Below are 144,179 nucleotides of genomic sequence, written 5' to 3'. Positions count from 1 at the left end.
TCTGTAGACTCACTGCCTGATACAGTGATTGACAGGCAAGGGCACTTCCTAAATGTCTGATGAATGAATGAATTTCTTAAAGTAAAACACAGCTGTAAATTGTATTCTAAAAGGACAGTGGGTGACAGTCGTGGAAATCTGAGGTCTGCTATTTACTGTCTTGGGCACGTTGTTTTCTCTCTTTGCTCCCTCAGCTGTGAAATGGCTAGAATAATAGTGCTTACTACAACACAGTTGTTAACAGGGATTAAATGAGATTTTGTGAGTAGCATTCCACATAGTTGTAAAGCTGATATTTAAATGCAACGGATACTGTGGTAACATATTTTACCTTGAGGTCTGAGAATAAGATTATTCAAGTCAACCAAAGTACCAACAGGTTAAATAAGGTAACATCCTATACGAACCAATGGTTTGTTCTCTATGCTTCCTATGGACCAACAGTTATAGAGGATACCAAGCACCTTACAAATACTACATATTTTACTGGACACACACAAGTCATTAAGCAGTAAGTTTAGTTTGGTGACAAAATTTTAACTTATACTAAAATATATCTTCAGAAGAAATCATTCACAACCACACTCACATGACAAGACCCCATAGACTCAAAATAAATAGAAATATACTTAAATACTGTTGTAACACTGGGCCTCTCAATCACGCAGAAGACAAGTTGAGACACTGAGTGAAGGCAAAGGGCACTTCTGCAGGCACCAACCATTAAATCAGGGAATCTCAACTTGTTTTCCTAGGACGAGCAATGGACAATTGGCATGAAGGCTTATCATTCAGAAGTGTCCTTTCTCCCTTTCATCTGCACCGATGAATCTCCAGTCATTCTGAAGTACCGAAGTTTCCTTTCAGGCTACCCTTTCTACTTCATTCTTCCTCGTTCTCCTCTTCTTTCCCAGCTTCCATTTTCAGTGTTTGGGCCTCCGACATCACCTGCAGCCTGTTGGCCCACTGCATTTCTCTGGCATGCTTGGCCCTGACGAACTCAGACCACGGGCTGAGAATCCCTGCCTTAAGATCAGAAGTTTCAATGCTGGATTACGTCTCTTCAAATTGTGTATCTGGAGAGTGATAATGAGAAACATAACTTATATTTGCTGATATAATAAATTTGCAATAAGAGAAAGAGGCAGATTATATTTATGCCCAATTACCTTTACATGATAAAGGGTGCCCAACCATCCTGGTTTGCCTGGGACTGTCCTGCTTTTAAAACTGAAAGTCCCATGTCCTGAGAAACCCCTTAGCCCTGGGCAAATTGGGACAGTTGGTCACTCTAGGATGATCCAAACAACAGTGACTAATTAGCTTTACAACACATGTGAGTGCTATGGATCACAAAATGAAACCTGACTGAGCTCGTCCAAGCTAATTAGACTACTCGAAACTTGGGCTCTTTGTGAGGTTTGGTTTCTGATTACATTAAAAAGAATTAAAAACCTTAATACAACTTTCTTCTTAGTTCAATCAGCTGGGTAAGGTCTTTCTGACCTTTTATAAATGTAGACATTTGTGGCAAAATGGAATTAAGCAGATAGGTTAAGAGCAAGGTTCTATGGTCAAGCCAGTGGGCTCCAAAGCCTGATTTTTGTCACTTATCAGCTATATGTTCTTGGGCAATTTACATTATCATCTTGACCCTCTGTTTTCTCTACTATAAAGTGGGGATAATCCCAGTATTTATCTCTTTGATTTGGGGGAGTATTAAATGAGGTACTGCACATGAAGCAGTTAACAGTGCCTGACATAGAACTTCTATCTATCTATCATCTATCTATCTATCTATCTATCTATCTATCTATCTATCTATCACCCATCCACATAAGTCAGCTTGGTCCCCTGTTGCAGGGAGATGTTAGGATTCAGAGCAATGGAAACCTAGCAGAGAGAAGCTTTCTCCCCCTACTCACACAAACATGCTCTCCACTCTTTACTCTCCAGGGCCATCCCTAAACCTCCTCAGACTGTGGGAAGAGTTCTTAGAGTTGTGAGGCAAAGAGTAGCCAGCAGTTCCAACAGCAAGCATTCGTTAAAAGGAGGGGAGATTATGGCTGATAGCTTTCTCCTTGTTATTATTTTAACTTTTTGTTTCCTTTTTCTTTAACTCCCCGATCCCTGCTAATATTCTTACCATTTTGTTTCTTTGAGTTTGTATCTTGGGTGCCACATTTTTCCACGTCCATCATTCTCACTTAAAAAAAAAAATCATTTTTATTCCAACATAACACAACTCTATATCCCACACAGTGACTCAAGGTTAAATTCAAGGTTCCTACGAAACATTTTTAGTTCCCTAGGAAATCTGGTAGACTTCCTTATTCCATGGCTCCCACCTCCGAGGCTAATTCAACAGTTTAGGGCACATGCTTTTCGCTCCTAGATTTTCTTTAGGAGTATATACTTTTATTTTCCATCCTTCCCTCAGAGATGGACCATATTCTGAGGTACTTTATTATGCATTGGTTTTCCAGCCATTCCTCATGCCAACTAATTATTTTTCACAGGGAAATATTCAAAATGCAAGTTGGCTAACAGTCACTTCCTTGGACAAACCAACTCCATCTCAGGATCTTCCTATCATTGAAACTTGATCCTTATATTCTGGCTAACTGTCTCAGTTCTGTCAAGTACTTATTCTTTAGAAACAGCTGACCTCTACTCCGTCAATTACACCACTTTCCCAGATCTACCCGCCCTCTAAAGGGGTTGTGGGGAATTTCTCAACGTCTGCTGGAATTCCCTTCCATTTTCCACTTCCCTATTTGACATCAGATAACTCTATACACAGATCATCATTGGATCATTTGGTATACTTCTCAAAGTACTGGGGAAATGTTTAATCTGAATCATCTTAAAATGGGAGGAAATTATTTGAATAGACATTTTCCTGGATTTTAATTGTTCCCATGGGTAAATAGAGAGATAAACACATGCAAATTATTTAGTAAACTACATAACACTCTCAGCCAGAAATCTCATAAAATACTCTATTGTAAAAGTATCACAGCCCTACAGAAGAAACTATTTTTATTACTTATGGTGCCCAGAAACCAGCTTAATATAACAGCGCAACTAATGCAAGACTCAAAGTCATCTGAAACCCAAGAGGCATTTTAGCTTTTTCTCTCATGTAAGTCTGTGGTGATTTGCATGGTCTTCGTCATCCTCCAGGCACACCCATTCTCCTACCCCTCATCCCTGTACACATGATCTTCACCCAGCAATCCTGCTCTGCTTCACTATAATTGCTGCTGAACAGTGGACTGTCTTTGTGCCATCTTGCAAAGGCAGTCAGGTTTCCCTGCAGCCATGATGCAACTCTTACCCCCTTGAAATGCAACTACAGTGTTTATTGCTTCCCTCCAACGTAGGTGATGCTGCAGAACAGCGAAATGAACAGAACTAGAGGAAGAGGTGACGCACAGTTTCACATCGAGGCATAGCTAAAACCTACTTTGCATAATTGAAAGTTCACCCTGGAAGGGAAGGCTAATAGGAAGGCAGCATTTTACAAATCAGTGTTTCCTCGTGGGGGCACCGCTAGCATTTTGGGTAGGACAGTTTCCTGTTACGTGGGACTCTTCTGCACATTACAGGAGATTTAGCATCGCTGGCTCTGCCTACTACATGCCATAGTGACAACAATAGCACTCCCCCACATTTCCCCACATCCCCAGTGGGGACCATTGCAATAAAGGAAATACCATTTCTTTTTAGACAGATGATGATTGTCAGGGCTACAAGTAACAACGGGATGGCTCCCAGAATTGCCAAATGAGTCCTCTTATTTGCTGGAACTATAAGTGGTTCTGAAAAACAAAACAAAAAAACTGACTCAGGATAAAATTTTGATGGGAAAAAGTCAAGAGAATAACCACCTTTGAAGTTTAATTTAGGATGGCTTTAGGTTAATTTTCTTAAATACCAAAAGTTTCTGGCCAGTGAGTGGCTGGAATGGTGAGATACCTCTAATATGAAAATGGGAGCAGCATGGAAAAGTAGAAGCAGCTCAGGTTTTGGACAGACGGACCTGGGGTTAAATTGTGCTGCCACTCACTGGCTTTTGACCTCTGGCAAACCTTTTAACCAGCCTACAAAATGGAAATGATAATAAATTTTGTGAGGCTAATGTCTGTAAAGTGCTTAGCATAGTACCACAGGGAATGGCTGCTCAATACTAAATGGCAGCCTTGGTTATCTCACTTCCTCTTGCATTCTTATAGAAGCTAGCAGCCTACTGTACATGACAATGACGGAAGATGAAGGCCAGCTGGAACTGCCAACGAGCTCCTACCTCTCCATATCTGTGGTCATGATCGGGGATCAATGTTTGCTTTCTTTTCTTTCTCCACAGTTTGAACATCTTGGGACATCTAGTCATTGGTACCTCTCACCAATCTCTCTGTCTGTGGTCCATGCAGGAAGGAAAAGGGTCCCAGGCACACGACGCTCAGAGACAGCTAGCTCCCACCTCCCACCATTAATCATGATCCCTGACTAATGTTTGAGCTTTAAAGCCACAACAGCAGTGAGCCTTTGTCTAGCAGCTTACACTTTACAAAGGCTGTTCATATCTATTTTATTTGAATCTCAAGACAACTTCATCAGTTAGGCATGCCAGGTATTAAAAAAAATCCCCAGGTTACAGATAAGGAAACAGACTCCAAGCAGTTAGGTAAGTTGCCCTAGATCCTCCCACAAATAAGTTGTCATAAAACAGTTTTTAAATGGCAGGAAGCCACTAAGGCAGCTCCTGCCAAAGTGACTTAGACTCCAGTAAGAGCACCTCTTGAATTTTTCTCAAACTTTTTTGCTCTTTTTATTCATAGGACCATCCTGGATTGTCTTTTCCTATTGTTTGATTTGTCTACTCCATATATATGTATGTATGTATACATACATACATATATATACACATACATATATATATATATATGTATGTGTGTGTATATATATATATATATATATATATATATATATATTTTGGTGAGGAAGATTGGCCCTGAGCTAACATCTGTGCCAATCTTCCTCTATTTTGTATGTGGGTCACTGCTACAGCATGGCTTGATGATTGGTGTGTAAGTCCGTGCCTGGGATCTGAACTCACAAACCCCAGGCCACCAAAGTGGAGCACGTGAATTTAACCACTATGCCACCCAGCTCGCCCCTCTACTCCATTTTTTAGTTGTTTTCTCTGAAGTACCTAAAGCTTTACTGTCAACATCTAGTGGGGGGTGGGGAGAGAAGTGCTTCTCAGGAAACCTCTGGGTTTACATTAAACATCATGCTCTCCCACCTCACTTTCTCTAAAGGTCTGAGCCTTTCATCAGACTCTGTACCCCGCCTTACCCACTACTGTAGGGTAGTGAGACAAAAAATAGTTGAATCAGTACAGGCAAGAGTCTCAAATCATTTTCAAACACTGTAGCTCATTTATCCCTATGATAACCTTGCCTGATATGTTATAACCATATAGGGAAAGTGGAGCATGCAGAAGTCAAGCAGCTTGCTCAGGGACACACAGCCTTATGTTCCTGTGCACTGAGCAGACTGCCTTGAGTTGAAAGGTCATAGACTTTCACAGATGGGGAGGAAAGATCTCTCCCATGTGGAATAAGATAGAAAAGTACATTCCATTTGCTTTCTGTCACAGAAACCCCAGAAAGAAAGGAGCAGCTCTGATATGCTCAGATTTGGACTCCCGAATCACAGCCTGAGTTGACTCTTCCTCTCAGGTGCTCCCCAAGATCCCCCAGCCACAAAAGCATTTCCTACATGGAACAAGATTGTCTGTTTTCTTGTCTGTTTCCTGGAGAGTGTGAACAGCGTCTTATTCTTCTGTGAGTCCCGAATGCCTGGCACATAGAGCATATTCAATAAATATCTGCTGAATGTTTATTAAATAGCAATATGACTTGGATGAATGGAGGTGAGGAAGCAGGATGCATTTTCTAAATATAGTGTTATTCATTCATTCATTTATTCAGTGAACAATGAATGCCTATGATAAGCAGGCATCATGCTAGGCGCCAGGGGACAACACTAGGCACATTTTAATAAGGCATTCAGAATATTACCTGGGATGACCAACTCAGCTGTACTGTTTTCCTCAAGACCTGATCTCCGAAAAGTGCAGTAGAAAATCTCGTTAGCTGTTGTGTTGAGTCTCAGTGTGCTGGTGACATTGAAAAGCTTCTCCTCCCTCTTGGAATTGGTGATGGTGGTTTTGCCACTCAGGATTCGGTGGTCACTGCTTGTCCAGATGACTTCAGCCTCGGGGTAACCCTCAGCCTGACATGTTAGTTCGTGTTCAGAGGTGACTGGATCCACAGAAATTCTCTGGTCGATTTTGCGGTATGGGGCTAGGTTGTAAGCAAAAAGAAAAATCCGGGCTTTCACTTAGTACAAAATAAGACATTGTCTTACTGTTGTCTACATCAGAAAGAATATCAATCCAGGCTGGTTCTCAGAGAAATAAGCTTAATGTTCAGATGTCTCAGCAGTGGGGAACTCCTGTTAGTTCTGCCTCAACTCTTCTATTCATACTTGGGCCAAGTTTGGGCTTAAAAGAACAACTATCTTGCTATAAAAATCATATTGCTATTTTCTTTGGGCTCAAAGTAAATGTATAGATTAATTTAAAGAGAACTGTCATCGTTAACCAGCAGTGTTTCTATCCAAATATAAAATATGTCTATCCATTTATTCAAGTCTCTATATGTTTCTCAGTAAAGTTTTATATTCACATCAGGACCACGGAAAAGCTCACAGTAGTTTTGAAGTCAATATACAACTCGATACACACTCTGGAGGTACAAATACAGGCAGTACTACCTGGTCGTTAAGGGCACGGACTTCAGAGCCAGATTGCTTGAGTTTAGAACCTGGCTTAATAGCCGAGTGAACTTAGGCAAATTACTTAATTGTTTGGATCTCAGTTTCCTCATCGATACAATGAGAAGAATAACACCACATATCAATGAATCTAAGATGCCATCTAGTAAAAAACACATTCATATTTCAGAGATGGTAAAATGGGGAAAGCACGCATCTTAGATATGATGATGCCCCTACTCCAGTGAGTCACTTGAGGCTTAAATGAGTTGATATAGGCAAAGTGCTTAGGACAGGGCCTGGCACATAAGCACTACATAAGTGTTCATTACTACTACTGTTACACTAGAGCTGCTCCTCCTCCTCTTCTTACTCCTGCCTCTTACGTGCACTCACGTGGTGTTCTTTAGAAAGTACTGACAGCTCCTGATGAACAGTCTTGGAAATTAATTTCCATATATCCAACCTGTTCATGTTTAAAAAGTTTTAGGCTTATCCTATTTGAGGAAATACTTCGTTCATTCATTCACTCGTTCAACAAATATTTTTGTGTGCTCTTGTTCCAATACTACTCTTATATGCCAAGTCCTAGGGATACAGCATGAATAAAACAGACCAAAATCCCTGCCTTTGTGGAGTATATATTCTAGGAGGAGAGAAACTATAAACAAAATAGATACATTTATATGATACATTACATGATATATTAGATGGGGATAAATGCTATAGAGAAAACTTAAACAGCGCTGGCTGGTAAATTTAGGGGAGTGATGGGTTTGGTAGGGAATGATAGCAGTTAATTCTTGGGTCATATGAACAAATTAGTTTTATCAAAATAACTATGCAAAACTTTGTTCTTTTAGTTGCCTAATCCCATGTAAGATCTTGAAAGTATAAATGAGCGCTTCATTTTCCCTGCTATTAGGTTCAATGATTAACGAAAAACAATATTTTCAATTCAAAGTCAGATGATTGAGAGTCTAGTATTTAAACTAACAAACATGAAAGGTGGAATAACACTCAAAGCGTTAATAAAAATTGAGTTAATCCCAAACTAAACTCTTTCTAATTTCAGTTTTGAAATGCTTCATGTTTAAAATCCCATGGTGAGTAAACCCCCTGTGGGGAAGCTGTGTTACCACAAGTTTGCAGTGATGGGAAGAGAAGGCTGACAGCGTTACTGTAAAATCATTTTCATATGGAGGTGACTCAGGAGTTCTACTTCCTTGAGTTGTAAAGCTCATGCAAGCTGGCCAGACTTCTACTGGTGACACTGCCTTAGTGCAATTGAAGGTTGGTGGCTGGCTTGCTCTCAGTGCAGCTCAACTCAACCCCCAAGACCACTGTATGCAAATGACAACAAGATGGATTGGGACTAGGATGCAACTGAGTAATTTATAATACAAAACAGAATGGTCAAACAAATCAGATCCTCAAATCTCATTGGTCATCTGTTTTGCTCCATCAGCGACCCCTCCTTGGAAACATCATCAGTACCAGAAGATTTCCCACTGTGTCGAACCACAGCAAAGGAAATCGCAGATCCACAAGGGACATTACAGAGCCCAGATGCCCTGGAAGAACACCCTTCCTCACTACAGGGACAGCTGTCCCACTCTCTGCATACCCCTTACAGGCTGATGAGAAACCTTTTCTGGAAGCAGAAACTTACACACTCTATACTTCCTTCTATCTGACTGTCAGGCCTATGCTCTTTTTCCCCATCCCAGATGGGGACGTTGGCTGTTGATGGGGCTAAGTCTTGATAATTTCTTTAATACTTGAAACATAGTAGGTGCCTGATATTTGCTGATGGACTGAAGAGAAGTTGAAAATCCCAACTTGGGATCCCACCAGGTTGCTTTCATGAATATCACTGTTCTGAAGAAACATGGTAAAATATAATTAAAATTAAATCTACTTCACAAGTGACATTTTCTTGCCAACAGTAGCATTAATTGAGCCAGAATCAGAGACCCAGTAATGTACCATAGAATAGATGCATTTCTCCTAATTCCTATATAATTTTGATTTTATAATGATCAGTTATCCATTTATGATAAATGTAAACTTTTTCTACTTATATTATTGACCTTCAGATTGATAGTAGTTAGGCCAGGAATGGAAAGACCAAGTGATGATAATTTAATTCTAGTCATGTAATAAAATGTTATCATGTAAACAAAAGAAGCAGGCAGATAATCTCAAAACGATGACTAGAGGGGGCAGATTTCAGCTCAATATCAGAAAATAATTTCAATAGACTGTGAACAGAGGTTCAAATGACAGAGGTGTCATTGTGGGAAGTAGGTGAGCAGAAGATCCCTTAGGGGGATTTCTGTTCTTTGGGCGTTTGAATTAGCTGCTCTTGCCTGGGATCCTCACAGCTCTCAATTCTATGAATCTTAACAGTGAAAGCAGAGGTGGTCAGCTGAGGTGTTTTCCTTTACTTAGCTAGTGGCAACCCGTAACTTTGAACCAGGTAACCTGATGACACATTTGTGGGTCAGTACCCAGGAATTTGACACTCACAGTTCCTCTTCAACACTCTAAGATAACGTTGGAGATTTTTTCAGATGAATGTATGCCCAGTGAGCATAGTTTATACTGTCTCTGAGGAAGAATAGTTTCCTCTATACTTGATATGATTATTTTTTTCCTTCATAGATTGACTTCAAGTCTTTTTGTAGGTGAACCTTACAATGGGGTTTGTTTTTAATATATTTATTTGGGTTGGACATAGGTTCAAAGGAAGGAAAATGCTAGTAGACCTAATAAAATTAAAAAACAGCAGTTGAATAAAAAAAAAAAGACTAGGAAATTATTTTTAGGAAAACTGAACATACTGTGGAACATGGCTCTGTCACCTTTGGCTCTGGATCTCCAAGGGCTGTCAAATAGGAAATGCTTATTGCAGGAGTGTGTGAATGAATGAATGAACAGACGGCTGCTGTGGAAAGTGAGGCTGGACTTCCAAGAATGAAAAGTTCTCAACACTGGGATATGGTTTTAATAAAGGTTGGGCCTCTTTATCTATAATAATTCTTACCATTGACTTTCAAAGTAATCCGCTTGTAGTCAGCACCACCATAGCTGATTAAGCAGCAGTAAACTCCTGCATCCTGCAATTTCACATCTGTGATCTGAAGTGCGGCCTTTCCCAAGAAGAGCTGGTCCTTCAACAGCTGGGCCCTCTGGCTGTAGCTACTGTGTTGAACCTTCAGGTCTTCCTTACCATTCACAAATTGAATAATTTTCTTATTTTCCATTTCCCAGTAGACAATTAATGCAGCCAGGTTTAATGGTTTTTCTACTGGGAATTCGCATTCCATTGTCACATTGCTGCCATACTCTACCATGTACAGGTCCTTGGTAACTGTGATAGTAAATGCTGAAAAGAGAGAGGACCAATCTTCAGAAGATGGAACACTCTTCAAAATATTTACAGAATGAGTGCAGGGTTTACAAACAATTTCTCTGGTCACTCATGTGATAATAACGTTTAAGTACCTACTTCCCTAAAACACATATTTTATCCAGTGGGCTTAAAACATGTTTGGGGATGCTGTATCTCATCCCTGAGTTAGAATAACAAAATTAGCTAAACGTTGCTGTCCCAAAATTCATAAACACACATTACTATAGAAATATTATATGGTGATGGGGTACTTACAACAAGGGAGACTTTGTTTCATGTGGACATCCCCAGAATGTCCTTTGACTGGACACCTATTTGCCTTCTACATAGTCTGTGTGGTAGATTCCAACAGTCCTCCTTTCTTACTGCCCTAAACTCTTGATCTTGTTGTCTGGCCAGAGGTACATGGGTATGGAGATTTAGGGAGGGTCTCAGGATGATGCCAGTACTGTGTGACCCTGATACTTTCCATGTACAAATTATTTCTTCCTTAGAATATAGTCATTGGGAAAAGCAGGTCACAGAGCAACATAGATAGAATGATCCTGCCCTTATATAAAACAAACAAATAAAAATGTACACATAGGCCATTTCCCCAAATATTTTCAGTAATTATCCCTGGGAAATAAATAATGGGTAAGGGATAAATGGGTAATGGGTTAATTTTGTCTCTTTCAGTTTGTCTATATTCCTTATATCTGCATCCAATGATATGGATTTATGAAATATGTTTATGAAATAAAAAAGGAAAAATAGAATGTCCTCTCTATAAAAAAATTACATCCATTTTTAATTATTATTTTAGTTTTTAACTCATGGTTAAAATATTTAAAATATAGAACCTAATGAAAGGATTTGGTGTCTTACCTTTCAGCAAATGACAGTAGGCCATGAATGTAAAGACACTAACTATCCTCATCTTTCTGGAATGACCTAATTATGGAAAACACAAAAAGAAAACTGCTTTACTCAATAATTGAATATCCAGACATTATGGGACTTGGCAGTTCTGACTGAAATAGTCTTCTGATAACCAGACAATGACTGATTTGTAAGTGTCAAAATGCAGCAGGGAATTTAGAAGTTCAATACTTTCACTTAAAATCCCAGAGCCATATAAAGGCAAATGAAAAAAAGCTATTATGATGAGAATTTTTAAATTTAATTACAAGCCCTGAAAAAAACTTACAGCCTATGCTCAAAAGAAGCCAAGAAGAAAATATTGCACCAAAATCCTCTCAACTATTTCATGTCTTTTCTGCAGTGTAACATATCTAGAAATCTAAACCTGCCCTACGCAAAATTTCGAAGCAAGGAGAATATGACTTCCACATCTCCCACTTCTCAATGCTTCCTTTTTCCCCTAGCAGCTGAATACTTTCATCCTATCCTTTAACTATTCAAGCCTTCCACATCACTACCCTAACCATGCCAATTCTCCCCCAGCTGCCATTCTTCAAAAATCTACTCTCTGTCCTTCACTTATTCCAAATTATAAATCCTATTCCCACAATAAACTGATTCCATTAACAGCAGGGGGAGTGAGAAGGAGAAACAATTGGATTTGAACAATTCATACTAAGATGTGAATAACTCACAGCCACTCTTTCAGGGTGATCTGCCTAGATTCTATTCTTCATTTTGTCATCCTGCTTGAAATTCTACCAATTCTTTATCCAGCAAACATCGATTGAGATCTACTCTGTGCCAGGCACTATTTTAGGCACTGGGGATACAGCAGTGAACTGGAAAGAAAACTCATTCTCCTCTTGGAGCTTATATTCAAGTAGAGGAGTAAACAAAGAAGATTTGTACTGTTATTTCAGCCAATCTGTTTATTTAATAACATTTTCTCTCTTGTGTTATATGTACATTTATACACTTTGAGAATAAAGTCAGTTTTCTCTCGGGGTCTTTTTGGGTCTTTGGGTCTTAGGGTCTCTTTGACCTCTGTATACATAGAAAAACTCACAATTGATCAATTAATCAACACTATACCTATATAAGGCAGAAGATTAATGCTCCTAATATATAAATAGCTCCTAAAAATCAATAAGGAAACTACACACAATCCAACGGGTAAATGAATAAAAGGTTCTAACATATAGTTCAGAGAATAAGAAACACAAATGACTTCTAAATATAGGAAAGGATGCTCAATCTCACCAATAAAAAAAGTATAAATTTAAGACATGAGATACCATTTTTCACTTATTAGCTTGATCAAAATTATAAAGATTCCAAATATTTACTGTTTTTGAGGATACGAACAAATGGGTTTTCTCACCTGCTAATGATAGGGACGTGAAGTTGTATAACCTTTTTGGAGGGCAATTTGGTAATCTCTATTAAAAATTTAAATATATATGTCATATGCACTTTCACTTCCTCTCCTAGAAGTATATCTTACAAAAACAAAAACACATACATATGACAATATATATAAAGGGATGTCATTGCTATTGCTAGCCCCAAACTGGGAATACCCTAGATAGCTGAAGTGGTTAAATAAATTTTGGTAGACAAAATTAAGTACATGTAGATATAGTGATTTTGCAAAGATGCAGAAAGTTAGCTGCAGAAATCCACTTTTGTTAAAAAAAAAAAAAAGAAAAGAAAAATCTGTGTGTCTGTGTGCGTATGTGTGTGTTTAAACATAGGAAATGTCCAGAAAAATCCATACTAAGGTGCTGACAGTGATTATCTCTCCAGGTAAAATTAGAGGGAGGATAGGCAGGTATTCACCTCTTCATGGTTTCTAAAAGGAAGAGAGGATGAGAGAAAAGAAAGAAAAGAAAAAAAAAAGGGAGATGAGATTGTGAATGATTTCTTTGGTGTTTTTCTGTGTCCAAATTTTCAAATGAATGAATGTCTCACTTTTATTATTGGAAAAAAATAAAAACAAAATTTAATGAACCATTTCACCTTGCCAAGCTGCAGAGTGTTTGGCAGATAGAGTAGCATAATGGAAAGAACCCCAGAACCCCTGAGTTGAGGTAGAATAATGACATTTGCTTATTCTTATGTTTTCCTTCATCAGTAGAGTGATATAACCACATCACAGAAAATGAGAAAAGAAGGGGAAAATCACCTACTATTCTATCACTTTAATCTAGGTAATGCCTGGAAACATTTTTGGTTGTCAAAATGGGGTGAGGGGGAGGGTTGTAAAGGTTGTAAAGCCCAGAGAAGCTACTAAACATCCTGTGATGGACAGGAAAACCCCATAGCAAAGGCATATCTGGCTAAAATGTCAATAGTGCCAAGGTTGAGAAACCTTGCAACCACTGTGAGCATTTTAGTCTATATTTTTCTTCCAGTCTTTTCCCTTATGAATCTTTTAAAAAGTAATTATAACCTTATCATATATTTAACACCCGTTTTTTTATTTAATATTATGACATAAATATTTTCCATTTTACTGTATGATATTCATAACTATCTTATTTAGTGGTCCCATCATGTTTAATTTCTCTATTGTTACATATAAGATTGTTTCCAATTTTAAAAATATCAGAAGTATTTGTGTATTCCGCAAATATTTGTTAAGTGTCCACTGTGTGCCAGGCCCCAAGCTAGGCCCTAAGGATAGATTTCTCCAAGTGGAATTATTTTTCAAGGAGAAAGAACATTTTTCTGATTCCCGATACATGTGGATAATCGGTACCAGTTACATTGTTTCTTCACCCAGCACTGGGTGTTGTTTTAAAAATATATTTTTTTTCTGGTTTGATTATTGAAAGCTACAACTTGAATTTCTCATGAATTTGTTGATTGTTTTAGTTCTTTTGTGATTTATCTGATTATTTTTTGGTCTATTTATCTTACTGGTTTCTTATCAACTTGTATGAATCCTTCATGTTCATATACATATACAAAAAGAGTAAAATAAAACAAATCGTCCTCTTCTTGCTAGTGTGAGGTGCATAATTCTTATTTCTCTCCTTACTGTCTGCCCTGTAGATAGGGATAGGGATGACATTCAGGCCTGTGAGAACACAAAGGTTGTGGAAATGAGGTGCTGCAGCAGCTATCTGGCTGTCCTTTCCATGGGCCAAAGTTGATTAAACCACAATTATAAAATACTAATGTGATATTATAAACACAAATACACATATTGGGCAGAAAAAAAACTTAAGATACCCCTAACTCCAAGCAAAGAACTAATGAATAAACCAGAGGAACATTAAATCCACTCATGGATTACAACTAATTTTGCCAATGTTTATGGAACATTCTGGTGGAGTTTCTATCCTTTAATGAATTTGGTTGAAAATTTTAAGGGTAACAAAGGTTTAGCGGAAGGTGATGGATTAGATCTGATATTTACCTAATTCCTTATAATACCTGCTTTTCCAAGGCTCCATTCCCTTGGACTGTAAATGTCACCAGTGGAAGAACAAAGGGGGGAAGACAGAGACCATGTGCATAACATGGTCTTTGACCTCTAAACCCCACATCAGGGCAATTCGTCTAAGAGAAGAACAACAGCATCTTCTTCAGCTAAGAAACTCTGACAGTGTATCTGAATTCCCAGAAAGAACTGGGACATTCAAAGAGCAAGGAGATGTGACCTAGGGAAGAAGTGATGGTTCGCTCAGGATGGGGAAGCAGGTTTGTCCCTGGGGGAACCCAGTATAATACTGTGAAACTGATACTACTTCTCTATCTCCCAAGGGTAGGACGAAGAGACAGGGAAAAGAATTTAAGCTTTGTTTCTCAAAAGTAGGAGCAAGGAGTGTCTTGATTTCTGTTGGTTTAGGGTTTCCTTTGATTTTCACCTGATGTATATGAACTATGATTTGATTTTCAAAAAAAAAAATTCCTAGAGTTTCAGCTTACTCTCCAAGTAAGCTGAAAACCCACCCCATTAATAGATCAAGAAAGTTGATCTATTGAACCTCTACTAAACTAGCAAACTCTATTAAACTCTACTAAACCCTGTGCCCAACTCCTTCCCTTCAGTCACCCTGAGACATGCTTGTACATCTCCCAGGTGTGGCTTCAATTCCCCACAGTATTTCTATGACTTCCTTTAAGACCACACTCTAACTGTTGTCCTGTAACCTCTGCCTATCCTCTTCCACGGAAAAAGGCTAATTTTTTCTTCAGAGTATTATAGTTCTTAAAAACTGCTGGCAATTGTCAGTGTGAAATGGCACAACCTGTCTGGAAGGCAGTTTTCAATTTACATCAAAATGCCTTTAAAATATTCAGACTCTTTGACTAAGTAGTTACACTTATAGAGTTTATTTGAAGGAAATAATTAGCAATGACCCAGAGAGTTCTGTGCAATGATGTTCAGTGAATGGCTAAGATAGTAAACCACTACAAATAACCTTTGTGCTCAACATGGGGGTTAATTTTGCTTGGTTATTCAGCACAATGGAATACAGCTATTAAAAAAAATCACATTTTAGAAGGCTATTTAATCCATAGAAAATCATCCACACTATGTTATTTTTAGGTGCAAAAAGCAAGGTGGCGCAATGGTAGTTAAAGTAGCTCCTGTGTTATAAGGCAAACCTAAACTGAACTTTGACATAAGCCAAGGTCAATGCGTCTAAGAAATGTTCTAACATTTTTTCCTCAGGCTCCTCTCCTCCTCCTTCAGGACTCCTATAGGTCCTCAGGGCAGATAGAGTCAAGAACTCAGGTTCTGGTATCCTGGATCTTACAGCAGGAAGGGACCGTAGGAGATGCTGCAGGTGTGAGAACTCACCCAGAACACACCGCTAGTGAGCTGCTGGGAGTGGACTAGGACCAAGGTGTCCTGACCTCCAGCCTAAGAATTTCCCTCTACCCTCGGCTACCTACCTCAGAACCATATTCATGAACGTGCAGAAACATATACAAACATATACTTACAAGATTCACATTAAGCAAAACTGAATCCCACCTGGCGAAACACCAAACATGTTATCTGTTCTTATTAATCCTGATAGGTAATCGGCTCCACTGCCCCCAAACCATTGCACTTCCCCTTTCCCTTCTCCTCTCTCCATCCCAAAGAAAGGGTCTATGGACCGTTCTTCTTTAAAGCTGCGAGAGAGATGGCCAGAGATTGCGGCCACCGGGCGCCTCACGGGCGAAGAAAGCTCCCTACCTGCGGGCGGGGAGTCTCGAGGCGAGCGCGGAGACTCAGCAGGCGGCCCCCAGCTGCGAAGACAAGCCGCTGCGCATCCGCGCGCTATTGAGCCGGGGCGGGGTTTTGGGGGGTCGGATAGGGTGGAGCGGGAGTGAGGTCCCCGCCCATCTCTGAGAACAGATTGCCTGGGTCAGCCGGCTCGGAAATTGGACTCTTTCTCTGCAGCTCTTTTAATCTGAGAAATAAGCGGATCTTACATTCTTGGAATAAAAGTATATATAAATGAAACCAAAAGCGAAACTTACCATCCGGTTTCCCGTAAATCAGCTTTTTAAAAGAAATTCTTCGAGATTAAACCAAATCAACATCTGATGTTTTTTAAAAGGTTTAAAACAAACCAACGTCCGAAATCATCACAACGATTTAGGACGTTAGTTTTACCTTCAGAATTTAGACTTCTTAAATTCTGCCATCAGGTTTCCCCTCTTTCTGATAAAAGCTTTTACAAGATGAGGGAATATTGTGACATAACTTGATGTAATTCTACAACATATAGAAAGTAAAATGACAGGCCCATATGGCTTTGGTTTTTATTCTAGAAAGTAGGTGTGTGTGTGTGTAATAGGAAATATATTTTTAAAACGTGGATTTTGTGACTTCCTCAAAGTTCCTCGACATAATGAAACTTCAGTTGCTTCGTCATTGAAAGAACTTCCCATCATGAGTTACAACTTTTAAGAATGCTCTGGATCCCTGCTCTCTATCTTGCCATCCTTGAGATTTGGGTTGGCGTAGCACATTCTTGGTGAGGGTTAAGAAAACCCTTCTGGTAACTCCAGATCAGTGGATGAGCCCACGCTGAAACCTCGTGACTCACAGAGGGTAGGGGCATAATTTACTTAACCATTCCCACAACTGGACTTCTAGGTGCTTCTCTCTCTCTTTCCTCTCTTCCTTCCTTCCCTCCCTCCCTCCCTCCTTCCTTCCTTCCCTCCTTGTTTACTTCTGCCTTCCTTCTTTGTTTGTAATTTTAAATTGATAAAGTGAACTCTTTCTCGTTAGCCTTTCTTACTTATTCATTTCAACTGCAATTCAAAATACTGCATAATGAGTGAATACTGAGATGTGCATTGGCTTGGTTAAGGAATTTGCTTCTCAAGTAAGAATTTTCACATTCTCAGAGTATCACATTTTTTAAAATTAATTAATTAATTAATTTGCTGGGAAAGATTTGCCATCTTTTGCCATTCTTCCTCTTTTTTTCCTCCCCAGTACATAGTTGTATATTTTAGTTGTAAGTCCCCTTAGTTCTTTATGTGAGCTGCTGCCACGGCATGGCTACTGACAGATGAATGGTGTGGTTCCACTCCTGGGAACTGAACCCAGGCCACTGAAGTGGAGCACACTTAACTTGAACCACTAGGCCATGGGGGCTAGCTCACATATTTTTATTTTTTAACTTAGAAAAATACTGAGGATGATACTGCCTTAAAAATCTGGGGGCCAGTCCCATGGCCTAGTGGTTAAGTTCAGTACGCTCCACTTTGGCGGCCTGGGTTCAGTTCCCAGGCATGGACCTACACCACTCATTGGTGGCCACCCATATACAAAATAGAGGAAGATTGGCATGGATGTTAGCTCAGGGTAAATCTTCCACAGGAAAAAAAAAAATCTGGTGGGGAGTGTGAAATTCTCTTTAACCTCAATAAAATTGTAATAGACTTGGAGATTCAGCTCAGATGCTCCCTCTTTCAAATCTCTTTTTGAGGCCACATAGTGGAATAGAGCAGTGTTTTCCCAACTTTAGTTCCTGTGATATTTTCTGTTTAATCTGTTTCATTTTTCTAAAAATGGTGGTCAAGACCCAGGACATAGGTTTCATGACTTGCTAGTGTGGTCATGACTATCAAGTCAGAAAAAAACTGGCTCTAAAGTCACTTACCACTAACTAGCTGAGTTATCTCGGGCAAATAATTTATTGAGTAGGCACGATAAGTAACACCTTCTTAGATGGCCACTATGATCTGTGAGTAATTTTTAAAATTAGGGGAGAGGGTATGTTTTGTTTTTTTGTTTGTTTTATTAAAGCAATGTTCAAGGTCTACAGAATGATCAACAGAGAAGGCAGGAGGCGAATGGAATTTGCCTTTCTCTGAAGTTGTTGATGAGAATGGAAGGTATTCACTCAGCTTCCTGCTCAGTAATTTACATATTAGTAATCTAAGGATTTGTGATTTTGTTCATCTCACCCACCTGTTTCCACCCTTCAGCCATTCATTTTCCTATACAGTTTATCAAGCTTCTTAATGACATTTTTGATACCTTCTGGCGACAGAAAAACAGCATGTGTTTAGAAAAAAAAAGATGTTATCACTTCAAAAAAATATATGAAAATCAAAACAGCCAGGGCAGGGATGGGGGGCATTAGTTCTAAAACTTTGTGTTGGTTTTGTGATTTGGGGGAAGTGGATGGAGAAATGCTGAGATAGAAGAAGAGCAGCGGAAAGCCAGAGCTGATGAACTAGACACTCTTATCATCTCCGGGATCACCATTTCCCTTTCATGTCCCCCTTACTCTATTCATTTTTAGAGGTAAAAGCTCATCATGGCCGATGTGCTGTTTCTCAGAGTGTTTCTGAGCGTCAGTTGCATCACAGTTGAATCCAATTCTCTGGGATGTTCCTGAGAGTCTACATTTCAACACCATCCCCAGGTGATTCATGTGCACACTGAAGTTTTAAAAACTGATAGCATAATGTTTAAGGAAAAAATTGAACCAAGAATTCTTTGCAAGTGCAGTGATAACTCCCCTTCCTCCATCTAACTTGGTTAACCGGTATCACCACCACTCTTTGCTCTACCTCTGCCCATTCAACTTCCACTTCTACTCCTAAAACAAGAGAGATGATCCTTGTTTGTCCTGATCTTAGAAGGAGGATAGGTTCCAGGGTCTTACAACTGGGCCTCAAGTGATGCTAGCAATTTCCTGGTGAGGGAGCAATATCCAGTAATCTTTCTTGATCATCAAAAACAGGATATATTATAGATAATTAAAACAAAAAATATTGACAAACTGCTTTGTTTGCACTAATATTTAAAAATGCATTTTATTATTATACCTAAAGACAATATCCAGATTTGTTTCCATTTTCTAGTTTTGATTGTTCAGGGTTATAAACCACTACCCTATGTTTCTCTCACTCTGTCTCCATCCACCAACTCCTGCCTTCTGTTACCTCCACCTTTGCCATCTATTCATACCCCATTGATTGGTGCCAAACAGACTTCGTGGAGCAGAACACTTTGTCCTGGTTATACAACTGTTTAAAATACAGAAATGATTAACATGTGTGGATGGCCAGGGGGTAACTGCTGTCCTCACTGGACACCTATGCTCAGATGCTTCTCTCACTTACACTGTACTTATCTCTTTCCTTCCTGTCCTGAGCTGGGGAAGACCTGGCCAAGTGAAGAGCTCTTGCCTTCAAAGCGCAGCTCCCACGCTGTGGGTACTTTAAAACAAAGGAGAGGCCTCCTATAATGTCCCCTTTCCTCAGGAATTCACAAACCCAGACATAAATAATTATGACTCAGATAGATGCTGTAGGAATTTGGGAACACTCTATCGTAAACAATTTAATTTGAAGGAGTCTCAATAAATGAACGGAAGCCCACTAAAAATAGAGTTTACAATTAGGAGATACCCTTTCAGAGGATACTGGGAAATATTTTATTGATTTAATATCTGAGAGTTAAATAACCTATGTGAATGTTGTACAAATGAAACAATCCTCTTGTGAGTCATTTCACTTGGTTTAAGGACTTAGTTCAAAAGTCTCCTGTAGAATTGCCTCCAGAAGTATTAATTTATACTCACACTTGGTTTTAAACCAAGAACAGTATGAGTTCTAAAACCCCTACTTTGAAGGGAACAACTGATTTTTGTTTCCTGATATGAGTAAGTGGTTATTCAAAGACCAATTATAGTCACATCCCGGTTACTGGATCAAGAATTTAATCTGCCATTCATGATTGTAGACTCATCATGAAAGAATGAGTAGTTTTTTCTTTTCCCCACCTTTTCCTGAAAGGACAGCCAGGCTTTTCTGTTCTGAGAGAGAGATTCCAAACATAAACTAATAAACAGAAATTTCAGATACTGCAAAGTCCTATAAAAAAAAAAAGAAAGAAAACAAGGTGGGACAATATGGTAGAATGCCTGGATGTGAGGCTCCTTTAGTTATGGTGGCCAGGGAAGGCTTCTCTAAGAGGTAATATTTGAGAAATGAATTATGAAGACAACCATGAAAAGATCTATAGGATGAGCATTCCTAGCAGAGGGCTCAACAGGCGCAAAGACCATAAGGAAGGAACAAATTTGGCAAGTTCTAAGGATGGAAAGAAGGTCATTGTGGCTGGATTATAGACTGAAGGGAGACGTGGTGGATCAGATCACATCATGAAGGGCCTTGAGGACTGAGGGAAGAAGGTTGGATTCTAATTGCAATGGAAAGCCACTGGGTGATTTAAGCAGAGGAGTTACCTGATGGATGTTCTGAAAATATCACTCTAGCTGTGGTCTGAAGAATGGAGTATAGAGGGGCCAGCATGGAAGCTGGGAGACTTTTAGGATCTGTTGCTGTACACCACATTCAAAGTATAATTTGGAAGTAGAACTAATGGAACTTGTTGACAGATATGAGTACTAAGGGGAAAAAGGGAATCAAGGATGATATATATGTTTTAATATGCTGTTCCAGAATAGGATATTATAGCAAGAGTTTTAGGCTTTCACAATATTTGTGAGTTCTCTAAATTAAGGAAGTCTAAACATGAAATATTAAGCTAGAATTAACAACTAGAAGCTGGTTTTAACCAGTCAAGAGACTCATAATTTCTCAAGAAGAAATTACAATCCTTTCTGGAAATGCAAAGTTGGTGGCAGTATGCTAGGAGTGGCCCAAGGCCTTGGTCTTACACCTGGGACTTGCTATTAATCAGACTATGAAATTATTGGTTCAGGTCACTTGCTATCAGAAGCTGAAAAAATTCACAGGGAGCATAGTGCCAGGGATGAGAGAAAAAGGCTCTGAATTATGGTTAGAGCATTCCTTGACAAATTTTGCAGAGGGAAAGCCTCAGAGGCTAAGAAATACCATCAGCTAAGGCATCAGCATTAAGGGGTGTGAACTCTGTTCGGGGATGAAGTGTTTTACTTCCTTACAGAACATGGCAGAGTGGGGAGTAAGTAGAAAGCATAGGTTTCAATCATGCCTGTGCATGAACAAGCCAAGTAGAAACGTGTGAATTACATTTTACAACCTCAAGTGAAGGTCTCTGACCCAGAAATTCTTGCTGATTTTGGGCTAATCAGAGGTGACAAAGTAAAAGAAATCATAGCAGCATTTTAAGAGTAAGATAAGATAGTGACACTCTGGTTTCAGACACTGAGGTAGACTTGGGAAGTCAGAAGCAACGTAGGCATACTTCTACCCCTTGAAGTTCAACTCTCTCAAGGCAAGGCCCCAGGAGGTGGAGATAAGCAGTTTCCCCAAACCCAGTGAGGGCTGGCCTAAGTTTGGGTTGGAAAAGGTAGTCCTAGCTTGCTTCTGGTATAGGAGGATTGGTCTCAAGCAAAATCATTGAGTATCTATCACCCTATATTTCACAGACTCCAATAGTCATGGAAATAACCCTCATTTGCTTGGTTTTGGTAAAGAGGATAATTAATGCCTGCTGTAACAACAAAAAATTTAACCCAGTTAACTCATCCTTTTTCATGTGTTCTTGGAGGGCAAGAGAAAGATGGGGAGTTGGCATAGGGAAGAATAAATTCTATCATTGACATGCTTATTCCTAGGTTTGCTTGGAAGAAATTTCATAGACACTGCCAGGCCAAGCTGTGCAGCACTTCTAGGGATGCTAGCCATAGAAGGAGAAAAAGAATGAAGGCTGAGGTCTAGGTATGGTTTTTTGGTGTCCCTGGGTCACAAACAGATGTTGTGTCCCTCTTGTGAAGACCTGCAAAGGAGAGGAAATATATAGTAAGGTACATTATTTTATTCATCAGAGTTCAGGGGCTAATCTGAATTTAAAAAAAAAAAAGGGCATTTAGGGTAGGAGACCAGGCTGAATTTCTCAGGGGTGCAGGAGGCTGAGAGCCACAGGCTGAGAACAGGGTCATGTGAGTTGCATGGGCTGTAGGAGGAGGAAATTAACAGGCGTTTAGTCTAGTGGTATGGAGACCTTGTGGTTGAGAAGGAGGAGAAATATAAGCTGCTACTGTAAGCAAAAAAAAATTTGGAAAGAGAAATATCTAGAGAAGATGTTAGGAGTCTGTTCAATATGCTGTGCAGAGCATTTGCAGGGACTCCTCTAAAAAGCTTAAGTATTATTCTTCAATGCTTCAGCAGTCAATTGGTGTTTTCTTACAATGCTATTACATGCTTGGCCTGAACCGTGTGAAGCCTTGTTTTATTCAGGCTACACTCTGAAATATAATCACCGCCTGCTCAAAAAAGCTTTCCTTGACTTTGCTGCCCCCTTAAATTACTGTCATCGCTGATTATTCCATTTCAATGGCAAACCTCAACAAGCTATATCATCACTTTTTTTAACTACCAAGTTAACAAAACAAAATGCAGTAATTATAATAAAGATTGAAAATAGCAGTCATAGTAAAACATACAGCATTTTTTACGTCAGACACTGTGTCTTGGTGATTTACATATATTAGCTCATTTAAATTTTACAACAATCCTATGAGGAAAGTATTATTATTGCCCCTATTTCAGAGATGTGGATACTGAGGCACAGAAGTTAAGTAACTTGTCTAAGCCTAGACAGTTAGGAAGTGGCACAGCCAAGATTTGAACCCAGGCACTCTGGCTCCAGTGTCTACACTGGAGTTTAACAAAAGCTAAACATGGAGTTACCATATGACTCAGTAATTCCACTCCTACATATATACCCAAGAGAACTGAAAACATATGTACAAAACCTTGTACATGAATGTTCATAGCAGCATTACTCATAATAGCAAAAAAGTCAGAATAATATAAATGTCTATTAATTTTGAATGGATAAACAAAATGTGGTATAACTATGCCTGGGAATATTACTCTGCCATAAAAAAGAGTGAAGTACTGATACATGCTACAACTCAGATGAACCCTGAAAACCTTATGCTAAGTGAAAGAAGCCAGACACAAAAGACCATATATTGTATGACTCCATTTATGTGGAATGTCTAGAATAGGTAAACCTATTGAGACAGAAAGCAGATTGAGGTTGCCAGGGGCTGGGGGAACGGGGAGAATGAGGAGTGATTGCTACTGGGTATGGAGTTTCTTTTTGGGGTGATGAAAATGTTATAGAATTAGTTGGGGTGATAGCTGTACAACTTTTTGAATATACTAAAAGCCACCACACTACATACTTTAAAGCGGTGGATTTTATGGTATGTGAATTACATCTCAATTTAAAAATCTCTAGGTAGGGAGAGAACTGGATGAGTCTACCACTGCCATTATATTACACTGCCACATGGTGTCACTGTTGAGGAATGGACAAAGTCTAAACAAGGTTTATACAAAGCTTAGTGATGCTCTGGTTCAGATTGTGCCCAAGCTACAGGCGTGCTCCATGATTGAGGTATAAGATTAAAATCCAGACTGTGTTCCTCAGAGCACGGGCAACACCATTCCAGAACAGCTTCATATTGAAGAGCTTCTAGCCTCAGCCCTATATCGTGCAACTACTTGCCCTCCTTCACAGACAGAGGTTCTTGGCTAAACCCGGTTCCCAGATTAATGGAGAAATTCACCCACATTGTGAAAGTGTTTTTGTTAAAAGGAAACACTATTAAGCGCATCTGGAACTTTCAAAAACTTTGTTTTTTCAAAAACTACTTTATAGTGTATGGGGAAATACTGAGTAATTTTACTGTCCTGGGATAGGGGACTTTCAATGAGTTGAGGATTTTACACCAATTCTCTCTAAAATATTTATATTATTTAACCCAGGATTTCCAATCAACATATTAAAAAACTATGTATATGAAGTTGATCATCATGATGTTATTGACAGTAGCAAAAAAATTGTATACACACTTGTGGAAAATCATATACCTGTTATGAATGGTGTATAAGAATGCTATATAAGAACATGAAAATCCTTATGCTATAATGCAAAATGCTAAAAAGCACCTATTTATATGTATGTGTAAAAACATATACACATACATTCACAAATTCATACAATTAGAAATAATGCACATACCAGTTAAAGTTATTTGTTGATATTGAAATAAATTTCCTTTAATCCTCTTACCTCACATTCTATGAAATGTGTTCCATATCTATACCAAGATTTCTCTTAATTCCCAGGGTATATATTCTCATGGTCACTTTTTTCACTTATATTTTAAAATTGTGAACAATGTCATACATACAAGAGTATTTATAATGTATGTGTACGGTTTAAAGTGTAGCTGTTAGGTTTCCATCAGGAATAGGAATTCTACTCAGCTGGTTCCACTAAAGAGATATCAACGAAGACTATTTAAAGGGGTGTGGATAGGGTTAAGAGGACCATCAAGTTGAGAGTCTAGCAACAGTGGAAAGCCCATACCATCTCTAAGCTAAGAAGTAAGGGAAGAAAGCGTTTCCAGAGCTCTGTGAGCTGGAGCCATGGAGAAGAGGCCACTGGTTGAGAGCCGGAGTTGTGGAAGGACACAGCCACCATCAGATCCTCAGCCTCAAACAGAGAAAGAATGGAGAAAACATACCCTACCTTTCTTTCCTCCTGCCTCTAGTCTCCTGTAGATGACTCCCACTGTCCAAACCCAAATGGAAACCAGCTGAGGAGAGCCCAGGTGAAGTTTTCTAAAGAGTGAGTTTCTAGGGGCATAGAACAGGGCAGGGAAGGGAGGAGAATGGATATGAGGGAAGGTAAACAGAAAATCCAGATAGTCTACCTGTTTTGCCACTCAGCATTTATTCCTGCCCTTTGCTCAGATGAAGAGAAGCTCATCCACTACACATGAGAATCACAGAATCCCACCAACCACCATATTGCTTTGAGGTGATGTCAATTTAGGTATACTCTGACCTAGAGACTAAATTGTAATATTTGTCTCCACCAGTATTCTTCATACCAGGTAACAAGGAAAGAGGGGCAGGGAAAAAATGATTAACATTTTATATGCAGAGCTACAACAGTCCCTGCCTCTGTAGTGTGTTACAAGGCTAAAATTGATAATCATAGCTTTCTACTTCATTCACTTATATTTCCCTTGCCCTATGCAGTAGCTCGGTAAATCAGAAATTTTTTATCTGGTGTGGTGATGCAACACTTTAATTTCTGCATAGTCTGAAATTGAAGTGGTCTGACTTTATCAGGTTACTGCAGTTATCTAGTGATCATTGTTATTGCACATGGAAGTAGTGCGACGTGCCCGGTGAATCTCTGGGCATCACGCACAGTTCTCCTTGCTTTCACTGTAGAGCTGCAACCCAATTTTCCCTTGGTAATTGGGATCAGTTATCCCAATTCCATCACTATGAGGAACCAAAATGATCAGGGGGTAGTTTCAGCTTCCAATTCAATAGAACCATAGCTGGGTCCTCTAGTGGAGGCATTTCTTCCTTTTGAACTAGGACTTCCAAACATGACAAACCCAAGGTTGTAGAAATGGTGTGCTGGATATTTTCCATTTGTCCCTCCAGTCTTTGTGTGTAAGAGGCTGACCTCTATAGACTGCATCAACCTGGCTCTCTCGTCTTCTGGCTTCCTAGTAGATCTAGCCAATGGAAGACCTCAGCAGGATATCAGAGCACGGGGGACAGCGAGATGGGTCTGTCTTCTCCACTCTGTCCCCACATTGAGCTGAGGTCCTAGCAGTGGCTACAATCACAGGATCTCACCCTGCTGGGATAAAGGTCAGCATTGACTGCTTTCTTCTACTGAACAACATAGCTCCTGTTGGGTTACCCTCTCCTACAGCCACAGTATGGCTCTTGCCTGGTGTTAGTAACTGCTCCTTCCCCCTTGTCCCTTCTGACCTAGAGTTAGTAACAGCTCCCTACTGTTGCTGGTTACTACTGTTTATTGAATACTAACTATGTGCCAGACACTGCTAAGTATCTAAATATATTTTCTCATTAAGTCTGCACAATCCCATAAGTTAGATGGCTTTAGTTCTGTGGTAGAGATGATAAAAGTAAGTTTTGGAGAGGATAAAGAGTGACAGTGACAAAGCTGGACATTGAATCTACTTGTGCTAATGCTAGAGCCTTTGCATTCAAATGCTATTCCCCACTTCTTTTATCAGTTGTTACCCTCCCTTAAAGAGTCAAAGCTCCACATGGCTTTGCTCCTGTGGTACATAGGCTATCTTGGCAACCTATCCACTCCCACAACTGGAAACAGGGATGCTGGTGAGATTTCGCTACACAGCCATTCAACAAATAGTGTCTGGAATGTGGGACCCAAGCTCCAGAATACTGAGGGCCGGTGCTGAGAGCATCGAGGCAAGCCTAGGAGGTCTGTGTGGTGTTCACTCACCTTTCCCACTGATGTGGTGATCAGCCAGGGTTAAGAGCAGTGACCCTCCTGATGGACCTTCCTCAAGGTCAGAGCCTGGTGAAGTCCATGCTATTCTCCCAAGCCATTTAATAGCAAAGAACAGAGTGCCAACAGCTCCTCAAATACTCTCTCAATGAGCCTGGGAGAGAGGCTTGACTTACTCTAGATAGAAATCGCTGGTGGGGGTGAGAAGAAATGGACAGCTGTCAGAGCAGCAGAGGAGAGAGACAGCTCTGTCCAAAAATAAAGAATTAGTAACTATGGTCGAATCTGCTCCTTTTTTTTCTTGTCTGAACCTGTTTGGCACTTTAATGGTGGCATTTAACAGATGAGGAGACTGAGGCTCTAACATTAAATAAACTGTGTCTATTGTGAGATTCAACCAAAGAAAAGAAAAATGTCCACTCTCAACATTAAACCTATTCCGCAAGTAGAAAAGACCTTAAAAAAAGTTTATAAATGTGGATTATATGTTTAAGTGACAACTACTCATGAGACACATTCTCATCTCGGAAACAGACTCAACAGTGGTGGTTGACACTATTTCTGGAGAATAACAGAGAGATGGCTCATTAAACTCTGTCGAATCTTAGCTCAGCTCAGAGCAGGAGCATGGATTCCTCATATACGTGGGTAACTGACAAAACTCACTGAGGCCTTTAAATGAGATTTCCATTCTGCTTCCTCTGCCTCCCCTCAAAAATCTGACGGCTGAGTTCCTGCTGCTTTGAATTTGCCTCTTTGACCTGTCCGTTCCAGGCGCCTGGCCAGGAACCCAGGCCTCGGGTCAGGCGTGCGGGCCCTTTAAGAAAGCCGAGGGCTGCGCTGATTGGCTGAGGCTGGGAATCTACTGTTACGCCAGCCAATGGCGAGGCTCTGCGGGGCGAGGCCGGGTCACCGCCGCGGTCTAGGAGATCCCCGGCCCGAAGGCTCTGCCACGATCACCGTGGTCCCCGCGCCTCCGCCGCCCGCTGCCCAGTGAGTGAGCGCCGGCCGTGCGGGACCGGCCGGCCGCAGGCGGGTGGGGAGGGCGGGGCCGTGCGGCCGCGTCCGCAGGCGCCGAGCTCCGGGGCCCCGGGCTTGCCCAGCCGCCCTGGGCGCCTGCTCCTCGTGAGCGCCGCCCTTGGCTCTCCTCCGGCCCCCAGTGCTGACCAGTGTCGCCAACCTAGACTCAGAAGAGTCTGTTCTCGTCGCAAGGACTCTTGGCCTCCCCCGTAACGTTGTAATCCAGTTGTGAAGGAAGGCAGAGATTATCAACGGAAATCACATCACTACAGGAAGTTCCCAAGTTACAATAATTGGGTCCAGGGAGCGCGGGTGGGGTTGAATTGGGGAAAACCTCCCCGAAGCTGTGGGTTCGGTCCTGGAATTTGCAGGGGAAGTGGGCTAGTTTGAACGGAACGCGCGCGCTAGACTTTGCAGGGGAAGTGGCCTAGTTTGAATGGAACCCAAACACGTTGAAAATGGTTGTAATTATGGAACCAGTCATAAATGTAGGTAATGTGTCATTAGATCAGGAAATGAGTCATTGCAGAAATTTGCATGACAGAGGTCATGATGGGTCATGGAATTATCCTTTTTTTTTTTTTTTTTTTTTTTTTAATAAGTAGAATCAAATCCAGGTCCCCAAGGGTGACTGGAAGAAGGCTGCCTGGAACCTGCAGCCCCAACTCTCCTCCTCAGCAATACCCCCTTCCATTGTAATCTATAGCACTGCTGAGGCAGGGCTGGAGCATGAAAGGGCCCTTTCTAAGGTCTCAGGAGTAATCAAAGGAAAAATGAAGGCAAAAGGGACCCAAATCAGCATTCTCAGCCCTGAGACACACTGGTGTCTAAGTTGTAAGTAGCAAGACATTTGTCACCAATGATAAAGTGTTGAAATTTTGGAGAGACATATAATTATGTGAATTCAAAGTTATCGCCATTGCAAGGTCACTCTTGCTTCTTTTCTCTCTTTTCCAATAGTTGTATTGAGAAATAACTGACATTTTGTATAAGTTTAAGGCATACAGCATGATGGTTTGATTTACATATCTTGTGAAATGATTACCACAATAGGTTCAGCTAACATCTATCATCTCATATAGATATAATAAAAAGAAAAAAATTCTCTTTGTGATAAGAAGTCTTAGAATTTACTCTCTGAACAACTTTCCTATGTATCATTCAGCAGTGTTAACTATAGTCATCATTTCTGATATATATTTTGTGAGCAGGAGAGAGAAAGCTGAGAGTATTCTGGACACCCTAAGGAAACTCCTAGACTGGAAAATGGCTGTGATAGGGTGGGGAAGGAGGGGAAGGTTGAAAATACTGAACTCCAGGGCATAGTTTATAAGGTGTGGTGCAATCATTTCCAGGTGTGGTCTCCGCCGAGAAGCACGGGGAAGCTTTTCTCCCTGCTTGGCTTCTACTTTTAACTCTTAGGAGCGTCGCTTAACACATTCAGACTACAATCCAGACCCAAGAAAGCAAGGCCCAGAAAGAGGTAAGCCTGGGTCCTAACTTTCCAAATAGTTTCTCTTCCTTAGGTGGCTGACGTGAGGACTGTCCCTGCTCTTCAGGGGGGATCCTACCCTCTATAAATAGGGGCACTGTCAGAGACACAGCTCTGTGACAGACAGGTTGTGTTTGTGTGTGTGTGTGTGTGTGTAGGAATGGGATTAGAGGACAGTTGTTTTCTTTATAAATGTTTACAGCACATGTAAAAGTTCAGTCATTCACTTCCATGTGTAGAAGAAAAATAAGGAATGGCAAGTGGCCTGAGCCAGAGTTTCTCTTGTATCACTCATGCTTTCTGCAAACATTTACGGGAAAGAGACACCAAGGAGACTGCCAAGATGGGTAATATATTGCTCCTGTTCTGGTCTGCTGTAGGAGACAATTGACATGGGGCTGTCAGAGTTTAGAGAAGGGAAAGAACTTCTGCTAGATCTTCCCACCCTCAAAAGATAGCCTCTAACTCTGGTCTTAGGATGGAGTGGCAGAGGGGCAGGGAAACCTCATGACCTCCCAGGACTGTGCCCCTTCTCTCTGGTGAGTGGTTTGCCTATGCCCAGCATTGAAGCTGACTCTGGCTTTGAGGCCCCTGTAATTACGGGGTATGTCTTTGGCCAGAATACAAGGAAGCCACCGAAGTCTGGCTTGTAGTTCCCACTTACCTGGAGCCGCATTAGCTGGAATAACCCATTCCACCTGGCATGAAATGCCCTCCTTCTCCCCCATCTTCTCCCCACTTAGCCAGAACGCAGGATTTCCTAAGAGTGTGGAAAATAGGAGCTCTGCTGGGCTTCCCGCAGAATACTGTGAATCCTGGATAGAAAGTATTATGACTGGCCACTCTGACCTGAGGTTCACAACCCTGCTCCACAGCCTACCAAAGAGAATCAGCAACATTGTCGAGGAGGGTAGAGCAGTTGTAACTTCCCTGAGTTTTGCAGTCTTCTGAAAGTAAAATCAGCAACTAACTGAAGGTCTTCTGTACCCACCCGATTGGATTAAGAACAAAAAATTGGAGTTCTGGGCCACCTAGAATTGACAGCCCGCTTAAGAACTTCTTAAGTAAATAAATAAGATAGACAGTACTATGTATTCACTTAAAAATTGTGTTTCCCAGGACATTTAAGTATCCTATGTTTTTTCCCCTTTTCCAAACTTCAGTGGTAGCTTGAAGGGAACAAAGGTGAAGCTAGAGGAGGATGGCCAAGGCATGTCAGCAGTAGGTGGATGGAAATAGGGGGTGTGTAGGAGAGGGGCAGGGATTACAGGAAGAGTATTGATATAGTGACCTTGAGATACCTAAAACGTCCTAAAACACAAATGCAAGGAGCACAGAGAATTCTGTCCTCAAGGTGCACGATGCACATTCTGAATCACCACTCCTCAGAAGCAAAGGTTATATCATCAAACTGTACAGAAGTCAAAGGATGGCTGGTATCCATCCTGTCCCTCACAAAAAAGGGAGAGTTTTTTTGTTTGCTTGTTTTAAACTATTCAGTTTTTCAAGATTTACTGTAGGAAGCAAAATCAGGAAACATGGAGCCATATACTTTAGAGCAGGAGAAGATTTTAGAAATCATCTAGTTCAATCAGCTAGTCTTTGAGTAAATGATGGCCAGGCTGGTTAAGTTTGCCTAAGATCAGACAGCTAGTTAGGAGCAAGGACCAGAATCCACACTGTGTTCCCAGGTGAGAAATTTTTTTCTTTTTTTATGTTGTTATAAGCTCATGGTAGCTCAAAGCAGAGCATTTGAGGATGCAGGTAGAATATATTGTTTTAAGCCTTTTGGCTTTTTTACATTTTAGGTCAAGATGGGGTTTATATTTTCAAAATCTATGAATGAAAATATGAAAAACCAACAGGAGTTCATGGTTACGCATGCTGACCTTCAGGTACATTTTCAAATAATTAAGCTTTTATGTTATTACAGTGGTTAAAGTTTCTACCACATGTGTTCTAGCAGTATGTTCTCTTTGGCCCAAAAGGTAAAATGCTCTTGGGGCTCTATCCTTAAGGCCAAGATGAAATGGATTATTAATTATCTGGTGAATGGGCTTGTTGAAATCTCCAATCCAGATACTTGTGTAAAAATTTCCATACCATAGAAAGAGCTAACTGCTTAGAGTATAGGGTCGGCAGAATGATGGCCCTCCCAAAGACATGTGCATCCTGATCCCCTGAGAATATGTTACCTTGGCAAAAGAGACTTTGCAATGTGATTAAGTTAAGGAGTTTGAGATGGGGAAGATCCTGGATTATCTGGATGGGCCCAGTGTAATCACAAGGGTCCTTATAAGGGAAAGAGGGAGGCAAGAGGGTCAGAGACAGAGAGAGAGATTTGAAGATGCTATGCTGCTGGCTTTGACGATGGAGTAAAGGGCCATGAGCCAAGGAATTCAGGCAGCCTCTAAAAGCTGGAAAGACAAGGATATGGATTCTCCCCTAGAACCTCCAGAGGGAACACAGTCCCACCAGCCCTTTTGGGACTTCTGACCTCCAGAACTGTAAGAAAATAAATTTGTTGTATTGTTTAAGCCACTAAGTTCGATAATTTGTTATAGCAGCAATAGGAAATTAATACAGAGTGTGAAAACTTGACACTAGATTTATACATAGGCTGGATAGAAAAGATCAAAGCAAAGTAGATGACTATCTAATTGCCTAATGTAAGTTGTCAAAAAGTATTTTAAAATGTTGTATGTCAAAATGAAGTGTTAAAAGTTTGACCAGAATTATTTTCCTAAGATTTCAAACAAAGGTCTGTAGGCTTCTGTGGTTCATTCTGGCCCTGAGAGGAGAAGGTCCTACTGTGAGACCATAGTGAATGGTTAAAAGTGAGAGGACTAAAGCCAGACTGCCTGGGTTTGAATCCCACCTCTGCCCCTGACTAACTGTGTGACTTGTGCCTTAGTCTCCTAATCTGTAAACTGGAGGTGATAGTATCCCCTTCAGAGTGTTGTTTTCAGGAGTAAAGATGACAGTTTATAGAGAATGTATAGAACAGTGGCTCAAGTCTTTAGGACAGTGTCTCTCACTCTATAAATATTAGTTGTTGCTGTTATTTTGCCAATAAAGACTGATAAGAATGTCTGGTGCAGTATACAAACTTCATTCAGGGGAATGGAATAATTTAAAGAATGGGCAACTGAATTATTGTAACAGAGCAAAGTGACCTAGGGGAGACCAAACATTAGGTGTCTGAACCAGCCAAACATGTCACATACTCAGAATACTTGTCTAAGACCTCTGGAAACTACAAGGCTTTTACTCTTATCTCAGTCCCCATGAAGTCAGGGTCTGTGAAGAGTCTTGGATTTTACCCTGTTGCAAGCTGACAGATTAGCCTGTTACCATCTCATGGACACTGGCAGAACACAGGAGCCACCAATGTCAGAGACAGAAGACTTTATTACTCATAGCGCAGCAAGCAGCATAAGCATGAGGTTGGTGTCAATTCCCCATGCCCCTGAAGCCTCACGGAGGTGATAAAGATGGGCTTAAATGGGTGCAGTGCCTTCAGTGGCTTTGTGGCACATTCGAGGAACACTGGGCTTGGGGAATCTGCTGCTTTTATAGTGAGTGCTGAGCTGGTGGAGTTGGCAGGGGGTGGGGAGGGTGGAGAGTGGTTGGATGGGAGGGGCGTTGACTTCATTTTTGAAGGTTGTTCACTGGAAACATAACCCATAGAAATGGCCTGAGCAAAGAGCAGTCTGCCCCTTGCATTCTTGGCCTACTCAGCAAGAATGTGCAGGGACATTCAGGGCTCATGGCAGATTGCCCCTCCCAACAACCTGCCCCTCAGCCCGACAGACCAGAGCTCTGAGAACAGCCTTGATTTCTGTCCACTGATCCCATCGACCACTATAGCTGGTGGTGAAGTCAAACTGGCAGGAGCACTATTGGCACCATCAGTTTTCAGCTTAGTTGAAGCAAAGGTGAACCAGGCCCAGGCATTTGGGAGAATCTGTGAATCCAAAGCCCCTATTGAGCTAGTAGTTTTGCTTCATGTGGCAGAGTGGGGAATACAGTTTTTCCCAAAGAGGTAGCTCCTACTCCTCTGTGCAAAGCTGAGATGACAATAGGACCAGGCCAGCCATATCCTCAAATACATTCTCATTTGACCGGCAAATGGGCCCTTTTCTTGGGGTTGTCGTATGCTTGTTGATCCCAAATGGCGATATCAGGTCTGAGAGTCACAAGGCCCCCATGGGTCAGGTGTTCATCTTTAACAGAAGCTCAGGAGTATGCCAATAGCTGCCTCCCCTTTTTGAAAGGGGTATGTTATGGGTTGAATAGTATCCCCCCCTAATTAATATGTTAAAGTCCTAACCCCCATTACCTCAGAATGTGACCTTATTGGAGACAGAGTCTTTACAGAGGTAAGCAAGTTAAAATGAGGTCACTAGGGTGGACCCTAATCCAATATGATTGATGTCCTTATAGAAAGGGGAAATCTGGTCACAGAGACATGAATACATGGAGAATGCCATGTGAGTATGAGGTTGGCCATTTATAAGCCAAGGAGAGAAGCCTGGAACAGATCCTCCCCTCACAGCTCTCTTAAGGAACCAACCCTGCTGATACCTTAATTTTGGACTTCCAGCCTCTAGAACTGAGACAATGAGTTTCTGTTGCTTAAGCCACCCACTTTGTGCTACTTCATGATGGCAGCCCCAAGAAACTAATACAGGATGCATTTGGTGCCTGTGTTCGGCAGGTGGCGCTGCTGTCCTGGGCAATGGCCTCTCTGGAGATCAGCTGTGATTTTTTCTTTTTCCTGCTGGGATTCTGTATTGTTTCTGTTAGACCATCTGGAATCAGGGTCAGGGAATCCCTGAAGGGCAGAGTGTCCTTTCATCACTATGAATATTTACAATATAAGCGAGTAACACATTGATTTCATTATACATTTATACGTGAGAGACACAACTAGGGTATCTTGAATCAGCTCAAAGGTCATTTTAATTCCCCTTCCTCACTGCAAACTTTGCTCAAATCCTATCAGTTGAATTCCAGTGCTTTTTTTTCCTACGGGAACACAGACCAAAGAGTTTAACATAGGTACTTCAGGGGTTATCTTAGTTTCAGAAGATTATGCTGTCTCTCAACTGGGGGAGACTGGGGAGTGCAAAGGGGCAAGGACCACTTTTTGCCCTTTGGCTCCTCATCCCAGAATTGGTGCTGCTTCCTCCCCTGTACACCCATGGCCTCCGGAGAGCACTGGGGTTCAGGGGCATCATTCTTTCATTCATTCATTCACTGGAGCCATTGCTCTGCCCTGCACGTCCGAGAGCCCCTAGGACTGAGCAGGACTCTGTAAATGGAAGGAGTGGGCCACTGGGGTGGAAGACGACGTGTCTTTGTAAGTTTTTCAAAGGGGAGATTTTTTTTAAATTTTTTGTTTATTGCAGTAACATTGGTTTATAACATTGTAAAAATTTCAGGTGTACATCATTATACTTCTATTTCTGCATAGATTACATCATGTTCACCACCAAAATACTAATTACAACCCATCACCACACACATGTACCGAATTATCGCTTTCACCCTCCTCCCTCCCCCCTTCCCTCAAAGGGGAGATTTTTTAAAATCCTGATTGAAACACTGCGCCTACTAATATCTTTAGCCTGTGATGGCGTATCTTTTGGCTTTTTTCCTATTCAATGGCACCTCAATAAAAGGATAAATAGAAGAAATAAAGCAAAACTTTTATTAAAGAAAAGCCTAATAACTAGAATCCTTTTCCCAGTGGGTTTTTTTTAGTTCTACTTTTATTTTTGGTAAAAAAAGATAAATCATAACTCAATAATTCCATATTATTGTTTGTTTCAGAGGAAAGGACCAGAATTAGAGATTCAGCTACATCTTATACCAGTGGCAGGGTTCTCGACTCTGGCTGTATATTCGATTCACCCAGGAGCTTTTGGATCTGGATCCCACCCCAGATCAATCAGTTCTCTTCATGGCCGGGCATGTTGTTGTTTTAAGCTCTCCAGGGGACTGTAATGCACAGCCTGGGTTGAGAACTTTGCCCTGTCCTTTTCAATTATGTTATATAATTGTAAGGGGTGATTGCCAGTGATTTAATATAAGGTATATTGGAGATGGAACCAAATAAATTCTCAGTTTATGTAAGTTAATCATGAAATTAAATCAATCACTGGAATCAGGTTAATAAAAATTTATAAAAGGGGGCCGACCCAGTGGCATAGTGGTTAAGTTCGGCACACTCCAGTTTGGCAGCCCGGGTTTGTGGGCCTATAACATTCATCAGCCATGCTGTGCTGGCAACCCACATAAAAAAATTAGAGGAAGATTGGCACAGATGTTAGCTCAAGGCCAATCTTCCTCACCAAAAAAAAAAAAAAAATTTACAAAAGACTTCAAATCAAAAAGTTTTCTTTTTTGATTAGCAGTTTTGGTTTAAGCTGAGCTGGAGGGGATTCACACTACTAGTTATAATGATGTTTTCAGATCAGCAAACTTCAGTTTCCCACTGCTTTGTCTAGCCTCTGTTACTGAGGATGGTAGATGGATGTCTCAACTCAGTCAACTAAGCATCACTGAGGTGAAAATGAATACTTCCTTAAAATGCCACTAGATGGCACACCTAAACTAATTGTATATCACCTGAGTGGCCAGAAAAGCATTTTGATGTTATAAAATAGGATGGAAACTGGAAGCATAAAGCAGAAAGAATGAGGGAAGAAAGGATTCCATAGGTCCTTGCTGTGCTATCATGCTATGTAGGCAAGGCGGTTATGGTCCATGTAAGGATTAGTCAAGCAGTTTATTCACTGTTTACTGTGTGCAAGCAACAAACTAAAGATTAAACAACAACAACATGAGGGCTAGCCTTTGACCTGTATGTCTGTTGTTAGAGTTTGGTGTTAAGGAAATGAGGTATAGTTATAAACTAAAAAATATAGTTATTCATATATATAGAATAATGTGCTACATGCTAAGCAGGATTCAGATATGTGTAAGGTATAGGCTCTATATTCAAGGAACTTCTCATCTAATTTGGTGGGTAGAGGGCGAGGTGTGCTGCAAATAACCAGATGTTCGTGTGTATGTATGTGGTAGGTAGAACATTAGCCCCTTAAAGATGCCCACACCCTAATATTCATTGGTGAGATCCTACATGCAACAATTATTACTGGTGGTGTTTGCCTAATGATGATTTTTTATCTCCTTCATTCCATCTATATGTGTTCATTAGAAAAGCTGTCCCTTCTCCATGTATTTATTTATTCAATTATTTATATCAATATGTTCTCATGGACATTTTATTCTATGGGTTATCATCGATTTATTTTGTGGCTTAAATAGTTCTGGCTTTGGCTATTGGGAACTTCTTCCAGTTGGCTCCTATGTCCTTTTGATATACTCTATCCATTTTTGATTGCTTGCTTATTTTCTGTGATCATAAGATATTCCATATATATTGCTCCTGCCCCAGGCCTGGAATTAATCACTTGTTCAAGGAGTCCTGGTTCCTTTTATTGGAGAATGTATTTAGAAGTCAAGATCTGGGCTCTAGGTATGCTTATAGCTATGGCCATTGTTCCTAGATCTTCTTAGCAAAGACATGTACATATACTAACCCATGTGTATACAGACATTTATACTCATTTCTATTTCTATAAGTATATATATTCTAAAATAGGAGTTCATATTGATACCTCTGATTCCAATCCAGTAAGTTATTTCTTTCTAGCCTTTCCCCCCCGCCCCTTTATTTTTGTGAGGAGATCAGCCCTGTGCTAACATCTGCCAATCCTCCTCTTTTTTGCTGAGGAAGACTGGCCCTGAGCTAACCCATCTTCCTCCACTTTATATGGGACGCCGCCACAGCATTGCTTGCCAAGCAGTGAGTTGGTGAGCACCTGGGATCTGAACCAGTGAACCCTGGGCCGCCGCAGCGGAGCGCGCATACTTAACCGCTTGCACCACTGGCCCGGCTCCCTTTCCCCTTTCTTTATTTGTAAGTTTTTTCTCAGACAATGATAAACTTGGCTCTGATTTTCTACAATATATTCACTTCAATCCTAGTAGACACAGAAGGTAGTTACAGAATTGCCAGTACTGTACATACCCCTGTAAGAGACAGATTCACTAACTAGAGTACATTGTTTATATGTTCTTTTTGTCTTTACAGTATCCAGTCAGAATACTGTTTTCCTGTTAACTGAGTTGTTCCTGAGCTCCTTCAGTGTGGTTAGGTTATTTATTTGCAATACAGTTATACTTTGTATTCTCTCCACATCCTGGTTGATTTTAATTAGTTACAGGGCAGGGGAGTATATGAAACATTACTATGTTCTAATAGTCAAAGCTGTACAAAAAGATACACTCCAAGAAGTGTGGCTCCCTCCTCATCCCTACTAACCTATTCCCATTCCCCTCTTATTTACAGAGCTATTCCCATTCCCCTCTTATTTACAGAGCACTTTCCCACGCCCTCTCTATGGGGTGTGTAACCTCTCTAATCCTTGGTTTATCCTTCCTGCATTTCTGTTTTTTTTTTGTGAGGAGGACTAGCCCTGAGCTAACATCTGATGCCAATCCTCCCCTTTTTTCTTGAGGAAGATTGGCCCTGGGCTAACATCCGTGCTCATCTTCCTCTGCTTTACGTGGGACGCCGCTACAGCGTGGCCCAGCAAGCGGTACATCGGTGTGCGCCCGGGATCCAAACCTGCGAACCCAGGCCCGCCACAGTGGAGCGTGCACACCTAACCGCTGCGCCACCGGGCCGGCCCCATTCCTGCATTTCTTTTGTACAATAAACAGATACACGTGTATTTTATGTCCCTTTCTTTCTTACTCAAAGGATAGCATGCCATTGACACCCTTTTGGACCTTGCTTTTTTCATTTAGCAGAATATCCTAGAAATCATTCCAAATCAGTTCATAGAGATCTTCCTCATTTTTTTAACAGTTGCATAGTACTCCATTGTGTGGATATATCATAATTTATTCAAATTATGTATGGGCACTGTATTAGTTTCCTATTGCTATGACAAATTATCACAAACTTGGTGACTTAAAACAGCACAAATTATCTTACAGTTCTGGAGGCCAGAAGTTTGAGATGGGTCTCACTGAACGAAAATCAAGGTGTTAGCAGGGCCATATTCCTTCTGGAGGGTCTAGGGGAGAATTCCTTTCCTTGACTTTTCCAGTTTCTAGAGGCTGCCTGAATTCCTTGGCTCGTGTCCCCTTCCTCCCTCTTTAAGCCAGCAGTGTAGCATCTTCATCTCTAACTCTGACTCACTTGCTTCCATCCTTCACTTATAAGGACCCTTGTGATTACATTGGGGTCACTTGGATAATTCAGGATAATCTCCTCATCACAAAACCCTTACTTAATTTAATCACATCTTCAAAATCCCGTTTTGCCATGTAAGGTAACATATGCACAGGTTCTGGGGATTAGCATATGGACTTCTTTGGGGGGCCATTATTCTGCCTACCACAGGTACTTAGGTTATTTCCAGTATTTTGCTATTACAAACAATGCTGCAATGAATAACCTTGTGCTTTCACGTTTTTGTACTCTTGGAGGTGTATCTTCAGGGTAGATTTCTGGAAGTGGGATTGCTGAGTCAAAGGCAGGTGCCTATGTAGTTTTGTTGGGTATTGCGACATTTCCCTTGAGAAGAGTTGTACCAATTTGAGAGTGCCTGTTTTCCCAAAGTCTCACCAACAGAGACTTAAATTTTTTTTTTAATTTTTAAAAAAGTTTTTGCTTTTTAATTTTTTCCAGTCTGATAGGCAAGAAATGGTATCTGTCTTGTTTTAATTGGCATTTCTTTAATTATGAGTGAACTTGAACATTTTCTGACATGTTTGAGGGCCATTTATATATCTTGTTTTTGTGAGTTGTCTGTTCATTGGGTTTTTGTCCCCTGTCCCTCAATTTTTAAGAGTTCTTTATTTTTTTTTAATTATTATTTTTTTTGGTGAGGAAGATCAGCCCTGAGCTAACATCCATGCCTATCTTCCTCCACTTTATATGGGATGCCGTCACAGCACGGCTTGACAAGCAGTGCCTCGGTGCGCACCCGGGATCCGAACCCGCAAACCCCAGGCCGCCGCAGCGGAGCACACACACTTAACTGCTTGCGCCACCGGGCCGGCCCCTAAGAGTTCTTTATACATTAGGGATATTGACCTCTTGTCTGTGGAATACATTGCAAATATTTTCTCCCAGATTGTCATTTATCTTTGACTTTGTTTAGGGTGGAGTTTTTTTGCCATGGAAAAAATTAAGTTTTATGTATTCAAATTAACAATCCATTATTTTTTTCCCTCTGCATTTTGAGTCTTTATTTAGAAAATCTTTCCCTATACCAAAGTTAAAGAGGTAGTCACCCATGTTTCCCTATGGTACTGGTATAGCTTCATTTATTTACATTTAGATCCCTAATCCATTTGGAGTTTGTTCTCATATATAGTGTGAGATAAGGATCCAGTTTTATCTTTTGGCTACTTAGTAGTACGTACAACATTTATTAAAAAGTCCATCTTTACCCCCAGTGATTTGAGATGTCACCTTTACTAAGCTTCTATGTGTGCTTGGGTCTGTCTCTAGACACGCTATTCCACTGGCCAATTGGTCTATTTATGTACCAGTACGACGCTATTGTAATTATAGATGCTTTATAGAATGTTTTAATACCTGGTTAAGCTAATACACCTTGTAGTTTATCTTTTCAATGTTTATTACATGTTTCATAGAAACTTTAGTATTGACTTGTCCAAATCTATAAAATAGTTTGTTGATTTTTTTAATTGGGATTGCTTGCATTTATAAATTTATTTTGGAAGAACTGTTGAGTCATCCTATCCAAGAACAGGGGATGTTTTTCCATTAGTTTGAGTCTATTTTTATGTCTTCTGGGAGTTTATAAATGAATTACAGACTAAACCAAAGATTTCTTGTGAAAAAAGGAAATATTTAAGTTAAATTAAAAATTTTCCTGTAAATGATTATAAAAATATTCTTGCAGTGGAATTCCTTGCCTATCTGGCAAGGGACTATGTTAGCAGTGCCTATAACGGAGGGACATTCTTACTCTGAAATGTGCGAGACTGAAGAGTAGTAAGAGAGAGAATGGCGTAACTTCTAGGCAGCTTGGGGTGGCATACAGGAAATCTAGAAAGGAACATTGGGCCCCAGACTGCTGCCCACTGGATTTAAGGCCAGGATATGGCTGCTAAGGACTGTGGATTTACTCTCCTTTGTGCAATGGGAAATTCACAGGCACTGGAGTCAGACACACCTGGGGCCAACCCTGGCTTCATCACTTATTGGTTGTATGACCTTGGATAAATGACGTAGGCTCTCTGAGGCTCGGCTTCATCACTAAGATGGGGAGGATACCCAAGTACTAGCTTGTATGGCAGAGAAGATGCTCAATAAATGTTCCCTTCTTTCACATTTATCTACTTTCCTCTCTCTTATCTCCTCATAGTCACTACTTCATTCTTTCTTCCATCTCTAATTTCATTCTCTGTCTTTCATTCTTTACCATTTTTTATCTTTCCCCATCTCTGTATCTTCACTTCTGTGCTCAGACATATACCTTTCTTTCCCCTCCGTCTTGCAGGATATTTAGCACTTAATCAATCCTGGTGATGGGGCCTGGCAGCCCACAGCCTCTCACAGGCACTCCCAGTTCCGGTGGGCATGCTCAGCCCCGAGACACTAGAAGACATTTGCAAGTGTTCCCTCTAGAGCCATGGCAGAACCTGTCATTCTGAAAGGTTCCTGCGCCCTGACCCAGAGCACACAGATGTATTCCTGTGTGCCCACCTTGGTACAAAAAAGAATTGCTTCTTGGGGCCGGCCCGGTGGCATAGTGGTTAAGTTCGCATGCTCTGCTTCCGTGGCCCAGGGTTCACAGTTTCGAATCCCAGGCACGGACATACGCACTGCTCATCAAGCCACGTGTTGCAGCATCCCACATATAAAATAGAGGAAGATGGGCACAGATGTTAGCTCAGGGCTAATCTTCCTCAGCAAAAAGAGGAGGATTGGCAACAGATGTTAGCTCTGAGCCAATCTTCCTCACCAAAAAAAAAAAAAAAAAGAATTGCTTCTTGTTCATTCCTTTTGCACATACGATATTTCAGGGTTCTTATGCTTTTTTTCCCAGGAAATTTCAGAACAACAACAAAAATCCCACTTTAAAAATGCATTCTGTTAATACCAATTTAGTTGTGATGTATGTGGAACATTACAAAGGAATCCACACAAATTTAGGAAGGTACTGAGTAGACATTGTCCTGAAGAACCAGAGTAATTGAAGGGAAAATAGTTCTCTCTCTTAAGAATCATGTGTTTTGGGGGCCGGCCCCGTGGCTTAGCGGTTAAGTGCGCACATTCCGCTACTGGCGGCCGGGTTCAGATGCCGGGCGCGCACCGACGCACCACTTCTTGGGCCATGCTGAGGCCGCGACCCACATACAGCAACTAGAAGGATGTGCAACTATGACGTACAGCTATCTACTGGGGCTTTGGGGTGAAAAAGCAGAACAAAAGGCGGAGGATTGGCAATAGATGTTAGCTCAGGGCCGATCTTCCTTGGCAAAAGGAGAATTGGCATGGATGTTAGCTCAGGGCTGATCTTCCTCATCAAAAAAAAAAAAAAAAGAATCACGTGTTTAAATTTGACTAACTGTAATAGTAATTTAAAGTATGCTTTTATTATAATCATTGAACAAAAATATTTCCTGTTTCCAATTTTTCTTATCAAGACATTTGACACCTATTCCTATACTTAGCATTTACTTTACAACTAATATTGCTTTGTACATAACCATAATTTCTTATTAAGATTAAAAAAAAGTGATTTAAAATTCATTGCCCATCTTTAATACTCTCTAAGACCTTTGGATCTGATCTAAACCAGAACTCTGAAAACATTCTCTCGTGTAGAATCAAATCATTATTTCACATAAATCAGGTGACCACTTTGTCAGTTATTCTCTGTTGACCCCCTCTCCCTGCCCCCAACTAGATCCATTCTCTGCCCTTCCCCGCCCTGCGTCCGAGGGGGTCTAACACTCAGCCCTGCATCTCCCAGGCTCCCTTGCTCTCTGGCTTGAGGTTGGACTCAGCCAGTGAAAGGCACCAGCAGGAGCCTGGAGGGTGGGAAGGCAGTGGTTTCCCAGAGCTGCAGCTCTTTTCAGGCCTTGTCTCTTCCATAGCTCCATCTCTCCCTGGGCTCTGGTTAACCCTGTGTCCTTCCCTTTCCCCTTCTAGCCTAGGAGTGTAAATGGCTTCCTGCTGTTTGTCAGCCCCTGGGTACCTCACTATCCTTTGTGGTTACCTTAAACCCTGCCCACAGTTGGTGCAGTCCCTTAATTAAATTCTTCTCAGTTAAACTCTTTTGAGGGAGTGTGCTCTCTACCTCCTGTCCACACCACACAAAGTAACAGGTATGTTCATATTTTTATTGTAAACAACTATCTAAAATTTAAAAGATACCTGCATTTATCCTGAACACTAAAAATATACACTTTTTAATTAATACGTATTAAACTGTAACAATGCTTCTGGCAATTGTAGATTTAGTGTGATGCTTCCAAAACTGTATGAAATAAATGCTAAAATTACAAATTGAAAATTTGGGTCAGACTTTGCTCTAAGTCTGCACTCACTTGAGCTCTCTGACTAGTTGGTAGTTTCTTCTCCAGTTCCCACCTTGGGTGTGTACGTCCAATGAAATGAGAAGTGTCCGTGCTGACCACAGAGAAAAGATCTAGAAGTCAAGCATGTTACATGGAATTCACAACAGAGCCGCTGCTTCATTAATAAAATTGATGTCCCCTTTCAGATATAGATATTGGAACTACAGAGAAGTTATAAAACTACAACTTAGGGAGCAAAGTTAAGCTAAATAGTGACTTCCAAATAGCTAGCTTCTTCAGCCATATAGCAATTAACGGTATAACATCAAGCTGAAGTAAATAATGCTGATTTATTTCATCCATGAGGGTTAAATATTGGTCCCTAGGTGAAAGGCTCTGAAAAAAAAATTGAAGAAAAAGTTTTCTTGTTCATTTGTGAGGCTTATTTGATATACTGGAGCCATTTCTAAACTTTCTCTGGGGTACAAGCCATAGACATATACTAGATATAAACCATCTTAATTTTCTACTGTGAATCTGTTGTATTCCAAATGCCATGCAACAGACAATCATGTTAGACAAAGTTTCGGTGTAAGAAAATTAATATAGTTTTATAAAGAAGCATAATTTAAAACGTAATTTTTCCAGCCCTTCCTACACTTACACTTCTTACTGCTTAAATTATTATTTCTTTATGTTTTTGGTGAGCTTCTGTTAATTTCCATGTTTGAGCTTATAGTGATGTCTATTACACAGATTGAATAATAGAACACTAAATTTTTGTACTTCAGAATGATAGCCTTAAATGCTCCTATCAATCACACACGCACAAAAGAGGTACAATCAACTCTAGCCAAAGCAAATTTTCAAAAGTAAAGTTTTAAAGTCAAAATATTATTTTTTAATTCTAATCCAATTATTTTATAGTCTATCTAACTTGGTTTCTAGGGTTTTTGAGGGTAAAATCTCCCAATAGCCCACGTCCTTACTTGTCCTTAAACTTAGGCATGGATTTCAAAACAATGCCTCAGAATGGTTTTGGAAAAATATGTTGGAATTACATTATACTGCTGCCTAGCACTGTAATTGACATGTTGGCATTTCTATTTGCTTCTAATTAATGTTTATGTAAAGGATAGAATCCCACAGAGAATATTCTGATACTGATTTATTTATTCAAGGCTGATTGAGCACTGACAGTATGCCAGGCCCTGTGCTACTTAATGAAGATATAAAGATGAAAAGACAAAATTGAGTAGTTTTATAATATTTATATGTTCTAAAATGATTCATATTATGTCACATAATGTTTTTCTTGGAAGAAGAAATGATTGGATCATTTTCAGTAAGGAAAAATTTTGTGTACTCTTTGAATCTATTTGGGAAATTAATGATGTTAGTTTTGGGTTCATGGTTAGGTTCAGTTCAAGTATATTTACTGATGATAAATTAGAAATATGTGGGCCAATAAATGTTGGAGTTATTACATTAATGGTAATATAATTATATAATTTAAGATTTGAATTTTTTTTATATATGGGCACATTCACTTGATTTTTAAATAGCTTGAATGCCAAATTGTATAGGATAAAATATTTATTTTCAGTTATGTACCCAAAAAGAAAAGTATTTATTTGAAGTCATATTTGTTTTGAGGAAAATTTGAACATGAGGACTTTAAAACTTAAGAAATTATATTGGAATGGTCATATGGGTGATTTACCTCTCTTGAAAAATCTTTCTGCAAAATATAAACAAACAAACAAACAAACAGTGCAATTAGAGCTGCAGCTATAGACCCCATACCTTAACATTAGCAACTGCTGATCTACCCACAGGCTTTGGGTAAAAGGTTTTTTTGCACATATTATAATAAAAATGAATTCCACCATAAGAGCTGATTGGGAATGTATATTTCAATTTAATATTTTCTTCATTTTTTAGTATTTAAATATCTGTATATTTAAAAGCTTTAGGAACTTGAAGGCAAAGGAAATTCTATTAGATTAGATTAAAAAAAAAAAAAACCTGTTAAAATTAATTCATTTCTAAGTAACACTTTGTTGGTATGCCCCTTTAATAAATATATCAATTACAACTTTCATTTGCAAGAGCTGTCATTTTCAAGAGCTGGAAACCTAAAACACACAACTATGAAGAAAAGGGAAAAAAAATCTGCCCGTTGTGATAGATAAAAGGGAAGAACGAGTAATGTTCAGAAACAAGGGATGTAAGGTGAAATGTGGATGGCAGTGGTTTTGTCCTCTTGATATGTTTCATTAGACAAAAAAACTACTGCCATTGAACACCATAACATGATTTGGTGTGCTCACATGCTCTCTGTCTTTCCCTATAGGTATGTGCGTGTGTGTGTGTTTAAATATATATTTAAATAAGTATATACGTTTAAATAAATATGTATGTTTACATATATATATATTGAAATATAATTTTGCCTAAAATTTATCATGTAAAAGGAGGTATTTCAGATATGGACCTCTCCAGTGAGAGGATCCAAAGGGACATGTATTTGCTTTATGACCCTTACATTCCATCATGGGGTTGGGGGCAGCAGGAAAGAATGTCAGCATGTTCATAGCTTTATCAAACGGAAAAGTTAGAGCATCTAAGAAGTAATCACTTCAAAGTCAAATTGTTATCTTGTGGAATTCACCAAGGGGAATCAAAGGAGTTGCTACAAAGAGGAAAGATCATTGCTCACTTCTCTCAGTTTTCCTTCCTCCCCTGGAAGCCTTGTACCACTTTCTTGACTTAACAGAATTAGTTAAATAATTAAGCACAGGCTTATATTTGATTAGCCTTTTTGTTATTACCAATCTTAGAAATCCTTAAAATAGAAATATATTCTCTTTTAAATCTACCCAGAAAGAACTAGTTTTACTTTAAATCAACAAATGGTTAAATATTATTAGAAGGAAATTACTTGACTCCTTGAATTTGCTGATCCTTATTATCAGCTTGTTAAAGCAATAAAAACTTCCGTATAATCTACAAACTAGTCACAGAATATCTGGAACCAAAAGAAAATAATAGATAAGAAAAAATGAAGATTGTTAGTTCTGTTAATCTACAATTCCCTTTGAGAAAGCACATATCATCTGTTGCTAAGTAAAACGTTAGATTAATGTTGAGAGACCATATTAAATTATAGAAGAAACTGCTTTGTGGAGTAGGGTTATGAAAAAGTAGTTAGAATTATTTACACTTGCCTTATTGAGATTTTACAGCAACATTATTTATCTGTTAGAGCTATTTTTTTTAAACCCACACCTTTCACAGTAACTATACTAAAAATCAACAGGAGGTATAAGAACTACACAGAAGTCTTTTTATTTATTTCATATTATTATGAGATGTTCATTGCTCAAACCACCTATTTCTTGTTATGGGGTAGATGGTAGGAGAAAAATAAAGGATATTGTTCTCCTCCAACCCCACCAAGAGGGAAAATGAAAATGGCAGGGTGAAGTGTCTGTATTATAATGTTGCAAATAGTTTTTTAAATTCATAAATTATTTTAATAAAGAAACGTCACTAATACTAATAATAATAGCCAATTTTTGCTGAGTGCTTTTTAAATGCCAGCCACTATTCTGAGCATTTTATGTATTCTATTTCATGAAAACCTAATAAGGAAATCCTATTATTATTCCCATTTTATAGATGAGGAAACTGAAGTCCAGACAGGTTAAATAGCTTGCCTAAAGTCACACAGCTAGTATGTAGTGGAGCCAAGATTCAAACCAGGGAGTATGACTATAGAATTTGCACTTTTATATAACAATACTTTTCTCTTTCTGCTTGAAATATTTAATCATAAAACATATACAAAAGCTGAGGCATTAACTAATATGAGAATGTGAGTTAAACTTAAACAATTTGGCTTATGAATATCTATGTAATAATTGCACAGTAATGATACAGTGAATAGGAAGTATGAGTATGAGTTTTAAGATAAAATTTAGGATAAGCTTTGGAAATAAGAAATACACCCTTCTGGGACTTATTGTCAGTGGCAATTAATTTATATGAATATATCAACCCTAAGCGATTAATCAGAATTATGATAGCATCTTAATTGTGAGCATCTATAACAACTTGGAGAATATCACTTAATTTATCCTAAGATCCCCTTCCTGGAGTAGTCCTGAGGAAAGAAGGTTATATAACTGTTATTAGGATGTCTAAAATATAAATGAAAAAAAAACCAAAGGCAGAATAATCAAGATTTGTTCCAAAGTGTTCAGCCTACATCTTGTTTGATTAAACCCTAGTTCCCCAGCATTGTTGTTCAAGATATATGCTGCCTTTCCTCCTCTGGATCTCATAGTACAAATGTCAGAGCTCTAAGAGGTTGAGTTCAGTGCTGCCTAGGCCAGGCCAGCTTCTCATCGCTGTGCATCCTTGCAGCTGAGGAGACTGGCCTGGGATTGCCCAGTTGAGGGGAACATGCCCCTACCCACTTCATCATGGTAGCAGTGGGAAAGCAGTGGGTGCATCCAAATTACCTGTAAGGCTTTTCCAACCAACCTTCCTCCCCCCAAATTCTATACTGAACCTAATAAGTCACCAGCTTCAGGGTGTCTTGACTTGCTAAAATGTTGATGACGGCTGAGCTGGACAAAGCACACATACAAAAGATAAACATTCTAGGACACATGTGGGGCTGCTTGCTTTGTTTCATGGTTCAACACAGTTAAGGGCCAACCTTACCCTTGCTTCAAGGCCACAGACCCTTCCTTTGACTCTGGAGGACAGTCTCAAAAATGTGTGCCACTGATCACAGGGTGATGCAGAAAGGGCAGAGCTGAATCAGCACCAGTTTGTCACTGCTTCTGACTGAAGACCCCAAGAAATGGCCAGTATGACGTTATCTTTGTATCCAACTGCACAGCTCATTACATGTGACAAACTACTCTTGTGGAATTTTCTGACATGAAACCAAAGTGTGCTACCCTCATAAAAAATATTGCAACAATCTAGATAAAATCGGTATTGCAGTGGGTTATGACTTCTGTTATCTTAGCCTTTTTCTCCCAGGCAATGTTTTTGAATATCTTGACTGTTTTCTATTCCACTTTGAGTAACCAAATGTCATAAGTTGCAGTTGCTTCAAAGATAAGTAATCTTATTTTGATCTAGCACAAATCAAAACCATGTTGCATCATCCAAAATTGCCTCAAATCAATGATTTTAGATAAACTTGATGCTTTAAGCACACACAAACATTTAACCATTGGAGCCAAATTTTAAGGTCTTTTGTGGCTAATATCAATTCAGTAAAGTGTTTTTCTGGCCATTGGGATGTGCTATATATCCTTCAATTGTTGTTCTTAGAAAACCCTGCTACTTGATATTTAGGGTGGGAAGACCAAGTAGTGCAAAAGAACAAATGTCCTCTTTGTTAAAAATTTTCTGACAGTTGAACATTGTTAGTCAATAGAATTTTTTTTTTTTTAAGATTTAGTCATTTTTTAATTTCAAAGACATTTAAAAAATTCTCGCTCCAACTGTTGCCACATGACATGAGATGTGGAAGGCAGCACAGATGTAGATTTGATTGGCCATCGCCATCCTTTGTTTCCTACATCCTGGGCTTGCCTTTTTACGAACATCATCTGTAAGTCTCACACTAGCCTTGCAAGGCAGGTGCTTCCGGCTGCATTTTATAGGTTGAGGAAACTGCAGTGTAGACTTCCATGTTTGAGATCGGACAGCTAATACCCAAAAGAGACTGAGTTCAAAGTCTGGATCTCTCTGGCTCCAAAGCCACAAACCCCAACTTGATTTGGTGAATCGTGGAATGCCACGGAGACTAAACTTTGTAGAGGAAAGATGAGAATGATGTAAGACTATTCACATTCTGCCCTTGGACCCTGTGGGGGCAGAGCCTAGGGAGGAAGGGTCTCCAGGCCCCACAGCCTGCCTCTTTGACCCTCTCTGCCTGAGCCTGCTGTTTGGCCTCTCCTGTGATCTTTCAGATTCTGAAATTGGTCCAGTGTGAGGTCACCTTGATCAATTCTGTCAACACATCCAGGTCTTCCCTTGGCAGTCTCATGATTTTGCTGGGTAATTATACGTGGAGGAAGGCAAACAAAATATAAACAAGGACTTAACTAGGTACAGAGTGGGCAACTACTGGAATTCTAAACAAAAAAACCTTGCCCTTCTAGCCTGAGGCAAACAAGGGCTGGCACCAGGGTTTCAGAACCTTCTAGACAGCCTGCATTAGTTCCCCCTGATTCCACTGAGTTTCCTCAATGAATATCTGACCCAAAAGATACATTCCTAGTGCTTCTGGCCACACTACACCAACCTTCCTGGGTATTTTACATTTCAGGCCCCTGAAACCTCACCCTTGCACCTCACCCCTCCTTGATGTTTCTCCTTGGCAATTCGTTTTTCCTGATGTACATTCTGGCTGGGAGTTCCCATGGGCCCCGTCCTTCAGGGAAGGTCAGTTTCATGTACTGTGAAGCTAGTTTCTCTACTTCAACTTCGTAATGGCTTTGGGTCACTAAGGAGAACGCCATCTTAACCTGGAGTGCATGCCAGGATCTCTTCCTCCCAAGGGCCAGAAGCAAACTCTTGTCACTTCCTATTTTCTCTCTGGGCTCTTCTACTAAATTTCTATCCCTTTCTGAGAGCTTCCAGAGTGGATCATCTGCAAAGAAGAGATGATGAGCATACCTAGGACTAAGCAATCAGAATTCTCCTAGATCAGTTTCCTCTCTCTGCCCGCCTCTCCAGGTCCTCTTTGATGATTCATTACTCAGATGTTGTTAGAGGAAACTGTGAAAGTCTTCCCAGAGTCTTTTAATCGCCCCCTCAAAGCACAGGGCATTTTATACAGACCGAGAAAGTAAAATGCACCCCTGACAGCTACGACCTGGCACTATCAGCTAGGCCATGGTGTTCTCCTGTGGAACATGAGCAATTGCACAGATCACCACCATCAGACAAGATCACTCTGTAATCGTGTCAGAGAACAGACAAAGATGTGAACGTTGTTCAAACTACAGAAATGACCAAGCATCCCCACGTGCTGACTAATATGAGTGCTTCAGCGTCTTTACTATATACCACTTAAACCTGCTTGGTTCCTCCTACCTTCTTGATAAGAAGACTTAAGAGATCCAGTCATGGAATTACTACCACTTCCTGACAACACCCAGTCCAGATGATCTTTGAACCTTTCCCAAATCACCTAACATAAGTCCATATCCTGTAAGTCTTTTCTAATACTCTCTTACTGAGATGCCCCATGCCTCCCTATGGTGTAGTGTCTCCTTCACTGCAATAAGTCAATAAACCCTACTTTTTTGACTACAGGTACGCTCCTGGTGGTCTTTAGCTGGAGGACATTGATATCACTATGATAAAATAATAAATATCTAATGCTTATTTAGCACTTACTATGTGCCAAGTACTGTCCTAACCTCTTTGTATATATGAACACCTTACTCCTTGCTACATACTGTGGGATCAGCACTATTATTATTCCCATTTTGTAGATAAGGAAACTGAAGCACAGAGAGGTTGAATAAGTGGCAGTCCTATTTCCCCAAAGAGAAACACTCCATCACAAGTTCGGGCAGTCTTTAAACTACAGAACAGGCCAAGAAAACATTTCATTTCTCTATGATCTTTAGGACCAGGTGTGACTGAAGGCTGGGCTAGTTCCCTAGGGCTGTCCAAATGGGGAGGAGTTTCTCTATACTTGCTTATTTTAAGCCAAAACCTCAAGGGTTGGGGGAAAGAGTGGAAGAGTGAGATAGTTTCTGAAGAACTTTTATTTTCTTCACTGCAAAAATATGATCTCTTGCCAAGAACAATGAGTTCATATAGGTTTTAATGTATATTCTTCATGTTATTCTTCATAGAGCCTATGACATTTGAGTGCTTACTATATGACAGGCACAGTTTCACATATTTACTGATCAACATCTAATCAATATCAAGGTCTTCATCTCACTCAATTCCTCAGCAACTCTCAACTTACTTGATCACTGATCACTCCCTACTTGAAACACGTTCCTCAGTTGCTTTCTGGGAAACCATACTTTTTGGTTCTCCTCCTACTTCCCTGATCACACCATCTCAGTCTCCTTTGCCTCCTCTTCTCCCCGGCTCCTACACATTCCTGGAGTGGCCCTAGCTCAGATCACAGTTGTCTTCTCCATCTATACTCATTTCCTAGGGGATCTCGTCCAGTCTCATAATTTCAAATACCACCTATATAACTGATGACTTAAAATTTATATTTCTAGCCCAGACTATGGTCATAACTATAGACTGATATATCAAACTGTCTACTTAACATATTCACCTGGATGTCCATAAACACTCAAAGTAACATGTCCAAACCACAGTTTCTCATTCTCATCCCATCTGATCCCATTCTCATCCATCAAATCTGCTCACCCTGCAGGCTTCCCGAACTCTGTAAATGGCACCACCATGTTGTGCTCAGGCTACAAACCTGGGATCACCTCATACTTTTCTTGTTCTCTCACACCCCTTTATACAGCCCATCAGAAAATCATTTTCCAGCTCTAAATTCCAAACATATCCAGAATCCAGCCACTTCTCACCACCTCCATTGCTCTGCTCCAAACCCCTATCTTTTGCCTGGATTAGTACTACAGCCTCCTAACTGCTCCCTCTGTTTTCACCCTTGCTCCGCTGCAACTTTTTCTTTCCTTCTTATGTTAAAGTATATCATAGATATAGTGAGGTGCACAAATCTTATATGTACAGCTCACTGAATTTCTACATATGTTTATCCCTGTATAACTACCACCCAGATCAATATGTAGAACATTTCCAGCCCCTAGGAGGCTTCCTCCTGCCTCTCCCACTGCTAAAGGCAACCACTATCCAGACCTCTATCCTCATAGGGTAGTTTTGCCCATTTTAATGCTTCATATATATGGGATCATCAGTATGTACTCTTTTGTGTCTTTTTTTTTCATTCAATATTATATCTGTGAGATTTATCCACATTGTTGCTTGTAGCATTCTTTTTACATGCTTTGTAGTATTACATTATATGAATATACCATAATTTATTTATCCATTCTAGTGTTGATGGATACTTGGATTGGTTCCAGTTTGGGTCTGTTACGATTATCACTGCTATGAGTGGTAAACATACATGCTCATCTCTCTTGGGTATGTGATATTCCTAAAAGTCAGACTGATTCTGTTGAAATGTCAAATCACACAACTTCTTGTTCAAAATCCTCCAGCAGTTTCCCATCTTCCTTGGACTAAAAGCTAAAGTTCCAGCAAGGGCCTGCAAGACCCTGTACTCTTGTGCTCAGATGTCCATTTTCTAAGAGCATTGACATTGGAGCTCATTGAAATACAGAATCATGTGTCCTCCTAGTCCTACTGAATCAGAACCTGCTTTCAACAAATCCCTCAGATGATTCCCACACACATTAAAGTTTGAGAAGCATTGTCCTTGACGATGTGTCCCTTCACTGGTCATTTTGCTGTTCCTTAGACACCCCAGATGTGCTCACAACTGAGAAGTTGTGTAGCCAGAACCCGGTCAGCAGTTTTTTCTCCTGACTTGAGACACACACACACACACACACACACACACACACACACACATATATGATAGGCTGAAAGTGTTCATATGTATTTATATGTGTATATACACACACAGATATATATATATCCACATGTGGCTACTGAGCACTTGAAATGTGACCAGTGCATCTGAGAAACTGAATTTTTAATTTTATTTAATTTTGATTAACTTCAATTTAAATATGCACATATTGCTAGTGTCTATCATAATGTGCAGCACACCTCTATAGTAACTTTGGATGTCTGGCAGGTAAGACAGTTTTCAAAATTGTGGTTTCTGGCATATTTTCTCCTCTAAGTAAATTTTACAATGAGCTTGTCAAGTTCACTAAAGTAATTCCTGAGAGGATTCTGACTGGGATTTATTCCTAGGTATTGTATAGTATTTATAATACTGTGAATAGTTTTTAATGGTTTCTGGCATATAGAAAATTTAAAATTTTTGTGTGTTGATCTTTAGCCATCCTGCTAAATTATCTTGTTGATTCTAGCAGTTTTTCAATTTATTTTCTTGAATCCTTAAAGAATTCACCACTATCCAACTCCAGAACATTTTCGTCTTTCCCATCTGAAACTCTGTACCCATCAAACACTAACTCTCCACTCCCCTCTCCCCCCAGCTCCTGGCAACTACCATTCTACCTTCTGTCTCTATGAATTTGACTACTATAGGTACCTCATATAACTGGAATTATATAATATTTATTCTTTTGTGATTGGCTTATTTCACTTAGCATAATGTCCTCAGGTTTAATCCATGTTCTAGCATGTGTTAGAATTTCCTTCCTTTTTAAGGGTAAATAATATTCCATTGTATGTATATGCCACATTTTGTTTATTAATTCAGCCATCAATGGACATTTGGGTTGCTTCTACCTTTTGGTTTTCGTGAATAACGCTGCTGTGAACACCGGTATACAAAAGTCTTTTTGAGTCCCTGCTTTCATTGCTTTTAAGTATATACCCAAAAGTAGAATTGCTGGATCATATTGTAAATCTATATTTAATTTTTTTGAGGAATCTCCATACCACTTACCACAGCAGCTGTACCATTTTACATCCCCTTCAGCAATGTACAAGGGTTCCAATTTCCTACGTCCTTGCCCCTTGCCAATACTTGTTTTCTGCTTCTTTTAAAAAAATAATAGCCATTCTAATGGGTATGAAGTGGTGAATTTTTCATTTTTAATGTATAAAATCTGTTAATCTTTTCCTTCATGTTTCCTGTCTTCCTTGAAAAGGTCTTTGCCTCCCTAAAGTTACACAAGCAGTCTCCAAATTTTACTTATATTTATCATTTCATTTGGTACAGTTAGGGCTTTGATTCACCTGGAATTCATTTTCTGTTTGATTTGAGATAGGGAATGCTGTCATCTTCCAGACTGAGAGTCAGTGATGCCAACATCATTCACGAAAGCTCATGTCTTTCCCTTTCCACCACGCTATCTTTTCTGTGGCCCTTCCCCCTTAACCTCCCACCCAGGGCCAATACTGAGCAAATACTGTTTTTAATACATTATATCTTGGCTTGCTTGTCAATGCTATCAAATTAGGCTTTAGTTTTCAGCAAAAAAAATATCCATGTGAATAAACAGCCCATGATAAAAAATGTACCTCTTTCTTATTAAGAAAAACATTCAGGAGGATTATAAAAGAAAATTTTATGACATAAAACTCTAATTACATTTATATTTATGTTTCTCAATTTGACCTTTCCCCGTCTGGGGCTAGTTTGGGTTTTTATTTAGCATTATTGTACTGAGGGAGGAATAAGTGTACAGGAATTAAACAGCAGCAAATATAAGGTTTGTTCATTATGACTGGGTCAGGCTCACCTTCCTGTAGAACTCTTAGACTCATAAAAATCAGAACAGGACAGAATGTAAAAATAACTATTTTTTTCCATTTTAGGAATTAATGGTTATTTTCTTATAATAACGAAATGATATTTTATTTTTGAAATCACATGTAAACATGAATATCAGCAGTATTATTTCCCAGAAATGGGTAACTAAATAATGAATTCTTTCCCAATCTACTTTTGTTTTTATATTGAAATCAGATTTAAATAAGAAATGTCTAATTTAAAGGCTTGCCTAAAATTAATTAGAATTGGAGATGACTTGCCCCATGAATTCTTCCTATTAACAATTATTATATCACTAGATTAACTTTCTAATGTTGGCTGTATTCTGACTTTAGCTACTATAGAAATGTATTTTCTTCTAAATAAAAGAATCTCCAGATTAACAACCATCTAAGCTGAGCTCCCAAAATACTTTGCAAAACTGGGGATGGGCTGACATTTGAGCACTGTTTTAAAGGAAGACAGATCAGTTTAACCCACTCTCTTGACCAAAAATTCACTGTGGTGTAAATTGTACCTCTTTAGAGAAAGTAAGCTCTAATACCTAGGGAGGGTGATATTAGTATTAGGGATAGGAAAGCTTAAAGAGAAAATAGAAACATTTACAGAAAAAAAACCCATATGCTCCCTATCTCCTACCACTGCAAGGAAAATTTTGGTGGTGTGTTTTAGTATGAGAATAGATAAGTATGGAATATGAAGCTTAAAAGTAATTATATACCAAAAGGAATACCTACAGTAATGCTAAACAGTCTTTCCTCCCCTCTTTGATAAATATAAAGATGGAATGTTTTGTTATAAAATTATTTATGAAGTCTTTGCATCTGAATAGAATTATTCCTTACCAAGTAGTCCAGATGTTTTTGAACAATTATTGAGAGTGGAACATGAAAGACTTTGTTAAGACACAGGAATAATTGTGTGGTCAAGCAACTATATCATCAAAAATCTGCCTTACTTTTTATAATGATTTATAATAAACACATGCTGTTACTTACCTGTCATGAATGATGCTGAAAGGGTACCCTGTTCCACTTCTATTTTTTTAAACACCTTTGTTGAGGTATAATTTACATAGTATAAAAATCCACCCATTGTAAGGGTACAATTCAATGATTTTTAGTACATTATTTATAGAGTTGTACAACCATCACCATAATCCAGTTTTAGAACATTTCCATCATCCCCCCAAGATTCTCTTGTGCTCATTTACGGTAAATCTTTGATCACAACCCCAGATCCAGGAAATCACTAATCTACTTTCTGTCTCCAGATTTGCCTTTTCTGGACATTTTACATAAATGGAATCATACAATATGTGGTCTTTTGTGTCTGGCTTCTTTCACTTAGCATAATATTTTTGAGTTGCATCCATGTTGAAGCATATTTTCTCCTCTAAAGAAATTTTAGAATCAGCTTGTTAAGCAAATTTTTTAAAACTTCCAGTCAACCAAGTGGAAAGGCCCTTGCTCAACACAGCCTTTCATCTCTCTTACTTGTTTTTTGCTTTGGATTCCTCTATCTTCTGAAGCATTTGGGGAGAATTATTTTATATTTAGAACATTTCTGAATGTAATAAAACCACATGAAAGTACAAAAGTACTTTTTTTGGATAAAAACCTTTAGTTTTCAGAATTCCATGAGGATATCGAAATGTAGGATCAGAAGCACAACTCACTGAGAAGGCAGAAGGGAAACTAATTAAAGAACATTCTACATGATCATAACTGTATTCAGTGGGGTTTAGTTTTCTCTGTTTGTTTTATTTTATTTTACTTCTGTTTTGCCTTGGCTTGTATTCTGAAAATAAGTACTTGACAAATTTTCTGGCTATTATTTTAAGAGATGTAGACAATATTACTCTCTGTTTTATTTTGACTTATAATGACATCTCTTTGGACCAAAGTCATATATCTGACAACCTCTTAACTGGAACATGATGAGGAAGCAAGGAGAAATACTTAAAGACAGAAGAATCAATAATTGTAACAAGGCTGTGTTCTAAAATGCATGCAACATACTCATAGGAAGCCCTTCACTTTCAGGTCCACATTAGGAACTTAGGTACTTTTATTTTATACACAGTTCTAACAAGCTTTGGTCTCTTACTGCCCCAAGAGAATTAAAAGCAATAGATCATTGAGAGAGAAAGAGAGGGAGAGGGAGAAGAAAGGGAAGCCAGGAGAGATTGGTGCTTAGAAGTGGATTTACTACTAAGAGTGAAAAATAATAGCTTGATAGAGGAGGAGACAGAAAATGGACACAGAGGCTTGGCACCACTTGATGAACTCGGACAGCACCGCTGCATTACAGCACAGGAGAGCTAATGATGACTCTATGTCTTTATGAAAAGGAGTTTCTTTATGTTAACCCACCTCCATTCCTTCCTGGAAGAAGGGTATATAACCACTAACTAAATTAACAAATAAGCAATCAAGCAACTGTGTTTGCTATATTAAATTATGAAGGCAGCAGTATATCATAGCTTTTAGACAAATGTCTATTAAAATGGTTAGAATTCTTTTATAAGTTTTCTTGCTTAAAAGAGTATATTTCAGTTCTCTGGAAAATGCACTTAAATATGAACAGCTGATTCCCCAGTATTGCTGAAAAGGTACCATTTCTGTATTTTTTTGTGTTGTTTTTATTTTTTGGCCTGTTCTCATCAACTGACAAAAATTAAGATGCTAGACTAATCTTTGGTAGATTGTAGCTCCATTTGTAACCAGGTATTACAACATTTAAAGTAAATTCTATGAGGAAGTTATTGATTATTGTTAGAATAAGTTACATTTGTAATAAAGTAAACATCTAATGACTTAAACATGTTATATAAAACATAGTTTTCTATTACTAAATAAACAACATGACTTTTTATCTGAAAATAAATATTAAGGAAGATTGGTTTTATTGAGAGAACATTGGATTAACAGTCCAGAGAAGGAAGTTGCAGCTCTAGCCCTGCCAACAACTCACTCTACAAACTTGCACGGGCCTTGTAACCTTTTTGGGCTACAGTTTCTTCATCTAAGAGGTAAAAGAAACACCCAGTACATACTAGAACTACAGGCACTGGCAAGTTACCTAACCATTCTTACCACTAGTTTCCTCATCTGGAAAAATGGGGATGTTAGTAACACCTGCCAAACAGACTGTTATAGAAGTAAATGACTCAATAACCATTAGTTTTTAGGAATAATATGTTCATTTCTGTAGAAATCTTGTCTTTTTCTCCTGAAACATATTTTTACCTTTCTAGGATTTACAGAAATGTATTTCTGATTGATACTATGTAGAACTGCTGCTGCTCTTTCCATACAAACATCTTCTCCCCCAACAACCACAGGCGTGTTAAAAAAAAAAAAAAAAAGATGCTCTATATACATAATTTCTTTTTAGTCTCGTAAAAAAATAAACCCAGGAGGTAGGTACCGTTATTATCCCCATTTTACAGATGAGAAAACTGAGACTTAAGACATGTGGTAACTTGCCTGAGGTCACAGGGCTGGGAAGAGACAGATGGAGCCACATCTGGAAAACAGCAGGAGGCCAGGCTGGCCAAAGCTGGGAAGGGCCACAGCAGAAAATGAGGTTGTCCTGGGGCACAGATCTGGTTCAGAGGGCCTGGAAAGCTGAGCAGAGTATTTACATGTGATGTGGCAGAAAATAGATGCATTGGAAGTTTTTGAGCAGGGGAGCAATAGAAACAGAATTGATATTTTTAAATAATCAATCCACAATTTTATATCTATTTTCTAGGCAAATAACAGTAACTAACTTTTTTTGAACACTTATTAAAGCTCTTCTCTAAGACCTTTGCATATATTTGCTCGTTTAATCCTTACAAAAACCCTTTAAGGTAGGCACTGTCATTTGCCTCACTTTACAGATGAGAAAACTGAGGCATAGAGAGATGCAAGAACTCACCAAAAGCCACACAGCTTGTAAGTGATGGAACCAGGCTTCAAATGCAGGCAGTCTGGCCCCAGTGTCCACGGTATTAACTTCTGGGCCATAGTGCTTTTGTTAATAGACATATACCACAGGCTAGATATATAAGGCTAACATGGGGCTATTGCAGTAGCCAAGGTCAGAGGTGATAGGACTTGGATTTCAGGGGAAGCAGCAAGAATGGAGAAAAGAGTAGATTTCAAAAGAAAAGTTGGTGGAATTTCTGGACTAACTAGATACTTGGGGGATTAAGAAGAGGAGTAAGTGGAAGATGAAATCACAGTTTTCATCCCTCTGGGAGAATCATGGGGCCTCTGAGGAATACAAGGAACTGGCAGTGGAGCTGGTCTAGAGGAAATGATTGCAGTGTAGGGCGTGTTAAATTCAGGGTAGTGCCAGGAACACAAGTCAGCTGTGTGCAGCTGGCATTGCTAAGTGAGTAGATGGGGCTTCAGATAGAGATGTGGGGATCTTCAGCAAAGAGAAACTTTGAAGCAAGGAAAACAGGTGAACTATCCAAGAAAGAGAGAGGGAAGAAAGTGAAGGAAAAAAAGGCTCTAAGTCTAGGTAACCACTGGGGATGGGAGACAAGAAGAAAAAAGCAAGACAAAGGGGATAACATATACCAATGCCTGCAGTACATCAGTCCCTTGCAAATATACCATCTTATTTAGCAGAGCAACCCTGTAAGGCAGCTATGTCGCTCCTAGAGATAGAGAAATTGAAGTCCAGAGGATTTGCCCACAGCCACATAGCAAGTAAGTGACAGAACCAGAATTTGAACCCAGCCTATGTGACTCCAAAGTCTGTTTCTTTCCATAGCAAAAAGATATGGAAAGATGAGCCTGGGTAAGGATTGGTGGCTGGGGTCTAGGGGAAGCCTAAGAGGTAAATTGGAATATGGTTTTTAAATGCCATGTCATGTCTAGGAGTTAAAGAACCAATGAAAGTTTTTAATCAGGAAAGTAACGTGAGGTCACTTTTGAGACAGGAATATAAATATAAATAAATATAACGAGAGCAGTATAAAAAAATGGATTGAAGGAGAAGAAACTAGGAACAGAGAACACAGATTGGCAGTAATGCAGTGCTTTTGTTGATGGATAATGATGATCTGAGCTGGAGCTGGAGCAGGGACAGCAGGAAGGTAACTGGATTCAAGAGATATGCAGAGACATTTTAGTAAGACTTGGCTATCCATCTCCCAGTGGAGATGCTCAGAAGACAGTTGAAAATATGATCTACCACTGAGTAGAGTTCCAGGATGGAGATTTAGGATTCAGAAGTCATCAGCAGGAGATGGTAGTTGGAGCCTGGAAGGTGATGATATCACCAGGAACTAAGGAGACCAAGAGGAGATGGCTTAGAAGAAAATTCTGGGGGAAAGTAAACAAAAATAGGATTTGAAGGACCTTCTCTGGAACAGGCTCTAGTGCTCCTCTGTTCTTAGGAGCTGCCTTTTCCCTTTGTATCTCATTGTGAAAGGGGAACAGGTCTTGACCTTTCAGAACTTACTGAACTTCCTGTTCTGCCCCCACCTTGAGCACAGACAGTAGTTTCCTTATAGAGCTATGGGCTGGCTCTGTTTTCTCCCAGGGCCATTGCCCTGGAGCCCCACACCCACACTTGTGCAACAGGGTAGAGGAGTCCACACCTCAAGAAATGTTTAGAAAGTCGTCTGAAGGTCATGGTCATTATTTGGATGTGGTGGTGGTTCCCTGAGGTTCTCTGAGGAATTGGATAATGGCAATGAGGAAGAGATCACAGGGGCCTTGGGAGTCTCACGTTCAGAGAGTGGTGGTCACCTAAATCACTATAGGGATTGGGGTATGAAATGCTGGTGAGAAACTGGAGACAGTGAGTGTAGAGGCTCTTTCAAAGTGATTTAAACAGAATAATTCAGATGAGTCTGTACCACAGGTCAATTTAGAGTTCATTATGCAGTGCCTTTCTAAGATTCTTGCATTAATTATACAGGAAGCTAAAGGCTTTTCAGATGGTAATCACATACCCTGTCCACTTTATCCCTGTTTTCCATATTGACTTGATTACTGCAAGTGTACTTATAGTAGACTGCAAGTTTGGGATTTGGAACAGGCAAGCCTGGGTTTGAATCCCAGATCTGCCATTTAATAACTGTGACCACAGGGAAAAATGACCCAAATTCTGATCCTGTTTCCTTACCTGTAAACTGAGACAAAACCTTCTATGGCAGGTAATACTGATTGGATTGCTCAACTTCCATTCCATTCCAATCCCTTATAGTATGCCTGCGTGTAAATGGAAGCTGGAAAGCCAAAGGCAAATTTCCCAGACTCCCTTGTAGCTGGGTTTCTCATCTGACCTACCTCTGCCAACTAGGCATGTCTGAAGGAGACTTGAGAGGTAAACGTGAGCAGTGTAAAGCTTCAGGAAGACATTGGATCTTCTTGTAACCACTGTAGTGGAGGTGACTGTTATTTTGGGAGTGGTGGAGGTGGAGTTTCAGTATTTGGTCCTGAACATCTGTGGCAGGAGGCAGTAGCTATGGGCTGTACCTAAAAGAGTCCCATGTTCTGGCTGAGCATTTCTCTTAGCTATGTTGTTCCTGATGGTGTAGAATGCAAACTAACTTTCATGGCTCTCCCAGAAAATCTTAAGCTGCCAAATACCCTGCAATAATTTCCTTTCTGTTGAAACTACTAGTTGGAGTGGATTCCATTGTCTTCAACTCATAGACCAATCTCATAGGATTTGGAAAGAAAGCCAACATATGTAAAATAGTACTGCACTTAGCACATGGTGGGCCACATTATGATTATTATTAGTGTGTCAGCTGCCACAGTAAAGTAGAAACAAGCGTCTTGCACTTTCTTACAGATTTTCTGATTTTATTTTTTGGAGCATATCTTGGTTCTAAGAGTCTTAGGTCTAAGTACTGTAGAATAGAGGTCTTAGCTTTGTGCACAGTTAAGATTGACTTAGTGGAACATTAACTTTTAAACTAAGAAATATCTACTCTTTAAAATGAGGAAATCCAAAATAAAATACCCTTATTGTTGTTATTACTTAAGTTCTGAAATTGTCTTCAACTTCAGTTAATAGTGCTTATAATGTACCACACACTCTTAGAAGCTGTGTCTTTAAGGAATTTTAGATAATGGCTGAGAAGGTCATTGCCATCTTTTGTTCTTTCCCAGGCTCTGTTCATCTTGTTGGCATCTTCTGCTCTTGTTGGGGAAAGTCCATAAATTTTGGAATTCATAACTTAATATAAAGGGTTTTTGCCAAACTGGAATTCTTATTTTTTCCTTAGGGTGATCTTATTGTTTACATACATCTGAGAGTAAGAATGGATTTAATTGTGTTGTAATCTTTATTAGAAGATATGTAAAAAGATGCTGTAACCAAAGCTTTGAAGCTTCTGAATACTACTACAATTTTGTTTACATTCAATTATTTTCGTGTCATTGATAAAAAAAAATAGCCTTTTTTTTTTCAGCTTCAATTTACTAGTCATTTCCACTTCCAGATTTTTTCCAAACTACTTACTGGATGTTGAGCATTTAAAATGCCTGTAGAGCAAGTTAAAGTTAAATGCCACTTGTCACAGCTTTCATTATGGTTGCTTTATTTTAACGATCTTAGTTTATGTTTTGTTTACCTAAAATTCAGCTTTTGCTTTTAGTTTAAGGTATCAATAATATCTCTGTTAATTTAACAAAGCCATAGACAAATATAAAATATTCTCATTTCTGATAAAAACAAAACCTCTTTTGTGGCAGGACACGTAGAATAACTTTTTGGCATTGCACAATTAAGCAAATAAAAAGATAACTTTTCTATTACATATGAATATATTATGTATATATTAAAAGACCGTTGGAAACTAAAAACACAGAATTAAACAGATTTTTTCTCGAGGTTGGACTAATTATTTCTCAAAAATAGGAAAGTCTCGAAATAAAAAAATTGCAATGAAGATAATTTATAGGGCAATGTTATTGCCTTCTTTGTGCTCTCAAAATGTTTTATGTGTCCAAGTGAAATTTAATCATTTTATTATTGTATTAAGGGGAAACTTGTATTAAGTGGTCTGTGAGCCTTTACGAAATTGCCCCTCCTGAAACTCAAGAGATTGACAAATTACTGAGATCAGTAATTTTGTGGCTATCCTTAATATTTTTTAAACAAGGAAACTGAAGAATTAAAATACACAGGAAAGAGCAAATGTAACAGTTTTATGAATGTGATTTCTCCTACTATGTACAATTATTTTTAATAAGGTGGCTCCCTTTTATTATGTTCTCTTCAAAATTAATTGTGGTTCTATAATTGTTAAACTAGTATCAGATAAGCCTATAAGATCTATTAGAGTCTGAACTCATAATCAGGGACATTTTAATTTCAAATTGTTCTGTAAAGCAATATCAAAAGTAACAGAGATAGGAAAATTATTATTATAAAAAGATCTAAAATTCTTTTAAAATTGGAGAAAGAATTTCATATTTATGATTTGGGTTAAAGACTGTTAAGGAAACTTACTGTACATGTTCTCTTTTACTCTTATTTGTTATTAGTGTCAATATTTGGGGAAGAAGGATAAAAATGAACGTACATTTAGTTAAATGATGCCTATTATTGGTAAATTAATAATTGCATTAATATAATTATCACTTTATGGCTATTGAAAAAGTTTGGTAATAAAATTTATTAGTTAATTTGAATTTCAAAATGTATTTGGATCTAGACCTGTGACTTTAAACACAATTTTATGATGTATGGGGTAATTAATTGTTTTATCTGATAATTAACATTACAGCTCAATGCTGTCCTTCATCAGTAATTTTTTCCTTAGAGATGGTCTACATAGATTTTTTTTTTTTAACTTGAGGCTCAGAGTTTATTGCAGATACACAATCTTGCTGATTTTTTTTTTGGGGGGGGGTGGAGAAAGATCAGCCCTGAGCTAACATCCATGCTAATCCTTCTCTTTTTGCTGAGGAAGACCGGCTCTGAGCTAACATCTATTGCCAATCCTCCTCCTTTTATTTTTCCCCAAAGCCCCAGTAGATAGTTGTATGTCATAGTTGCACATCCTTCTAGTTGCTGTATGTGGGACCAGCCTCAGCATGGTCGGAGAAGTGGTGCATCGTGCACGCCCGGGATCCGAAACCAGGCCGCCAGTAGCGGAGCGTGCGCACTTAACCACTAAGCCATGGGGCCGGCCCCACAATCTTGCTGATTTTTACAATTTATCTATGATATATAGAGATGATTGCCTCTGTTCTAATCAGTAGGATAGTAGAGAGTCAGAATATAAGATTTGTTCATAACCATTTTTTAAAATAAACTTAAATTTTAGAATAGTTTTACATTTATGGAAAACAAGTACAGAGTTCCCTACACTTTGTATACTCTGCAGTTAATATCTTACAGTACCATGGTACAGTTGTCATAACTAAGAAACTAGCATTGGTATATTACTATTAAATAAATTCCATATTCAAATTTCATTCGTTTTTCCCTAATGTCCTTTTTCTGTCGGAATCCCATGCAGGATGCCACATTACATTTAGTCTTCTTGTCTCCTTTGCTTCTTCTGGACTGTGACTTCTTAGACTTTCCATGTTTTTGATGACCTTGAGAGTTTTGAGGAATACTGGTCAGATATCTTGTAAATTGTCCCTCAGTTTGGTTTTGTCTCATGATTAGATTGGGTTTATGGGTTTTTGGGTGGAAGACCACAGAGGCAAAGTGCCTTTCTCATCACATTACATCAAGGGTACATGCTAGCAATGTGTCTCATCACTGATGATGTTAACCTTGCTCACTTGGTCAAGCTAGTGTTTGCCAGGTTTCTCCGCAGTAATGTTACTTCCCCCTCCCTCCCCTTACCCTCTCATACTCTATTCCTTGGAAGCAAATAACTAAGTGAAGCCCACCATCAAGGGGTGGGAATTAAATTCCACCTCCTTGAAGGTGGCAGGGGAGTATCTACACAAATGATTTGGAATTCTGTACAGGATATTTGTCTCCTCTATTTATATTAGTATGGACTCATGGATATTTATTTTACACTTCGAGTTGCAATCCAATGCTATGTTATATATTTTGCTGCTCAAATTGTTCCAACTTTGGCCATTGGGAGCTCTTTTAGGTTGGCTCCTGTGTCCCATTGACATACTCCATCATTTTTTTTTTTTTTTGAGCATTTCTTTCTGGCACTATAAGATATTCTAGCCCATTTTGTATATTTCCTGTCCCAGTCTTATGTCAGCTGTTTCTCCAAGGAGCCCTGGTTCCTTTCATTGGAGAGTAGTATTAGAAACCAAAATCTGGGTGCTGGATGTGCTCATTGTACAAAGGTGTCATCGCCTCTGTGCCCTCTCAGTGGGCAGAGCTGCGAAATATACGTACTTACACTGACCCATGTATACATCCATATCTATAATTTTATCTTTGTCCATCTGTATCTATATTAAACTAAATACAAGTTCATACTGATGTCACAGACTCTAATCCAATACAACATGGTTTATTCTAGACTTTTCCCCTTGCTCTTTTATAATCTCTCTCTCTAATAATAAGAAACCTGGCTCCAGCCATCTGCCATCAATTTATTTGTTTGTTCATCTCCAGTTTACATGTAAAGCAGTTTCAGAATTGTTAACCTGTACCCTGTGAGAAATAACTTTACCAACTAGAGTACAATGTTTATGTACTGTTCCTTTTGTCTTTAGTTTTACAGTTTCCAGTCAAAATACCATTTTCCAAAGTTAGTTAGGTCAGTTCCTTTTCCTCCACCTCCTTCAGTGAAGTTATGTGATATATTTATAATACGGTTAGATTATTTTGTCACAGTCCACATTCCATCCTATGGAGCACATAGGATCCCCTGATCTTCTGGTTGATTTGTAAAATTCGTATACAGTAAAGTTCACTCTTTGTGCTGTAAGGTTTTAAAGGGTTTGACAAATGAAGAGTGTCATGTATCCATCACGATAGTACCATACAGATTAGTTCCACCACCCTTAAAAAGCTCCCTGTTCACAATCTTTTGAGAGTTCCCAGAGGATCAGTTTTCAGATTAATATTTCAGCTTGATCTTTGGTGTGAAAAAACCTAGGTGGTGAGTTCTTTCATCTCAGGCAGTGGTTCTCAATCCTAGCTCCACACTGGAATTACCTGGAAACCTTTAAAAAATACTGATGCCTGGTCCCATGTCCAGATCCTGGTTTCATTGGTCCTTCCTGGTTCAGTAAGTCTGAGGGGTGGGCCTGGACATTGGGACTTTGAAAAGCTCTCCAGATGCTCACAAAGTGCAACTAAAGTTCAGAACCACTGATCTTGTGTTCATCTGTGTCATGATTGGATTTAGCTGCCTTTTGATAACAACACAAATGATTAATTGATGCATCTACATTACTTTGGGGGGATACTATGAACTATCATGTAAGTTTTTTGAATAAGTAATATAGCAAGGATGAATTTCACATGCTAAATAATCATGTATGCAAAAACACTATTTTTTACTGTCTAAGTGAACTCAAAATGAACTTTAATTGCTACTGCTGAGGGCAAATTTAATTTTGACAAGTCAAAGTGACTCAATTACTTCTAGTTTAAAACTTACTTCTTTGTGGATAAAGAATTGAATTCAGCTTGACCCTACCCCCCCCCCCCCCTTCTCTGTCTGTTTTTTCCTGGACCAATCTAGGTTTGGGTCCAGGTGATCTCAAGTGGCACAGTCACTGGGGAAGGCATATCTGGTTGGAGGAGGCTTTTCTGCCATTGTTTTCTGTTCGATCAGCCTCAGTGATGCCAGGTGATTTGTTCTGAGGGCATTTGACCATGTTTCAGGCTGGCTTGGCCATTACCTCTGTGCTCTGGGGTACTGCTGATCCTCTGAGGTCCAGCCACCTTTTCCACCCAGCCCTTGGCTTATAGTCTCTACCCAAGTGTCTGTTGTGAGGTCCCCAGGCCCTAGGCATTAGTGACTCCCTGGTAAGCCATGTGCTTCCAATTCTCAACTACCTTCTTTGCCCCTCTCCAGGTTCACATGGAATCTAGCAGACTTTCTCCACACCCCTTGGCAGCTGAGGGAGACTGGTTGGCCTCTCTCAAGCCTGCTCTAAGCCTGGATCTGCCCTGCAACCAGTTCTGCTCTACTTTAGCTGCCCTTCCCAGAATTCTCCACAGGAGGCAGGACCATAAGTGGTCTCTGTCTGGGGATCCCCAAACCCCAAAGCCATCACATCCTCTGGGACTTCAACCCCCAAGAGGGACCAAGGAGCCAAGCCCCATCTTTATATCTAAAATCTCATTTTCCTCTCCCAGTTCCTTCCCACAGTAGAAAGAAGACATGGAGGGAAAACTGTGTCTCATTTTTCCTCATTGCTCCCCATCCTATGGTTTACATCATGAGCTCTATGCTTTGTTAATGATACACAGTGCCAACATTGTAAAATTACAAAAACAACAATGACTTTTCTCTCTCAAGAATCTGACTTTCTCGAAATAATGGGCTTGAACTTTCAGACTATTGCTTCTCTTGTATGTTTTCTAAAAATCCATTCAGAAATCCAGTCTCCTTCTGTGTTCTGGGCTGTATCTGCTTTCTGCTCCAAAGCAGTGAAAGGCACTGACTAAAGTGGTGAAAGACTTGAGGCAACAAGAAAATTGTGGGGAAAAAAGTCTCTATTCATGTCTCAAAATAATACCCCTCTACCATCATATCACGGTATGATATGGACCTGATACTCCAAATGAATTTCAGTGTGGGGTTGGATGGATTTGGAAAGCAAAATGATTAGAATGCAAGTTGTAATAAAGGCCAATAAGATGTATCTGCATTTAAAGGCACATAGACCTTTCCTCACATGTGATATAACAAGCTGAACATATATTTTAGGCTTGGATGAAAGTCCAGATCAGATGCATTCAAGACCTCAGGATGCAGAAAAAGAATATCGTATCTAGTCTGTACGCATTCCAGGAAGATTTCACTGTCAAAGTGACAGTTGGGGATAGCTGTCCAGAGAGACTTTAGTTAAAGTCTATTGAAATTTTTAAAAAAGGATGAATCAAAGCACTTGAAGAATGAAAATCCACTGGAAAAGCAGAGTATTGGCTGTGCTCAGATGTAAAAGATGAGTAACCACGCTTTTCATTTGTTTTGTCCTCAGCTGGAAAGGCAGCTAACACTGCAGAATGAAATGAGAGAAAGACTAATGGCCATGCAGATTGCTTGGTCTCGGGAATTTCTCAAATATTTTGGAACTTTTTTTGGCATTGCAGCCTTCTCTTTAACATCTGGGTACGTTTGCTATTCACTTTAAAATTTTCTCAAATAATTTACTTCTTTTTGTCTTTGCCATTATCATATTAAGTTGACCAAGATAGGACTTTGTCCGAATATTGTATATGTAAACAAAGTGACCTCTTATAGCTTAGTCCTTGGAGGTAACTCTATAGAACGAGGGTAGTAATAGTTAATTCTGCCTTTTTCTTTTCCTTTTTCTTTTCCTTTTTTGATATTTGCTCTGCTTTTTTTTCAATTGAAGTATAATTGACATACAGTGTTATATTAGTTTCAGGTGTGCAGTGACTTGATATTTTTATACATTATGAAATGATCACCATGATATGTCTAGTTACCATCTGTCACCATACAAAGTTATTACAATATTGTTGACTATATTCCCTATGCTGTACGTTACATCCCTGTGACTTATTTATGACTAGAAGTTTGTACCTCTTAATCCCCTTCACCTATTTTGCCCACCCCCAATCCCCATCCCCTCTGGGAACCACCAGTTTGTTCTCTGTATCTATGAGTCTGTTTCTGTTTTGTTTTGTTTGTTTTGTTTTTGTTAGATTTCACATGTAAGTGAAATCATACAGTTAATTCTGCCTTTAGTTTGTTATATTTCTTCTGTCCTTTCCTCCATTTTGTAAGTTAGAGAGAGGACTGACTTGACACCAAGATAGAAGGAGGCCTCTACAAGTTTATCTTCACAATCCCTAAGGGGTAGATATCAATACTAACCATTTTTAAAATGAGTAATCTGAGCCTCAACATCAAATAAAGATGAGCAAGTCATAGACCCTGCCCTTGAAAACTGCAGAATCTGGTGAGGGGTTATGGGTAAGGAAATCCTATTTCCATAGAAGACTCAAATGAATTAAGTAACTTCTGAAATGGAGGACATTCTTCCAAAAAGGAGGTAAATTTTTTTTCATTGTGTGGAGATATGTATTTATAGGTTATTCTTGATATTCATTCTTTTTTGTTCTTGAACCAGAGCAATAAAAAGGAAGAAGCCAGCCTTCCTCGTCCCTATTGTTCCATTGGGCTTTATCTTTGCCTACCAGTATGACTTGGGCTATGGAACTCTTCTACAAAGAATGAAAGGTAAGTCTTTGATAACCAGAATCTCTACTTCTGATTCATTTTCTGGTTCAAGTATCCCCTCTTTATGACCCCTTGACTTATGAAGATTCTGACAAGACCTTCTACTTGAGCCTCCAATGACCAACATTTCTGCTCCCTCTCACACAGTGGTGTGCTGGAGCCAGCTCATACCAGCTCATAAGAATGTTATAAGCTGGCTGTTAAATACAATCATTATTAAAAATTAAATTATATAAACTTAAAATTAAATAAATTACAAAAAGTAAATAATGTTAAATTACATTTTTAAAATGGTAAATACTCAGAATTTATCAGTTTCTAGTTATTTTACTATTATCTATACTCTTCAGCTATGTATACCTATTATATTTGTATGGTAGAAATGCAGGTACAAGATACAGACACAATAAAATATAGATACAACTTCAACTTCAGTGACATCCCTTTGGTAGTTGAAGTTGGTTATGGTGAGAGTATTTACACCATGGAAATCTACAAATGCTAAATGAAGGCTTGACTTATTATTTTGTTGATTATCTAGACCATGCATTGGCAAACTATAGCCTGCGGGCTGGCCACACTTTCCAATAAAGTTTTATTGGAACACAGACATGCTCATTCATTTCTGAATTGTCTATGGCTGCTTTCCTGTTACCACGACAGAGCCAAGTCATTGCAACAGACATAAGGCCCCACAAATCTAAAATATTTACTGTCTGGCCCTTTAAGAAAGTTTGCCAACCCATGGTCTAGACTTAAGAAAGTGATAAACGGGCTGGCCAGGTGGCATAGTAGTTGAGTTTGCGCACTCCACTTCGGTGGCCCGGGGTTCGCAGGTTCAGATCCCAGGTGTGGACCTACACCCACCACTTATCAAGCCATGCTGTGGCAGGCATCCCCCATATAAAGTAGAGGAAGATGGGCACGGATGTTAGCCCAGGGCCAATCTTCCTCAGCAAAAAAAGAGGAGGATTGGCATGCACAAAAAAAGAAACTGATAAATAAAATATTATTAATGCAGATTATGCGTAAAAGTGTGTTGTGTCTGTAGCCATCACATTGTGAATAGCATAAAAAATTGAGGAAATATTCTCTCAATATTTAGAAATTGTTATCTGATTCAGCAAAGTTATTACATCATTCTCAAAGAAGTGAAGTTCCAACTTGGAATTATACTGTCTCATCAACTGCAACTATAGGTTAGCTATGGATACAAGAGTTCAATTTCAAAAATCAATGAAAACATTCTGTGAGAATCAATTTGCTATATGGAATTTATGATAAAATGTATTGTACATTTTATTATTTATAAATTGCCTGTACATATATTTTATAGAAGTAAAATTTATAATAAACTTATGTACATAATAAACTTACATACATTTTTTTTTTCTGGAGAGCTAGTTCTTAAGTATTTGCCAGCACCAGGTTGCTTTCACAGAACTCTGGCTCTTACTGCCCTAGAAAATAGCACTGCTGCCACTGAAGCCATTCCTGTCCCAGGAGGATAGATTTTTCCATTAGTCTAGGATATCCATGTCCTCCAAATTCCCACCACTTCTTGAAGCTACACTGAGGATAGCTGTGTCCCTGCTTCTCGAGCCTTCAACCCAGAGCATATTGCAAACAGTGCTTTCCCAAGTCTTCATTTTTGCCATCCTGATCTCTCCTGGGCTATGGGCCCATCACTATCCCTGAAGCTGTTTGTTATGGGAAAGGAGGAGGTTCAGACTCCTCTGCAGGTATTGGGAGTAGGAAGTAGAACATCTCATTCCCAGGCCTAGGGAGATGAAGGGTTATTTGTTCTTAAAAATTCCCATTTGAAAATTTCCACATAGAAACTATGCTAAAACGTCCTTTGGTGTCGGGCATTATTGGTATCATAGTTCAGCTATATTGTGGGCTAAATAGTCTTTTGTTGATGGCCTAGAAACTGATTTATAGCATTATTGCTATGGGAAAATGTATCCTAAGTTCTAAAACACTGTTCTACAAATTAACTTTTAGAGTATAATCCCACTTTAAGCTGGAAACTAACTGTACACAACTGATTTACTAATGTTAAAACTCATTTCAATAACCTGCTCATTTTCACATTACTCATCTGTTTCAGAATTCATTAGTCTGAGCTCAACTATGTCTCATTGTTTATATGGACATTAGAATTCTCAGTGCCCCATAAAAATTAATATGTAGTATTAAGAAATTTCAACTCTATTAGACAGCATTCATTTTAACGTATTACAAAGGGAGAGCAAGTTTATTTTCTAAGAACATTTTGATTGTATATTTGTGGAGTAATTTTATTACAGGTCCATCAGAGTTTACAGAATATGAAATTTTAAACTTTCAAGCATGTCGTGGGAATTTCCTGTAAAAAAAAAAATACACCTGTAGAATCCACCAGGAAACTTACCATATTAGAAAGTTTAGGATGTAACATTTAGCCATGTTAACTAGTGATGACCCCAAAATACAATCCGTGTTTGACTGAATTTATCAGCCATTCTGTAAACACATAACTGCGAATCTGCCATATGCGAGGCATTCTCACATGGAAAAATCTAGGCTGTCATCAAAAGCCTGCCTAATTTATACAATTTATAATGATTTTTATTACTATGTAAGACTGAGGCAAAAAAAAAAATGTTTGCGGATGGTTGAAATGTTGTTATAATTTGAAAATTGTAGCCTGCCCTGTTGGGTTTGGAGTACAAATTAATTATGTGCTAAAAGAGGACTACTTAAAGAAAACTTTTGCCTTCATTCCCAAGGAAAGCTTATGGAATGTTAATAACATGTATTATAATTTTTAAAAATTTTGCTGATTAGTCTTCAATGCTAAAAGTTGGCAAATGTCACTGGGCCAGAAAATTACTAGCTGTTATTTGAAAGAGGGAGTGTTTATAAAAATGTGTATATGTACATTAGAATATTTAATATTATTTTGGGTATTTATAAGCGGTTTCAGGTCAAAGACTAGCTTTCCTGAAAAATTAGAATTTTTAGTAAACTTTATTTTCTCTCACGTCATTTATGATACATTAAGGGGCAAAAGGAAGAACTGTATGTGGTTTCTCCACACCAAACCTCTCCAAACACAACTAATGTTTATCATCCTGACTTTCCTTCAAGGAAAAAAAATATTACTTGGTATTCTTTCTCTTCTACGTTTTAAAATGCTGTCTTCTTCCAATAAAATCTATGGCATCTGATGTATCTCTCTTTGAATCTTCAGAATTCCTTTCTGAATTCTTTCATTTTTTCATTCTTTCGTTTGAGAGGTCACTACTTCTGAGGACGAGGAGTGAAATATTTAACTGTGATATTTGGGGGCATGCCTCCACACAGTGTTACAGCTTATCACTGGAACAGAGCATTTAGACCTTCTCACAAACACCAAAGACCCCTTTGTCACCTTGCATATTTCTGTACTTTATTTAAGGTGAAGCCGAGAACGTACTGGATACAGAAAAGAGTAAGTTGCAGCTGCCAAAAGGAACGATCACTTTTGAAAGCCTTGAAAAAGCCAGAAAGGAACAGAGTCAATTCTTCACAGACAAATGAAATCATGTTTACCCACCAGATATCAAAACACAGAATTGTTGTCTTGAATCATGGCTTTTGCAATTTTTTAAATACTCAAGATTTTGATATAATGGATTTAATTTTAAAAAATTAAAATGCAAGATGAGTTTTGTTAAACTATTTTAAACTAAAATTTATAATATTCAACACAAAATCATGGAGGTACTCTAAATAACTCTCAGATTTCCTACATTTATGTGTGTTACAAATATCTAAATGTAAAATTAATAAACTATATTGTTTTGAATTCCTGGAAACACATGTCCTGCTGCTCTCATTTCTCTGTCAGACATGCTTTCCCCATCACATTCATCTCCCACAGATACTCCTTTTATTTTTGCTTTGTCAATAGTGTCCTGTGTCCACATGATAAAAAACAACTAATATTAACGACTAACATATATATTGCACTTACTATGGCCAGGCACTGTTCTGAGTGTTTTGCATATATTCTTGTAATCATCCCAAGAATCCCATGAGGTAGTCATCAATTTAGGAATGTGGAGACTGAGGCAGAGAGAGCTTCAATTACTTGCCCAAGTAATATGTGGACAGAATTGGGACTTGAACCTAAACAGTTTGGCTCCAGTGTCTGTGCTCTAAAATGCCTTGAAAAAGTTAGGCCTTAACACATTCTTGACAAGTAAAGACAGCTGTGAAAGACAAAAGGTAAAAACATTCAAATAATGACATAGGGCATAGTTGCTAAAGAGGTGGGAAGGAGGGGGAGGTTGATTAGGATGCCCACCTTTTTATTTCCACTCACCAGGAAACCTAAACTGGTAAAATAATCCTATTTGTACCCATTCCTACAGTTGCAAACCCTACACCAATCCCAAAGACACCGTTATTGATACCTACTATGTGTTAAGCCCTGTTGTAGGCACTAGGACTACATAAGTGAATGAATAGACAAGGACACTGCATGCCAGGCAGAGGAATATGTTCTAGTGAGGGGTGGGAGAACTGGGGAGAGGAACAAATAACCATGGACATAAACAAGATCATTTCTGATGGTGACAAATGCTTCAGTAGAAATGAAACAGGATAAGAGAATGTTTGGAAGGTTGTTGGGAGGGGGACTACTTTAGATCTGGGACAGTAGAGACTGCCTTTCTGGAGAGGTGACATTTGAGCTGAGACCTGAATGATGAATGAACCAGTCCTGTGAAGAGTAGGTATAGGGACAGAGAAGGGATCTCTAAGCAAAGGGAAGAGCCAGAGGAAAGGCTCTGGGACTTGGCATGGCCGAAGAATAGAAAGAAGGCAAGGGAGACTAGTAGGAGATGAAATCAGAAGAGAGGAAACAAACATGAATACAATGGCTGCTAACCTCAAGCAGCTGAGAACATATCAACATATGGTTTTGATACAATTATAGTTGTAGAGAAGCTTGGGCCAGATCTTGAAGGATGCACTGAAGTTCTCCATGAAGACGAGGAGGTGAAGAGGGAGGGCATTCTGGGCAGAAGAAGGAGACTGATTAAAGGCAGGACCATGCGTGCCCAGTCCGGGGATTTGCTGCTGGTCCTTCAGTTTGCCTGGGGCAAGGAGTTCCTCATGTGGGAGACTTGTTAAGAAATGAGCCTGGAGGCACAGCTCAACTTCTGAAGGGCTCTGGCTGTAACACCAAGGAGTTTGTACTCTATCCTGGGGGTGATGGGCGTGAAAAAATCTGCACTGGGATTTTACAGGGATTAGTCAATTAAAGGGGGAAGACCCCAGACGCTAGTCAATAAAGAACTGCAGTGGTCCACCTGAGTGCTGACCAGAGCCTGAACTAAGGCTGTGGCTTTAGGCTTGGATTCAAGAAAACGAAAATAAAGAATAGCAGGACTGGGAAATCAGTTTGAGGTTATGGAGGGAGAAGAAGGTGATTTCCCTTCATTTAGTCTGCATGGATTTTCTGGGGCCCTTGGAGAACATGGTTTCTCCATGTTCAGTGATTGGGAGCCATGCTGGGGTCTAGTGGATGCCTAAGATCTAGCACTGACTCATAGACCATCCAGAACCTGGAATTTTAAGTATTTCTTTCCCATTAAATTCAATCACGCTGTCCAAACATTCCTGCCATAGTCTAGCCAGAGCTCACCAAGAGTGGGTTTGAGCCCCCTGCAAGGGTTGACTGGCTAAAGACAAGACCTTACATGGGATTTGTGTTGCTATGCAACATAGCAGGCTCTGAGCCCCCTCTGGATCACCAGGCCATTCATTTGTATTGGCTTCTCACCCTGGCATTGACCCTGAGTTCATTAATAATTGTTACTCAATAGAGCCTCTGCTAAACACACACACACTCACACTTTTGTTTGCTTCCAATTGTGAGGCAAAAAAATTAAAGCAGAGCTATTAAATGATGGCTTCACAACTCAACTATATTAAAATATATCCCAATTGTCTTTGGCAATTCTGATTATCCAAAGCTTTTCCTTTTATTTATCATTACAGTACCCTTTAGTTGGAAGGACAAACATTTCTGCTCTGACACTTTTGAGCTATTTCTTAGCCATTTATGTTAATTAATACTTGCATTAATTATTATATTTATTATTATTATTATTATTAAGCCCCGATTACCAACGAGACATCTGACATTTCCAAATACTGAACCTGATTTGGTCTTTGTTCAGCTGGCTTATAATTACAGATTTTTGTGATAAAACAAGAAGAATGAGGAAATTATAAGAAAGTATATTACGGAAAGGATAAGAAACTAAGGTCTGATTATGAGCAAAGATTTAGAGATTAAAATAATGGTAACCTCACTCAGTGTCTTTGTCAGTGATTAGGAACAAAGTTAGGGGGAAAAAATCTCATCCTCCATGTGGCTGTCCATCTCTTCCCAAGACACTGCCGGCCCAACCAAAGCAATGCAGAGACTCTCTTAGGTGTATGTGGAGGTTGAGTCATGGTTTGAAGGAGATAAATATGGGCCCAGAAATTCTCTGCAGCAGAACGACCCTTCTTGGAAATCACTTTGAAATGGTAAAATAGTGTTAATATTGGTAAAAATGCAATTATGACATCGCAGTATCTAAGCATTTTGAATGTTTTAAATTCATATTTAAATGAGATAACTGGGTACTAAAATTACAAGTAAATCAAGTTTATATGGTGTTCTACTTGACTTAGTTTATGTTTGGGGGTAACACTGAAGGGGCCTTTATGGTGTAGTACTGAACTGCAATTTGTAAAAGATTATAGCAGTGTCCAAAATCTACTCAAAACAGTTTTAATAGCAAATACTGAAATTATTGTCAAGATGATAAAGAGGGAAGGGAGACCCTTCGAAATGGTCTAGTCTAAGCCCCCATTTTACAGTTGAGAAACTGGAGGCCCTTACTGATTTACCTGAAGTCCCACATCTGGTAACGGTAGTTTATACCAAAACCTTGGTGTTTGGTATCAACGGCAGGATTCTTTCCAATGCAACATGCTGCCTTACTCTGAAAGGACAGTGACATTCAAAATCAAAATCAAAGATAATTTTTAAAAACTATCACATATGTTTAGTCTCAGAAAGCTAGAAAGTGTCCTGAGGTGGGGTTAGAAGGGCATGGGTCAGAAGACAATGGGGAGGGAGCAGACTCAGATTGTAAAAATAATCTACAACCAATGTAATCCAAATATGAGCACTCTGATAATATATTTTATAGACTTCAACAATTTTAATATATGCGTGTTCAAATGTGATATTTTAGAGACACTAGCCAGAACCTAGATAGTTTTTCTGCTCCACTCTTCTGGGAAAGGAACAAACTCTTGCTGGGAAAATATTTTTAAATAAAGCCCGTTGCTTAGGTGCTGCAGTGTCTCTTGGCCTTGGAGAGTGTCTGTTCTGCAAGGGAGTTGGAAATGCTCCCTTAGGTTTGGCCTTGTGGATGTGTTTAGGAGATTTCAGGAATACCCTGCATACTATCAACTGTCCAATTTGCAGAAAGTAGTTTATAATATTTAGGGCTGACTATTTAGCATCTCTGCTGATTTTTCTACTGGTAACTTTGGGTCAGTCTTGGAGTTTATGAAGATTGGAACAGTACTTGGGCTGCAGATGCACCAGGAAGCCCAGACTGGCTGGGGGCAGGGGAGGAGGAGTGAGAAAGGCCTAGAAAATAAGAAGTGGGCCAAGGAAGAGAAGGGATGGAGCTGACTCAAATGCCTGTCAGTAAACAGCCCAAGAATGGCTGCCAGGGTTCAGTTACTGGCTTAGTTGGGGGAGCTGAGCTGCCCACGGACCAAAGTCACCCATGGGATCCCCTCACAGGCCAGTTTATTTAGCTATGTTAACTTGTTTCCCTGACTACTTGCATGACAGTAAGAAGTATGTCTGGGGCAGTACAAATTCATCATGACCGCTGACAAAAGCAACTGGAAACCTATATCCCACTGATAAAGACTCAGTGGCATCACTGAGTCTGAGGTTTGGATGACATTTCTGGTCCACAAGTGTCACAAGGTTGAATGATGGAGTGCTAACCTCAGTTTATTTATTTTTTTCTTGGAGGACTTCGTCTGTGGTCAGCAGCCTTCTGTGGATGTTTTCTGCTCTGCCTGGACATGAGGGACAGGCAGACCCTGAATGTGAGTTGGTTTTTACATTTCATTTCATAGGAGGACAGAGTTCAGGATGTGTCCACGTGAAGTCATGTCCTAGATTGGTAATCTGGGATTCTAGCTTGGTGAACATTTCAAAAACCTGTAAGGAAACATGAGAAAGTCAATGGATTAGAGATATTAGTAGACATTGAAATGTGATAAGGGAGGTCTGTGAAAAGCTGTCAGGATGTCAGGATGATATGGTCCGGCTTTGAGGAATATAGGTGACAGTTTTTCCTTCTCTTCCCACCATCCCCACACCGTTAATTTACTGCTGATAAAGATTTGACTTACGTAGAAGGCAGCACCAACTCTACCCACCAAGGTAATTTTGAAAAAAAGCAAGAGAGAAAGAGAGCATGTGCACTAGGAACTCAATATGGATTCTGAGATACTCGACAATTTCACATCTTCTTAAAATACTCCAGAGAAAAAAGAGTGGCCTCTGGAATGCTTTTCTTTTCATCTTCAAGGAACTAAGAATTTTGAAAGGAGTCCAACTAATGCTACCTATTTCAAACTAGCACTAATAAAAAAAAACCTGGGGTTTGAATACAGCTTATGCCTATGGATAGTTACTTCTCTGAATTCAACAGTCATGTACAACACAGGGTACTGGACTAACCTTCCAGCCAGTTTCCTTGTCTGAACTGAAGGCTTAGGATAAGCCCGCCAACTCTGAAACAGCCTGAAAGTTGAACTAGGCGGGCAAAGGGGGTTGTGTTCAGCTTCTGACTTTTATAAGTTTCCCTCACCAATTCAAGCAAAGACATCAATTTCCTACCAAAATAAGAGTGTTTTAGGATAAGGAAAAATTCAAATAGGCTCAGGGGTCATAGTTAAGACATTCCGTTCTCCGTCCCATTTCCTTTTCCTCAGAGATATTCACCTTTATCTCTTTTAGCTGTCTCAGTGTAGGATCTCCCTGAAGCAGACTTTGCAATAATGACTTTAGCAGGTCATTTATTTGGGAGGTGATCCCAGAAACACTGGTGGGGAAGTGGGTAAATAAGATAGGACAGAGAAGGAAGCTAGTAAATGAAGTCTGACCCAGGAAGTTGCCTCTGTGTCAAACTGGCGCTTATCCTGCTGGAGAACTCTGGAAAATGGTTTAGAACTGTGCCTCACCCCCAGACCTACCCCACCCCCTGCCACAGACTTATCCCACCCAAGGAATGAAAGAGCTGGGGTATTTATAACTCACTCTTGAGTTCATTGGTGGAGGGCTGTTCCTGGTGCATTTTTTCCCCAGCACTTATGGTGTTCAGGCAAAGTGGGCTCTAGAGGCTAGAGAAAACCCTCAGGCAAGAGATGCAGGTGCTAGAAATTGGAAGTCAGATTAGCTCAAACTGAAATGGTAAGGGCCAATGGGAAGTGGTTGAAAGCAACTCATATTTTAGTTACTGACAGTGTTACTTTGTTTAACTATATATCTCTAAGTAATGTTCCAGTGTAGCTACTTTTTAATGTTTCAATTTTTAAAAATATATTATTTCTTGACATACTATATAGATCATGAAGAATTCGCTGTCTTAACTCTCACATCCCACGGTGTCCACCACAACTACTGCTCACTTCCATCCTTCCCATTCCCCCATCCTTCCAGTATTGTTATCTGATCATTTTGGTTAGATCAACATTCAATGTTTACATTATACTGATGATGAAAACACTTGTCACAACTTTGCCATGTAGTAAAGTACAATTACTTTCCCTTTCTTGCTCAGCTTCCTGCTTTCTCTGGAATTAGTAAGTCCTATTGTTTTATGTGCTTAATGTTCTTACATATTTATCAGTTCTTTAACCTCAAACTCTTTGTTGGTTTCTAACTCTCCTCCCAAGACATCCGTTCTCACCAGTTATTCAACGAATATCTTCTTCTTGAAGAAATTTGGAGACTTCTGACCTGTTCTCATCTCGACTGTTTCCACTCTACATCTGCTACTCAGCTTTCCTCCTGAGTTTTCCCTTCACCACCATGGTGGGGGTTCCCTTCTCCTTCTTCTTGTGTTGGGTCTTTTGTTTCCCATATTCTGTGTTGTGCTCCCTCATCTGCTGGAACTCATCCTCCTGTAGCTTTCTCAGAGAGAGTGACTAGAGGAAAAATGTTGAGCCCTTACATATCTAAAGGTGCAGATTGATTGGCTGGGTACAGAATTCCTGATTGCTAATAATTTTCCCTCAGGATTCCTAAGGCATTATCTCATTGTCTTTTTGTATTTCTCAGCCTGCTTGGGTGTCAGCACCCTGTGCTGGGAAGCCCTCCTGCACAGGTCCCCCACCTCACCCTGCTTGAGCTCCAACCACTCATGCTGGGCCACCCATCACATAGATAGATGTGTTCCTCGTCCCACTCAAACGCTGACACCACTAGCCTGCCCCACTGTGTGGAAGCCCTCCTTAGCCAGTTCAGGCCCACACACCTGGACCACTTTCCCTTCCTTCCTGCCCCCAGTGTGGACGCCCTCCTCACTCTTCTCTGGTTCCAACACTCCCCTCTGAGCCACCACAGTCTTCTCTAGCCCTGCCAGCATGGACATCTCCTTTGTTCTGCCCCTCATATTTAGAGTGAAATTATTCAGAAAGAGAAGGGAACAGGAAGACTGAAAGAACTGAATTTTAACATTTGGCATCTAATACATATATTTAGAAATTTTGCAACAAAATTACCTTTAAACTATATGTTAATGGTATTGATTTTATAGGCCAGATCCTTTTATTTAGAATTTGAATACAGAGGTTTTTGCTAAAGACTATTCATGCTGATTGAAGAAAAGTATTCCAGTGAGTTGTTCTGGCAATGCCAGTGAGCAGAGAGCAGGATTTCAAGGCCAAAGCAACCAAAGAACAAAGCCCCTGGTAACCAAGGTACCCCCTCCTCAGCAGAAGAGGACTGAAACCTGAGCCACTGACCAGTTTCTGTATAGGATACAGATACTCTCAAGAAGTATGCTGGCCCTTGAAATATTTGAACATCCAGTACTCTACCAATTGAGAACTTGAGTCTAAATATCATCCTTAAAGCAGTATATTTTAGAACTCCCCAAAATATACTATTACACTTACTATCCCACATCATTAGCCAAATGGTCTGTAATTACTTGAATAGTTCTAATAGTGTATAAGCGTATGTAATTTTACTAGTGTAAATGAAACTATTCTGCTGCTTTAATCGAGGGTTTCTCAACCTCAGCCCGTTTGGGGCCCAATAATTCTTTGTGGTGGGGGACTGTCCTGTGCATTGTAGGAGGTTTAGCAGCATCCCTGGGCTCTACCCACTAGATGACAATAGAAACCCCCCTCGATCCTGGTTGGACAATCAAAGATGTCTCCAACTCATCCGGAGTTGAGAACCACGGCTTTGAATTTATACTTCAATCATTTAGACTGTCTTCTTATCTTTGTTCAAATATACATTTTTTTCCCAAGAGTGATGAACAATCATTACTTTTTAGCTGACCAGCTACACAAAATTAACAGATGATTATTGAAAGATTGCTGGTGATGCTGGCAACATAAAATGCTAATTTAAAAGGTAGTGAGCTTATACTACAACATTTCCACTATTATGTACTCTTCAAGCTCCAAGATTTCCTATTTCACCTGTTTTCAGCTAACCATATTGAAAGATGACTGAAAGTAAAAACTGAGCAATCAGAAGGTATTGGATTTTACAAATACATTCCAGGGAGAAACTCAAAATTGTCAATATTTTCCAAAACAAATCATTTAATTTTAAAACTATTTCACTAGAGCTCCAGGTCCTCATTTTCTTTTACTTACCTTGGAGTTATATGAAAGATACTCGCCTCAAAATCATTTTGGAAAAAAAGTTTCCACTTTTACATTGTTCTGGCAATGCTCATGCCTCTTATGTGCAGTGTGCCAAAATTTGACTGGTATTTTTCTATATACCTAATTAAAATACTATCCATGCAAGGATTTAAAAATGATATCATAAATATTTTTTTATGATTTATTCTTTTTATTAAGTCATCTCCCAAGTCTCAAATTTTCAAAGGGCAAATGGGAAGAGCCCATGTCCCTCAACAGGGATCTTAAGTAGGGCCGGGTTTTAGAACTGGTATTTTAAACTTGTTGATTTGCTTCAAGTGGGTGAAGGAATTAAAGGGTTAGAAAACCTGACTTTCATCCTCAAAAGGTGAAGGTGTGTGTTACATATGTGCATATGTTAATTATAAAACTCTATAGTTAACTGTCAAAATCAAATCAATATGTCATTGCTGTGTTGACTACCCAGAGGGCACTAAGGGGAGATGAGGCTTTGGTGTGGTAGAAAAGGTACTGAATTTAACATCCGAAGTCTTTGCTTGAGTCCCAACACAGACTCTAGCTAACTGTGTGATCTCTGGCAAAGCAGTTCTGAGTCCTACCTGTGAAATGGGGTAAATACCTGTGTAACATGATTGTTGTGTGCGCAAAAGGAAATCATGTTTGTAAAACTTGTCAGGAGACTGTGGTCAATATCCAAGTGTTAAGAGCCCAAGCTCTGCAGACAGACGGTCTCAGTTTGAACCATCACCCCTCCGCTCACCAGACCTGACCGTGTGACTGAATCTCCGTTCCTCCATCACCTCACTAGTAGTTTGGTGAGACTAATATTACCCAGCTCAGGGGGCTGCTGGGAAGGATGAAAAATGAGATGATGCACATAAAGTAATTTCCTAATATGGTTCATCTATGTTTATTGACATTCTCTAAAGCATATTGCCTGTCTGTTGCTATTTTCATTCGACCCTATAAACTGATGAGTTCTGTTTTACAAAGGAGTAACTGATAGCTGAAACTGATAGCATTTTCTCAGAAAATGACTATTCCTTTTCTATGGACACAATGGAGATATTTCAGAACTAAAACTAGAGTAAGTGATGTGATAAGTGGTCATATTTGATTGGTGCTTAGATGACATTTTGCCAAAAAAAGGTATAAATTCAATGCATGCAACTATTTATTAAACAAATGATATTTTCTGAAAAGAATAAAACTGAAATCAGGGCTGACCTGGAAAACCCAGTTGTGAAGTATCTGGGCCTGTGGACAAGAAAACCTGGACATTCAAAACAGCTGGTTATTGAGTCTAATAGCCTCAATCTCTGGAAGCAAGTGAGAAGCAGCTCTCTTCACTCACTGTGATGACATGAGCAGATATTCTATGCACACGCAACAGCAGGCAGAGCACCCTCCTCAACACTTAATAAACCAGTTGTTAGAAGCCACTAAATCATAGCTCAAGAGAGCTCATAATCACACAGAGGCACACAACTTGCCCTAGGATCTTAATCAGTTTTCTTCTCCACCAGTCAGCTTAGTTCAGAATGATTCCCTTTGTCAAATGCTTTTGGGTATCTCCCTCACTTTTTGAAAAAACAATACAGCCAATCACACCTATCAATTGATGTTAACAAAAAAAGAAGAATTAAACTTCATTCTATGAGAAGTGCAATTTACAATTCTGTTCAAACTTGCTGCTACGAAAACAATACTTCTTGAATAGCAACAGAATTATACTTTTTTCTAAAGCTTTACTATATCATGTCTGGCATGCTAATAAGTGCTTGAGAATTGTTTGAGAACAGTTAGTAAGGACTATTCTGAGATCTTTCAAGGTCAGTATATTGATCCAGGTACAAGTAAATATAAAATATAACTTGTTAATTTCTTCAGATATATGTATATTTAAATGACATGGCATGTCCTTGCAAAATAAAAGGTTAATTTTGAATGTCAAGTAAGAAGGAATAAAGTATGATTGCTCAGGTTGTATATTCATGACTGAACGTCTGTGTACTAACTTTTCACATGTGTTCCACTGTTACAAGATTGAAGTACAATAATTAATGTGTTTCTGTAATACATTGCCTAGAACCGTAGATAAGTTACAAAATATATATCCCTTTTCATACATACACATTTGTTTTTCACCATATTAGTTAGAATCTCCTAATATTACTGATACTAGCTCTTTACAATAAAATTTAAAGTAGTAAGTAACCGATTTATGCAAAAGACTGGTGTATTTAGGAAGTTTAACTTTATCAATCTCTTCAGGATTGTATAAGTAACAAATTCAATGGAATTATTCCGCAAATCTTTCAACAGAGCCTTTGGGCAGTGGCTACGAGGTGGTCTACCAACTATTCGGTACACTTTATTTATTTATTTTTTTTGTGAGGAAGATCAGCCCTAAGCTAACATCCATGCCAATCCTCCTCTTTTTTGCTGAGGAAGACTGGCCCTGGGCTAACATCTGTGCCCATTTTCCTCCACTTTATATGGGACGCTGCCACAGCATGGCCTGACAAGCGGTGGATCGGTGTGCGCCTAGGATCCGAACCCCAGGCCGCCAGCAGCAGAGTGCGCACTTAACCGCTAGGCCACGGGGCCGGCCCCAATTTGGTACACTTTAGACAACCAGGAACCTTTAGAAATACTGATGCCTGGTTCCCACACCAGGATACACTGATTTAATTGTTTTGGCATGCAACATAAGCATTAGGGTTTCTTAAAGCTCCCCAGATGATTCTAATGTGCTACAACGTTGGGAAAACTTTGAGCTGGGGGAAAGGTCCAGGTTTGGAGTGGGAGCCACGGATCATTGGCTAATCTGAAGGATCAGTCATCCTACTGAAGGAAAGATTCTAGATTATGGGGGCTGGGAATAAGAAGTGTCCTGGGGCAACTCTTACACAATTGCCCAAGAGTTGTGAAATGTAAAGGTGGAGCCGTTTATTGGCCAGGGCATCCAGTGCAGATAACTACCTGAAGTTGGCAACCGTGCTGTCCTTTATCAGGGACATTCCAGTTAAGGGATGGAGAGCAGCAAATTCCACTGAACGTGGCTTCATCACATATATGGTGATGATATTATCCATAAAGTGTACAAACTCCCATTACTGTTCACTCAGTTGATCCCAAGGGACTCTCCAGGTAGCCAAGGGGTCTGGAAGAGGGGTACCCTCCTCCAGCATCCTGGCATCTGACAAGGGTCTGAGGACAGGGGAGGCCACCTCCTCCTTCATGTCCAGGTTTGGCTATGTTGTGCAGCAAGTAGGCCTTGGTAGCCATGCTGAGCTTGTAGGGTGCTACCGCCATGACCCAACACATAATGGGCAGCTGGAGATGGAGGGTCACAGCCTCAGGGTCTAGGAGAGCCTGCATTTCCAGAAGAGGCTAGTAAGTGGCCAGCAATTGCTGTTCTGATGGTATATAGTGCAGGGCCTAGGACGGCATCAGAAGCCCATGGATAACTTATGGCCATCACAGGTGGTCCAGAGACTCCAGGAGGCGTGAGGGGAGGTTACTAAAGCCTCTACACTGAAGGTGTCTTGGAGGGCATTAACAAGAGTGCCTTTTGATTTCAAATTGGACAAAATCTAGAGCCTTTTGTGGGAGGGGGCCCCATTTCAGGTGGGTCAGTTTGTAAGTTACAGCATCAATGAGATTAAGTAAAAGTTGTAAATAAGGAATATGTTGACTCCACAACCCAACAAAGGCTGAAAGATGTTGGATTCGTATCAATATTGTGGAGGCTAAGAGGCTCAGTAGTTGTTCCTTGACAGTTTCAGGGATGGATCAGGTCTCAGTTTACCAAATAATTCTCAAGAATTTAAGAGAGGTGGTGGGGCCTTACACTATGTGTGGCACAATGGCCCATCCCCTTTTTATGAGTTCCTTTGTGAGTATTCGTATGTTCTTAATGAGTATATCAAATAAGTCTCCTCATCATCAAGGGGATATCATCAAGGTGATATCATATCTATGCTCCTGGAGAAAGGTGGATGCAGTTAAGATCTTGCCTGCAAAGACTGTGTAATGGGAAGCCTGCCGAGGTACCCCAGAGGTAAATGTGTATTATATCCCTTCAGAGGTGAAAGCAAACTTCAGCTGAGAGGCTGTTGCTATATGCACTGAATAGAACTTATTAGCCAAATCTATGATAGCAAAATATTGACCATTGCTGATTGGATGGAAATGATAATTTCAAAAATATTGGGTACTGGATACTAGGGCCTCAATGGATGATGGGGACTGCAGCATTAAGGTTATGATAATCCACCTTGAGGCACCATTCATTCATTCTGGGTTAAAGAACAGGCCAAATTGGGCTGTTAAATGGAGAAGCAGTGGGGATGATCACCCTTTTACTAACTAGGTCTTATGAATTGCAATCCTTGAAAATCCTGTTTTAATTTACATTGGGCCATATTAGCTATTTTATCTTAGGGGGAGGGGGTCAATGGTTCTCATTTTGTTAAGCCGATATGTAAGTGCCAAAGACTAAATTTTAATTTATCACTCACTGAGCCAGAATATCTATGCTCACTATAGTCTATTTTAGGGCAATGGGTGCAATGGGGAATTTAGGCATGAAAGAGTTCTAATGGTTAAGGTGAGGCATACCTATTTGTTCTCTATTTTATATGTAGTAACTCCCCTAAGATTATAGGGGGGGTATCATGTTAATATTTACGGGGATCCCCAGGTATAACTGTAATTTGAGCCCCAGTATTGGTTAAGTCCATGAAAGTTTGCCAACTGGTGCATTTCAGCAGATGTTAAAGTTAATTCAAAACCCATGTTGTAGAGGCTCAAGAGCGAATCAGCACATTGGATAGGGATTTTACATGAGGAGAGCAGTTGAGTTACCTCCTCTGGTGTTTTGGGATAGGCTGGTACCAAATGCTCCTTCCCCTTTTCTTTTCTCATCAGCACCTGGCCACAGGCCTCCATAGATGTGCACCTTGATACTCATGGGGTCAAAAGAATGCATGCAACAGCACAAGGGAAAGCAACAGCACCTGAGACGGGCAAGGCCACTATCTTTGCCTAAGAAACAATTATTCTTAAGCAACCAGGGTGCCATACTTAATTCCGCCCAAGATTGTGGTCTCCTTCCTTTCCACACACCTCACAGTTGGCCATCCCTGAGCCTGTCCCAGGGATGCACAATCGCAGATAATATCCATATGGCTGCCCCCAAGCTGCCAGAGATGGTCATGAGGCTAGATGCAGTGACCAGATTGTTCTAGCTGGACTCTTGGTAAATAGAACTCGAGTCAATCAGTTAAGGTTAGTTGTCCCTGCCTTTATAGCCAGGAGCCTCAGAGACCACCTGCCAAACACAAGCCAAACCCAACAATATGTCAAGCTGTAGTATAGTAAATTTACAACAACTCTTGTTTTGGTTTGGGAGCGTTTCAGAGTGGGGAGAGATGGCAATATTGAGATAAACACAGAGTATGCGCAAAACACAAGCCTGCAGCAACTGGTAGATCTGTCTCAGGTAGCCTTTGCCATATCATGGAATCAGTCAGTTAGCCTAGAGCGGTTAGTTAAAGCTGACCAGATGTCCTTGGTCATGTTTGGGCCATCTTGCTCATGTCCACGATCATGACTGGGCCAATTGTCCTAATGGCCTCCTATTCACCCTGATAATAAGGGAGGAATTTCTGCCCCAAGGTTTTGGGGATGGCAACACACAACATTCGACACCTGGACACTGCACAGATGAGACTGGCAGCAGTTTATTAGTCACATATACTCACAGCCCAGTGAAGGATGCTGCTGCATGCCTCACAAGGCTACGTGGGAGCTGCACTCAGAACAGAGTGAACAACCAGGGGTTGTGTGAGGCAGGCCTTGTAGTATCAAGAGGGTGAGGTAACCATGGGTACCGTGGAAGAATGTGATCAGCTTCTTTGAATAATTCCATGAGCTGGCAGGGAAATGAACCCTACTACTCAGGGATAAGCAAGAACTGTGCCTGGTCTTCTTGAGGAAGAGTGTTGTTTAGCTAGGGTACTTGACCTGTGGGAGCAGAGTGGGGAGAGGAACTTGTAGTTAGGCCCATATCGATCCCTCCCAGTTCACCAGATGTCAAGGCAGCATTTAATGTTGGGCCTTAATTTTAGGCCAAGTATTTTAACATTTATGGTGATCAATAAAATGAGTATATTTAGGGACCTATTGTTGAATGCCTACTGCATGACAAGCATGTATCATCAGTGGACAAAACTAAGATCCCTATTCACATGGAGTTTCCATCTAGTGGCATGATTCTTTCTGAATGTTCCCTTAGCACATATGTTGTTATTTGAATTGAAATAAGAAGGAAAAAGAAAATAATGAATTTATTGATGTTTTTTCATCTCTTAACCAAGAGATTTCCAAAGGTTTGCTGACAAGAAACTTTTTGAAGATTCCAATTTCCCTTCATTTTTTGTTTCAGTCTTTTTGATCAAGCAGCATGCTAACCTGAAGTGAAAGCACAAACACCAAGAGTAGTTTCGAGGCCATCTACAAGATAGAGAGTCAGCACTGGTTTCTGACCAAGCTGCTTGAAAACACACCAGGGTTTATCTCTCCTCTGCCTCCAATCCCAACGAAATGATGGAAGAAACGTACAAACAAAATAGATCCAATGCAGCACTGATTATCATGGGTTTCGAGTGGCATTGTCTCCTAGTGACAGATCAAAAACATAGTGAGAATTTGCCATAAGATATGAAGCTGATAGAAAGAGATTAGTGGTGAAATATAAAAGAGCAGAGTCTCATATCTTTAAAAAAGTGAGTTCCTCTTAGAACCACTGGCCGACCTCAACTGGATGTAGTGGATGCTGGAGGGTGGTGTAGGCAGGAGGCTGTGAGCAAGGGAATTCTATCAGGGGCTGTAGAACCTCGAAGCTCCTCTGCCACTCGGGACAAAATTCTGTGAAATGGAGATTCCAACCCGGAGGAACAAGGACAGGGTCCAAGAAACTTATAGCCTGTACAAGACAGAGGTGCAGCCCCAGACACAAAAAGCAGCTCCCTAGACCCTGCCCAGGCCCATGTCCCTAATCCCCTCCTGCATGAAATCCCTGGAGGCAGGGCTTCTGGTCTCAGAATCTGCATTCACTGCTGCTTATTATATGACCAGTGTTTAAGTGGTACAAAGATAATCTGTGGTAAACTATCTAGTATAAGCACTCAAATAATTACTTCAATCTTTAAAATTTCTAATTCAAGGACCACTCAAGTATGCCTAAAACTCTCATGAGAAACTGAGAAATGTAAGCTTAATTTATTTCTCACATAAAAAAGCGACTCTGCTTATACATATGTAACAATTAGGATTGTGTTCTCCGTCAATAACAGAAAAGCCTACAACAGTGGCTTTCAACAAGCCTGGGGAGCAAGCCTCCAACCCTTTTTAGCATCTGAATGATGCCAGCAGGCCCCTCCTACCTTTTCAGTCAGTTGTGCTTCCCATATGGGCCTTCCTCGTTTGTTCCCCACCTCATGGTCCCAAGACGGCTCCTGCACCTGTAGGTCTCAGTATTCATGTTTCCAGCAGGAAAAGAAGGGGACAGAAGAAGGCTTAGTGCCTAGATCTGAAAAGGAAAGGCTTTGCCAGAAACCTCCACATGTATGTTTATGTTGCCTTGGCCAGAACCGTGTCACATGGACACTGCTACCTGCAGGAGACATTGGGAAGTCATTTCTATGACTTACAGCCTAGACAGTTGAGGTAGGCAAGGGACAAGGGTCTAGAAAGGAGATTGAGGTAGTCAACCTATAGGTTCACTTACTGCTTTGTACCTACACTGACTTGTAAAGACATTAATATTTATCTATTGTTGACACAAAGAATTCATAATAAATCTCTAAATCAAAATTGGGGTGAGTTTATTATTTGAGCCAGGTCTGAGGATGATAGCCTAGGGGCTTCCTTTCCAAGGAAGGAAGCACTCTGAAGAAGTGTGGTGTACAGAGCAGTTATATACCATTTTTGAACAAAGAAAACACATCGCATATGACTGGACTATCTCTTTTACTACAGTCACGAGATGCCTGGCTACCATAGCAGCTCAGTGGTCACAAGGTGAGGACAGCAAGTTGGTGGTCAGCAGGTCAGTGGTCACGAGATGAGTTAAAGCAGGTGAGTAATTAATCTTTAGCTGCTGGAAAGAAATGCTAGCCTTAAAGAAATGCTGATATGGGGGAGGCAACATCCGTATCTTTAAGGGCATCGTTCTTGGCTTTGGGACATTATAATTGTTTAAAGAAGATGTACAATGCATGCTCAACAGCCCACATCAGGCCTCTCTGGAAAACCAAGGTTAAACCACATTAGTTTTAAACCATATGGCTTCCTCATGTACTCCAGTATATCCTATTGCTTTCCGTTTATTCATCACTATTAACCTTCACTACGCAGATTAATTTCAGCTGAAGCTGGATCCCAGGGATACAGTGGAATCAAAGGAAGGGGGCTTTGGAATCGAATGGACACAGGTAGGAATCCCAGCTCCAGCACTTGCCAGACGTGCGTATGGCACACATTTGGTTTTTCGCTGTTGTTTGTCTTAAGAACAAGAAATGCCTTTTAGTTGTGCCTGAAAAGGCTGTGAATCCTCCATTTGCCTGTTACCCTTACTAGTCGGTAAGCCCACGTCTGGCACATGTGCTAGACAAAGTGGCACAAGTTACTTGACCACTTTCAACTTGCTCCCTCTCTCTGTAAAATAGGAGAATGGCCACTTCACTGGACAGCTGTGAGGACTCTGTAAGACCACCTGAGGCAAAAGTTGAACAAATGAAACCCTCCCTGGGAAGTTTACATTTTAAACAAGCAATTAGTTTGGAGGAAGCCTTGCATATGGATTATTTTTTGCGAGGACTGTCAACCACAAATACCTTCCAACCTCAGGTTTGAGAAGCCTCTCCCAAACTGCTTGTCTGAGCAGCACTCAGCTTGAATGATTACGCTGTACCACTTTGGGATGCAGGTAGACTATCTAAGTCCATTCTGTTTTGAAGGACAGCCTTGCTCATTAAAGACATTCCGGTATTTAATAAGACTATTCCTACTTGACTATTATTAAGGGCTTGTGGAGTAAATTTCGTCAGAGCTTCTATACGTAATATGACATCTTCTAGCCCCAAGGAAGGAACAAATAGAGCCACTAGGTGGTCATAGGGGTGGAGCACTGAACAAGTCCATCTGGCCTTAAGGAGGTGAAGACTGGCAACGGATGTTAGCTCTAGAAACACTACCTCCGACCATCTCAGAGCTTTGGTCAGATTTTTTTGAAGAATTCCACAATGCTTTGCCTTAGACCAATGCAGCGGGCCCTTTGAAATTAGCAGCAATCTGGAAATTAAAATTATTCTATCCCATAGCTTTATTTGTAACTAAGTGGTTGTTGAGTTATTACTTTAATTCAAAGCTACCCTAACTTCCTCCAAGTCTCCAGTTTACCTGGTAGAGCTGAGGTAATCTGAGTACATTATGCACACAAGCAAATAAAATGAACCTATTTGCACCTAAAAGTTTACAGTCCATCTAGAAAGCTTGTTTCACGAGCATATTATCTCAAACTGTGTTGAATTCTTAAAAGTTAAATTAGAAGGTGTGAAAAATTACCTCACCAAATACAAAAACAGAATACAGTAAAATAATAATAATAACAAACACATGATTTTTGTGTTGTAACATGTGTTGCCAAAATATTCTTTCTGAAAACTGTGAGATTCCACACTTTTCATCTTTTTTATTGGTTTGTGTGTGTGTGTGTGTGTGTGTGTGTGTGTGTGTTCTCCAGTCTCTAGAGCTATAGAATACAATCTCAAATTAAAATATTCAAGTAACTAGTTATAATCAAACCAGAAGAGTCGAAGGAAAAGCGCATTGTAAACTTAGGACACTGTACAAGCCTAAAGTGATGCATTGAGAATTTTCATGTTTTTACCAGGACTTAGATAAAAAGTCATCAGTTCTCTCTTGTCAACAATTTTGCCATTCCTTAATTATCTTTCTATGGATCGATACGCCAGACACTATACTAATTCATCTAACTATGATCTTGTTTAGATTAGAAGGTTATGCAGCAAAGTTCAAGCTGGAAACCTCTGGGTTGTGAGAATATGGGTGATCTCAATTTTATTTTTGTGGATGTAATTTAGTGTAGTGGCCATGCCTAGCTTGATGATACCAGAAAGACTTCAACTATTGACTGACTTTCCCTAAGTATACCAAACGGTTTGAGGAAAGAGGAGAGAAAAATAAACAACTGTAACGGGGCCAAGAACAAAAAGATGGGCAACTGGAGGAAAGGTGAGAAGGGGAGGGACAGCTGGGGGCAGGGAGTGGGGCATTCCAAGGAGGTGGGTGGAGACTGGGGTGGAGCTGGGACCACCGACTCAAGGTCTAAGCGGGAGCCCGAAGGGCTATAAAAGCTTGCTGGAGCCAAGCAGGGAAAGCAGCCTGAAGTCTAGGCACACAGGCAGAGGCTGGCAGGCGACACAGCAGCTGCAGTCTCCAGAGAAAGGCTGAAAGGTCCGGCGGCAGAGATCAGGTCCGGGATGCCGCGCCTGTGCTCGTCCTACCTGCTAGGAGTCTGGCTGCTACTGAGCCAACTTCCCAGAGACATCTCAGGCGAGAACCCCGACGACATTGTTAAGGCATGCGGCCGCGAATTAGTCCGCCGCCGGATCCAGATCTGCGGCTCGATCAACTGGAAGAAAAAGCCTGTGAGTCTGCAGGAGCCTGGGCTGGACGCCGGAGCCCCGGCAGGTAAGAGCTCCCGGCCCGGCCGCTCCGCACTTCCCATTGGGTGCCGTCGGGGTGCCGGCCAATCAGGACGGCCTGGCTCGAGGCCTGATTAGCCGCCCGCCCGCGGCCCCGACTCCGACGCTGGCGGCTAAACGTTCGGGCTTTTCCCTTGTAACTTGCTTTTCTACTAAGGGTCTCACCGGGCATCTCACCAGATGGAGGGGAAGCAGCGGGAACAGCAAACGGCCTCACCTGAGAGGCACTTGGTGCCCTTCACCTCCTGGCACCCAGGGTGAAGGGTGGGGAGAAGGGGGAAGCCACGGAGGAGGGAAGGCTGCCCAAAGACCCGCAGGAGGTGGGGCGCAGACGGGCCTGAGCCCCGAGTCAAGGTCCCGCGGGCCAGATAACCGGCGTGCTGGCGGTTGCGGCAACTGGACAGGACATCTCGACCTGAGACGACAGGGGGCTAAGAGAGAGGTGTGAGCTGATTGTCGATCGTGTTTGTGCGCCAAAGGGCATGGGGCAGAGACCTCTGATAGGGTCCTGGAGTGGTAAACGTGAAGGGCCTTCGATTTCACGACTCTCCTGCTTTGTCCAAAAGCTGGGCCAGCGCCCATGCCTTGGAAAACTTCCTCTTTTAGTATAATTTTATTTGTGTTTGTGAACTTCACCAAAGGGGAGAGAGCATGGCCTCCCACCTCTTTGAACCGGGTCTTGAAATTCATTTGGGAGAGAAAGGATTGAAGAGAGAGAAAAGGGCCTGATGCCCTGCAAGAGAAACTGAAGGGGACCGACAGTCAAGGGATGTTTGCCCTTCAGACAAGCACTGCTGGAGAACTGATTGGGGCCTCAAGCATGTGGAAGCTGCAGTGGGTTTTCTTTAAAAGCAAGGTCTCAGAACTGTGTACAGTTCAAATCTGGAATGGTTTGGTTTACAAAACAATTTGTTAGTTATAAAGCATTTATAAAGATAAATTGGAAGCTGAGTTTAAGTAAGGATGGAAACTTTCCCAGAGGTACAGCCTAGTCTAATCAGTGAAACGGGTCACATGAAATTCAGAGAAGGTGAGCTTCATGATGAATAAGTGTTTTATATTTCATAACACGTATGCAACTTATGATAAACCACAACTCTATTTTATAGGCTATATGCATATCCTGTATATAAGTGACCCTCGTGAACTCCTTGTGCACTAAGTACATTTACTTCCCTGTTGTGGCATTTCAATCATGATTATAAAGCTAGTGGCTTTACTCTTCTACATTGTTGGTCAGAGATTGATTTATTAAATGCAAGCTTTTACATAGTTCTTGTATAATATTAATAGAAGAGAACCACAGAGCTTAGAGATTTACTGTTCAAGGTACGAAAGACCAGACTGCACTGCATTTGCTTTGTTAATTCACTCTTTCTGAATAAATAAGTAACATGCTCATATTAATGACTGAAAAATATAAATACAATAAGAAAAATGAAAAGCACTTATGGATATTAAAGACTTTGAAAATATGTGGATTTAATGAGAAAATGAAAATATCTGTATTAAATGAGGAACTGGAAAGCAATGTTAACATTTGGAGATACGTATATATATCTCCCGCATTTTCACTTAACATTATAGTGTGAGCAGTTTCTCACATTGTAATTCTCCAAAAACATAATTTAAAATTTCTTTATAGTATTCTATGTCATAAGTCTACCATCTATATTTAACCATTGCTAGCGGATATTTTGGTTGTTTCCAAATTGTTGCTTAAAAATGGTTTTCTGAGCACATTTACATATAGATATTTGGCTAAATTTCTGTTAGTATAGAAGGGACCTGTGATTTTCAAGTATTTTTAAAGAACTGTCTTAATGATACCACAGTACATGATTTAACTGGAAATAACCTAATAAAATATCACCTGCAAGTGAGCATCAAGAAAGATGTTTAAATTACTAGTTAAGAATCATTTTGGAAGTACATGTCAATAATTTGTTATTCATGGGTTTTAAAACCTCTATTGTTAGTTTCTATTTGTTTTTACATTATTAAGTTGTTAGCTAACCATTTTTCCCACAGTGTGGGAAATAACACTCACTACACCCATTTTAAAAATAAAGTAGACACGTTTAATTAGAAGAGATCTATGTTAGTGAGATTTTAGTGCAAAATACAGTGATTAAGAGGTGTTTGAATTCACGTCCATTAGAATATTATCTTTTAGTTAGACTCCAGAAGCTAAAGTTGTGGGATATTGAAAAATGTTTCAAAACAAGCTTAAAAAAATAATTTTATTAAAAGAGTACAACACAGACAACAAAAGCAAAATTAGACAAGTGGGGCTACAGCAAACTAAAAAGCTTCCCTGCAACAAAGGAAATAATCAACAGAGTGTAAAGGCAACCAATAGAATCGGAGAAAATATTTGCAAACCATATACCTGATAAGAGGTTAATTTCCAAAATATATAAAGAACTCCTACAACTCAATAGCAAAAAAACTAATAATCCAATTTAAAAATGGGCTAAAGACCAGAAAAGGCATTTCTCCAAAGAAGACGTACAAATGGCCAACAGGTGTAAGAAACGATGCTCCACATCACCAATCATCAGGGAAATGGAAATCAAAACCACAATGAGAGATCACCTCACACCTGTCAGGATGGCTATTATCAAAAAAACGAAAAACAAGTGTGTTGAGGATGTGGAGAAATTAGAACCCTTGTATACTGTTGGTGGGAAAGCAAAATGGTGCAGCCACTATGGAAAACAGTGTGGAGCTTCCTCAAAAAAAAAAAAATTACCATATGATCCAGCAATCGCCCTCTTCCGGGTATTAATCCAAAAGAACTGAAATCAGGATCTTTAGGAGAGATTAGCACTCCCCCGTTCATTGCAGCGCTATTCACAATAGCCACGGTGTGGAAACAACTTAGACATCCATCCGCAGATGAATGAATAAAGAAAATGTGGTGTCTACATACAAGGGAATGTTATTCAGCCTGAAACAAAAAGGAAATTCTGCAATAATACAACACCATGGATGAACCTGGAGGACATCATGCTAAGTGAAAAAGCCCTGGTATCTAAATCAGTCAAACTAATAAAATCAAAGAATAGAATGGTGGTTGCCAGGGCCTGGGAAGAGGGGGAAATGGAAGTTGGTAATCAACGTGTATAAAATTTCAGTTATGCAAGATGAATTGGTTCTAGAAATCGGATGTAATCACATTGCACCTATAGATAACAGTGCTGTACTGGACACTTAGAATTCTGTGAAAAGGGTAGATCTCATGTTGAATGTTCTTACCAAAAAAAAATATATATATATACGGGAACTCAGTCATATTTTTGTGAATTTTCTGTAACTTTCAAAGTATTTCAGAATAAAAAGTTTTTAAATTATAAAAACAAAATTAGAGTGCCAGAAAACACCGGATATGAATAAACATCATTGAAACTACAATTGATTTGCCTGATTCATTAACTGCCTTTAGGTATTTGGAAAGTTACTGTCAGCTTTTCTCTGCATTCAATAAGGCACCAACTAGACAAAGTGTAAGTTACAGCAAGGAGAGTTGTTTATGAGGAGGTTGAATTAAACTTAGGATGTCTCACTGAGGGAAAACGCAAAAACTTCTGACTACTGAAAAATGATATAAATTCTCCTCTGTCCGTGCCAGCTTAGAACTTGAAGGAGAGGGAGCATTAGGAGGAAAGATAACATGCTCAAGTATGTTTTCTTTCCACTGAAAACTCAGCTGTTGAAGTTTGTAGTTGGCTGAAAGGAGAGCAACTGAGACTCTTGTTACAGAACTCATAGGAAGTGGACCAGCCCCAGACCATCCGGCCTGGTGAGGGGACATGCTTTTCTCTGATCAGCAGGCAGCAGTGGTTACCCAGGAGTCGGCCTTCCATGCTTCGATTTCTATCTCTTGACCTCATTGTTTCCACTGTTTTAAGAGTAATGCCTTATGAATAAGCTGAAAAGGACAGCTTTGCTGTCCATGAAGAAGAACAGCAAGAACTGATCCAGGTTTACACTATAATTTAAACTTCATCTATGGTTCTAGTTTTTTTTTGGTGCTAAAACTCTTAAAATTGTGTAATCGGGATAAGTCAGGTTAGAAGAGATCTGACATGACGGAAAGCTTTTTGAGGGCAGTAAACATGTTTTCTTTTTATTTACATCTCCTATCTGGCGCTGCCAGACACATGGAAACAGTCAGTGAATGGTCAACTGAACCGAATGGGCGTCAAGAAGGAAGACGTCAGCTGGTTCCTGCAGGTTCCTAGCCCAAGTTCCTACTTTCATATTTGCCCATCCTAGGATGCTGGTTAAGAACAGGCTCCCTTCCTAGGGAACACACAGAACTGGCGTAGTGCACGATCCACAACATTGGAACAAAAAACATACATAGTACATTAGTCTGTATGCACACCACAAAAGACTAATCTCTTCTTAAAGCCAGTGATTTTTGGTTAGTGTTCTTTTAACTCATTTCTCTGTCTAATGTAAAATACTATTGATTTGGAGTAAATACTCTGGGGAAGAAAAATTGTTAAATAGATGTATGAGGGACATCAGAGACTGGCATCTCCTGCCTATTAGATCAGAGCAATTGGAAGTTCTGCCTTTTGAACTTTATCCTGAAGCAGTAACTTGCCACCATGAAACATTTGATAGTAAAAGTAATTAATATACTTTGCAACAGTTATTATCATAACTCAGAAGTTGCTTAGTAATGGAAGAAAATTACTCAGGTAGGAAAAATTCACGTGTGGTGAAACTGAGTGTTTTCGATGACCGAGATGACTTCAGAAATAATGAGTCAAAGTGCTATGATGAAAGCATGAAGGGGACATGAGAGATGACAGAAGGTCGAGTGGAGTAAAGCAGAATCTTGGTAATATTGTAAAACGTTAAGCTGTGCAACTATAATAAGCTAAGTTGTTTAGATACCAGGATACTTACTGATTCTGTTTTGATGTTTAATTCTCTTGAGGCAATGCTTTCCTTTTGTCTATGCAAAATTTTACAGTTTCCTGATGTTCTTTGACACGAATATTTTTCCTCCTCCTCCTTTCTTTTTAATTTAGAAATTATGGCATCCTCCGTCACCAAAGATGCAGAAGCCTTAAATACGATGTTGGAATTCACTCCTAATTTGCCACAGGAGCTGAAGGCAACACTGTCTGAGAGGCAGCCATCATTGAGGGAGCTACAACGACCTGCGTTAAAGGATTCAGATCTTAACTTTGAAGAATTTAAGGAAATCCTTCTTAACAGACCCAGTGTAGCAGAAGACAACAGTCTTTGAGAATTAAAAAACTTAGGCTTAGATAAACATTCTTGAAAGAAGAGAATGATTCAGGTCCCACTGATTCAGAAGTGTTGTTTTCAAGGTTGTACCGTAAAAGAACTGGCTATAAGATGCTGAGATGAAGCTAATTATGTATTTCATATAATGTTCATGTGTATTCTCGATGACACATTCACTGATGCCTCTGTCAGTGCACTAATTACTAGACTATTAGAAATCACTTTTAGTGTTGAGGTTTTTCATTTGGTGTGTAAGAAAATATTCCTTCAACTACTGTAGTTTCTGCTAATAAAACTCTTTATGCAAAAAGAGTATTTTTGTCTTTTTAGTTAATCATATAATTCTTATTGCTTGTTTAATACTGTTAACCTAAAATGACAATAAAGGCTCGCCCAATGGCACAGAGGTTAAGTGCGCGTGCTCTGCTTCAGTGGCCCGGGGTTTGCAAGTTTCGATCCCGGGCATGCACCAACGCACCATTTGTCAAGCCATGTTGTGGCAGAGTCCCATATAAAGTAGAGGAACATGGGTACTGATGTTAGCCCAGGGCCAATCTTCCTCAGCAAAAAAAAAAAAAAAAAAAGAAAAAAAAGACGAGGATTGGCATCGGATGTTAGCTCAGGGCTAGTCTTCCTCACAAAAAAATAATAAATAAAATGACAATAAATCTTTATCACTTTCACCACACACAATAACTCAAAAAATCTTTTTAAATAGATAGCTTAGTAAAACGCCAGTATATGCCAGACATATCTGGCATTACTGAGAATACATAAGTCTACTTTTGAAATTCGTATTTGATAAATTATAAATTGTCACCCACTCTTTTTCCTCCAGACCTAATGCCCAAATGTCCTTTCACTACTTAAGATTAAACAAACTATTTTAATAGCAAAAAAAAAAAAAAAAAAACCAAACTCCAATTACACATTGCCTAACACCAGATATACAAAAAGGATCAAAATGTTTTTATTAATATTAACTCTTAGATTTGATACACAAAGAGTCATGAAACTTGGACTTTTCTGGTAGATTTTCAAAGATTTTTGTGTCTTATTGAACTATTAATTGCAAACAAGCATATTGGACACTAAATCAGTTTAATTTAGTTGGGGCCAGATAAACTCAAGTATTTTTCAAACTAGGATTCTTTTCTAGTTCTCCTGTCTAAGACACTAAAATGTAAATTATGTTTTTTTAAGGAGAAAAGTGAATAATAGATATAGAAGAGAATAAACAACTCAGCGTCATGTATACAAGAACTAGTTTAGCAAGGGAACAAACTTTATGTTCACCATTTTAGAAATTGCAAACCATTTCTGTAACAAAATAACTGTGAAATGATATGAAAACTTGTTCAGATAGTAAATTAATGTAGTTATCATCTTCATATTTAGCCAGTACCTTCAACTTTTGTACACATCCGTTTTCAGTCGGGATTTATAGAAAAATGCACTTAAATAGCAAGTTACTCGCCATCAAATGTCTATTAGCAGAATTTAAAGGGATTAAAAGAGCGACACCATATTTCAAATCCCCATGCACGATTAATCACAAGCAGACTTCTAGTTTATTAAGGCTGCCTTGTAAAACTTTATAAATGGCTGTAGAACCTCAGAAGCCAGGAGCCACCTTGGACAAAGCCAGGAAGAGTGCTCTCTGAAATGGAAATTTCAACCCGGGAGAACGAGGGCGGTGACCAGGAAACTTACAGCCTGGACAGGACAAACAGGCATCTCCCCAGACCCTGCCCTGGCCCAGCTCCTCCATCTGCTCTTCCTCAAAAGCCCTGGAGACAGGGCTCCCGGTCCCAGAATCTGCCTTCACTACCTCTGATGATCTGACCACTTTTTAAGTGGTACAAAGACAATCTGTGGTCAACCATCTACTACAAACCCTCAAATAATCAATTAACACCTTTAAGATATCTAATTCTCATGCTACTAAAGTCCTCCTAAAACTCTCATGAGAAACTGATGAGTGTGTGCTTATTATATTTCCTGTACAACAAATATACTCTGTTTATATATATGCATCAGTTAGGATTGTATTCTCTGTAAATAACAGAAAAGTCTGTAACAGTGGCTTCAAAGAAGCCTGTGGAATAAACGTCCAACCCTGTTTAGCATCTGAGCGATGCCAGCAGTCTCCTCCCGCCTTTTCAGTCAGCTGTGCTTCCCATATAGGCCTTCCTCTTCATGCTCCCCACCTCGTGGCCCCAAGATGCCTGCTGCACCTCTGGGTCTCAGTGTGCCTGTTTCAGGCAGGAAAAGAAGGGGACAGAAGAAAGCTTAGTGCCTAGATCAGAAAAACAAATGCTTTGCCAGAAACCTCCACGTGTGTTTCTTGCATCGGCCAGAACTGTGTCACATGAACGCTTCTACCTGCAGGAGACATTGGGAAGTCATTTCTATGACTTATAGGCTAGAGAGTTGAGAGAGGCAAGGGAGAAGGGTCTAGAAAGATCAGATCAGCTTCACTCCTATAGCTTCACTCATGCTTGCTGTTCTTGTACCTACAATGACTGTTTAAAAATGTTAATCTTTATTTATTAGCCTTCACCATTAAAATTAATTCCAACTGCAGTGGGATCCAAGGGATCTCATGGGAAAAAGAAAGCAGTCTTTGGAATCCAGCAGACCTGGGTAGGGACTGCAGCTCCAGCACTTACCAGCTGTCTGCACGGGCGCATTTATTTTTTCTCTTTAAAAAGGTGTCTTTGTTTCTTTTGTTTTGACTGAAAGCATTTATTTTTATTTTTGAATTAGTAGATGTTATTTTTTAAATTAGTTTTAGGGTTACCAAAAAAATATAGTGAAAAATACAAAGAGTTCCCATCTGCCCCTCACCCACAAAAATGGTTTTCCCTGTTATTAACATCTTGCATTAGTGTGGTACGTTTGTATCAACTGATGAACAATATCGACTTATTATTATTATAATTATTAACTAAAGTCTATAGTTTACATTAGGGTTCACTCTTTGTGTTGTACATCTGATGTTTTTAAAATTGATTGACTTCTGTTTAGATCAGTTTTATGTTCACAGCAAATTGGAGTGGAAAGTACAGAAAGTTTCCACATGCTACCTTCCCACCCCATCCCAACCTCCCCCACCATTTGTACATTTGTTACAAGTGATGGGCCATCACTGATATATCGTTATCAACCAAAGCCCATAGTTTTACATTATGCTTCACACTTGGTATTGTACATTCTATAGGTTTTGACAAATGTATAATGACATATACACAGCCTTGTAGCATCATACAGAACAGTTTCATAGCCGTAGAAGTCCCCTGTGCCTCACTTATTCATCCCTCCTTCCCCCTATATCCCCGGCAACCACAAATCTTTTACTGTCTCCATAGTTTTGCCTTTCCAGAAACTCGTATAGTTATTACACAGTATATAACCTTTTCTGATTGGCTTCTTTCACTTAGTAATATGCCTTTAAGATTCCTCCATGTCTTTTCAAGGCTTGGTAGCTCATTTCTTGATAGTGCTGAGTAACATTCCATTGGATGGATGTACCACAGTTTGTTTATCCATTCACCTATTGAAGGACATCTTGGTTGACAAATCCAACATCACTTAGATTTTCTCTTATGTTATCTTCTAGGAGCTTAATGGTTTTGCAATTTTTATTGTGGTAAAATACACATGCCATAAAATTTACCATTTTAACCATTTTTAAGTGTACAGTTTACCAGCATCAAGTACATTCACATTGTTGTGCAACCATCACTACTATCCATGTCCAGAACTTTTTCATTATCTACACTGAATCTCTGTATCCTTTAACAGGAACTCCTCATTCCACCACCGCAAGCCCCTGGTAAGCACTACAGATCTTCCTCGACTTACAATGGGGTTATGTCCCGAAAATTGATGTCCCCATCGTAAGTTGAAAATATCATAAGTCAAAAATGCATTTAACACTCCTAACCTCCCAAACATCGTAGTTTAGCCTAGCCTACTTTAAACGTGCTCAGAACACTTACGTTAGCCTACAGTTGGGTAAAATCATCTAACACAAAGCCTATTTTATAATCAAGTGTTGACTAGCTCATGTCGTTTATTGAATACTGTACTGAAAGCGAAAAGCAGAATGGTTGTATGGGTACAGAATGGTTGTAAGTGTATTGGATGTTTACCCTCATGATTGCCTAGCTGACTGGGACCTGCAGCTCACTGCCACTACCCAGCATCATGAGAGAGTATTGTATCATTAGCCTGGGAAAAGGTTAAAATAAAAAATTCAAAGTACGGTTTCTACTGAATGCATATCACTTTCACAACCATCATAAAGTCGAAAAATCATTAAGTTGAACCATCCTAAGCTGGGGACCGTCTGTAGTCTACTTTCTGTCTCTATGAAATTGAGTTTTCTAGATACTTCATATAAGTGAATCATACATTATTTGTCCTTTTGTGTCTGGCTTATTTCACTTAGTATAATGTTTTTAAGGTTTACCCAGGTGGTAGCATGTATCAGAAATTTATTCCTTTTTATGGCAGAATAATGTTTCATTGTACATATATACCACATTTTGTTTACCCATTCACCCATTGAGGGACACTTGGGTTGTTTCCACCTTTTGCCTTTTGTAAATAATGCTGCTGTGAACATGAGTGTACAAATATCTGTTTGAGTCCCTGCTTTCAATTCTTTTGAGTACACACCTAGGAGTGGAATTGCTGGATCATATGGCCCTTCTATTTTTGACTTTTTGAGGAACCATCATACTTCCCACAGAGGCTGTACCATTTTACATTCCCACTAGCAGTGCACAAGGGTTCCAGTTTCTCCCCATCCTTGCCAACACTTGTTATCTTCCTTTCGGGATAATAGCCATCCTAATGGATGTGAAGTGGCATCTCATTGTGCTTCTGATTTGGTTTTCCCCAACGACTAGTGTTGTTGAGCATCTTTTCATGTGTTTATTGGCCATCTTCTTTGGAGAAATGTCTATTCAAGTCCTTTGCCTAGTCTAATTGAGTTATTTGTTTTTATGTTGAGGTGTAGGAGTTCTTTATATATGCTAGATGTTAATACCTTGTCTGATGTGTAATTTGAAAATATTCTTTTCCATTCAGTGAGTTGCCTTTTCACTCCATTGATAGTCTTTTTTTTGTTTTGTTTTGTTTTTTTTTGCTGAGGGAGATTTGCCCTGAGCTAACATCTGTACCAGTCTTCCTGTATTTTGTATGTGGGTCACCACCACAGCATTGCTGACGAGTGATGTCAGTCTGCACCTGGGATCCAAACCTGCGAACCCAGGGCTCTGAAGCGGAGCTCACTGAAATAAACCATTACGCCACGGGGCCGGCCCCTGTTGATAGTCTTTTGATGCATAAAAGATTTCAATTTTGATGTATTCAAATTTACCTATTTTTTTCTTTGTTTCCTGTGCTTTTGGTGTGACATCCATGAAATGATTCCCAAATCCAATGTCGTGAAGGTTTCTCCTGCATTTTCTACTAAGAGACTTACAGTTTTAACTCTTACATTTAGGTCATTCATCCACTTGAGTTAATTTTTGTATATAGTGTAAGGTAAAGAGTCAAACTTTATCCATTGGCATGTGGATATCCATTTTTCCTGCATTATTTGTTGGAAAAAAATGTCATTTTTTTCCAACAATGGCGAATGACCATTCGCCGTTGAATGGTCTCGGCACCTCGTCAAAAATAATTTGAACACATCTGAGCATTTTCTTCTGGGCTCTGTATTCTATTCCTTTGGTCTATATGTTTTTCCTAATGCCACTACCACACTGTTTTGATTATTGTACCTTTATAGTAACTTTTGAAACCAGGAAGTATGATACCTCCAACTCTGTTCTTTTTTCAAGATTATTTTGGCTATTCAGGGTCCCTTGAGATCGCATATGAATTTTAGGATGTGTCTTCCTATTTCTGCAAAAAACATCACTGAGATTTTCATAGGGATTGCAATGAATCCACAGATTGTTTTGAGTAGTATAGACATCGTAACAATATTTGGTCTTTCACCCCTTGACCATGAGATACCTTTCTACTTAGTTCTGTCTTCTTCTTCTTTTTTTTTTTTCCTGAGGAAGATTCGCCCTGAGCTAACACCCATTGCCAATCTTCCTCTTTTTGCTTCAGGGAGATTCATCTTGAGCTAACATCTGTGGCACTCTTCCTCTATTTTATATGTGGGTCCCTGCCACAGCATGGCCACCAATAAGTGGTGTAGGTCTGCGCCTGGGAACTGAACCTGGGCCACTGAAGCAGAGTCCGCCAAAATTAACCACTAGGCCACTGGGGGTGGGGGTGGGAGGGGCCAGTTATATCTTCTTTAATTTCTTTCAGAAGTTGTTTTGTAGTTTTTAGTATACAAATCTTTTACACCCTTGACTAAGTTTTTATTCCTAATTATCATATTCTTTTTGATGTATTTATATAGAATTATTTTCTTAATATCTTTTTCAAATTGTTCATTGTTAGTGTATTGAAATGTAATTGATTTTTCTGTGTTGATTTTGTATACTGCAACTTATCTGAATTCATTTATTAGTCCTAACAGTTTGTTGTGTGTATATGTGTGTGCACACGTGTGTGTATAATCTAGAATTTTCTACATCATGTCATCTTTAAACAGAGAAAATTTTAATTTGCCTTTCCACTTTGGATGCCTTTATTTCTTTTCTTTGCCAAATTACTCTGGCTAGAACTTCCAACACTACATTGAAAAGAAGTGGCAAAAGTGGGCATCCTTGTCTTGTTCCTGATCTTAAAGGAAAAACTTTTGGTGTTTCACCATTGAGCATGATACTAGCTGTGGGTTTTTCGTATGTGGCCTTTATTATGCTGAGGCATGCCTTCTATTCCTAGTTTGTTGAGTGTTTTTGTCAAGAGAAAGTGTTGAATTTTCTCAAAGCTTTTTTTGCATCCATTGAGATGATCATGTGGATTCTTTTCTGTCATTTCTGCTTATGTGGTGTATTACATTCATTGATTTTCAATATTGAACCATTCTAGCATTCCAGGAATAAATCCCACTTGGTACTGGTGTATGAGCTTTTGAATATGCTGCTCAACTTGGTTTGTTAATATCTTGTTGAGAATTTTCGCATCAATATTCATAAGTAGTTTTGGTCTGTAGTTTTTTCTTGTAGTGTCTTTGTCTGGCTTTAGTATCAGGGTAATGCTGGCCTCATACAGTGAGTGAGGAAGAGTGCCTTCCTCTTCCATTTTTCAGAGGAGTTTGAGAAGGATTGATGTTAATTTTTCCTTAAATGGTAGGTAGAATTCACCAATGAAACTAACTGGTCCAAGACTTCTCTTTGCTAGGAGGTTTTTGATTACCAGTGCAATCTGTTTACTAATTATAAGTCTATTCAGATTTTCTATGTCTTCATAATTCAGTCTCAGAGGTTTTGAGTTTCTAAGAGTTTGTCCATTTTCTCTAGGTTATGCAATTTGTTGGCATACAAGAGTTCATAGCACTCTAGTATAATTCTTTTTATTTCTGTAAAATCAGTAGTAATGTCTCCACTTTCTTTTCTGATATTAGTAACTTGTCTTCTCTCTTTTTTCGTTGTTAATATAGCTAACATTTTGTCAGTTTTGTTGATCTTTACAAAGATTCGCCTTTAAAAAATTTCCCTATTTTTCTATTCTCTATTTTATTTATCTCTGCTCTAATCTTTATTATTTCCCCCCTTTTGCTAGCTTTGAGTTTAATTTGTTCTTTTCTGTAGTTCCTCAAGGTATAAAGTGAGGTTTTTGGTTTGAGATCTTTCTTTTTTGTTAAGTGTTTATAGCTCTAAATTGCCCTCTTAGCATGGCTTTCACTGCAACCCATATATTTTGGTATGCTGTATTTTGTTTTTATATGTCTCCAGCTGGTAGAAAGAGATTAGTGGTGAAATATAAAAGAGCCGAGTCTGATATCCTTAATAAAGTGAGTTTCTCTTAGAATCACTGGCCAACCTCAACTGCAGGTGGTAGACACTGGAGGCTGGCACAGGTAGAAGGCTGTGAGCAAGGGTATTCAATAAGGGGCTGTAGAACCTCGAAGGTCAACTGCCAATCAGGACAAAATTCTATTAAATGGATAGCCGAACCCGGAAGAACAAGGATAGGGTCCAGGAAACTTATAGCCTGTACAGGACAAAGATGCGGCCCCAGACAAAAAAAGCAGCTCCCTGCCCTGGCCCATGTCCCTAATCCCCTCCTGCATGAAATCCCTGGAGGCAGGGCTTCTGGTCTCAGAATCTGCATTCACTGTTTCTTATTATATGACCAGTGTTTAAGTAGTACAAAGATAATCTGTGGTAAACCATCTAGTATAAGCATTCAAATAATTCCTTCAATCTTTAAAATTTCTAATTCAAAGGCTGCTGAAGTATGCCTAAAACTCTCATGAGAAACCGATAAATGTAAGCTCAATTTATTTCTCACATAAAAAATCCACTCCGCTCATACATATGTAACAATTAAGATTGTGTTCTCTGTAAATAACAGAAAAGCCTACAATAGTGGCTTTAAACAAGCCTCAGGAGTAAGCTTCCAACCCTTTTTAGCATCTGAACGATGCCAGCAGGAACCTCCTACCTTAGATGTCCTAACCGAATGAGTGATAAATTAAAATTAAGTCTTTGGCACTTACACATTGGTTTAAGAAATGGGACACATTGACCCCCTCCTCCTGAGTTAAAGCAGCTAATATGACCCAATGTAAATTAAAACAGGGTCTTCAAGGATGGCAATTTATAAGACTTAGTGAGTAATGGGGTTATTATCCCCACTGCTTCTCAATTTAACACCCCAAATTGGCCTGTTCTTTAACCCAGAATGAATGAATGGTGCCTCAAGGTGGATTATCATAATCTTAATGCTGCAGTCCCCATCCATTGAGGCCCCATAGCCAGTACCCAATATTTTTGAAATTCTCAATTCCATCCAATCAGCAACGGTCAATATTTTGCTATCATAGATTTGGCTAATGAGTTCTATTCAGTGCATATATCAACAGCCTCTCAGCTGCAGTTTGCCTTCACCTCTAAGGGACACAATACACATTTACCTCTGGGGTACCTCTGCAGCCTTCCCGTTATACAGTCTTTGCAGGCAAGATCTTAACTGCATCTGCCTTTCTCCAGGAGCATAGATATGACATCACATTGAAGATATCCTCCTCTGAGGAGATTTATTTGATACACTCATTAGGAACATACGAATACTCACAAAGGAGCTCATAAAAAGGGGATGGGCCATTGCCCCACACATAGTGTAAGTCCCCACCACCTCTCTTAAATTCCTGAGAGTTATTTGGTAAACTGAGACCTGAACCATCCCTGATACTGTCAAGAAACAGCTATTAAGGGGACGGCCCCATGGTGCAAGCTGTTAAGTGCGCCGCTCTGCAACAGCGGCCCCGGGTTCGCCAGTTCGGATCCTGGGCGCGCACTGACACACTGCTTGGCAAGCCATGCTGTGGCGGCGTCCCATATAAAGTGGAGGAAGATGGGCATGGATGTTAGCCCAGGGCCAGTCTTCCTCAGCAAAAAAAAAAAAAAGAGGAGGATTGGCAGATGTTAGCACAGGGCTGATCTCCTCACACACACAAAAAAAGAAACAGCTATTGACCATCTTAGCCCCCACAATGTTGATACAAGTGTAACATCTTTTAACCCTTGTTGGGTTGTGGAGACAACATATTCCTTATTTACAACTTTTACTTAATCTCACTGATGCTGTAACTTAAAAATTGGCCCACCTGAATTGGGGCCCCCTCCAACAAAAGGCTCCAGATTTTGTCCAATTTGAAATCAAAGGGCACTCTCCTTAATGCCCTCCAAAACACCTTCATTGTAGAGGCTTTAGTAACCTCCCTTCATGCCTCCTGGAGTCTCTGGACCACCTATGATGGCCATAAATTATCCATGGGCTTCTGATGTCGTCTGCCCTGCACTATATACCATCAGAACAGCAATTGCTGGCCACTTACTAGCCTCTCCTGGAAATACAGGCTCTCCTAGACCCTGAGGCTGTGACCCTCCATCCCCAGCTGCCCATTATGTGTTGGGTCATGGCGGTAGCACCCTACAAGCTCAGCATGGCTTCCAAGGCCTACTTGCTGCAGAATGAAGCCAAACCTGGACCTGAAGGAGGAGGTAGCCTCCCCTGTCTTCAGACCCTTGTCAGATGCCATGTTGCTGGAGGAGGGTACCCCTCTTCCAGACCCCTTGGCTACCTGGAGAGTCCCTTGGGATCAACTGAGTGAATAGTAATGGGAGTTTGTACACTTTATGGATAATATCATCACCATATATGTGATGAAGCCACGTTCAGTGGAATTTGCTGCTCTCCATCCCTTAACTGGAATGTCCCTGATAAGGGATAGCAGGGTTGCCAAACTTCAGGTAGTTATCTGCACTGGATGTCCTGGCCAATAAACGGCTCCACCTTTACATTTCACAACTCTTGGGCAATTGTGTAAGAGTTGCCCCAGGACACTCCTTATTGCCATCCCCCATAATCTAGAATCTTTCCTTCAGTAGGATGACTGATCCTTCAGATTAGCCAATGATCCATGGCTCCCTCTCCCAACCTGGGCCTTCCCCCAGCTCAAAGTTTCTCCAACGTTGTAGCACATTAGAATCATCTGGGGAGCTTTAAGGAACCCTAATGCTTATATGTTGCATGCCAAAACAATTAAATCAGTGTATCTTGGTGTGGGAATCAGGCATCAGTATTTTTAAAGGCTCGTGGTTGTCTAATGTGTACCGAATAGTTGGTAGACCACCTCGTAGCCACTGCCCAAAGGCCCTGTTGAAAGATATGGGGAATGATTCCATTGAATTTGTTACTTATGCAATCCTGAAGAGATTGATAAAGTTAAAATTCCTAAATACACCAGTCTTTTGCATAAATGAGTTACACAATACTTTAAATTGTATTGTAAAAGGCTAACGTCAGTAATATGAGGATATTCTAATTAATATGGTGAAAAACAAAAGGATATATATTTCATAACTTGTCTAGTGTTCTAGCCAATGTTTTATAGAAACACATTAATTACTCTACTCCAATCTTGTAACAATATAACACATGTGATATATTAGTACAAAGATATTTAGTCATGAATACAGAACCTGAACAATCATACTTTATTCCTTCCTACTTGACTTTCAAAATTAACCTTTAGTATTGCAAGGACATCTAGTGTCACTTAAATATGCATATATTTGAAGGAATTAACAAGTTATATTTTATATTTACTTGTACCTGGATCAATATACCAACCTTGAAAGATCTCAGAATAATCCTTACTAACTGTTCTCAAACAATTCTCTGGCACTTATTAGCATGCCAGAGATGATGTAGTAAAGCTTCTAATTTAGAAAAACATATAATTCTGTAGCTATTCAAGAAGTATTGTTCTTGTAGCAGCAAGTTTGAACAGAATTGTAAATTGCACTTCTCATATGAGAGAATGAAAGAATGAAGTTTAATTCTTTTTTTGTTAACATCAGTTGTTAGGTGTGATTGGCTATATTCTTTTTTTAAAAAGTGAGAGAGATATCCAAAAGCTTTTGACAAATGGAATCCTTCTGAACTAAGCTGACCAGTGGAGAAGAAAACTGATTAAGAATCTAGGGCAAGCTGTGTTCCTCTGTGTGATTATGAGCTCTCTTGAGCTATGATTTAGTGGCTTCTAACAACTGGTTTATTAAGTGTTGAGGAGGGTGCTCTGCCTGCTGTTTCGTGTGCGTAGAATATCTGCTCATGTCATCACAGTGAGTGAAGAGAGCTGCTTCTCACTTGCTTCCAGAGATTGAGTCTATTAGACTCAATAACCAGCTGTTTTGAATGCCTGGGACCACTTCCCTAAAAGGCACAATTTTTTTCTGAACACTGTGTTTCCCTGCTTTGAGGTTTTCTTGTCCACAGGCCCAGATACCTCACACTCTGGGTTTTCCAGGACAGCCCTGATTTCAGTTTATTCTTTTCAGAAAATATCATTTGTTTAATAAATAGTTGCCTTCGTTGAATTTATACCTTTTTTTGGTGAAATGTCATCTAAATGCACCAATCAAATATGACAACTTATCACGTCACTTACTCCAGTTTTAGTTCTCAAATATCTCCATTGTGTCCCTAGAAAAGGAATAGTCATCTTCTGAGAAAATGCTATCAGTTTCAGCTATCAGTTGCTCCTTCGTAAAATAGAACTCATCAGTTTATAGGGTAGAATGAAAATAGCAACAGACAGGCAATATGCTTTGGAGAATGTCAATAAACATGGATGAACCCTATTAGGAAATTACTTTATCTGCATCATCTCATTATTCATTCCTCCAAGCAGCCCCCTGGGCTGAGTAATATTAGTCTCACAACTACTAGTGAGGTGATGGAGGAATGGAGATTCAGTCACACAGTCAGGTCTGGTGAGCAGTAGAGTGATGGTTCAAACTGAGACCATCTGTCTGCAGAGCTTGGGCTCTTAACACTTGGATATTGACCACAGTCTCCTGACAAATTTTACAAACATGATTTCCTTTTGCCCACACAAAAATGATGTTACACAGGTGTCTACCCCATTTTACAGGTAGGACTCAGAACTGCTTTGCCAGAGATCACACAGTTAGCTAGAGTCTGTGTTGGGACTCAAGCAAAGACTTTGGATGTTAAATTCAGTACCTTTTCTACCACACGAAAGCCTCATGTCCCCTTAGTGCCCTCTGGGTAGTCAACACAGCAATGACATATTGATTTGATTTTGACAATTAACTATAGTTTAGAGTTTTATAATTAACATATGCACGTATGTAACACACACCTTCATCCTTCGAGGATGAAAGTCAGATTTTCTAACCCTTTAATTCCTTCACCCACTTAAAGCAAATCAACAAGTTTCAAACACCAGTTCTAAAATCCTGCCCTACTTAAGATCCCTGTCGAGGGACATGGGCTCTTCCCATTTGCCCTTTGAAAATTTGAGGCTTGGGAAATGACTTAATAAAAAGAATAAATCATAAAGAAAAGTATTTATAATTTTATTTTGAAATCCTTGCAGGGACAATATTTTAATTTAGTATATAGCAAAAACCAGTCAAAGTTTGTTACACCGCACATAAGAGGCATGAACATTGCCAAAACAACGTAAAAGTGGAAACATTTTTTTCCAAAATGATTTTGAGGCGAGTATCTTTCATATAACTCCAAGATAAGTAAGAAAATGAGGACCTGGAGCTCTAGTGAAATAGATTTGAAATTAAATGATTTATTTTGGAAAGTATTGACAATTTTGAGTTTGACAGATAAACTTTCTCCCTGGAATGTATTTGTATAATCCAATACCTTCTGATTGCTCAGTTTTTACTTTCAGTCATCTTTCAATATGGTTAGTGGAAAACAGGTGAAATAGGAAATCTTGGAGCTTGAAGAGTACATAATAGTGGAAATGTTGTAGTACAAGCTCACTACCTTTTAAATTAGCACTTTATGTTGCCAGCATCACTAGCCATCTTTCAATAATCATCTGTTAATTTTGTGTAGCTGGTCAGCCATAAAGTAATGATTGTTCATCACTCTTGGGAAAAAAACGTACGTTTGAACAAAGATAAGAAGACAGTCATAATGATTGAAGTATAAATTCAAAGCCATGGTTCTCAACTCCGGATGACTTGGAGACATCTTTGATTGTCCAGCTGGGATCAAGGGGGGTTGCTATTGTCATCTAGTGGGTAGAGCCCAGGGATGCTGCTAAACCTCCTACAATGCACAGGACAGTCGCCCACCACAAAGAATTATTGGGCCCCAAACGGGCTGAGGTTGAGAAGCCCTCGATTAAAGCAGCAGAATAGTTTATTTACACTATTAAAATTACACACTCTTATACACTATAAGAACTATTCAAGTAATTACAGACCATTTGGCTAATGATGTGGGATAGTAAGTGTAATAGTATATTTTGGGGAGTTCTAAAATATAGTACTTTAAGGCTGATATTTAGACTCAAGTTCTCAATTAATTGGTAGAGTACTGGATGTTCAAATGTTTCAAGGGCCAGCATACTTCTTGAGAGTATCTGTATCCTATACAGAAACTGGTCAGTGGCTCAGGATTCAGTCCTCTTCTGCTGAGGCGGGGGTACCTTGGTTACCAGGGGCTTTGTTCCTTGGTTGCTTTGGCCTTGAAATCCTGCTCTCTGCTCACTCAATGTTCTGGCATTGCCAGAACAACTCACTGGAGTACTTTTCTTCAATCGGCATGAATACTCTAGCAAAAACCTCTGTATTCAAACTCTAAATAAAAGGATCTGGCCTATAAAATCAATGCCATTAACATATAGTTTAAAGGTAATTTTGTTGCAAAATTTCTAAATATATATATTAGATGCCAAATGTTAAAATTCAGTTCTTTCAGTCTTCCTGTTCCCTTCTCTTTCTGAATAATTCCACCCTAAAGCCAATAGGAGGGGCAGAACAAAGGAGATGTCCATGCTGGCAGGGCTAGAGAAGACTGTGGTGGCTCAGAGGGGAGTGTTGGAACCAGAGAAGAGTGAGGAGGGCGTCCACACTGGGGGCAGGGAGGAAGGGAAAGTGGTCCAGGTGTGTGGGCCTGAACTGGCTAAGGAGGGCTTCTGCACAGTGGGGCAGGCTAGTGGTGTCAGAGTTTGAGTGGGATAAGGAACACATCTATCTATGTGATGGGTGGCCCAGCATGAGTGGTTGGAGCTCAAGCAGGGTGAGGTGGGGGACCTGTGCAGGAGGGCTTCCCAGCACAGGGTGCTGACACCCAAGCAGGCTGAGAAATACAAAAAGACAATGAGATAATGCCTTAGGAATCCTGAGGGAAAATTATTAGCAATCAGGAATTCTGTACCCAGCCAATCAATCTGCACCTTTAGATATGTAAGGGCTCAACATTTTTCCTCTAGTCACTCTCTCTGAGAAAGCTACAGGAGGATGAGTTCCAGCAGATGAGGGAGCACAACACAGAATACGGGAAACAAAAGACCCAACACAAGAAGAAGGAGAAGGGAACCCCCACCATGGTGGTGAAGGGAAAACTCAGGAGGAAAGCTGAGTAGCAGATGTAGAGTGGAAACAGTCGAGATGAGAACAGGTCAGAAGTCTCCAAATTTCTTCAAGAAGAAGATATTCATTGAATAACTGGTGAGAACGGATGTCTTGGGAGGAGATTTAGAAACCAACAGAGTTCGAGGTTAGAGAACTGATAAATATGTAAGAACATTAAGCACATAAAACGCTAGGACTTACTAATTCCAGAGAAGCAGGAAGCTGAGCAAGAAAGGGAAAGTAATTGTACTTTACTACATGGCAAAGTTGTGACAAGTGTTTTCATCATCAGTATAATGTCAACTCTGAATACTGATCTAGCCAAATGATCACATAACAGTAGCAGAAGGATTTTTGCATCCATATTCATAAGATATATTAGTCTATCATTTTCTTTTCTCATGTTTTTGTCTGGCTTTAGTATCAGGATAATGCTGGCCTCATAGAATGAGTGAGGCAGCATTCCCACTTTTTCAATTTTTTTTGGAAGAACTTGAAAAACATTGGTGCTAATTTTTCTTTAAATATTTAATAAAATGTCTCTAGTGAATTTTTCACTTCAGTTATTGTATTTTTCAGCTTTGGGATTTCTGGCAATGCCTATTTATAATTTCTATCTCTTTGTTGATATTCTCCTTTTGTTCATATATTGTTCTCTTGATTTCCTTTAGCTGTTTATCCCTATTTTCCTTACGCTTTTTGAGCATATTTAAGACAGCCGTTTAAAGATTTTTCCAGTAAGTCCCATAAGAGGACTTCGTTAGGGACAGTTTCTAATCCATTTATTTTGTTCATTTCATTGGGCTATATTTTCCTGTTTCTTTGTATGCTTTTTGTCTTCTTGTTAAAAACGAGGCATTTGAAAATACAGCCGCCTATCCCTCTCTTTGCAGATTGACTCTCTGTTAGTGAAGTCCTTCGTTGTAGAGCAAGGCTTGCTGTGAGCCTAGTGATCGGCCCTAGGTGAACGTTTAAGGTCTTCTGATGTCTTGTCATAGCATGTGTGTGGCTTTCTCAATTCCTCCATATACATGGCTTGTTTCAGCCTTAATTTCCTACACAGTCTTGCCCCACTTCTCCTCAGCCTGTAGATGGTCTCTTGTATATCTCCATGAGTAATTTCTTGCCCAAACATCTGTGGGTGTGTATTTCTGTAGTTTTCCTGCAGCTTTCGTGAGTAGCACCCATTGCTTTTCCCACCTGAAATCCATGTGACGGGAAGCAGGTAGCTGTCATTTATACATAATAATTTGAAAATGACATTTGCTCTCCTCCCTCCATTTGAGAGGGGAAACTGACAACAGGGCTGCTGCCACTTCCAGACCAAGACCACTGTTGCACCGGTGAGGTGGTGTGAGAAAGGCAGTAAAAACATGGCAAAACTTTCCTGCTGTCCTAAAAGTGGCTTCCTGCCTGTGCATTACTTGGTTGCTGTAAGCCTTTGACTCTTTTCTGAAGTTCCTATAAAGTTATTTCAGCAGTTTCTGGGGTTTTTGAGTTTCTTTTTTAATGTTTCTATGGGAGAACAAGAGCTTGGAGATTCCTATTCTGTTATCTTGCTGAAATTATTCCCTAAATTTTTAAAAAATTCTGGTAAAATACACATAACATGAAATTTACTATCTTAACCATTTTTAAGTGTACAGTCAGTGATATTAAGTTCACTCATATTATTCTGCAATCATCACCACCATCCAAGGTCACAATGCTTTTTATCTTGCAAAACCAAAACTCTATACCCTTTAAACAATAACTCTCCATTCCTCCTCCCCACAGGCCCTGGAAACCACCTTCTATCTCTAGGAATTTCACTATTCTAGGTATGTAATATAAGTGGAGTCATGAAGTATTTGTCTCTTTGTGACTGTCTTATTTCACCTAGCATAATGTTCTCAAGGTTCATCCATGTTGTATTAATAGTCAGAATTTCCTTCCCTTTTAAAGCTGAATAATATTTGATTGTATGTATATACCACATTGTACTTCTCTATTCATCCATCAATGAAGCTTGTGTTGCTTCCACCTTTTAGCTATTGTGAATAAAGCTGCTCTGAAGATGGGTGTACACATATGTCGAGACCCTGCTGTTAACTCTTTTGAGTGTATACTGATAAGTGAATTTGATGGATCATATGGTACTTCTATTTTCAGTGTTTCAGTGTACAGGAAGCACCATACTGTTTTCACATCACTCTACCATTTTACTTTCTCACCAACAGTGTGCAAGAGTTCCAATTTCTCTACATCCTCACCAACACTTATCATTTTCTGATTTTTGATGGTAGCCATCCTAATGGGTGTGGGGTGGTATGTCATTGAGGTTTTGTTTTGCATTTCTCTAGTGATTAGTGATGTTGAGCATGTTTTCATGTGCTTATAGCCCATTTGTATATCTTTGGCAAAACGTATATTCAAGTCCTTTCCCCACTTTTAAATCAGATTACTTGTTTTCTTGTTGTTTCTAAATTTTTAATTTTGTGATCATTATAGAGTTGCACATGTGAATGTAAGAAATAATACAGAGTGGGCCTGACTACACTTTACCCAGTTGTCCTCAATAGCAACGTCTTGCAAAACTATGGTACCATATGACAACTAGAATACTGACCTTGATACAGTCGTCATATACATCTATTCCAGCACCACAAGGAAGCCTTATAGTCACACTCACTTCTCTCCCACGCCCACCACTGGCCTTAACCTTGAGAAAATGGTTCTCCATTTTTATAATTTTGTTATTAGAGTATTTTATAAAGGGAATCATACATTACATTACATTTTGGGATTGGCGTTTTAAACTCAGCCTAATTCTCTAGAGATTGGCTCAGCTTGCTGCATGTATCCATGCTTGGTTCATTTTTTTTCTTTTTTTCGTGAGGAAAATTAGCCCCGAGCTAACATCTGTTGCCTATCCTCTTTTTTGCTGATGAATATTGGCTCTAGACTAACATCCATGCCCATCTTCCTCTACTTTATATGGGACACCACTACAGCATGGCTTGATGAGCAGCGTGTAGGTCCGTGCCTGGGATCGGAAACTGCAAAGCCTGGGCTGCTGAAGGGGAGTGTGCAAACTTAACCACTACTCTACCAGGCCGTCCCCTTGGTTCATTTTTAATGATGAGCAGTATTCCGTGATATAAATCTACTAGAGTTTGTTTAACCTTCAAATGTGAAGGGCATTTATAGTGGTTTGAGGATTTGGTTACTACAAATAAGCCTGTTATGGACATTCGTAGAAAGTATTTTATGTGAAGATAAATTTTCAAATATTGGTTAATGTCTAGGAGTGTGATTTCCGGGTTGTAAGGTGGCTGCATATTTAGTTGTGTGTGTGTGTGTTTTAAGAAACTGTCAGATGGTTTTCCAGATTGATTGTACCATTTTATATTCCCAAGAGAAATCTTTGTGTGGTTCATGTTCTCTGCAGAGTGGTTTATTTTTATTTCTAAACGTGAAGGGAGGCAGAGAGGTAAAATAATGTGTTCTTTCAAGCATCTGTGCCATCTTGACTCAGATTCTCCTCAGGGTCTCTTATGGGTTCAGTTATGTCCTCTAAGAGACATATTGGAGTCCTAAACACCATTACTGAGAAGGTACCTTTGTATGAAAATATAGTTGTTGCATACATAATTAGTTAAGATAAGGTCATACTGGAGCTGGGTGGGCCCTTACTCCAGTATGACTGTTGTCCTTCTAAGAAGATGATGTAAACACCAAAGAGGAGAGAACACCACACGAGGATACAGGCGTAGAGGAATGTGCTGTAGCTGCAAGCCAAGGAATGCCGAAGACTGCCCGCAAACCACCAGAAGCCAGGATGTGCCAGCAAGGATAATCCCTTACAGGTTTCAGAAAGAACAGAACCCTGTCGATACCTGTGTCTCAACTTGAAGACTCTAGAACTGGGATTCAGTGAATTTTTCTTGCCTAAAGCCACCAATTTGTGTACTTTGTTATAGCGCCCCTAGGAAACTAATAAAGGGGTCTTAGAACCGCTCTAGGTGTCTGTCCTGCTTTCACTTCAGGTTGTCATACCATTTATAAAGTAAAATTAAACAAAGAATGAAGGGAAGTTTGCATCTTCTGAAAGTTCTCCTGGAAGGAAATCTTTGGCTATCTTTTGGCTAAGGTATTTATGGGAAACACCAGATAACATTTTGGAGCATTCTCTCTTATCCTATTACCTTACATCTTATTTTACTAAAATAACAGAGTCATGGATGGGGTGCGTGTGCTAAGGGAAAGTTCAGAAGCAGTCATGTGCCTGGGTAGAAACTATATGTGAGCACCATTTTTGCATTTATATATCTGTGCATATATAATTGCATATATATTTACATTCTCAAGATGTCTAACACTGGTTATCCATGAGTACTTTCTCTTTTTCCCATTAAATCGATGTATATTTTTCAAAGATTTAAACACAATCATTATTACTTATTTTCTCAGGAAAAGAATGATAAAAACCAAAATGGACTACAATGTGCTTTTCCCTAGATTCAGAGAGAAAATTTGTTATACTCCATGACATTCTTCCCCTTATTTTATATTAGAATATGTAAAAACTTGCAAATTCTGACCAAGAACATAGGAAAAGTAAATAACTTTATACTCATACTTAAATCCATAAAATGGAAGTAAATACATTTACTGTGCACAATGACTTTACAGAATGGTCACTTATATGTAGGATATGCTTAAAGCTTATAAAATATAGCTGTGTTTATTATACATTGCATATGTGAAAACTGTGCCACCTATATTAAATGGAAAATAATGATTGGTGAGTTATCTTGGCTTTTTAGAATTCAATATGACCTATTGGACTGATTACCATAGCCTCTATCTCCGTTGAAATTCGCCCTTGCTACTTTTAACTTAGCTTCCAATCTATATTTATAAATATCATATGGCTTTGAAAAGTTTAAAACTCAGTCTGGGATTGAACTTCCCTCAATTCAAAAATATCACTTTTTTTTTTTTTTGCCTAGGAAGATTAGCCCTGAGCTAACATTTGTGTCAGTCTTCCTCCACGTTTCATGTGGGTCACCACCACAGCATGGCTGATGAGTGGTATAGCTCTGTACCCGGGATCCAAACCCGAGAACAAGGGCCACTGAAGTGGAGAACTTAACCACTACGCCATGGGGCCAGCCCCCCAAAATCTCACTTCTAAAGAAAATTCATTGAAACTTCCAAATGCTTGAGTGCATCAATCAGATTTTCAGCTATAATTATCTGAAGGACAAATTCCCCTTCACTCTGATTCCCTTTAATTTCTCATTTAGTCACCCTGGCACCTTTCTTCCTCTTCCTTCCCTCTGACATGAGAGAGTCATCATGATAGATGGGATTTGGGGCCATAAAACACATCAAACTAAAAGACATAGAAATCATACAAAGTATGCTCTGAGACCACAGTGGAATTAAACTAGATGTCAATAACTCATAAACAGCTGGAAAACGCCAAAATTCATAGAGATTAAAGAACTTCTAAATAACACATAAATTAAATAACAATACTTCTAAATAAAACATAAATGAAGTAAAAAAGACAACATTTTAAAATATGTTTTAACAATGAATATGAAAGTACAACTTACCAAAGTTTGTAGGATGTAGCAAAAGCAGCACATAAAGAGAAATTTATAGCATTGAATGCATATATTAGAAAAGAAGAAATATCCAAAATCAACCCTCTAATGTTCCACCTTAGGAGACTAGAAAAAGAAGAGCACTTTAAATACAAAGTAAGCAGAGAAAAGGAGTAATAAAAATTAGTCCAGAAATCAATAAATTGAAATTAGGAAATCAATAGAGAAAATCAATGAAATCAAAAGCTAGTTTATTGAAAAGATCAATGAAATGGTAAACCTCTAGCCAGGCTAACTAAGAGAAAAAGAGAGTAGACACAAATTACAGATATCAAAAGTGAAAGAGGGTCCAGCAGTACAGATCATAAGTACATTAAAAAGATATTAAAGGAATACTATGAACAACTCTATGCCCCAAAATTTGATAACCTAGATGAAATGGACTAATCTTGAAAGACACAATCTACCAAAACTCACACAAGAAGAAACTGATAATCTGAATACACCTATATCTATTAAAGAAATTGAATCAATAATTAGTAACCTTCAAAAGAGAAATCACCGGGTCCAAATGGATTCACTGGTGAATTCTACTAGTCATTTAAGGAAGAAATTATGCCAATTCTCTACCAGCTCTTTCAGAAGTAGAAACAGAGACAATACCTCCTAACCCATTCTATAAGGCCAACATTAAGCTAATTCCAAAACCAGATAAAGACACTACATGAAAAGAAAACTAACGACCAATATGTCTCATGAACACAGATGCAAAAGTCCACAACAAAATCTTAGCAAATCAAATCCAACAATGTTTAAAAAGAAGAATACACTATGACCATGTAGTATTTATCACAGGTATGGAAGGCTGGTTCAATATTTGACAACCAATTAATGTAATCCATCATATCAACAGACTAAAAAAGAAGAAAAATCATATGATGATATCCATAAATGCAGAATAAGGATTGGACAAATTCCAACATCCATTTATGATAAAAACTTTCAGCAAACTAGGAATAGAAGGGAACTTCCTCAACTAGACAAAAAAAATCTTAAAAACCTACAGCTAACATCTGACTTAATGGTGAGAAACTAGAAGTTTTCCCACTAAGGCAAGGATGTCACCTCTCACCAATCATTTTCAATATCATACTGGAAGTCCTAGCTAATGAAATAAGACTAGAAAAGGAAATAAAAGTGATACAAATTGGGAAGGATGATATAAAACTGTCTTTGTTTGCAGATGACATGATTGTTTATGTAGAAAATCGTATAATATTGACAGCAACAACAACAACAACAAAACTCCTGGAACTAACAAGCAAATATAGCCAGGTTGCAGAATACGAGGGGAATATATAAATTCAAATGCTTTCCTATGTACCAGCAAAGAGCAATTGGAATTTGAAATTAAAACCACAATACTATTTACAGTAGCACCAAAAAATGAAATATTTAGCTTTAAATCTAACAAAATGTGTACAAGTTCTATATGAGGAAAACTACAAACCTCAGATGAAGGAAATCAATGAATATTTAAGTAAATGAAGATTTTCCATTTTCTTGGATAGGAAGACACACAAATTTACCAATAGATTGAGTGCAATCCCAGTCAAAACCCCAAGAAGTTATCTTGTGGACATTGATAAATTGATCATAAAGTTTGTATGGAAACTCCAAAGACCAATACAGGGGCCAGCATGGTTGCATAATGATTAAGTTTGCATGCTTCACCTCAGTGGCCTGTGGTCTGTGGGTTCAGATCCCGGGCACAGAGGTATGCACTGCTTGTTGAGCCATGCTGTGGTGGCATCCTACATACAAAAAGTAGAGGAAGATTGGCACAGATGTTAGCTCAGCGACAATCTTCCTCACGCAAAAGGAGGAAGATTGGCAATAGATGTTAGCTCAGGGCCTACCTTCCTCACCAAAACACACAAAAAAACCAATTGAATAGCCAGCACGTATTGAAAGAGAAGAAGAAAACCAGAGGACTAACCCTACCCAACTTCAAGACTTATTATGAAGCTACAGTAATGAAGACAGTGTGGTATTGGCAAAAGAATGTATAAATAGAATAAATGAAACAAAATGGAGAGCCTATAAATAGCTCAAAACAAATATATTCAACTGATCTTTGACAAGGGTGCAAAGGCAAATCAATGGAGAAAAGATTTTATTTTAAACAAATGATACTGGAACAACTGGACTTCCACATGCCAAAAAAAAAGGAATATAGAAGGAGAACTTACACCTTTCACAAAAGTTAACTCAAAATGGATCATAGTCCTGCAGGAGTGATGTCAGATTCATAGCAGAGTGAGTTGTTCCCTTTGTCTCTCCCCTCTAAGTTACAACAAAATGGACATTCATTAACCAGCAGAGGATTCCCTGCACAGTACAACAGGAATTCGGAGAGATCCGTGCAGCTGTACATCCGAAGGTGGGTGGACTAAATCCTCAGGAACGAGGTGAGCACACCCCTCCCCCACCTGGTGGCAGTGAGCCAGTTCGCAGATCCTCACACAGTGGCCAGTGTGACAGTAAAAGGAGGTTGGGGCAGCCTGGCTCACATGATTGCTTTCGGAGTGGTAGCCCAGCACATGGGAGGGCCGACTGTGCCACAGTGGCCCTGCCCGCGAGAACATTCTACACCAAGTGGTGGCTCAGTGCCTCATGAAGGCACCTGCAAGCCAACTGGGACCAGTGCAGGCCTGGAAGCACCCTGCCTGCTGAGAAGGTGCCCCACCAGCACAGCACAGCAGCCTGAGGGACCCACTGAGTGGCAGCTCAGCCCCCTCATAGGAAACTTTCCCACCTAGTGCAGCACTTCAGCTGGTCCCCTGCAGAGGGCAGCAGCCCTGCCATGTGAAAGCAACTCACCCATGACACAGAGGCCCTGCCTATGGTAAGCAACCAGCATGCCAAGCACAGAGGCCCTGCCCATGTAAGCACAACCTGCAGAACAACGGCATCCAGCCCGTGCACACCCAGAGCAGCCCTATCCACACAAATTCCAGCAGATGGGGTGGGATCAGAAAACACAGCCCCTGCTCCCCACCCCCAGCAGTGGCAGGTGGAATCTGCGACCTGATACTGCCACAAATGCGCTAGCAAAGGATCAGTTCATCAAACAACATCAAGAACTATAGTAACACCTCAGAGCAGAAGAAAAAGGACAAGTCTCCAGAAACCAATCCTGAAGTCACAGAAATTTACAATCTAAATGACAGAGAAGTCAAAATAGTTGTCATAAAGAAACTCAGTGACTTACAAGAAAACTCAAAAAGACAACTCAATGAGGTCAGGAATAAAATGAATGAGCAGAAGGAATACTTCAGCAAAGACATTGAAACTCAAAATAAAAACCAAACAGAAATTCTGAAGATGAAGATGAAGATGAGGATGAATTCTGAAGATGAAGAACACACACTTACTGAGATAAAAAATTATCTAGAAACCATACAAAAGAGAGCCAACACTGAGAAGGACAGAATTCATGATTTAGAGGATAGAAATATACAAATGCTTCAAGGGGAGAAGGAGAGAGAACTAAGATTTCAAAAAATGAAGAAATTCATGAGAAATATCTCAATCAATTAAGAAAAGCAATATACGGATTATATGTATTCTAGAGGGAGAAGAGGGGGAGAAAGGAGCAGAGAGCTTGTTCAAAGAAATAATAGCTGAGGACTTCCAAAACCTGGGGAAGGAACTGCACTTACAAGTACATGAAGCCAATAGAACTCCTAATTAAATCAATACAAAAAGACCTTCTCCAAGACATATAATATTAAAACTGGGAAAAGTCAATGACCAAGAAAAAAATAGGAGGGGCAGCAAGGTAGAAGAAAATAACCTACAAAGGAACCCCTATGAGGATTTCAGTGGATTTCTCAGCAGAAACCTTACAGGCTAGGAGAGAATGGAATGATATATTCAAAATACTGAAAGAGAAAAACTTTCAGCCAAGAGTACTCTGTCCAGAAAACCTATCCTTCAGATACAAGGGAGAAATAAAAGCATTCCGAGATAAACAAAAGATGAGGGAATTCATTGCCACTAGGCCTGCCTTACAGGAAATGTTGAAAGAAGCTCTCCCATCTGAAACCAAAAAGCAAAGGTTAACAAAACCTTGAACAAGGAGATAAATAGACAGATAGAATCAGAAAATTGCAGTTCTATATCAGAATAGGTTAGTAAACACCTAACGGTAATATAAAAGACAAAGGGAAGGAAAGCATCAAAAATAACTATAACCACTTCAATTTGGTCACAAACTCACAACGACAATTCAAAAAAGAATAATTTGTGACAATAATAACTCAGAAGGGGAAGAGGAAAGGGAAGGAACCTGTTTAGGTTAATGGGGATAAGAGGCTATCAGAAAATGGACTATCTCATCTATGAGATCTTTTATACAACCCTCATGGTAACCAGAAAACAAAAAATCAAAACAGAGCCACAAATCATAAATAAAGAGAAAACTGGGAAAACCATCACAGAAAAGCACCAAACTGAAATGGCAGTCAGAAATACAAGGGAAAAGAAACATTGGATATATAGAACAATCAGAAAATAAGAGATAAAATGGCAGCATTAAGCGCTCATATATAAATAATCACTCTGAATGTAAATGGATTGAATTCTTCCATCAAAAGACACAGAGTGGCGGGATGGATTACAAAACAAGACCCAACAATACGCTGCATCCAGGAAACACATCTCAGCTCTAAAGACAAACACAGGCTCAGAGTGAAGAGACGGAAGACGATACTCCAAGCAAATGGCAAGCAAAAGAAAGTAGGTATTACCATACTTATAGCAGAGCAAGCAGACTTCAAGATAAAAAGGACAATGAGAGACAAAGAGGGACAGTGTATAATGATAAAAGAGACATTCCACCAAGAGAACATAACACTTATGAATATACATGCACCTAACACAGTAGCACTAAAGCATATAAAGCAACTACTGGCAGACCTAAAGGAGATATTGACAGCAACACAATAATAGTAGGGGACCTCAACATGCACTTACATCAGTAGATAAATCATCCAGACAGAAAGTCAATAAGGAAAGAGTAGCCTTAAATGAAACACTAGACCAGATGGACTGAATAGATATATATAGAACACTCTATCAAAAATCAGCAGAATACACATTCTTAAGTGCACATGGAACATTCTCAAAGATAGACCATGTGTTGGGAGACAAGGCAAGCCTCAATAAATTTAAGAAGATTGAAATCATATCAAGCAACTTTTCTGACCACCAGGCTATGAAACTAGAAATCAACTACAAGAAAAAGGCCGGGAGAGTCACAATAGGTGGGGGCTAAACAACATGATCCTTTGAACAACCATTGGATCATTGAAGAAATCAAAGGAGAAATCAAAAAATACCCGGAGACAAATGAAAATGAGAACACAACATACCAACACTTATGGGATGCAGCAAGAGCGGGGAGGAGGTCCCCTTACGTCCTTCCACTTCCTCCTGGGGGCGGGGGGTCCAGCACCTCCACCTTCAGATGTATGGCTGTGTGGGTCTCTCAGACACCTTTTGTGTTGTGTCAATGTCATCTGTTGGTTTATTAATGTCCTTTTTGTTTTGTCTTAGGGGGGAGAGTCTAAGGGAAGAGCTTCCTCTGCCAAGATTCTGATGTCACTCCTACATGAATATTTTAATTGATATTGTATCCTTTTCCCCAGAGAAGAGAGACACACACACACACACACACACACACACACACCATAAAAAATCAAAGAAAAAGTGGTACAAACCAACAATCCCAGAGAGAATATGTAACACATACTCCTGTAAAATATTTGATATAGCTATGATCAAATCCTGGATTCTAAGTGTGTTAATTGTTTGTAAGAGAATGAATTTCTATCACTTTAATAATTTTTAAATATATTAACACATTTTTCTAGACAATGGATCCTTTAGATAACTATCAGATTATTACACACACATACACATATGTATAAGTGAAATGAATGACAGCCTAGGTGGGGGGAATTGGGATTATTCTTATTATAAGGTACTCATACTACCCATGCAGTGCTATATTGTTATTTGTAGGTGGACTTGGATTAGTTGTAAATGTATATTGCAAACTCTAGAGCACTCACTATAAGTAAAAACAAAAAGTACAACTGGTATGCTAAGCAAGGAGAGAAAATGTAATCATATAACAGGCTCAACTAAGACCACAAAAGGCAGAAAAGGAATGAAAGACAAAAATAGGAACCAAAGCAAAGGCAACCCACAGGAAAAAGTAACAAATGTGGTAGATAATAATCCAGCTATATCAGTAATCACTTTAAACATCAATGATTTAAATACACCCATTAAAAGATATAGATTGTCAGAGTGGATCATAAAACAAGATGCAACTCTATATGGTCCACAGAAACCCACTTTAAATATAAAGACACATATACATTAAAGTAAATACATAGATCAATACCCCACTTTAAACAATAAATAGATCATCCAGACAGAAAATAAATTAGCAAGCATTACATTTAAACTACATGTTAGAATTGATGTACCTAACATTTACAGAACATTCCATCCAAAAGCAACAGAATACACATTCTTCTCAAGTAAATATGGAACATTCTGCAGGATAGATCATATGTTAGGCCACAAAAAGTCTTGATAAATTTAAGAAGATTGGAATCATATTAAGCATCTTTTCAACCACAATGGTATGAAACTAGAAATCAATTATAAGTGGAAAATTGGAAAATTCACAAATATGTGGAGATTAAACAACATACTATTGAACAACCATTGCGTGAAAGAAGAAATAAAAAGAAATCAAAAAATATCTTGAGACAAATGAAAATGGAAATACAACATACCAAAACTTATTAGAAGCAGCAAAAGCAGTTCTAAGAGGGAAGTTCATAGTGAATGCGTATGTTAAGAAATAAGAAAGAACCCAAATAAACTACATAACTCTACACCTCAAGGAATTAGAAAAAGAACAAACTAAGCCCAAAGTTAGTAGAAGGAAGGAAATAACAAAAAGGAAGGAAATAACAAAAATCAGTGCAGCGATAAATGAAATAAAGACTAAAAAGACAATAGAAAAGTTCAATGATACTAAGCTCGTTCTTTGAAAAGATAACTAGACCCCACTTTAGCCAGACTTACTAAGAAATAGAAAAGATTCAAATGAATAAAATTAGAAATGAAAGAAGAGACATTATAACCGATACCACACATATATAAAAGATCGTAAGAGACAACTATAAACAATTACATGCCAACAACTTTGCCAACCTAAAGAATTGGATAAATTCATAAAAACATACAACCTACTAAGACTGAATCATGAAGAAATGGAAAATCTGAATTTACCAATTGATAGTAAGGAGGTTGAATCAGTAATGAAAAACCTCCCAAAAAGGGAACCCCAGGACCAGATGGCTTCACTGGTGAATTCTGCCAAACATTTAAAGAAGAATTAATGCCAATCTTTCTCAAACTCTTCCAAAAAATAGAAGAGCAAGGAACACTTTGAAACTCATTTTACAAGGGCAGCATTACAGTCATGCACCATATAACGACCTTTTGGTCAACAATGGACCACATATATGATGAAAGTCCCATAAGATTAGTCATATAGCCTAGGTGTATAGTAGGCTATACCATCTAGGTTTGTTTAAGTACACTCTACGATGTTTGCACAACTACAAAATCGCCTAATCAAAATGCACTTCTTATAATGTATCCCCATCATTAAGTGACGCAGGGCTGTACTTTGATACCAAAACCAGACAAGGACACTCTAAGAAAAGAAAATCACAGGCCAGTATCCCTGATGAACATAGATACAATTCTCAAAAAAAATTATCAAACTGAATTCGACAATACATTAAAAGGATCATGCACCGTGATCAAGTGGGATTTGTTCCAAGGATGCCAGGATGGTTCAACATCCACAAATAAATCAACGTGATACACCACATTAACAAAACAAAGGATAAAAATCACTTGGTCAACTCAATAGATGCAGAAAAAGCATTTGACAAAATTCTACATCCATTCATGATAAAAACTCACAAGAAACTGGGTTATAGAGGTAATATACCTCAACATAATAAAGTCCATATATGACAAGCCCACAGCTAACATCATACTCAATGGTGAAAAGCTAAAATCAGCTAAAATCGTCTCCTCTAAGATCAGGAACAACACATGGATGCCCACTCTTGCCACTTTTATTCAACGTAGTACTAGAAGTCCTAGCCAGAGCAATTAGGCAAGAAAAATTCCAATGGAATTTTTCACAGATATAGAACAATCCTAAAATTTGTATGGAGCCACAAAGGACTCCAAATAGCCAAAGCCAACTTGAGAAAGAAGAACAAAGCTGGAGGCATCACACTTCCTGATTTCAAACTATATTACAAAGCTGTAGTAATCAAGTTAATAGCTAAATATTAATGTCTTTGAAAGAGTCATTGTAGCCACAAGAGCAGTAAGCATGAGCAAACCTATAGGTTGACTACCTCAATCTCCTTTCTAGACCCTTCTCCCTTGCCTACCTCAGCTCTCTAGGCTGTAAGTCATATAAATGACTTGCCAATGTCTCCTGCAGGTACAAGTGTTCATGTGACACAGATCTGGCCAATGCAACATAAACACACGTGTGGCGGTTTCTGGCAAAGATTTTACTTTTCTAATCCAGACACTAAACCTTCTTCTGTTCCCTTCTTTTCCTGCCTGAAACATGCTCGCTGAGACCCAGAGGTGCGGCAGCCACCTTGGGACCGTGAGGTGGCGAGCATGAGGAGGAAGGCCTATACGGGAAGCACAGCTGACTGAAAAGGTGGGAGGAGACTGCTGGCATCCCTCAGATGCTAAACAGGGTTGGACGTTTATTCCACAGGCTTCTTTGAAGCCACTGTTACAGACTTTTCTGTTATTTACAGAGAATACAATCCTAACTGATGCATATATATAAACAGAGTAGATTTGTTGTACAGGAAATATAATAAGCACACACTCATCAGTTTCTCATGAGAGTTTTAGGAGGACTTTAGTAGCATGAGAATTAGATATCTTAAAGGTGTTAATTGATTAATTGAGGGTTTGTAGTAGATGGTTGACCACAGATTGTCTTTGTACCACTTAAAAAGTGGTCAGATCATCAGAGGTAGTGAAGGCAGATTCTGGGACTGGGAGCCCTGTCTCCAGGGCTTTTGAGGAAGAGCAGATGGAGGAGCTGGGCCAGGGCAGGGTCTGGGGAGATGCCTGTTTGTCCTGTCCAGGCTGTAAGTTTCCTGGTCACCGCCCTCGTTCTCCCGGGTTGAAATTTCCATTTCAGAGAGCACTCTTCCTGGCTTTGTCCAAGGTGGCTCCTGGCTTCTGAGGTTCTACAGCCATTTATAAAGTTTTACAAGGCAGCCTTAATAAACTAGAAGTCTGCTTGTGATTAATCGTGCATGGGGATTTGAAATATGGTGTCGCTCTTTTAATCCCTTTAAATTCTGCTAATAGACATTTGATGGCGAGTAACTTGCTATTTAAGTGCATTTTTCTATAAATCTCGCCTGAAAACGGATGTGTACATAAGTTGAAGGTACTGGCTAAATATGAAGATGATAACTACATTAACTTACTATCTGAACAAGTTTTCATATCATTTCACAGTTATTTTGTTACAGAAATGGTTTGCAATTTCTAAAATGGTGAACATAAAGTTTATTCCCTTGCTAAACTAGTTCTTGTATACATGACGCTGAGTTGTTTATTCTCTTCTATATCTATTATTCACTTTTCTCCTTAAAAAAACATAATTTACATTTTAGTGTCTTAGACAGGAGAACTAGAAAAGAATCCTAGTTTGAAAAATACTTGAGTTTATCTGGCCCCAACTAAATTAAATTGATTTAGTGTCCAATCTGATTGCAATTGATAGTTCAATGAGACACAAAAATCTTTTAAAATCTACCAGAGTGTCCAAATTTCATGACTCTTTGTGTATCCAATCTAAGAGTTAATACTAATAAAAACCTTTTGGTCCATTTTGTGTACCTGGTGTTAGGCATTGTGTAAGTTGTGTTTGCTTTTTCTTCTTCTTTTATTGCTATTAAAATAGTTTGTTTAATCTTAAGTAGTGAAAGAACATTTGGGCATTAGGTCTGGAGGAAAAGAAGTAGGGGACAGATTATAATTCTTATTTATTTATTTTTTTTTGTGAGGAGGATCGGCCCTGAGCTAACATCTGCCAATCCTCCTCTTTGTGCTGAGGAAGACTGGCCCTGGGCTAACATCCGTGCCCATCTTCCTCCACTTTATATGGGACGTCACCACAGCAGGGCTTGCCAAGCGGTGCGTCGGTGCGCGCCCGGGATCCGAACCCGCGAACCGTGGCTGCCATAGCGGAGCGCGCGCACTTAACCGCCTGTGCCACCGGGCTGGCCCTGACAGATTATAATTTATCAAATACAAATTTCAAAAATAGACTTATCCATTCTCAGTAATGCAAGACATAGCGTTTTACTAAGCTATCTATTTTTAAAAATTTTTTTGAGTTATTGTGTGTGGTGAAAGTAATAAAGATTTTATTGTCATTTTAGGTTAACAGTATTAAACAAGCAAAAAGAATTATATGATTAAAAAAAGAGATAAAAATACTTTTTTGGATAAAGAGTTTTATTAGCAGAAACTACAATAGTTGAAGGAATATTTTCTTACCAAATGAAAAACCTCAACACTAAAAATGATTTCTCATGTGCTAATAATTAGTGCAGTGACAGAAACATCAGTGAATGTGTCATGGAGAATACACGTGCACATTATATGAAATACATAATTAGCTTCATCTCAGCATATTCTAGCAAGTTCTCTTACGGTACAACCTTGAGAACAACACTTATTACTCAGTTTGAACTGAATCATTCTCTTCTTTCGAGAATGTTTATCTAAGCCTAAGTTTTTTAATTCTGAAAGACTGTTGTCTTCTGCTTCACTGGGTCTGTTAAGGAGGATTTGCTTAAATTCTTCAAAGTTAAGATCTGAATCCTTTAACGCAGGTCGTTGTAGCTCCCTCAATGATGGCTGCCTCTCAGACAGTGTTGCCTTCAGCTCCTGTGGCAAATTAGGAGTGAATTCCAACATCGTATTTAAGGCTTCTGCATCTTTGGTGACGGAGGATGCCATAATTTCTAAATTAAAAAGAAAGGGGGAGGAGGAAAAATATTCATGTCAAAGAACATCAGGAAACTGTAAAATTTTGCATAGATGAAAAGGAAAGCATTGCCTCAAGAGAATTAAACATCAAAACAGAATCAGTAAGTATCCTGGTATCTAAACAACTTAGCTTATTATAGTTGCACAGCGTAAAGTTCTACAACATTACCAAGATTCTGCTTTACTCCGCTCGACCCTCTGTCATCTCTCATGTCCCCTTCATGCTTTCATCATAGCACTTTTGAACTTCTTGACATTTCTGAAGTCATCTCGGTCATCGAAAACACTCAGTTTCACCACACATGAATTTTTCCTACCTCAGTAATTTTCTTCCATTACTAAGCACTTCTGAGTTATGATAATAACCGTTGCAAAGTATATTAATTACTTTTACTATCAAATGTTTCATGGTGGCAAGTTACTGCTTCAGGATAAAGTTCAAAAGGCAGAACTTCCAATTGCTCTGATCTAATAGGCAGGAGATGCCAGTCTCTGATGTCCCTCATACATCTATTTAACAATTTCTCTTCCCCAGAGTATTTACTCCAAATCAATAGTATTTTACATTAGATAGAGAAATGGGTTAAAAGAACACTAACCAAAAATCACTGGCTTTAAGAAGAGATTAGTCTTTTGTGGTGTGCATACAGACTAATGTACTATGTATGTTTTTTGTTCCAATGTTGTGGATCGTGCACTACGCCAGTTCTGTGTGTTCCCTAGGAAGGGAGCCTGTTCTTAACCAGCATCCTAGGATGGGCAAATATGAAAGTAGGAACTTGGGCTAGGAACCTGCAGGAACCAGCTGACGTCTTCCTTCTTGACGCCCATTCGGTTCAGTTGACCATTCACTGACTGTTTCCATGTGTCTGGCAGTGCCAGATAGGAGATGTAAATAAAAAGAAAACATGTTTACTGCCCTCAAAAAGCTTTCCGTCATGTCAGCTCTCTTCTAGCCTGACTTATCCCGATTACACAATTTTGAGAGTTTTAGCACCAAAAAGAATTAGAACCACAGATGAAGTTTAAATTATAGTGTAAACCTGGATCAGTTCTTTTGTTGTTGTTGTTGTTAAATTAAATTATTATTATTATTTTAAATTTTTTGTTTATTGCAGTAACATTGGTTTATAACGTTGTATAAATTTCAGGTGTACATCATTATACTTCTATTTCTGCATAGATTACATCATGTTCACCACCCAAATACTAATTACAACCCATCACCACACACATGTCCCGAATTATCCCTTTCGCCCTCCTCCCTCCCCCCTTCCCCTCTGGTCACCACCAATCCAATCTCTGTCTTTATGTGTTTGTTTATTGTTGTTATTGTCTACTACTTAATGAAGGAAATCAAACGGTATTTGACCTTCTCCCTCTGACTTATTTCACTTTGCATAATACCCTCAACGTCCATCCATGTTGTCACAAATGGCTGGATTTCATCGTTTCTTATGGCTGAGTAGTAGGTGGGAGTGCAAACTGGTGCAGCCACTATGGAAAACAGTATGGAGATTCCTCAAAAAATCAAGGATAGAACTACCATATGATCCAGCTATTCCACTGCTGGGTATTTATCCATAGAATTTGAAAACACCATTGCGTAAAGATACATGCACCCCTGTGTTCATTGCAGCGTTATTCACAATAGCCAAGACTTGGAAGCAACCTAAGTGCCCATCAAGGGATGAATGGATAGAGAAGATGTGGTGTATATACACCTGGATCAGTTCTTGCTGTTCTTCTTCATGGACAGCAAAGCTGTCCTTTTCAGCTTATTCATAAGGCATTACTCTTAAAAAAGTGGAAACAATGAGGCCAAGAGATAGAAATCGAAGCATGGAAGGCCGACTCCTGGGTAACCACTGCTGCCTGCTGATCAGAGAAAAGCATGTCCCCTCACCAGGCCGGATGGTCTGGGGCTGGTCCACTTCCTATGAGTTCTGTAGCAAGAGTCTCAGTTGCTCTCCTTTCAGCCAACTACAAACTTCAACAGCTGAGTTTTCAGTGGAAAGAAAACATACTTGAGCATGTTATCTTTCCTCCTAATGCTCTCTCTCCTTCAAGTTCTAAGCTGGCATGGACAGAGGAGAATTTATATCATTTTTCAGTAGTCAGAAGTTTTTGCATTTTCCCTCAGTGAGACATCCTAAGTTTAATTCAACCTCCTCATAAACAACTCTCCTTGCTGTAACTTACACTTTGTCTAGTTGGTGCCTTATTGAATGCAGAGAAAAGCTGACAGTAACTTTCCAAATACCTAAAGGCAGTTAATGAATCAGGCAAAACAATTGTAGTTTTGATGCTTTTCATTCATAGGCTGTGTTTTCTGGCACTCTTTTTTTGATTTTATAATTTAAAACCTTTTTATTCTGAAATACTTTGAAAGTTACAGAAAATTCACAAAAATATGACTGAGTTCCCATATATATTTTTTTTTTTTAATTTTGGTAAGAACATTTAACATGAGATCTACCCTTTTCACAGAATTCTAAGTGTCCAACACAGCACTGTTATCTATAGGTGCAACGTGATTACATCCGATTTCTAGAACCAATTCATCTTGCATAACTGAAATTTTATACACGTTGATTACCAACTTCCATTTCCGCCTCTTCCCAGGCCCTGGCAACCACCATTCTAGTCTCTGCTTTTATGAGTTTGACTGTTTTAGATACTAGGGCTTTTTCACTTAGCATGATGTCCTCCAGGTTCATCCACGGTGTTGTATATTGCAGAATTTCCTTTTTGTTTCAGACTGGGGAACATTCCCTTGTACGTAGACACCACATTTTCTTTATTCATTCATCTGCACATGCACGTTTAAGTTGTTTCCATATCTTGGTTACTGTGAATAGCGCTGCAGTGAATGGGGGAGTGCTAATCTCTCTTCAAGATCCTGATTTCAGTTCTTTTACATAAATATGCAGAAGTGGGAGATTGCTGGATCATATGGTAATTTTTTTTTTTTTTCCTGAGGAACCTCCACACTGTTTTCCATAGTGGCTGCACCATTTTGCTTTCCCACCAACAGTATACAAGGGTTCTAATTACTCCACATCCTCCACAACACTTGTCTTTTGTATTTTTGGTAATAGCCACCCTGACAGGTGTCAGGTGAACTCTCATTGTGGTTTTGATTTCCATTTCCCTGATGATTAGTGATGTGGAGCATCTTTTCTTACACCTGTTGGCCATTTGTACATCTTCTTTGGAGACATGTCTACTCTGGTCTTTAGCCCATTTTTAAATTGGATTATTAGATTTTTTGCTATTGAGTTGTAGGAGTTTTTTATATATTTTGGAAATTAACCTCTTAGCAGGTATATGATTTGCAAATATTTTCTCCAATTCTATAGGTTGCCTTTTCACTCTGCTGATTTTTTTCCTTTGTTGCACAGAAGCTTTTTAGTTTGCTGTAGCCCCACTTGTCTAATTTTGCTTTTGTTGTCTGTGTTGTACTCTTTTATTAAAATTACTTTTTAAGCTTGTTTTGAAACATTTTGCAATCTCCCACAACTTTAGCTTCTGGAGTCTAACTAAAAGATAATATTCTAATAGACGTGAATTCAAACACCTCTTGATCACTGTATTTTGCACTAAAATCTCACTAAGATAGATCTCTTCTAATTAAAAATGTCTACCTTATTTTTAAAATGGGTGTAGAGAGTGTTATTTCCCACACTGTGTGGGAAAAATGGTTAGCTAACAACTTAATAATGTAAAAACAAATAGAAACTAACAACAGAGGTTTTAAAACTCATGAATTACAAATTATTGACATGTACTTCGAAAATGATTCTTAACTTGTAACTTCAACATTTCTCTTGATCCTCGCAGGCGATATTTTTTTAGATTATTTGCAGTTAAATCATGTACTGTGGTATCATTAAAGACAGTTCTTTAAAAATACTTGAAATTCACAAGTCCCTTCTATAGAAACAGAAATTTGGCCAAATATCTATATAGAAATGCGCTCAGAAAACCATTTTTAAGCAACAATTTGAAATCCACCGAAATATCTGCTAGGAATGGTTAAATATAGATGGTAGGCTTATGGCATAGAATGCTATAAAGAAATTTTAAAGTATGTTTTTGGAGAATTACAATGTGAGAAACTGCTCACACTATAATGTTAAGTGAAAATGCGGGAGATATATACACATATCTCCAAATGTTAACATTGCCTTCCAGTTCCTCATTTAATACAGATATTTTCCTTTTCTCATTAAATCCACATATTTTCAAAGTCTGTAATATCCATAAGTGCTTTTCATTTTTCTTATTGTATTTATGTATATTTTTCAGTCATTAATTTGAGCATATTACTTATTCATTCAGAAGAAGTGCAATCTGGCCTTCCGTTACCTCGAACAGTAAATCTCTAAGTTCTGTGGTTCTCTGCTATTAATATTATACAAGAACTACGTAAAAGCTTGCATTTAATAAATCAATCTCTGACCAACAATGTAGAAGAGTAAAGCCACTAGCTTTATAATCATGATTGAAATGCCACAACAGGGAAGTAAATGTACTTAGTGCACAAGGAGTTCACGAGGGTCACTTATATACAGGATATGCATATAGCCTATAAAATAGAGTTGTGGTTTATCATAAGTTGCATACGTGTTATGAAATATAAAACACTTATTCATCATGAAGCTCACCTTCTCTGAATTTCATGTGACCCGTTTCACTGATTAGACTAGGCTGTACCTCTGGGAAAGTTTCCATCCTTACTTGAACTCAGCTTCCAATTTATCTTTATAAATGCTTTATAACTAACAAATTGTTTTGTAAACCAAACCATTCCAGATTTGAACTGTACACAGTTCTGAGACCTTGCTTTTAAAGAAAACCCACTGCAGCTTCCACATGCTTGAGGCCCCAATCAGTTCTCCAGCAGTGCTTGTCTGAAGGGCAAACATCCCTTGACTGTCGGTCCCCTTCAGTTTCTCTTGCAGGGCATCAGGCCCTTTTCTCTCTCTTCAATCCTTTCTCTCCCAAATGAATTTCAAGACCCGGTTCAAAGAGGTGGGAGGCCATGCTCTCTCCCCTTTGGTGAAGTTCACAAACACAAATAAAATTATACTAAAAGAGGAAGTTTTCCAAGGCATGGGCGCTGGCCCAGCTTTTGGACAAAGCAGGAGAGTCGTGAAATCGAAGGCCCTTCACGTTTACCACTCCAGGACCCTATCAGAGGTCTCTGCCCCATGCCCTTTGGCGCACAAACACGATCGACAATCAGCGCACACCTCTCTCTTAGCCCCCTGTCGTCTCAGGTCGAGATGTCCTGTCCAGTTGCCGCAACCGCCGGCACGCCGGTTATCTGGCCCGCGGGACCTTGACTCGGGGCTCAGGCCCGTCTGCGCCCCACCTCCTGCGGGTCTTTGGGCAGCCTTCCCTCCTCCGTGGCTTCCCCCTTCTCCCCACCCTTCACCCTGGGTGCCAGGAGGTGAAGGGCACCAAGTGCCTCTCAGGTGAGGCCGTTTGCTGTTCCCGCTGCTTCCCCTCCATCTGGTGAGATGCCCGGTGAGACCCTTAGTAGAAAAGCAAGTTACAAGGGAAAAGCCCGAACGTTTAGCCGCCAGCGTCGGAGTCGGGGCCGCGGGCGGGCGGCTAATCAGGCCTCGAGCCAGGCCGTCCTGATTGGCCGGCACCCCGACGGCACCCAGTGGGAAGTGCGGAGCGGCCGGGCCGGGAGCTCTTACCTGCCGGGGCTCCGGCGTCCAGCCCAGGCTCCTGCAGACTCACAGGCTTTTTCTTCCAGTTGATCGAGCCGCAGATCTGGATCCGGCGGCGGACTAATTCGCGGCCGCATGCCTTAACAATGTCGTCGGGGTTCTCGCCTGAGATGTCTCTGGGAAGTTGGCTCAGTAGCAGCCAGACTCCTAGCAGGTAGGACGAGCACAGGCGCGGCATCCCGGACCTGATCTCTGCCGCCGGACCTTTCAGCCTTTCTCTGGAGACTGCAGCTGCTGTGTCGCCTGCCAGCCTCTGCCTGTGTGCCTAGACTTCAGGCTGCTTTCCCTGCTTGGCTCCAGCAAGCTTTTATAGCCCTTCGGGCTCCCGCTTAGACCTTGCGTCGGTGGTCCCAGCTCCACCCCAGTCTCCACCCACCTCCTTGGAATGCCCCACTCCCTGCCCCCAGCTGGCCCTCCCCTTCTCACCTTTCCTCCAGTTGCCCATCTTTTTGTTCTTGGCCCCGTTACAGTTGTTTATTTTTCTCTCCTCTTTCCTCAAACCGTTTGGTATACTTAGGGAAAGTCAGTCAATAGTTGAAGTCTTTCTGGTATCATCAAGCTAGGCATGGCCACTACACTAAATTACATCCACAAAAATAAAATTGAGATCACCCATATTCTCACAACCCAGAGGTTTCCAGCTTGAACTTTGCTGCATAACCTTCTAATCTAAACAAGATCATAGTTAGATGAATTAGTATAGTGTCTGGCGTATCGATCCATAGAAAGATAATTAAGGAATGGCAAAATTGTTGACAAGAGAGAACTGATGACTTTTTATCTAAGTCCTGGTAAAAACATGAAAATTCTCAATGCATCACTTTAGGCTTGTACAGTGTCCTAAGTTTACAATGCGCTTTTCCTTCGACTCTTCTGGTTTGATTATAACTAGTTACTTGAATATTTTAATTTGAGATTGTATTCTATAGCTCTAGAGACTGGAGAACACACACACACACACACACACACACACAAACCAATAAAAAAGATGAAAAGTGTGGAATCTCACAGTTTTCAGAAAGAATATTTTGGCAACACATGTTACAACACAAAAATCATGTGTTTGTTATTATTATTATTTTACTGTATTCTGTTTTTGTATTTGGTGAGGTAATTTTTCACACCTTCTAATTTAACTTTTAAGAATTCAACACAGTTTGAGATAATATGCTCGTGAAACAAGCTTTCTAGATGGACTGTAAACTTTTAGGTGCAAATAGGTTCATTTTATTTGCTTGTGTGCATAATGTACTGAGATTACCTCAGCTCTACCAGGTAAACTGGAGACTTGGAGGAAGTTAGGGTAGCTTTGAATTAAAGTAATAACTCAACAACCACTTAGTTACAAATAAAGCTATGGGATAGAATAATTTTAATTTCCAGATTGCTGCTAATTTCAAAGGGCCCGCTGCATTGGTCTAAGGCAAAGCATTGTGGAATTCTTCAAAAAAAATCTGACCAAAGCTCTGAGATGGTCGGAGGCAGTGTTTCTAGAGCTAACATCCGTTGCCAGTCTTCTTGTTCAGTGGACTTAAGGCCAGATGGACTTGTTCAGTGCTCCACCCCTATGACCACCTAGTGGCTCTATTTGTTCCTTCCTTGGGGCTAGAAGATGTCCTATCACGTGTAGAAGCTCTGATGAAATTTACTCCACAAGCCCTTAATGATAGTCAAGCAGGAATAGTCTTATTAAATACTGGAATGTCTTTAATGAGCAAGGCTGTCCTTCAAAACAGAATGGCCTTAGATAGTCTACCTGCATTCCAAGGTGCTACGTGCGTAATCATTCAAGCTGAGTGCTGCTCAGACAAGCAGTTTGGGAGAGGCTTCTCAAACCTGAGGTTGGAAGGTATTTGTGGTTGACAGTCCTCGCAAAAAATAATCCATATGCAAGGCTTCCTCCAAACTAATTGCTTGTTTAAAATGTAAACTTCCCAGGGAGGGTTTCATTTGTTCAACCTTTGCCTCAGGTGGTCTTACAGAGTCCTCACAGCTGTCCAGTGAAGTGGCCATTCTCCTATTTTACAGAGAGAGGGAGCAAGTTGAAAGTGGTCAAGTAACTTGTGCCACTTTGTCTAGCACATGTGCCAGACGTGGGCTTACCGACTAGTAAGGGTAACAGGCAAATGGAGGATTCACAGCCTTTTCAGGCACAACTAAAAGGCATTTCTTGTTCTTAAGACAAACAACAGCGAAAAACCAAAGAAACATTTTTAAAGGGAAAAACCAAATGTGTGCCGTGCACATGTCTGGCAAGTGCTGGAGCTGGGATTCCTGCCTGTGTCCACTGGATTCCAAAGCCCCTTCCTTTGATTCCACTGCCTCCCTTGGATCCAACTCCAGCTGAAATTGATCTGCATAGTGGGGCCGGCCCCGGGCTTAGCGGTTAAGTGCACGCGCGCTCCGCTACTGGCGGCCCCGGTTCGGATCCCAGGGGCGCACCCACGCACCGCTTCTCCGGCCATGCTGAGGCTGCGTCCCACACACGGCAACTAGAAGGGTGTGCAACTATGACATACAACTATCTACTGGGGCTTTGGGGAAAAAAAAAAGGAGGAGGATTGGCGATAGATGTTAGCTCAGAGCCCGCCTTCCTCAGCAAAAAGAGGAGGATTAGCATGGATGTTAGCTCAGGGCTGATCTTCCTCACAAAAAATAATAGTAATAATAAATAATAAAAAAATTAAAAAAATCTACATAGTGAAGGTTTATAGTGATGAAATCATGGAAAGCAATAGGATATACTGGAGTACATGAGGAAGCCATTTGGTTTAAAACTAACTTGGCCTGACCTTGTTTTGCCAGAAAGCCTGATGTGGCCTGTTGAGCATGCACTGTACATCTTCTTTAAACAATTACAGTGTTCTAAAGCCAAGAACAATGCCCTTAAAGATAGGCATGTTGCCTCCCCCATATCAGCATTTCTTTAAGGCTAGCATTTCTTCCCAGAAGCTAAAGGTTAATTACTGACCTGTTTTAACTCATCTCGTGACCACTGACCTGCTGACCACCGACTTGCTGTCCTCACCTTGTGACCACTGAGCTGCTATGGTAGCCAGGCATCTCGTGACTGTAGTAAAAGAGATAGTCCTGTCATATGTGAGGTGTGTTCTTTCTTCCAAAATGGTATATAACCACTCTGTACACCTCGCTACTTCAGAGGGCTTCCTTCATTGGAGAAGGAAGCCCCCGGGCTATAGTCCTCAGACCTGTCTCATATGATAAACTCACCCCAATTTTGATTTATAGATTGATTGTGGATTCTTTGCATCAACAATAGATAAACATTAACGTCTTTAAAACAATCATTGTAGGAACAAAGCAGTAAGCAAACCTATAGGTTGACTGCCTCAGTCTCCATTCTAGACCCGTCTCCCTTGCCTACCTCAGCTCTCTAGCCTTTGAGTGATAGAAATGACTTCCCAATGTCTCCTGCAGGTAGCAGTGTCCGTGTGACACGGTTCTGGCCGATGCAACATAAACACACATGTGGAGGTTTCTGGCAAAGCCTTTGCTTTTCAGATCTAGGCACTAAGCCTTCTTCTGTGTCCTTCTTTTCCTGCTGGAAACATGAACGCTGAGACCTACAGGTGCAGGAGCCGTCTTGGGACCATGAGGTGGGGAACATATGAGGAAGGCCTATATGGGAAGCACAACTGACTGAAAAGGTAGGAGATTCCTGCTGGCATCATTCAGATGCTAAAAAGGGTTGGAGGCTTGCTCCCCAGGCTTGTTGAAAGCCACAATCCCACTCGAACCTCATGATAATCGGTGCTGCATTGGATCCATTTTTGTTTGTACGCTTCTTCCATCGTTTTGTTGGGATTGGAGGAAGAGGAGAGATAAACCCTGGTGTGTTTTCAAGCAGCTTGGTCAGAAATCAGTGCTGACTCTCTATCCTGTAGATGGCCTCAGAACTACTCTAGGTGTTTGTGCTTTCACTTCAGGTTATCACGCTGCTTGATCACAAAGACTGAAACAAAAAATGAAGGGAAATTGGAATCTTCAAAAAGTCTCTTGTCAGCAAACCTTTGGAAATCTCTTGGTTAAGAGATGAGAAGACATCAATAAATTCATTATTTTCCTTTTCCTTCTTAACTCTACTCAAATAACAATATATGTTCTAAGGGGACGTTCGGAAAGAATCATGCCACTAGATGGAAACTCCATGTGAACAGGGATCTTAGTTTTGTCCACTGATGATACATCCTTGTCATGCAGTAGGCATTCACAATAGGTCCCTAAATATACTCGTTTTATTGATCACTATCAATGTTAAAATATTTGGCTTACAATTAAGGCCCAACATTAAATGCTGCGTTGACATCTGGTGAACTGCAAGGGACCGACATGGCCTAAACACAAGTTCTTCTCCCCACTCTGCTCTCACAGATAAAGTCCCCTAGCTAAATAACCCTCTTTACGAAGAAGACCAGGCGCAGTTCTTGCTTATCCCTGAGTAGTGGGGTTCATTTCCCTGCCAGCTCATGGAGTTATTCAAAGAAGCTGATCACATTCTTCCACGGTACCCATGGTTACCTCACCCCCTTGATACTACAAGACCTGCCTCACACAACCCCTGGTTGTTCACTCTGTTCTGAGTGCAGCTCCCACGTAGCCTTGTGAGGCAGGCAGCAGCATCCTTCACTGGGCTATGAGTATATGTGACTAGTAAACTGCTGCCAGTCTCATCTGTGCAGTGTCCAGGTGTCGAATGTTGTGTGTTGCCATCCCCAAAACCTTGGGGCAGAAATTCCTCCCTTACCAACAGGGTGAATAGGAGGCCATTAAGACAATTGGCCCAATCATGACCGTGGACATGAGCAAGATGGCCCAATCATGACCAAGGACATCTGGTCAGCTTTAACTAACTGCTCTAGGCTAACTGACTGATTCCATGATATGGCAAAGGCTACCTGAGACAGATCTACCAGTTGCTGCTGGCTTGTGCTTCAGGCATGCTCTGTGTTTTTGTCAATATTGCCATCTCTCCCACTCTAAAATGCTCCCATCCCAAAATAAGAATTATTGTTAATTTACTATACTACAGTTTGACATGTTGTTGGGTTTGGCCTGTGTTTGGCAGGTGGTCTCTGAGGTTCCCCCCTGTAAAGGCTGGGAGAACTAACCTTAACTGATTGACTCTTGAGTTCTATTTACCAAGAGTCCAGCTAGAACAATCTGATCACTGCATCTAGCCTCGTAACCATCCCTGGCAGCTTGGGGGCAGCCATATGGATATTATCTGTGATTGTGCCTCCCTTGGACAGGCTTAGGGATGGCCTTCTGTGAGGTGTGTGGAAAGGAAGGAGACCACCATCCTGGGCAGAATTAAGTATGGCACCCTGGTTGCTTAAGAAGAATTGTTGCTTAGGCAAAGGTAGTGGCCTTGCCCGTCTCAGGTCCTGTTGCTTTCCCTTGTGCTGTTGCGTGCATTCTTTTGACCCCATGAGTATCAAAGATGCACATCCATGGAGGCCCGTGGCCAGGAGCTGATGAGAAAAGAAAAGGGGAAGGAGCATTTGGTACCAGCCCCTTCCAAAACACCAGAGGAGGTAACTCAACTGCTCTCCTAATGTGAAAATCCCTATCCAATGTATGTAGGCTTTGCTTAGTGTTGCTAATTACTAGCATACCAAAGAGCTAATCTGACAATACAGAGCTTGAAGGCCCCCACACAGGCAGTAGACAAAATGACCTTGTTGGATGTGGACCCTGACTCTGGGGAGATTGACTGGCATCTGTGGAGGAGAAGGAGGCGGCTACCTACAAAGCCAGCTGTTGGGCTCCTGAACTTTCCCATAACCACCCACCAGTCCCACACAATGTGTGAGTGGACTGAGACAGAAACTGAAAACCATGACTTTTTGCAGCTAGAAATACAAAATATTCTGAGAGAGACTGTACAGATAGAAGAGACACAGAGAGAAATGAAAGCCAATAGGTGTGGTACTGTGGTTCACATACCTAAGAGCAGATAGCACAGCTATCTTAAGTATGTTAAATAGCTCTTCTGCTGTTGCTGCCTATGCTTCTGTCACAACAAAGATCCTGATCCTGAGGCCTATAGGGGAAAACACCCATGGCATCCCTATGTCACAGCAAAGGAGTTAATTCAAACCTGACATAAGGCCAGGGTCTTTAAACTCTATAAGGCAAGCATTGCCATGTGGGTGGCCCCTAAGCCTGACGATACTGATATGAGACTCTGGAGGAAGAAATTGATAGAGAAGGGTAGAGAGGAATGCACCCCCCACCCCCAAAATTATATACGATGATCAACCAAAGAAGGGAGGAGGAGAAAGAAAGACAAGGAAAGAAGGAACCTGGGTAAGGAACAGGGTAAGGAAGAAAACTGAAACAAAGGTCCACAATTTGGCCCAATTGGCAATCCAAAATTTACTCAAATAATATATACAACAAAGAGATGAAAACGTGCTGATTGGCTCTTGAGCCTCTACAACATGGGCTTTGAATTAACTTTACCATCTGCTGAAATGCACCAGTTGGCAAACTTTCATGGACTTAATCAATACTGGGGCTCAAATTACAGTTCTACCCGGGGATCCCACTAAATATTAACATGGTACCCCCCTATAATCTTAGGGGAGTTACTACCTATCAAATAGAGAGCAAATAGGTGTGTCTCACCTTAACCATCAGATGTCTTATCGTGCCTCAATTCCCCATTGCACTTATTGCCCTGAAATAGACCAAAGTGAGCATAGATATTCTGACCTAAGGAGTGATAAATTAAAATGAAGTCTTTCACGCTTACGTATCAGCTTAACAAAATGGGACCCATTGACCCCCTCCCCCTGAGTTAAAATAGCTAATATGGCTCAATGTAAATTAAAACAGGGTCTTCAAGGATTGCAGTTTATACGACCTAGTTAGTAAAGGGGTTATTATCCCCACTGCTTCTCAATTTAACACCCCAAATTGGCCTGTTCTTTAACCCAGAATGAATGAATGGTGCCTCAAGGTGGATTATCATAACCTTAATGCTGCAGTCCCCATCCATTGAGGCCCCAGTACCCAGTACCCAATATTTTTGAAATTCTCAATTCCATCCAATCAGCAATGGTCAATATTTTACTATCATAGACCTGGCTAATAAGTTCTTTTCAGTGTGTATATCAAAAGCCTCTCAGCTGCAGTTTGCCTTCGCCTCTGAAGGGAAGCAACATAAGTTACCTCTGGGGTACCTCTGCAGCCTTGCCGTTATACAGTCTTTGCAGGCAAGATCTTAACTGTGTCCAACTTTCTCCAGGAGCACAGATATGACATCACATTGATGATATCCTCCTCTGAGGAGATTTATTTGATATACTCACTAAGAACATACGAATACTCACAAAGGAGCGCACAGAAAGGGGACGGGCCGTTGCCCCACACATAGTGTAAGGCCCCACCACCTCTCTTAAATTCTTGAGAATTACTCGGTAAACTGAGACCTGATCCACCCCTGATACTGTCAAGAAACCGCTATTGAGCCTCTTAGTCCCCACAATGTTGATACAAGTCCAACATCTTTTCACCCTCGTTGGGTTGTGGAGTCAATATATTCCTTATTTACAACTTTTACTTAATCTCACTGATGCTGTAACTTACAAACTGACCCACCTGAAATGGGGCCCCCTCCCACAAAAGGCTCTAGAATTTCTCCAATTTGAAATCAAAGGGCATTCCCATTAATGTCCTCTGAGAAACCTTCATTGTAGAGGCTTTAGTAACCTCCCTTCATGCCTCCTGGAGTCTCTGGACCACCTGTGATGGCCATAAATTGTCCATGGTCTTCTGATGCAAGAAACTGCCCTCCTAGGCCCTGGACTATATACCATCAGAACAGCAATTGCTGGCCACATACTGGCCTCTCCTGGAAATAGAGACCTAGACCCTGAGCCTGTGACCCTCCATCCCCAGCTGCCCATTATGTGTTGGGTCATGGCAGCAGCACCCTACAAGCTCAGCATGGCTACCAAGTCCTACTCGCTGCAGAATGAAGCCAAACCTGGACCTGAAGGAGGAGGTAGCCTCCCCTGTCCTCAGCCCCTTGCCAGATGCCAGGATGCTGAAGGAGGGTACCCCTCTTCCAGACCCCTTGGCTACGGAGAGTCCCTCGGGATCAACTGAGTGAACAAAAATGGAAGTTTGTGGATAATATCATCACCATATACGTGATGAAGCAACAACATTCAGTGGAATTTGCTGCTCTCCATCCCTTAACTGGAATGTCCCTGATAAAGGACAGCACAGTTGCCAAACTTCAGGTAGTTATCTGCACTGGATGCCCTGGCCAATAAATGGCTCCATCTTTACATTTCACAACTCTTGGGCAATTGTGTAAGAGTTGCCCCAGGACACTCCTTCTTCCCATCCCCCATAATCTAGGATCTTTCCTTCAGTAGGATGACTGATCCTTCAGATTAGCCAATGATCCATGGCTCCCACTCTGAACCTGGATCTTTCCCCCAGCTCAAAGTTTCCTCAACGTTGTAGCATACTAGAATTATCTGGGGAGCTTTGAGAAACCCCCGTGCTTATGTTGTATGCCAAAACCGTTAAATCAGTGTATCCTGGTGTGGGAACCAGGCATCAGTATTTTTAAAGGTTCCTGGTTGTCTAATGTGTACCAGATAGTAGGTAAACCACCTTGGGTAGCCACTGCCCAAAGACTCTGTTGAAAGATTTGGGGAATAATTCCATTGAGTTTGTTACTTATGCAATCCTGAAGAGACTGATAAAGTTAAAATTCTTAAATACACCAGTCTTTTGCATAAATGGGTTACACAATACTTTAAATTGTATTGTAAAGAGCTAAGGTCAGTAATGTAAGGATATTCTAATTAATATAGTGAAAAACAAAGGGATATCTATTTTGTAACTTGTCTAGGGTTCTAGCCAATGTTTTATAGGAACACGTTAATTACTCTACTCCAATCTTGTAACAATGGAACACGTGAAAAATTAGTACAAAGACGTTCAGTCATGAATATACAACCTGAGCCATCATACTTTATTCCTTCCTACTTGACTTTCAAAATTAACCATTTATTTTGCAAGGACATCCAGTGTCACTTAAACATGCATATATTTGAAGAAATTAACAAGTTATATTTTATATTTACTTGTACCTGGATCAATATACCAACCTTGAAAGATCTCAGAATAGTCCTTACTAACTGTTCTCAAACAATTCTCAAGAACTTATTAGCATGCCAGAGATGATATAGTAAAGCTTCTAATTTAGAAAAACATATAATTCTGTTGCTATTCAAGAAGTATTGTTTTCACAGCAACTAGTTTGAAGAGAATTGTAAATTGCACTTCCCATAGAATGAAGTTTAATTCTTCTTTTTTTGTTAACATCAATTGATAGGTGTGATTGGCTATATTATTTTTTAAAAAGTGAGGGAGATACCCAAAACCTTTTGACAAATGGAATCCTTCTGAACTAAGCTGACCAGTGGAGAAGAAAACTGATTAAGAATCTAGGGCAAGCTGTGTGCCTCTGTGTGATTATGAGCTCTCTTGAGCTATGATTTAGTGGCTTCTAACAACTGGTTTATTA

General features: G+C 39.7%; 4 protein-coding genes and 1 long non-coding RNA gene across 7 annotated transcripts; 3 read left to right on the top strand and 2 right to left on the bottom strand.

Moving 5' to 3' along the window:
* Positions 1-607: 607 nt before the first annotated feature.
* CD274 (CD274 molecule) lies at positions 608-16,431 on the bottom strand. Its single transcript, XM_058565311.1, has 7 exons — positions 16,374-16,431; positions 11,135-11,200; positions 9,899-10,240; positions 6,093-6,377; positions 3,720-3,824; positions 2,147-2,206; positions 608-1,076 (listed from the first exon to the last, which is right to left on the bottom strand). Exons 2-7 carry the CDS (start codon positions 11,184-11,186, stop codon positions 1,054-1,056), a joined length of 867 nt encoding a protein of 288 aa, XP_058421294.1. The 5' UTR covers positions 11,187-11,200; positions 16,374-16,431; the 3' UTR covers positions 608-1,053.
* Positions 16,432-27,833: 11,402 nt separating this feature from the next.
* PLGRKT (plasminogen receptor with a C-terminal lysine) lies at positions 27,834-72,763 on the top strand. Of its 3 annotated transcripts, none has more exons than XM_058565758.1 (7): positions 27,858-27,920; positions 28,553-28,781; positions 29,303-29,430; positions 31,248-31,334; positions 67,696-67,826; positions 68,815-68,924; positions 72,370-72,763. In XM_058565758.1, the coding sequence occupies exons 4-7, from the start codon at positions 31,254-31,256 to the stop codon at positions 72,489-72,491; spliced, it is 444 nt and encodes a 147-aa protein (XP_058421741.1). In that variant the 5' UTR covers positions 27,858-27,920; positions 28,553-28,781; positions 29,303-29,430; positions 31,248-31,253; the 3' UTR covers positions 72,492-72,763. The 3 variants fall into 3 exon arrangements, with proteins under 3 accessions (XP_058421742.1, XP_058421741.1, XP_058421743.1); XM_058565760.1 differs by having other exon boundaries at positions 27,864-27,920; positions 28,654-28,781; XM_058565759.1 differs by lacking the exon at positions 28,553-28,781 and having other exon boundaries at positions 27,834-27,920.
* A 4,251-nt stretch (positions 72,764-77,014) lies between these two features.
* On the top strand, positions 77,015-89,679 carry LOC131419777 (uncharacterized). Its single transcript, XR_009223338.1, has 3 exons — positions 77,015-77,093; positions 88,953-89,051; positions 89,331-89,679. It is a non-coding gene; the product is annotated as an uncharacterized LOC131419777 (long non-coding RNA).
* Positions 89,680-91,315: 1,636 nt separating this feature from the next.
* Positions 91,316-97,286, top strand: LOC131420048 (prorelaxin-like). The gene is made up of 2 exons (XM_058565757.1): positions 91,316-91,688; positions 96,754-97,286. Exons 1-2 carry the CDS (start codon positions 91,478-91,480, stop codon positions 96,972-96,974), a joined length of 432 nt encoding a protein of 143 aa, XP_058421740.1. The 5' UTR covers positions 91,316-91,477; the 3' UTR covers positions 96,975-97,286.
* A 31,020-nt stretch (positions 97,287-128,306) lies between these two features.
* Positions 128,307-134,935, bottom strand: LOC131420046 (prorelaxin-like). Its single transcript, XM_058565754.1, has 2 exons — positions 134,573-134,935; positions 128,307-128,833 (listed from the first exon to the last, which is right to left on the bottom strand). Exons 1-2 carry the CDS (start codon positions 134,781-134,783, stop codon positions 128,493-128,495), a joined length of 552 nt encoding a protein of 183 aa, XP_058421737.1. The 5' UTR covers positions 134,784-134,935; the 3' UTR covers positions 128,307-128,492.
* Positions 134,936-144,179: the final 9,244 nt, after the last annotated feature.

This window comes from Diceros bicornis, chromosome 22 (assembly GCF_020826845.1).
Source record: "Diceros bicornis minor isolate mBicDic1 chromosome 22, mDicBic1.mat.cur, whole genome shotgun sequence".
Lineage (NCBI taxonomy): Eukaryota > Metazoa > Chordata > Mammalia > Perissodactyla > Rhinocerotidae > Diceros > Diceros bicornis.
The sequence above is the reverse complement of the archived record's forward strand: the minus strand, read 5'-3'. Positions and strand labels throughout refer to the sequence as shown.

Excerpts from the sequence above, each read along its gene's own strand:
- CD274 (XM_058565311.1), bottom strand. The coding sequence starts at position 11,186 with ATGAGGATAGTTAGTGTCTTTACATTCATGGCCTACTGTCATTTGCTG. Across the intron at positions 6,378-9,898 it reads GATTACTTTGAAAGTCAATG|CCCCATACCGCAAAATCGAC; the intron begins GTAAGAATTATT and ends CTTACAACCTAG. Across the intron at positions 1,077-2,146 it reads AAACTCAAAGAAACAAAATG|ATACACAATTTGAAGAGACG; the intron begins GTAAGAATATTA and ends ATCACTCTCCAG.
- PLGRKT (XM_058565759.1), top strand. The coding sequence starts at position 31,254 with ATGGGGTTTATATTTTCAAAATCTATGAATGAAAATATGAAAAACCAA. Across the intron at positions 31,335-67,695 it reads TTACGCATGCTGACCTTCAG|CTGGAAAGGCAGCTAACACT; the intron begins GTACATTTTCAA and ends TTTTGTCCTCAG. Across the intron at positions 67,827-68,814 it reads GCCTTCTCTTTAACATCTGG|AGCAATAAAAAGGAAGAAGC; the intron begins GTACGTTTGCTA and ends TTCTTGAACCAG.
- LOC131420048 (XM_058565757.1), top strand. The coding sequence starts at position 91,478 with ATGCCGCGCCTGTGCTCGTCCTACCTGCTAGGAGTCTGGCTGCTACTG. Across the intron at positions 91,689-96,753 it reads GGACGCCGGAGCCCCGGCAG|AAATTATGGCATCCTCCGTC; the intron begins GTAAGAGCTCCC and ends TTTTTAATTTAG.
- LOC131420046 (XM_058565754.1), bottom strand. The coding sequence starts at position 134,783 with ATGCCGCGCCTGTGCTCGTCCTACCTGCTAGGAGTCTGGCTGCTACTG. Across the intron at positions 128,834-134,572 it reads GGACGCCGGAGCCCCGGCAG|AAATTATGGCATCCTCCGTC; the intron begins GTAAGAGCTCCC and ends TTTTTAATTTAG.